A 110,383-nucleotide genomic window follows, 5' to 3' on the forward strand; every position below is an offset into this window, starting at 1 on the left:
ACACAACATCTCGACTTCGGATTACCTTCTTGTTGATCGGATCATAGAGTTTGTAACCAAACTTTTCATCTCCATAACCTTAAAAATGCACCGCTTAGCTTTGTCATCAAGCTTGGATCTCTCATCCTTCTGAATATGCACAAATGCCCCGCACCCAAATACCCTCAAGTATCCATAATCAACATCTCTGCGACCATACTCTCTCGGATAATCACTATTCGAGGCTTTGCTGGCGACAGTTGATCACATGCACGGGTTGACGCATTGCTTCTACCCAAGAGCTTCTAGGTAGCTTAGAGTGAGATAGCATGCATCTCATCCTCTCTACAATGGTACGGTTCATTCTCTCTTCGCTATTCCATTCTGTTTGCGTCTCGGGAACGGTGCGCTCATGACGAATCCCATGACTCGGCAATACTCTTCAAATGGCCCAATGTACTCACCCCCATTATCCGAAATAATACACTTCAACAACTTCCCAGCCTCTCTTTCCACCATGTGGAATTTCTCAAACACGCCAAGTACTTCATCCTTGGTCTTCAGGACTATAGGCCCATATCTTTCTTGACGATCATCAATGAATGTCAAAAGTAAGAAACTCCCCGGTAGGACTTCACTCTCATAGGACCACATAAGTCCGCGGTGCACTAGCTCAAGGGCGGTGTCCTTTCGTGGAGATCGAAATCTTTGGAAAGACACCACAGGTTGCTTTCCTACCAAACAGTGAGTACATGTATTTAAATGTGTACCTCTAATGTCGGCATGGCCTTTTGCTTAGCAAGAACTTCCATCCCTTTTATGCCCATGTGACCGCGGTCTCTTGTGCCAGTTCGGATGAAGCTTCTTCTTACCAAGATTCGCTTCTGCTTTACACAAACTAGCCTTTGTGTTTTGTAAAGAGAGCAAGTTTTCTTTCCTCCGCATTTACAATGGAACCTCTCGCTTTCGGTTCCATACCCGCTACCAAACGAAGTTTACAAAGCCATCGTCATCTAATTTCCCACCGAAATTAAATTAGGCTTAACCGTATGTCGGGGACATGTCTTACATCCTTGAAAGTGTCAAGGTGTAGCCGACATTGGTTTCTACATGAACATCTCCAATGCCTATAATCTTCGAGACTCCACTCGCTACCCATCCTCACTTCACCATATTCACCACGGTGTAGGTAGTGAAGAATCCCCGGCGGTGGACGTGATAGGATGCTCCCTATCTATCACCCACTCAGATCCCCGACATGGGGTACTAAGACAAAGACACACCACAATCGACACAATTCCCACTAGGTCATTGACTAGTCGCGGTAGTATCTCCGCCTCATGTTTCCGTTCCTCACGACCATGTCTTCATGTACACGCTTATTCTTCTCATCCCTCTTCGTTCTCGCACTCATATCTAAAGTGGCCTTTGGTGGCACAATAGTAACATTGCCTCTACGCCTTAGGAGTTCTAGCTTCACCCCTAGATTTACTTCATCATCACCTCTAGAACGAGATGGTTTTCTGCTTTGACCTCTCCCCGTTTCTCGTGAAAAGGATCTCTCGAGTGAAGAGCCGCTTCTTGCACTCCTTCTAGTCTCCTCATTCAACAAAGACGTGGTAGCCATCTCCATGGTAACAATTCCATCCTTGGCTCGCTCCATGTAGAAACCGCTAATGTCTCCCAACTTTCGAAGAGAGCCTAATAGAAACAAAGCCTCAACTTCGCCTCCCAAATTGATCTTCATCAAATGCATCCGATTGATGATATTCTCAGTACTTCATTAAGATGCTCGGACATTATCAGAACCTTCTTGGTACTTCGTGCGCAAACTTCTTAACGACTAGCACTTTGTTTCCACCCGACTTCCTCTCATACGTGTCTTCGAAGTTTCTTCCATAGACTCGAAGGCTGTAGTCTCTTAAGGCCACATGGTGAAAGACACCGCCGTCTATCCATTGTCGAATGTACCCATAGCTTTTTACGTCAAAAGCTTTTTCCATTCAAAATTTCATCGATTTTTCTACGGTTTTACTCCCTCATTCTCAATGGGAAGTGCCAAGTCCTTGCAAGATAGCAGCAAGTCTTCCATCTTGGCTTTCCAGGATGGTGTAGTTCTTCCTATTCGGACTCATCATAATGAAGTGTTCACGGAATGGTCCATCTCTACAAGTTATTTAACCTCAAATCTTCTCTCGGAATTTTAGTCAAACACCTTCTGACCAAGATTCGGATAACACCCTAGGCTATTCTAACCAAGGCTCTGATACCACTTGTTGGGGATTATATCAATACCAATCGATTCCCCCACTACACAGATAACTTGTATTTGAACACAATTCAACTCCGGACAAAATCTAAATATCAACTACAACCTATACTAACATGCCCAACTCGCTAAACAACTATTAACAACAGATAATAATGTAAAGCAGTAAAAGCAAACCACAACACAAAGATTTACCGTGGTTCGGCCAATGATGCCTACTTCCACAAGAGCCAGTTCTTAATAAAGTGGGAAGGAAGATTACAATCTCTCCTTTCAGTCTCTCACCTTACTAGATCACTCTTATCTCTTTACAGGGTTGTATCTCTGTAAAGGTTCTCTCTTTGTTTTAGTCTGGATTCCAATCCTTCTGACTTGTTAGGTTAGGTTTTCCAAAACCTTGATTTTTGGTTTTATCTCCAAAAACCAAATTTCGCGGGTACTGTAGCAAGGCCCACAAAAATTATGCCTGGCCGGCCACTCTGAGCTCTCGCTATCGCTACACGAAGACTCGAAGGGCCCACTTTGAGCTGGTCGCCTCTATGTTACTTGAACTCGAAGGCTGGCGCCGCTTCATCCGAGGCGCTCGACTTAATCGCGATGAATTCCGCTTGTTTCTCTCCAGCTCCAGTTTCTCTCCTCATGTGAGGGATAACTCCAACAGTTGCCGAGACAACCCATCTGATCTAAATTCCCCTTCTTTTGTTGTTATTGCCTCAAAAGCTACAACTTATCCAATCGTAATGTATTTTCACAAGGGCTGTGACAAACATTGGAGACGACGATTCCATCTATCAAGCAATTGTCCCTAGTGGAATAATAGCCTAAAACTCAACATTTAATTACCAGCAAAGGCCAAAAACAAAGTTTTGTAGTGAGTGTGGAGATTGATGACAACGACCAAAGCTCGAACTAGAGCTATCTCAAATGGATTGATCAACATAATCATGTTGTAACAAGTCCTGTAGTCACTATTACCGTCTAATGCCATAACTTCCTTTTACTACAAACATTGAAGTTATGTTATCATCGAGGCGGACTAAGCAATTACCATCACTTGGTGACGACCGACGAGGGCATTTCACAACTATTATAATTTGCAAGTCATTATAACAAAATAAGTGACGCAATTAAGCCCATTGTGAGTCCACACCTTTGCTTCAACTATATTACATTGCAAGTCAGCTAGAACCCGCTATACCTCATAAAGTAGTCCAGTCTATCATTGCCGGTTAATTCTAACGCGGTTAGACCCGTGAATCCATAAGTTCTAACCGAAGTTATAAGTGCCAAATCTGCAATAAAGAAAACAAAACCCATGCTTATTTTACGAAAGGAAAAAAATAAAGAAAACTACATACAATAAATGTGATAGGGCTTTGATATTTCTTAGCGAATATTTTTTATAGTAAGTATATAGGAGGAAAAGTTGGAGATTTTGTAAAACTCTAGATGTAATTGTTTTTTCATAATTAGCTATAGTGTTTAGAAAAGTTAGAGAGTATGTAAAACTCTAGATGGGATTGTTTATTTATTTATATCCTACTTTTTTATATTTAGTAATAGAGTTTAGAAAAAACTGCTTTTATATTTAGTAATAGAGTTTAAAAAAAACTGGAGTCTTTGTGAGGGTATAGTTATAATATATATCTAAGGATAAAAATAAATATTTGTTTCCTATTTTATCTCCTATTTTTTCTTAATTAGCCTTGACACATGGACAATCTAGAAACGCTTCCTCAATTGAAGAGGATAGAGCTATAATATATACTAGTTTTCGAACCCGTCCTACGAACGGGTGCCGTTATATTAAATTATTGTACTTAATTTTTAATGTGGGTGATTCTTTTTCTTCTCCACTTCGGTTATATAACTGTTATCCACATGTTCTATGTAGAGCTATTAGATATAAATATTATATTGGTTTTGTGGATGGTTTTTTGTCTTCTCCAATTCGGTTGTGTAACTGTTATCCATATGTTCTATGTAGAGTTATGAGATATGAATATTATATTGGCTTTCACTAAATTTTTTATATGATTCATATGAATATCATTAATCAGTATATCTCTCACGTTGAAGAAAGAGATGCCGAAATAACCTTAAGTTGAAATAGTCATCACACGTGTAATATTGCTTCAATCTAGTTATTAGAGAATGATAATGGGCTACACTATGAATAAATTATGATCGAAAGCATTTAGTAATGTTTTGTTGTCATGTTTAGCAAAAAGTGTTAATCTTTTCAAGTTTACATCCATTATCGGCTATATTTGGTGGGTTTATGTAAAGGAATTGGGAAATAAGTGATTGTGGACAAAGTAAAGGTGTAAATTGAAGGTGGTCGAAACCGTAGGATTTGATGAGAAAAGTTATCCTGGGTTGCATTATCCCACAACTCTTTTGTTGTACATAGAACTTGTTGTTGATTGGACATAATGTTATTTTTCAGTCTTTTAATGTAAATGGTGTAAATTCATAAAATTTTGTAATGGCAGAAAGTAAAAGCAGTGAACAGCAGCTGCACAGAAGAAATGTTATCAATGCATCTCTGTTGCTATTTCTGATTATGTATTAATCTTATGGGATAACGCGATGTAGAAGAGACAATAACTGATTTTCATATTTCACTTTTTCAAGTTAATTGAAGCTTTCATTTCCTCTTTCTATGCATGTTTCATTGTTCGTTTCTATGATAAAATAGAATATGAAGTAAGGAAACCAACATGAATATTTTGTGCCGTGGCACTTACCTTATCACCTTGCTGAAATTATTGGCCTCACTGTGTTGATGAACTTGGCTTGAGGTTTTATAAGGAATGGTGAATTTATAAGGAAGAGCGGGAATAATCTGATGTATTTTAGGCAATTGTTAGCTCCTTGTGTATTATAAACATAGTTATTGGTGGTTTGATATACTTTACGTCTATCTTTCTACTTGCTTACGTTTGCCTATGGAGCAAAGAAGTATGCATTACTCGGTGTCATTTGCCAACAGGGCATAATTTTGCACTTGGGAGCAGCATTACTATTTTCCTTTCTATATTGGTACTCGAGTACAATCTTGCAAGCATTGGGCCTAAGAGTAGATATAGTTGATCAAACCCAGATATTTGCACGCGGCATGCTCCTTCAATTCTATGCTTCTGCTCTGAATTTGGCAATGCAGAGGTTTCTTCAAGCACATTGTACACAAAACCTTGGCTAAAAAATAATTACATTTATTACTAAAGATATGATTCCATATATGTAAAAATGTTTGATAAGTCATCTCATCTCCAAGATTGAACATATAATTACATAGAGATAATCATAACTCTACCATTCTCTCTTTATAATTGCCTTTAGATAATCAATATCTTCTTTCAGACTCTGAATTTCTTCTTCCTGAATTTGTATGCACTGATTTCTAAGTGTGTCGTTCTTTTCTGCAATCTTAAGTTTGTTGCAATCTAAAAGCATAGTATTCTCTCATGCTAATATTTTTTCTTTTTCCAACTACTGCATTGTTTCTATATGGAATGTCAAGTCGGTATCCATCTTCAGCATGGGGGAACAAAAGTAGATAATGTATTGCCATGAAACTTGGAAGCAATTCGTTGATTCTCTTCAAGCCAAATCATTTCTTGTCCACAATAACATCTTTGACGTCGGCCACATGACATTCTTTAAATCTATCTCTTGCCATTCTATAAGTCTTGCTGAGTTCATTGGTAACATTCAACATATTAATCAATCCTTAAACAATGCTAGAATCTAAAGCATATTTTGGATTCCTCTTAACAATTTTCTTACTAAGAGAGTTCAACCTTGTGGGTGACTTCATTTTAGTATCATGTATGTACAACTAACCGCAAACCTTGAACGCGTATTCTTCAAATGGAAGCAATGTCCCAATTTTGTGGTAATTTTGCCCTTTTATTTTACAAACAAAGGGTGCCTTTCCATCATTAATCGAGCTCTCAACTTGTCCACCAAAGAGATGTGAACGCGAACATTGAGTTGTAAATGCCGATGTTTTCCATGTAATTTAACGATTTTGACCCTCCATTGCAATCCAAAAGATTCTTCAAAAAATCTGGAGTATCTTTTAGAAGAGGCAATTGAACCTTTCCATTCTGACAACATATGGAAAATTTAGGATTAATAGGTTTTTTGCTCCTATCATTCCTTTCTTCGCACTTAAAATAGCTCCACAATGAGAACATATGGATGTTGGACATCCAAAATCCAAAGGCTCAAAACAACTTCCTGCAAAACAAAAAGTTAATTAAAATTAAAGAATTTTATTATAATAAGAATATAAAGCATTGCTGTATGAAGATTACTTTTATGTGAGACATCTATTCCACGTGAAATGGAAACTTCGGTTTCATTGTCCACTTCAATGTCGGAATCGATCCACTCATTTGTGATAGGTAATCATCATCACTTTCATCGTGAATGCAATTATCGCTTTCCAATGATCTTCAAATTCAACATATCTTTTCGCTTAGTTCTATTTATTTTAGCTTCTTCTTCACTTGTTCCGGTATAAATACTGTTTAAAAAAAATAATAATATGTCATTTAATAAAGTATTTGATGGTATAAGAACAATAAATTGAATACATAAGAATAAAATATTTACCATTACGCTTCATTCTACTAAGACGCGATTAGATTTATAACTTCTCTTACGTGTTTTCCTCCTCTGCTTTATTTTTTTTTACCGGTAGACTTTGTAGTTGTTGTTCTTCTAACTGATACTTGCTGCTAACCTGAAATTTAAGAGTAATATTAGTGTGATGAACATATAAAGTACTTGTCATAATCATTGTAAGTTAAAGACATACTTTCTTGTGAAGGAACAATGTCACCAGAAGTTTCTTCCATATTATTAGGCTTGGTCTTCTTTGGAAAAATTTGAATCTCTACTTGAATTTCATCTGAATCTTTCTCTACATTAATGAGTGCTTTTCTTTTCAACTTAGCACGCATATTGCGAAACCAAGTAACTATGTTCTTTTCTTAAACATTACCGTGTTGATTTAGTTCAGATTTCAAATTGTTAATCATCTCCTTATTTGGACTTCCATTGAATTGATCAAATACTTGATGCAGTTTTTCAAGTTGGATTGTTATTGGTGTTCATCGCTTTCTGCTGTATAAATTCTCGTCAACCGAAATCATGTAGAACAGAATATCTGCTGAAGCCCGAAACAAAAGGAATCAGTTAACTCATAAGCAACCAAATGTGATGGGTGGACTGGTGCGTGATAGTGATAACCAAAGTTGACCAACGACTATTAGGACATCTAGCACAAGTTGCCGTCGAGCAATGGAATATGGTGTGTCCTCGCACTCATGCTTTGCTTTGAGTATACTAACAATAACTGATAAGTTAGCATATATGAGTGCTTAGTCAATGCACACAAAAGCATGTAATATAATATTGAGGAGCAAAGGAACATTATCCGAAGTAACCGGTTGTCGCCCAAATCCGCTGATGAGCTGCAACAAACTACCAGTGTGTGTGAACTGTGAATACAATAAAACTCTGGATAAACTGAACATGAATTCGATGTATTGGGGAAAATAATTCAAAAGTTTCTATTTTCATTTTCATTTTTTCTTTGTCGTATTAAATCTCCGAATGGAATATGGAGTTCGTCCTGTTGGTGAGAAGATAAATTTGTGGTATTAATTGTTCATCTCTACAGGCCTGACGGTAAGCCGTGTGTTGAGACTAAAGAATTTGATCTTGTCATCTTGACCGCAACATGCTAATTGCTGCTGTTGAAGAACGTTATAGAGATGCCGATATTTATCTAACCCATGCTCTTTTTACTATGCCTATTATCAGTGTAGTATGAGTTCCGTACACTATCTAAGACCCAAAAGAAAATAGTTTTTTTTATGTGAGATAAGGAAAAGAATTATTTTGTGGTGATGGTGCCAAGTCTCGCTTTTTTGGTACGGTACAAATGTTTGGGTTGGTTTAACCCCATCTTGAAATCAAGGTATCGTGTAATTGTTATTATTTAGCATTCATTGGTATCGTTAGAGAAATTTGTTCTTTCTCTCCCTTGGGTGAGGATGCATTAATTAAACTTGTATGAAATAAGAAAAGCTAGATACGAAAAGTGTCAAGTTTGAAACTTAGTATTCAGTGGTTAGCGTGACTCAACATGTACTTCGCAAGCTTGAGATATACCTCTCCAACCATGGGGCAAGAAACCGAGATTGCTTTTTAGATATGTCGTTATTTAGAAAAGAGGTTTCTCATGTTCATGCTTTAATTCTATAGTTTTAGTCAAGAATATTGATCCAGCTTTGAGTTCTTTTTATTTGTTTGTCTCTTGTGCATATTTGCCTCCATGGACATAACGTTCTCTTCTAGCTTTTAAGAAGTTAACGATGAAATTCTTTCACTTAGAACCATAGAGGATAATTTTTTGGTGGGACGCCATGGGGGTTTGGATCCCGATTTTCCAATAAGTGCTTGCTAGTTTGTTGTTGGGGTGATGGTGGTGTTCGTGAGTGGTGAAAGCTTTTGCGGAAGCAACAAATAATTCTTCTTATGTACCAAAAACTATGTACTAACAATAAAAATTCAAGACAAAGATTTTCCAAATAATTTTTCCTTCTTATTATTACCAGGGGAAAAAAATACTAACCTTCAGTGGAAGGAATTTGGAGTCCTTTCAAGGATGGTGTACCAGGGAAAAACCTTCACTCCAGGAAGAAAAAACGAACTTTCAGTGGCAGGTATTCGTAAACCTTTCAATGATGGTGTATGCTTCGTGAATATTGATGTGTTTTCTTATGATTTCTTTGGTTTTGTTTAATGCTTCCCTAATATTGATGTCTTTATATAGATTTTAATATGACAAATAGGTTGTGTAGCATAAGAATTCTGCCGTTGATCCATTAACTAATCCATATCTATTAACTAATCTATATCTAATAATTAATACATCCATACCAAAATGTCCAGCAGTCTAGTCATCTAATTACAAAGTAAATGTGCCAAAGGCCAAATTTTAAAAGGAAATCACTACACCATGAATGAGACTATTTTGAGAAAAGTAAAACACCACAGAGCATGGGACAAATACTGACCTGGGAAAATATTAGGACCCTCAAATCTCGTTCTTTCAGCTTTGGAAGTAGCTTATCCAAAAGAACCATTTTCCCTTTGGTGGAGGGAGGGAGGGGGGATAAATTGGAAGTAAGTTGATTGATCATTAAATCCCAATAAATCCAAAGAAATTACGGAAATAAGATATACCTACACCGGTAATAAGATGGTCTCCTCGTAGTATAAGGAGGGCAAGATAAGGAGGGCCAGCTCAAAGACCTTGGAATAGATATGGATGGTTACAACATTTACGGCTGCATAGCTATATTCAAGACGTTTACACTCTCCACCAAAGATAACAACCTCAAGATCCTTCCTGAACAAAGCTTCGGTAAAACCGCTTACGCAATTGGGACCTCCCTACCTTAAGTATTGTTTCCTTTTTAGGGGTAAACCTTTCTCAACATCAGACTTTAATCTTCGAGGAGGGATAAATTGGAAGTAAGTTGATTGATCATTAAATCCCAATAAATCAAGAAGCATTACAGAAATAAGATATACTTGCAATCGGGTAATAAGATGGTCTCCTCGTCAGATATAAGGAGGGCAAGATAAGGAGGGCCGGCTCGCCCTTGGAATAGATATGGATGGTTACAATATTTACGGCTGCATAGCTATATTCAAGACGCGTTTACGCTCTCCATCAGCATTAACAACCTCAAGATCCTTCTGCAACAAAACTCGGTAAAACTGCTTCTGCAATTGGGACATCCCTACCTTAAGTATTGTTTTCCTTTTTAGGGGGTAAACCTTTCTCAACATCAGACTTTAATCTTCGGAGGAGAAATGGACGAAGGACCTTCAAGAAGCACAGAAAGTTGTTGAGTCAACTAAAGTCAACAAAATGTTTATCGCTTGCAATGCAGGTAGAAGTTTTACCTTGTGAAGTTGTTGAACAACTTCTTGCTGGTCATTTTCGCCAGATATTTGGAACCATTCATCAAAAGTTTCCGCAGAACTAAAAATCTTCGGAAGTAAAAAAATTAAGCAGAGACCATAGCTCATGAAGATTATTCTGTCCAAAAAAATTAAGCAGAGTCAACATCAAAATAATACAGAACACTGGGACAAAATGAAAAAGTGGTTTTCTATTATCTATTGTGTATCAGGAAGAAGGTAACTGGAACCGATAGGAATATAGAGACACATGATGGTCGTCCTCTACATGATGGAAATACCCAATGGAACCACTTTTACGTGGAGTTTTATTTTTTACTTTCCAAATCGGTAAAGTGTGTAAGTATTAGATAGATTATGTGACCAGTTGCAGAATGAGGTATCCTACATACATCATCAATCTTAACTTCGGAAGTAAACATACATTATGTTCCTACCACAGAAACAGTGCTAGGGGAAGTTCTAGCTCAACATGACAATACTCGCAAAAAAATATCAATGAGTTTGTACTGAACTTCATCAATCGATTTCCAGCCCTTAAATTTCTGATAGATATATCTCACACATAATGAAGTAATATAGTAATGCAAGCATAGCCTTGTTATAGTTGATGCATACGACATAGAGCCCATTAGGTGCAACCATTAAAGGAAAAAGGATGCATAAATCCATAAATTCCGTCATAGAAAGAAGATTTGTTTGCATCTAGGTAACCCAAATGCTAACAAAAAAATCAATTACGGGTTTCGTTTGAATGGTTAGAAAAGGCACTCCAAGAACACTACATCACCCACGTAATATTTCACTTTAATCAGAGCGAGATCCAAATCAAGCTCTCTTTGATAAGATTTGACATCGTATGCAACATGGGAATCATCAAATTCTAGCCTGAGATCGCCTAGAGGCTAGTAGACCTTATAGAAAGAGAGAGTGATGAATCAACTGATAGTGAAATGAGAAAGAGGTTCATGCAGATGTATCCATTATTCGATGATATCTATATAATATACAACACGCCTATGTCTAGTACATAATTATAAGATCCATCCAATAGATTTAGATATATATAAAACCTTACACATTTGCATTTGCTTTATACCGTAATTCAATTGTTGTAAGAAAAATGAAGCATATGTTAGTTTTGTTAGGCCTAATGCATTTGACTTTGGTTCTTTATCCAAAAATATCAAAGATGTGTTAAAGGCTGAAGCTCTAAACACATAGAACTCGAGTAGCAAGCCCTGTGGACTCGTGTATCCCTTCGAAGGGAACTGTATACTGATATCCCAAAAGATGGTGATGAAATTTTGTACACTGGAATTTATTTTTTCAAACATCAATAAAACTGGTAGGGACTTGCCTCCCCTAATCCTAGATGGGAAAAGCTTATGAGGTCCATAGTTTCTATGGTTAGGTGTGGTCATAATAGGTATGCTCGCTCTTGGTGAATGCGTAAAAAATGTAAAGTTCAAAAAAGATGTGAACCATAAATGACACATATCTTGGTTAAGTCGAAATACATCATCGACTTTACGTGTTTCTATTTTCACATGATACATCAGTCTTCCTTTATGGTCGACAACTTCAAAAAATTTCATTGACAACCATGGTGCCGAATCTGTTGTAACAAAGTGATGCATTTAGTCGAAAGCATCAATCAATTGAATTAAGTGTCACTGCTAGCTAATAGCATAGGCGCTTATTGAAAAAAAAAACTTGGTATGAGTAGAATTATACCTGAAGAATATATGAGTAGAATGACCAAGACAATTTATCATATTCCTATTAGTCTCGACGGTGTTCAGTCCCCATCCAGAATCACCCTTGGGAAGTAGGAGTGGATACTGCATCAGGAGCAAATTGTAAAATTCCAATCTTGTGTCTGCACAATAATCTCTCTTTATCCCAAAAGTAGGAGTTTGTGTCTGCACAATAATCTCTCTTTATCCCATATATAATCATTGGATCTTCTCCAACCAAAATTGCTGCGACTTGAGTCAAATCAGATTCTCTTTAATTTTAATCAAAAGTCTGCAATTGTACAAATCTTCTTGCATTGATGGGAGAAGAAAGATTGGGTGGTAGAGAAGAGAGTGGGAGAGAGAGATCAGTTCGTATGAGAGTCGTGGGTTTTGTTGGGTTTCCATTTTGAGTTTGAGTGTATTAAGTTTGAAATTGGAAATTGCATACCCAATCAATCATCAAATTGTGGGAACTTCAATTCATTTTGGCAAGGTGCGGTTCATCCTTGCATGATAAATTTTAGGTTTATTTACTAACCTGCAGGGATGAAAGATTAAAAACATAAGTTATAGAAACACCGATTGTCAAAAAAATTAAAAAATACCTGTTTGGATGGAAAATCGATTCGCTACATCCTATGAGACCATGAGTGTGTGAAGTGTGATAACCCTCTGACCTCCTAAATCCAACCCACCCCCCCCCCCACCCCAAGCCCCTCCCATTTTCCTTATCCGGTATATATTTGACTTCCAACGTCTCTACAACAAAAGCGAACCTAGAATGAGTAACTCACCATCTATATATTTTCAATTCTTTTGTTTCTTTTTAAAAATATCTTCCTTTATTTTATTGTTTTGAGGGCCCTGAGAGCTCGAAACTCCATCAAGTCAATCATGTTGCTTTTCCAGGATAAACTCATGCAAATCAATGGAAGTTAAAGTTTTGGATCCATGTGAGGTGTGTAACTATATCTTGGGTTTTTCTAGTGTCGAGTTCTAACTTCTATTATTTCGGCCTCAAAACCTTTGTTGTATTTTAGTGCTATGTGTTTGTACTTCGTTCATGCAGCTCGAGTGTCAATCGAAACGTAAATGCGTTTCTTGAGTTCATAAAACTTTTCTAGAATTTCTTTTTGCTCATTGAAATGAAGGTTTATGCCTCGTACTCCTTTGAGGCTAACCTTCACTTCAAGGAAGCACTCAGTCTCAAGACTTGGAAGCTTTTACGAATATTTTCTAAAACAGCAAAAGTGGACTTCATGGGCAGTTGATGCAGATAAGGGTTGGGATGCAAAAAAAATTTAGGCATGCATAAAGAATTGACCACACTAATTCATGAAAATATATACCTGAAGTAATGAAAGATCAGCAACAATCAGTGATAATATTCCAGCTACAAAAGCATCTCCAAAGACCAAGAGTGTCTACAAAGATCCACCTTTAAACCTTTTACCCTCGCCGTTTGAAATCCCAGCACAAAGAAGAAACAGATTTATATTGTGAACCCGATGGAATTGTTTCCTCGTGGTACGAGAACATGACCTTCAATACTATAACACCATATATGGTTCAAAAGAATATTTCCATGTCTTTACTTTAGTGTAATATCTGCAACCATCCGGGCCCTCGCCATAAGAAGCAATTTTAGATCCGGATGGAATAGTTTACGGACAACCGTGCATCATCATACGGTCTTAGCCTTTTGTTAAAAAGGAAATCTCTTCTTTACTAATCAGGTTGAGAATCAAAACAATCGACAAGATTAATTGACAATTGTCCAAATCATCGCGGGTTCCGCTTCTAAATAGAGGGAATGACGATATTTACTGTGGTACACGGGCTTTCTCTTAAACGGATCGTCCGTTTACGGACATGTTATATAGTGTCTTGCGCAACTTATATAGTGTCATATGTAAGCTGCCGCCAAGAAGTTAATAAGCGTAAATTAAAAGTTGTTTAAGACACTATATAAACTGCCCCACCTAACATGTCCGTTTAAGAGAAAGCCTGCCGTAGTACATTCATAGGGTGTTTAGTTGAAATATGTGGATGACTACCTTAATTATGTCGCCAGTATCCCATATGCTCGATTCCTTCTCCGCACTTTCTCGCAGATGGCCATAATGGAAGCCTAAGATTGGGATGATAGGACAAAAGCACTCCAAAATCTTTTGCAGCTTTTGTTGCAGCGAATGTGGGTTTAACTTGCATGGTTCTCAGAATCAGACTTATAGAACCATAGTGGAATATTTTTGCCTGTCATCACAGAATTAGTTACCTTGTTACCGATGAAAAAGTTTAAGAGATATAAATCTAAAGAGTGGAAAGGTTTAATCTTGAATTCAAAAGACAGCTTAGATATTAGACACATTCTACCCATTATTACACTTCAAACAAAATATTTACATACCTTGGTGATGATGTCAAGGTCAAGTTCGATTCTTGAAGAAGCATATCAGCACTTGTGTTCGGAAAAACATGAATTCACGCTCCCGTCGTCCCTCAATGTGACAAAAGCTAAAGCAGTTCGGGCACCGGGATCAAAACCCAATCCTTTATTGTTCACATTATTCTCCTTTAGAATATCAGCAAGCATATATCCAAACTCATCGTCACCAACCTGTGTGCGGTTCACGAACAAAATGCAAACCACAATGAGCAAGGTTTTCGATTCTCGGTTTTCATTTTCAACTATCAACTCTTGGAAAAACATGAGATTCATCCCTAACTTTATTATTGAACGGCTTTCTCATAGTCTCCATTTCGAGATGGTGGATCGGCTAAATCGGGGCGTGATATGAAACTATAAGACTCAGGAATGTGATTAGAAATATATAACTGGTAGTCTCCATTTATAAGGGTTCGATTCGCTACATCTAGTTCAGAAACCTTCTTTCTTCGTGGAGAATGAATTTTTGTCTGGAATAAGGGTTTTTTTTATTAAAGAGTCCAAGGTTTTTAAGGTATTAAGAAACCTTCTTTCTTCTTTCTCGAGATGCACATTCCGAGTAGGGACTAATTTGCAATAAATTGAAATAGGTATGAGCATGGCGGAGAAACTTCAACACTTCTTTTGATGATAAATTCAAGGGAAGGGTTTTGGGAGAGGAAGAAAGACGGTGGGTTTTGGGAAGGAAGAGTTACGGTGGGTTTTCTCACAGCTCGTTTTTATTTTTTCTTGACAATTTTTTTACTCCTGATTTATCGTAATTAGTATGTACACTTGGATACTCTAGCTATGCTTCCTCAATTAAAGAGGGGAGAGCTATAATATATACTAGTTTTTGAACCCGTTCTACGAACGGGTGCCGTTATATGAAAATGTTTTTTTTCTTATGATTTGAAAAAAAACATATATTTTTATTTTCGCTTTAATGTATGAGTAAAAAAAAGATATTAATATTATATTTATCTATTAACTTTTACTTATGATAAATCAGAGATCATACTAAAAGCTATTTTATTTTCAATAACTTAGTGATAGCTTAAAAGACAAACTATATACTTTCGTAGTTGTATATCAGCTCAAACGCTTGTATATATATATGTGCTTTAATATTAAGTTGTTCTGAAAATTATTTGCAACTATGTAGAACTATGAGATATGATCGAATATTATATTGATCACTCATCCAAATTTCTTGCAACATAAAAAACTCACTCTCAATCAAATAAAAAATAAATAAATAAACCACATTTAATAATAAAACCCTTCTACTTCATTTTGTTGTTCTACAATAGAATTTTGATTGGAGTTTTGTGAGAATGCTCGATGAGGCGAAGATCAAATTCAAGTTACTTGAATAGCAAAACATTTCCAATCATACGAAAATAGATATGACACACAATATTTTAAATGCAAAACTATACTTGTCGAGGCATTCCCACTACATATCCAAACATTATACTTTAAGGTTATATCAAATGAATTTGCATACAGTTTTCGATTTCTTGTTAATTATTCTTTGATTGAGCTTAATTCAATGCATTTGCATACAATTTTCAATTTTCCATTAATTATTCTTTGAGGTTAATTCAATGCATTTGCATCCAATTTCCAGTTAATTATTCTTTGAGGTTAGTGCAACGCATTTTCATATAATTTTTCGATTTATTGTTAATTATTCTTTGAGATTAACTCAATGTATTTATATCCAATTTTCCGTTACTTATTCTTTGAGGTTAGTTCAACACATTTTCATCCAGTTTTATGATTTCTTGTTAATTATTCTTTGAGGTTAGTTAAATACAATTTCATCAAGTTTCCAATTTCCCATTAATTTTTCTTTGAGGTTAGTTCCATGCAGTTGCAACCAATTTTTTATTTATTGTTAATTATTTTTTAGATTAATTCCTTACATTTGCATCTAGTTTCCAATTTCCCGTTAATTCGATACATATGCATCCTATTTTTTATTTCATTTTAATTATTGTTTGAGCTTAATTCGATGTAGTTGCATCCAGCTTTTGATTCCTATTAATTATTCTATGAGGCCAGTTCAATGCATTTGTATCCCGTTTTCGATTTTTCGTTAGTTCGTTGTATTTGCGATTATGCATTTAGTTTCTGATTTCATTTTAGTTAATGATTCTTTGAGGTTAGCTCGATGTCGTTACATCCAATTTCTGATTTTTCGTTAATTATTATTTGAGGTTAGTTCGATATATTTGCATCCAGTTTTCGATTTTCCGTTAATAATTTGTTGAGGTTAGTTCGATGCATTTGCATCCAGTTTCCAATTTCCCATTAATTGTTCTTTGAGGTTAGTTCAATGCATTTTTATCCAGTTTCCGATTTTTTGTTAATTATTATTTGAGGTTAGTTCGATATATTGGCATCCAGTTTCTGATTTACCATTAATTATTCTCTGAGGCTAGTTCAATGTGTTTTCATCCATTTTTCTATTTCTCGTTAATTATTCTTTGAGGTTAGTTCCATGCATTTGCATCCAGTTTCTGATTTTTCGTTAATTATTCATTGTGTTTAGGTCAATGCATTTGCATTCATGTTCTAATTTCCTATTAATTATTCTTTAAGGTTAGCTCGTTACATTTGCATCAAGTTTCTCGATTTCTCTTTAATAATTCTTTGAGGTTAGTTCGATAAATTTGTTTCAGTATCCGATTTCCCGCAATTTTTCATTAGTTATTCTTTGAGGTTGGTTCAATGCAGTTGCATCTAGTTTTCAATTTTCTGTTAATTATTATTTGATATTAACTCAATGCATTTGCATCAAGTTTCCGTTTCCCTGTTAGTTATTAATTTGAGGGTAATTTAATGCATTTGCATCCGGTTTTTTATTTTCCGTTAATTATCCAAGGTGGTGTGTAATACCTACACACCAACTTCTATTAATCCTTATGTAGTATCTTTGCAAATATGACATTAAAAAAATTATACATGATTCACTTTATGGGATCGTCAAAGTTTATTTAGTTTCCGATTTCTCATTAATTATTCTTCGAAGTTTATTTTCAATGCATTTGCATCTAATTTCCGATTCCCCGTGAATTATTCTTTGAAGTTAGTTCAATATATTTGCATACAGTTGTTTGTTATGGTGAAATTTATTGGAATTGGTGAATTTATTAACGATATGATTGGATAAAATTCGAACTAAATTGAAGACTCATTTTGCTTGACCAAGTAAGTTAATTTAAAAATTGAGTTGGTTGGAAGCTTCTGTCGAATAAATAATGCATCTAACCTCTTTCAATAATATATTGTTTGCTTTGTGTTGCTCTGAATTAAAAAATGTTTTTGATTAGAAGTTAGTTTCTACGTATTAATGTTTTGGATTAAAAGTTGGTTTATGTCCTTTTGTCTACTACAATATTGTTTAGCCTATTTACTATGATATTGTTTAGCTTTTTTTTTTTTTTAATATAGATTACATTTTATTTTGTATATATTATTATATAGCCTATATATTGTCTGTTTAAAATTATTTGTTCATTCGTTGTACTATTGTCGTTGTATCTTCACTCTTTTACTGTGCAGTGATAAATTATGTGTTATAGAGATACACCATGGGGGATTAATACCCCATTACAAATCAATTGGTTAGTCAAATTATCTGTGCTTTTAATCTCTTGACTGCTGATTTTGGAAGCATTTCTCGATCATCTTTAGCAACAACTCTTGCAGCTCTGGCCACTGAATTAGTGATATGATTACTTAATACATACTATATATGGATATCCAATTGGAACCCCAAATGTGTGTGCATTTTTGCTTTGAAGACAAAGCCAATAATTTGACTAAATGTGTTGGTGAGTTTTCTAAGGGTGATTATGGGGTCTAGGATACAGGACAAAACTATTGCTTTTATAGGGGATTCTAGTACGTATGGTTATAGTTACTGGGGGTGAAGAGATCCCAGATGTTCACAATATTAAAAGCAATTATGGCATGGCCTCGTCAAAGCTCGTGGTGCTATTCGTCCTGATGGTTGGGCTTATCGGTTCCCGAGCAGCAAGACGGACATTCTTTATTACTGGTCAGTTTTTTCGTCGCTTACTGGTGGAAGTAAGTAATACTGCGGTTAGTGAGTTGAAAACATTTGTCTGATATATTTACAATCTAGTTGGTCTCCAAGGATAGTTGATACTGTCAAATACGATTCACACCAAAACAAAGTCAAATACATTTGACACCATGTTGATCGTTATATAATAAGGGAGAAAACAATGCTGAGGTGAAGACACCAGTAAAATTCAAAGTCTCTTCCGAGTTGTCGGGTTAAAAAGCGCTCAAATTGGTGACTTATTACCAAATACCAATTAAGCAGTGCGCAGAGTATGAGCAGTATTGAGATATTGGAAACGACCATATATCACATTTTGATTCGATAAAACCGAGTATGCCTCTCGATCTCGATCGTCCAACGACATTCTTATCTTGCTATCTACACACGTTTGATGTCTTGGCACTGATTACAGGGCATCATTGGAATAGTGGTAATTTGATGTCTTGGCACTGATTACAGGGCATCATTGGAATAGTGGTAGCTAGCAGGCAACCGCTGGGTGATGTATGTTGATGGTAGGCCTAACACTGATAAGAAAATGGTAGAAATGGTGCAAATTTTTTCAATAGGGATTGGAAATTTGGAACACTTAGGGACATGTGATGATAGCATTCCATTGGCTGGTGGAAGTGAGGTCCTGCAAGATGATTCTAATGACCCTATTACTGAGAACACCATATTACTGCGATCTTGGATATTATTGTTGTATCTCAGCTAAAAGACGAATGCCACTTATCAAAGTATACCATTAGACCCAAATAGGGTATGCAGGATTGCTTGCACCGGTGTCGCCTCGATTCCCGATACTTGGAACGAACTCCTAAGTGCACAACTGTAGGCTATCTAACACCCAGTCTTGCTAGTCCCTTATCAAACAAAAGCACTAAACAATTTAGTCACACCCAAGCAATTATTCAATACAGCTTCTAGTCCTTCCAGATTGACAGACAGGAGCCACACCGATATTCTATAATCTCACAGAGGGAAACTTTTTCTCGCAATTTCAACTCTAGAATTTAATAAGATGCATGGAAGATAAACTTGAAGGTAGGGAAGTCTCACGTCTTGGATTATGCGTTATTTGTTGCTGCCAATTGGTTGTTGCATTCCCCAATCGGTTGTTGCATATCATCTTTAGTGTTCGAGCGGATGTTCCCATTCCTCATTGTTGCCCATTGCCTATACCTACTTATATAACAAACGTAATGATAAGAAACGTATATGCTCTCAGGGATTCAAGGATAGTGTCTCCCATTATTGGTTAAACTAACAAATTAGCGAATGGAAGATTGTAGTTTGTAAATATAGAAGCCAATGATTAGGAAACCGTCTGTATATTCGGTGAAACTAACAAAAGTAGAATGAGGGAGTTAGCTTTAGGACTCTTATTCTACTTACGCCTTGTTTATTTCCTATTTTTCAGGATGTTTCCTACTTTATCTGCGATTTTATAGTTTTTTTTTTTAAAAGTAAAACAAAATTTTTTTTCACTCCTCTTTTTGCGTAATTAGCTATCACACGTGGACACTCTAGAAACGCTTCCTCAATTGAAGAGGGGAGAGCTATAATATATATAGAGAGACAAAGTTCGTTTTAGACCCGGCCATATGGCCGGAATCATTTCTAAAATTTACATCCCTTAAATTTTTGTGAGGAATTTAATGACTGATAATTATTAACATAAGTTTTGGGAGTTGATTTATCAATGTTTTTTATTGGAGTTGTATAAAATTTTCTTGTCAGATGTTGATTGACTTATTAAAGTTAGGGGTGCCAACGGGTCGATTTTGGGTCGGGTTTTAATGATTTCGGTTTGAGTTTTACTACTTGCGGTTCTATCGGTTTTGGTTCTCAACGGTTTTAGTATGAAAATTATAGAACCCAACCCAAAACCGGCCATCAAAACCCATGGTTTTTTTGATCGGTTTCGGTTCTAATTCAGGTCTTTATTATTTATTATGATTATTAAACAATTTCAATCATTTAAACACTAAAACTTGTTTTTATTTTTATTTTTATTTTTTTCTTTTCCTACATGATAATATTTTATGTATAATTAATGATGTATCAACAATCATATTTACATCAATCTATGAACATATATCAATCATTCACGTTAAAACATTTACCATTCATACATGATAATTTCAAACTTTGATATAAAAATTAAAATAATCAAATATCTAACCCCAAAAATTTGTTTTTTTTTTCGTGCATACACATATATTTGTTTCCTCTCGATCGTGTACACGTGCAATCACATATATTTGTTACCTTGATATATTTTACGTGCATATACATATATTTGTACACGCGTATTAACTTGCATTATATTTTAAATCGAATATACGAGTACATGCGTCTTACAATTACATCTCATCACTAATTTTTAACATAAACACTACATATTGGTTTATAATAAGTGCGTGTACCACAATATATCAAGCATGTGTATCCTATTTAAATATATATGTGCATAAGTTAATAAATATAAAATGCGGCTCTATCGGTTTCGGTTCTCAACGGTTTTAGTATGAGAATTATAGAACCCAACTCAAAACCATCAAAACCCACGGTTTTTTATCAGTTTCGATTCTAATTCGGTCTTTATTATTTATAATGATTATTAAACAATTTTAATTATTTAAACACTAAAACTTGTTTTTATTTTTATTTTATTTTTTTCTTTTCCTACATGATAATATTTTATGTATAATTAGTGATGTATCAACAATCATATTTACATCAATCTATGAATATATATCAATCATACACGTTAAAACATTTACCATTTATGCATGTGATAGTTTAAAGCTTTGATATAGAAATTAAAATAATCAAATATCTAACCCCAAAAATTTGATTTTTTTTTTTCGTGCATACACATATATTTGTTTTCTTGTATTAACTCGATCATGTACACGCGTGCAATCCCATATATTTGTTATCTTGATATATTTTACGTGTATACACATATATTTGTACACGCCAGATAACTTCGCATTATATTTTAAATCGAACATGTGAGTATATGCGTCTTACAGTTACATCTCATCACTAATTTTTAATATGAACACTACATATTGGTTTATAATAAGTGCGTGTACCACAATATGTCAAACATGTGTATCTTATTTAAATATATATGTGCATAAGTTAATAAATATAAAATGCGGTTCTATCGGTTTCGGTTCTCAACGGTTTTAGTATAAGAATTATAGAACCCAATCCAAAACCATCAAAACCCACGGTTTTTTTATCGGTTTCAGTTCTAATTCGGGTCTTTTTTATTTATTATAATTATTAAACAATTTCAATAATTTAAACACTAAAACTTTTTTTTTTTTTTTTTTTTTTTTCTTTTCCTACATGATAATATTTTATGTATAATTAGTGATGTATCAACAATCATATTTACATCAATCTATGAACATATATCAATCATACACGATAAAACATTTACCATTCATACATGTGATAATTTCAAACTTTGATATAGAAATTAAAATAATCAAATATCTAACCCCAAAAATTTGATTTTTTTTTTTACGTGCATACACATATATTTGTTTCCTTATATTAACTCGATCGTGTACACATGCAATCACATACATTTGTTATCTTGATATATTTTACGTGCATACACATATATTTGTACACATCTATTAACTCGCATTATATTTTAAATCGAACATGCGAGTACATGCGTCTTACAATTACATCTCATCACTAATTTTTAACATGAACACTACGTATTAGTTTATAATAAGTGTGTGTACCACAATATATCAAGTATGTGTATCCTATTTAAATATACACGTGCATAAGTTAATAAATATAAAATGTATTAGTTAGTTCAGAATATACACGTTGACATTATTATTAACATCTATAATACACTTGTTTAACGTATTGTTATAAAATATACATTTAACAACACATATTCACTATTATACTATATATATTTAATAAACTTTTACACGTAAAAAACATATTTTATATTATAATGTATTAGTTTGATTATCTTAAATATAATATAATACTAAATTTGATATATCGAAATCATACTAATCGGTTCTGGTTTCGGTTCGGGTACCCACCGGTTTTGTACTATTAAGTTCTTTATCGGTTCGGTTCTTAATGATCCGTTTTAAATGAGTCTAACTTTTTAAGACCCAGAACCTGAATATTCGGTTTCGGTTCCGGATAATCGGGTATCTATTGGCACCCCTAATTAAAGTTGTGGTTGTATTAGGAAGCTTTTTAAGATTAAGAGTTCATATTGTATTATGAAACTTCTTATGATTAATTAAGAGTGTCCACGTGGCATACCTCTTTCTCAAGAACGCACCACCTAAGAAAGAGATTGTCCACATAAGAAGTACTATGCTTTAATATAGAAAGAAGTGATATAAAGATATATGGAGAGCCGTCATTCCCTCCGCTTTTGAGGGAATGGGGAGCCATTGCACCCACCCTAAGACATGTCGAAGATGGTCAAGGCAAATGCCTTTCATTTTGACCATCCACACACCACCCCCTAATGAATCACCTAACAGGAAAACAAAGTCTCAACACTGAAGACTAAGAGCAGTTACTCACTTCTTCCTCAATGATTTTCAATGTTGAGACTTTATACAAATCCATAAATCGGCTATTTGTAATCGGGCGTAATCGGCTAACTGTAATTGGTCATAAACCTATACAAACCGTGGCCCTGTATTTCTAATTTCTAAAGACTGGTCAAATACCAGCTTATTTGTCATTGTTCTTAGCTGAAGTAAAGATTTATCTTACAATATTCTAAGAACAAGACTTCACTTGGCAAAACTAACACTAACACAATTAACTACAAGTGGAAAAGAAAAGCAGTGAGGTTTACAACTTGCAAGGTAAGGGATGAACACTTTCATTGCTCATCTCCCCTAAGACTCTAACGAAACTCCTGAAAGAGAAAATACAAGAAACAAGAAAATCAAATGGGTTCCAAAACAAAGGCTTAAAAAACCTTTTTTTTTTTTTTTGATTGGCAAGCCTATTTTAAATGAAATCAGTAACTCTCTGATGCTGGTGGGGTTCGAGCCACAAACCTTTGGTATCATCACCCAAAGGTTTTACCAACTTTGCTTGTTGGAACCTGCAGCCGCAAAACCTTTATTCCCACTCAACCTTTGGCCCATTTTCCAGGACATGGCAAAATTTTTCCCTACAGGTAAGTCCAGCCCCTTGACCTCCACCATCACGCTCTTCCTTTTATCACCTCCATCTTCTAACTTTTCCAAAAACACCTGCTCTGAAGCATTTAGTTCTATATTTGTCACGTCGGATAGTGGCGTTCCACCGACTTCAATGGCAAGGGCCTCTCCTATTCCATCTAATCCCAAGACAGTAACCCTATCAATAATCCAACCCTTCTCCGATGCAAACTTGCCCTCTTGAACTTCTGACCACACTTTCACTGTTTTCTGACTCACACTGGCATACAACTCTATGTACGTAGAGTACCCATTTCCAAGCTTCATCTCAGGAAGTTCGTCATCATCGAGAAAGAGCTTCCCTTTGGCCTCTCCCTCGTCCGCCCCTGCTGGAAAAGTAACCACAAGGCTGAAAGGCGTCATCCTTGCATCCTTGGAAGTCATTCCACCTTGTTGCATTGGCAGAATTGTGTTTTGATAGACATGCACGTTGATTACATGCAATGGTGCATCAAGTGTAAGGTAATGGCCTGCCTTAGAGACAACAGTTTGTGTCAGATCGAACAAGCTGTACCAAGTCCCTGGGGAAAGAGTGCTTTGACCTTTGAAGTTCCGCTTTTCAAAACAGGGGTTATCATGAGACTACTTCCCAGCAAGAATTGAGTGCTCAACCCATACGCCTCTGTTAAATTTGGAAATGAGAAGAAAATTGGCCTTGCAATTGGTGCACCGCTAATATGAGCCTCGTAGTTCAAGGTGTATAAATAAGGAAGAATCTTGTATCGCATACCCAATGCGTTTCTAGCTGACTCCGCTACAGAATTCCACTGATAGAGCTCTTGTCTAGGCGAAGCAAAATTTGCATGATCCCTTGAGAATGGGTAGAATGCACCAAGCTCAATCCAACGATTACATAGTTCTTCAGTTGGTTGGGGATAAAATCCACAGATGTCTGAACCAACCATTGGAACTCCAAATATACCGAAATTGAGAATGGTGGAAATCGAATAACGAAGATCTTCCCAAGTTCCCTTGTTATCACCAGTCCAATGTGCTGCATATTTCCCTGACCCAACAAAAGTTGAGCGAGTCAGTATGAATGGTCGCTTTCCATCAATCCCTAGAAGTGCCTTGTGAGTTGCGATTGTGTGGGAGAAACCATAGAGACTGTGCGCATCATATTCCAACACCCCATTGTAATGAACAGCACTGGTGGCTATAGTCTTGAAACCTATTGGTACTTGCGATCCTGAAGCATTTATCTTGTATGGAGGATCTTCCCATCTGGTTTCTGTTATGTTCTTACAATCCAAGCAGCATATCCAACCATATGATTTGGGATTAGGACATGGCCGGTTTTTTGGTATTTGGCATTTCCCAGAGCAGAAATTGGAAACTTCATTCATGTCGATCCAAAGGCCATCAATAGGAAAAAGCTGATGGAACCGACGGATTTCATCAACCCACCATGACACGGTTTTTGGGTTAAGAAAATCAGGGAAGTAGACAGGACCAGGCCAAACCTGACCTAGGAAGGGCTCACCGTCAAGCTTGATAAACACATCAGAAGCCATGCCACGTTTGTACACGCCATATGTAGAATTAACACCTATTCCAGGATCGGTAAGGACAATGTACTTCATCCCTCGTGAATGCACTTTATTGAGAAATGCCAACAGCTTTGGGCGAGGGAAGTTGACTGGACTAAGAGTAAAGTCCTTCTTTGCATCCATATGATCATCATCCGTCCAGATCACATCAAGGGGATCTGAGCCTTCCTATAGTTCTCAACAACATCTTCGACAACTGATAGGTTTTTATAACCCCATCTGCATTGGTGAAATCCTGCAACAACATTTAACATGATTAATAGGTCATCATCATTTAGTTATTTTTCAACCCTAAAACTTTTCGACTGCGATTTTATGTAAGAAACATATATCGGATAACAACTCAACTATCTACGGCCTATATTGAATTGAATGTTATCAAGTAAATGCTGAGGGAGAGAACATAAGCAACCTTCTCTATCTCCAGGAGAGAAAAATAAGAGAACATAAGTAAATTTTAAAGTAATCTACACGTGTATAGTACAAATCTTTGCTCCCTGGGCTAGAACTGAACTGACTGTTGCAGGAGATATTCTTTTAACTGCAACAAGATCTTCTTCACTTGGAAAGAAGAAGATATTATCACAACAAAGCGAAGACCTTCTCCAAATTCAGTCCAATTCTATCAATATTTTTACATGGAATCATATCATTCAAATTTAGTTTTTCTTTCAATGACCCATAGAGTGCACTTTCTCAAAGATAGTCACGTAATTCTTTGCTTTCCAAGTGATATGATTACATGCCACCATTCTAAGTACATACTACACACTGCATACTACATATTACATACTACTACACATACTCTGACAGGTAACATCTTTCAAATCAATGCCATCAATTAAGGACCACTTGTGAATCATGTGCGCATTTACTAGAAGATAAAAATAAGGAAAGTTTACCAAACTTTCTTTGCTCAGGTATCCAAAAGTACATAAAAATTGAAAGACCTCTTCACTACTGTAGGTGGATCAATAAATTTGAGGTGATCATCACATGCTGAAAAACTTGGCCAATCTTAAGAGTCTAAGGCAATGCAAATGAATGTAGACTTACTAAAATTAAGTAAATAAAAATCTCTATTACTTCAAACCAAAACTAAGAAACATGATCAAATAAGGAGAAAAAAATTGAGAGCAGAGACATACCCAGAGCCCAATACGGCATCGGAGCGGGTCGTCCAACAAGCTGAGTATACTGATCCACGACAGCCAAAGGAGTTGAACCAGCAAAAAAATAGAAATCCAATACACCCCCAATAATCTTATAAGTCAGTGAATTTCCTCTATAGACAACATCCATTCCATTACTATTAAGTAACAGAACTGCATGTGCAGAACCTTCTCCACCCACATTTCTAAGGTCCATGTAAACAGGATGTGAACCATATAAATCAGTGTTAATATTAATGGCAGAAACATCAGTTGTATACAAAGTATATGGATCATTTGGTTGTATCTTAATCCCACTAGGTTGTGAGTTTTCCCCAAGACCATAAAGTGAAGCATCTTTAGGCAATTTAGTGGATATTTCAAGATATTGATCTTTAAATACCAAACTACTAAATGGGTCTGATTCATCTGAGCTTGAATTGAAAAGTGTTTGCCCATTTGATTTTCTTTTCACTGCAAAGCTAAATGGATCTGAAATGTAACTAAAAATCAGTTCATCATTCCCTGAAATTTCTGATTCACCATAAACAACTGTTGTTGATTTCCCTATAGCTTTTTTCAATGCTGGGGGTTGTTCTCTCGGCAATAAGTTGTACGGTACTTCCCATCTTTGTTTCTCTGCATCAGTAATGTGGACCCTCAATCTATCTTCAGTTTCATGCCTACAGAAGAAAATCCCAAGTTTGGATAAATAAACATTGTAGTGACTACATTAAAATGCACAAAGAACTAAGAAAATGGGGCATTGACATACTTGACAAAGAGCTGCAAATGTGGGATATCAGGACCATAAGTGTTGGTTTTCTGCTTCACTTGCAAGAGGGCAATGAGACCACCATTGGGTGATTCTTCAATGGAAACCAACTTATAGCCTTGACCAATCTTAGTTGGAGAAGATGAAACTACATGAAGACATAGCACAAAAGCATACAAAAACAGTCCAAGTAGAGAACAGAGTGAAGGGAAGTGAGGAAAACAAGACAACATATTTGGGTGGAGAAAAATGGTTGGAGCTGAGGGAGTGTGGAAGTGTTAGCACTGTGGTGAAAATATAAAGAACTGAAATTTAACTGGTGATGCATGTAAAGGTGGAACAAATGAGACTATACATGTGAAGATGATGGTAAGTGTGGTGTCAGAGGGACCCATTGTGATAAAGATACTTTTGAAAGGACAGACAATCTTGAATGGTGGAGTACACACGGCAAATCTAGAAAGGATAAAAATTCTGATCCCGAACTCCCGAAGTCACGCATGTTTTTCTACTTGTTTTCCGCTAATTAAAGAAGCTCACCTCACCTTTGTTTATTATGCAACTTTGTAAACGACCAATGTTGTTACTTCAAACTGTTCAAAGGACCATTACTGTTTCAAATTCACATGATTCTGTTTCATATTCACATGAGTGCATGCAATCTTGTTTCGGTCCGGACGTGCATCAAATCACTGAGCCACGCCGTATAGTGTCCCAACTATTATCGCCCTCATCCGAGGTGTAAGAGGTGAGACCCCACTTTCGAAGTGTTACCTCTAATTTTCTTTAGAGCATTCTCAATGCAGATAAATACGGTAATACGGTGGGTTTGTGATTTTATTCACTTTTTTTTTGTTCAAAATTTTTGACCAATGCAAAAATGAATAAGGTGGTGACTATTTTTTCAAATCGAAATGAAAGTGAAACCTTTAATCGAGATAGTAGTTGAGTTGTGAACTTCGGACGGGATACTAGATTCGGTCTCGTGTGTTTTTATTTTTTTAAAAATGGGTTTTTTTTTTCGGACGAAACATTTCGTCTCGCGTGATTTTTAGATTTTTATTTTTATTTTTTTTTTAAATTTCAGATGGAATGTTTCAATCCGGAGCATTTTTTCAATTTTTACGTCCAAACAGAATGTAATATCCCGTCCAAAATTAATATTCATCTTTATATTTGACAGTCTCATTTTGTTTTTCACCAAAATGGTGGAAAAGAGGATAAATATTATCTATATAGAAGTGAATAATAGTCGACTTCTATTGGAAATGCTCTTATATTGCATCAGGCATTCAGGCCCATTTCGGATACTCGTATAGTCGTATTCCGTGGAAAATAGGCCAATTCAGAATTCTAATTTGACAGCTGTGAATACCAACTACTCAAAAAAATGTTGAATCCCAACAAAAGGATAATTCAATGACTTGATGATGCTCACAATTTTGCACTATAAAAAAAAAATGATAAGAGAATTCATGTTGGTACAAAAGTTTTCTTCGGGAGTAACTAGCCGAACTAGGAAGCAATTAATGCCGCCGCATCTGACGCACGGATAAGCTTGGAGCCTTGGACACTTGGTCCTGGAATTTTGACCGACACACCTCGTCCCGTTCAAGGGTTCAAGTAATGGGCCAACATCTTGGTACACTTTAAGTAGGCCCTATGCAAGAGCCTGGACCATTTTATGCTCTCTTTAAAGACTGGTCCAGTAATAGGTTTGAGCCCTCATTGATGTGTTGCCATGTTCATCCGGCCACAGCACTTGGACATGGGATCATCTTTGGTTTGTCAGATAAAATTTAGACACAAGTCACGTAACAACAAGATTATCTTCTGATTAGACCATAATCCCAGATTATCTGGCTCAAAACACTACAAGTTCCAAAAAATCTGCTCCTCCTCAAGGCATGTGCGAACTGCAAAGTTACATTTTCAATGGAGGCTGAATACTGTAATTGGCATAAATCTACTCTCAAAGGAAAATCAATGGTTTCAGACTTTCAGGCTTCCAGCCTTCCAGGTAGCTCAATTCGTGAGTACTAAAATCTTATGTTCTACGCTGCTTATATTAGTATTATAGTATAAAACATAATTCAAATGTCTGGTTTCTTAAGCAAACCTCTTGTTCAATAATCAACATGCCAAAATATTCGCGAATATCGAATATAAAAATCGCAATGCAAGAGTGAGGATCGGATATTGAGCTGATAAAGACGTGCTACTAAGTATCATTAAACAAATCTATGTTAACGAGGCTTGAATGGAGAATATAATGTTGTACGTTACTAATTAAGATCTTAACATACTACCAACTTACCACTATAAGCCATAGAGAGTATTTCAGATACGAAAATATAATTGATAAAAAGTTAAAAAAACGACGACCATATTTGGGCAAGCTCTTTAGCGAAAAAATATATATATTCAGGCAAGCTCCATTTCTGTATTTCATTTTTTTTTTTTTAGTTTCTTCTGAATTTATTTCTATAACACTTTTCCGTAATATAAACTCCAAAGACAAATTGCAACCCCCAAAATATTAGTGAAGATACCGAGCAAAAGCCAGGCCCAAGGTGATGCCAAAACAGTTATTGGTGACTACGACCTTGGGCCATAAAACCAGCACTAAAGTAAATTCGTTCTGTTTCATTCGGCAGCAGACCAACCAAAACGACAGCTCTCCTTTGTCATATTGACGCAGGCGCGCACAGATATGCTCATACAACGATGCATGGAGAAGGCCGGTAAAAGTGATTGGGATTCGCAGTTCATATTTGTAGACTTGCTGATGATATTTAATTTCATATCTGTATCAGTATCTCACTATCTCCATAACCGTATATGGACCATGATCTCATAATCCGTTGTGGATCCAAACTAATATATATTCAGCCCAAAACGTCGTAACCAGTTTTATTCGGTAAAAGTGCAAAGTTAGGTTTTTGGCTGATGTTGGGCCCTGTATGGTCTATCCTCAAATAACGAAATGTCAAATGTCTGTACGTTGACCGTTCACGGTTCACCTTTGCACCTACTTTGGTCTTTGGAAATGACCATTATTTATCGGGCTACCAGTTCGGCCCAATTCAACTCAATGTACAATTTAGCAGTCCGTTGACACTTGACCACCCAAGTACCCTACTGCATACTGTCCAGTAACATCAATGCAAAGTTACGACTCCTGTGATCCTTGTACGTTGTACTAATGCACTGTAGTCCAATTGAGATTTGTCTTCTTATTAGTTTGTGGATCAACTCTCTCAACTTAAGCCATGACGCTCTCATTGGGTCAATGTTGATGCATGTCAAAGTGTCAAACACATGTGGCGACTTGGTATGTGACTTTCAATTTGGGCTCTATTCAATTTGGGCTCTATTTGGGGCATACCGCCTAAGCGAGCAACCAACTTGAACCCTCTTTTTCCTGTTGATTTCGAGATGTTTAATCCATTAAGATTAACGAAAATTGTTGGCTGTGGGGAGGATATCTGTTAACCGCAAAACACAACTTACGAGGACGATATCGACATAGTTTAGTTGTAGCGATGGGAAGTTTGAGTGTGGGTCAGAAAAAACTTTAGGTTCACTACTCCAAACACATACCACGCAATAAATTGTTTGGGACTTTGGTTTTAAGTTGTTTGATCAGGTTACTGCTTCCTATTCCAGTATTCCACAATATATAGCCTGTAGACTGTAGTAGAAAGCCCAACAACGCGTGGCCCTTGGTCCAATTCGAGCCTAACTTATGAAGCCTTTCTGGACTTCACTAGAACTCATGAGTCATGACATTGACTCGTAATGATTGATTTGGAACCAATTTTTTGGCTCTATTTTACGGATTAGACTATTTTTTTTTTTTTTTTTTTTTAAGTGGAAATTTTATTGATAGTAATAAAGATTTTTACAAATAATTAGGACAAGCGTATAACAAGCTACACCGCAAGTCCTTTCTGAATAGTAAATCTTATTCTTCTAAAAACAAGCTCGTTAGAACCAGCTGTCATAACATTATTGTCTATAGCTTTTCTCAAGTCTCGGTAGCTCAACGATCATTGTTCCAAAAAACCGTCGAAAACTAAAGCGGAATGAAACAATCTTTGATTAGCCGCGCGAAGCTTCCTCATGCTTCTCCATCTTTCCCAGCCGTTGCTCTCTTTAACTTAAGCTGCGTCCCACCTCAAAGACTCCATTCCCAAGCCCTACCAACGGAGGCTCCGCTACATCAATACATGCATGTATCCCTCGGACCAATCAGTATATCAATACATCCGCAAAGCCCAAGTGTAGATCTTTCTTCATTCGGATCGATGATAAAATTCACGGAGCCTCCTTCACTTGTACCCCACCTTCAAAATGCATCTCATAAAATATCTCTGACATGATCATGTCGGTATTTGAAACCTGAAAAATGTCTACAATATGCTGCATGGTCCCCGAAAGCATCTAGTCTACTCTTTTTGCAAATAGGGCATAGACCACCATCAGAGTACAAAGGAATCATGAGACGATACCGGAGAATAGAACGATACTCTACCGACGACATACGCTGTCCAAGTCCCTCCATCGGAATAGCAAGTAGAAAATCATTTGCGTGTTCTGACTGCAAACATCCAATGACTGTTTTCTGACGAGCAGATAACACAAACTCCCTCTCAAGACTAGCAACAATCTTACTATAGAACGATTCCGCCAAAACTTTTTTTGGTTTTGAGGGGACGGTAGCATTCCCAGCCATAGAACTGAGGTCAAAATCGGGTAGACAAAAACTAAATGCACTGCTAGCAACATCAAGAATCTCATCCAAAGGCACTGGTTTACAACTCCTAAGAATGTGGTTCTGAAGCTCAGAAGTCTGACAATGGGAGGCTACAAAAGCAAAAGTAGAGACATCAGTGGCACCATAAATATCTAACCCACAAAGACGTAATGGGAGTGTCGATAAACACCACTGCAAATCACCGAAGTTAGGACCATCAGAAACCACAATACCCTGGAGAACACTGCGGAGATGCCGATCAAAAGTCTTAGTTGCCTCTCTAAAAATGGATGGTGGACAAGTACGAATCGTAAATACCAACTTAGAGAGCCCAACACAAGCATGTAAGAGAGCTAACTCACATTGTGGATCGTCTAATATAGCTAAACGGTCCATCAAAGTCGCGAACCTTTTCAACACGCTTTGCGAGCAAGGCCCATGACAAAAGATGGATCAGTGCTGACCGCACCTCCAAGCAACCTGACTCCCTGCTGAGGACAGGATAAATCTGAAGGAAAGAGACCAAGAGTAGAGCGACGTAGATCCAATGATGGCCAAAATATCTCGGTTTATCCACATTAAGAACCGGCCGTAAGAAGGTCCTTCTTCTTGAATCATACCCAAAGTCGCCGCCACCGCTTAGATATCTCCAATCGATCGAGTCCCATCACCTAGATACCAAACATGTAGCAACAACTGACAACTAGACTGGATCCGCAGAATCAGGAGATGCAACACTAGCGCAAATAGAAGGGGACCCAAAGGGTCGCCTTGCTGGACCCCAGTTACATCAATATATATATAATTTTTTTTTTTTTTTTTTTTTTTTTAAATTTTGTAATCAACTACTATTTATTTATTAACAATAACATGTTCTCTACATGCACCCATAGCATCAGATAACACAAAAGAAGATACAAAAGGCTAGACACAATTGTGCTGAAAGATTTTAATTTCAAGGTTCATGTTGGAATGAAAGTTGCATTTGTTGGTGCAAGTGGATATGAAAAATCTATAACCATTTTATTGGTGCAAAGGTTTTATGAGTTAGATGATGGAATAGTGGGGATCTATGGGTTTGACAAAAAATAAGATTTATGGGTTTGACATAAAAACATTGCCCAATTGAAATAGTTAAGAGGGAAAATAGTTAGTAGTATGGCTTCCCTTTCTCTTGTTCCATTGAAATAAAGAACAAAACTAGGAGAGCAGAAAATAATGAAAAAAAAAAACAGAGCAAGAGTGGATGAAAGAAACAACGAGCCTGTTATATGAAGAACTAAAGATGGTCTGCATTGTCGGAAAAACATCTCCACAAAAAATCAGCTTCTAATTTATTGTTTTTTATGGTGTAGTTTTTTGGAGTTCGTTTAAATGGAATTCATATAACGGGCAAGAATAAACAAATAACTAAAAAGATGAGAAATTGAGTAGTTTCAATAGTTTGTTTGTTTTTTTGCTAAAACTGACGTGATTCCTTTTGGCTTAGCTTGTAAGACTTGTGGGTCCAGTTTTTAGTTATATTTGGTGAGATAATTTTTAATTACTATATGAGAGACGTGAGATTCCTTTTTCGGTTTGAGTATGCTAAAGTCTGCAATTTAGCAGTCTGCATAAGAGCAAAACCCTTATATGGGATATGAGAAGGGATCCATATACAACACTTTTTATACAACAGTTTATACAATGGTCTATATCTCATTCTACAAATTTATTTAAGACTCAATTTTTTGTAGATCTCACATTCTCACCATAAAAAACATCCCTACGAAAAATGGGCTCGTTTGAAAATTTCTATATATGCTAAAAGAGAATTGTAAAATTTCAAATCCTGACTGTTAAAAAAAATCACATTTTCAAATCTACTTTTGAAAGAGATAGAGATTTCAAAATGAACTAAAATTTTGTAGATATGATATATATAGTGACAAAAATCATACTCACAAACAAAAGTATTAGCTCTTAGATCAACTTAGAAAAGAGTGTTATATAAAGTGTTGTATATTGATTTCTCCATATATATATATATATATATATATATATATATATATATATATATATATATATATATATATATATATATATATATATATATATATATATATATATATATATAGGAATCATAATTGAGTTGCACACTTACACTCTCTACAAAATAGCTAGATGTGTGCGAGTTGGGTTTGGGTCTAAACCGATAATCAAATCAAACTGGGGCCTATCGGTTTTATATTTTTTTGGAATCGAACCGAACTAATTTCCAACCAAACTAATATCTGAACCGAACCGATTGGGTTCTGAGTTTAACCAATGTTAACCGATCCGAACCGACCCGGTTTACATATTTTTTAAATTAAATCAATTAAATATATATATTCTAATATATATTATATATAACGGATTGTTTTGGGTCTGGTTTGGGACTACACTGATGACCGAACCGACTCTATCGGTATCGGTTTTCAAATATACTTAACCGAACTGACTCATAAGCATAACCGACCTGAAATCGACCGGTTCAATTCAGTTTGGTCAGTTTCATTGGTTCAGCCGGTTTTATGCACACCTACAAATAGCACAACAATGGGGGGGGGGCGTTCCAAAATGAAACAAAGCTATTTTTCTTTGAGAGAGAAACACTTTGGGGGGCATTCAAGGCAAATGAACTTTCCAGATGTTTTAGACTTCATTACTTTATACCGAAATATGTCAAGAAATATAGTGCGAAATATGGTTTGATAAAATAGTTTTTAAGAAAAATCACAACCAAACATGTTTATTCAAAAATTGTTTTTAGAATAAATATTTTTTCATAAAAATGTTTTTTAAGAAAAAATAATTTTTGGAAAAAATGAAAATCAAACCCCCACTAAGTTTAATATTTCCTAATCAAACTTTAAAAACATGTCATAAGTCTTACCAAAATAAAAACTGAAAAAATTGAGTTTTTTAGTATTATTTTGATTTATTTTATATTTTTTTGAGTCAAAATCTACGTCAAGACCATATTGATCGCGTCCTGACTGCATCTTGACCTGTGTCCAGTTTAGTTGACCGCGTCGAACGCACATTCGTGTTCGTGTCCACGTTCGATGCGTGTCCAACGTGGACAGAGCCATTTTAGTAGATGCGTTAGTGCTTTAGAGCACATGGTGAACACTAACATATATCACGCTATTTCACAAGTAACCATATTCACATAATTTCGTTGATAACATCGGTTATTAGACTTGGCCACTTAGGATTAGATGAACTTGGAATTGACATTGGGCTTAGATTACCGTATTTCCGCGTGAGATACATTGGCTTACTCCCAATATAAATTTTGCCTATACAACTTAAAATGTTTTCGTTATTCAAGATGCATGTAGGGGATCAAACTTGCTCGTCCCGTTGTACAAATAGCTTGAGCTGGTTTGAATTCAAACTCGAGCTTATACTCGAAAAAAGAGTGTATATAAAACATTAAAATAGATATAAATTATAAAATGGGTATAAATTATATATATTATATATTGGGTACAGACTTATAAAACGAGTAGCTCACGAACTATTCAAACTCAAGCTAGACTCTAACTACAACGAGTAGCTCACGATTGAGCTTGAATTCGCGTTACTTGCTGTCTAGAATGAACTTTAAATTAAGTTCAAACTTGACTTATATTTTTATGCCGATAAGTTTGAGTCGAGTCGAATCGAGCCGAGCTCGAGTTACTCGTAAACCGCTCGGCTCGATGACCAGCCCTACCTTTTTCTACCTTAGAATGAATCAAAATGACCAGAAAATCCACGTTTTCTGTCAAAGGACTAACTAATCAGTGTATTGCAGATTTGCACAAACATAATAATACGTTTGTGTACACCAAAGTCAACACATAACACATGCATAACTTAATTTGAGTGCCAATTTTGTATGCATGAGACACTAGCAGATCGTGGAGTGGCCTAACTTGTCTGTCATTTCTTCATAAACTTCTAAAATTTGTTTGTAATTTTGTGGTGAAGTTTGAAAAACCATTCTGTATTTCAAAAACATGTGGACTATTTCAGTTTGCATTTTCTGGAGGGCGGGAGTTCCCCTATCATTAGCCATTAGGCTGCCTCCATACATCTCTTTCACTTTCCGCCTCTTTTTAGATTCCTCTTCAACAGCTAAATCACGTACATGTTCACATCTATCTAATAAAACACAATGGTGTGGGGCCCGCAGGGCCTCCATCTAATGGTTGTAATTATGTTTTCTAAGTTGTGGCGTAAGACTTTCAAATTCATCTGGTAGTGTCTTTGCGTTTCAAAGCTAATAGCGGTTCTATGATATCTCTTAACTCAATTTAGGGTAAAAAAAGAAATAATCATTTCCTTCCAATATCCGCCTAAACCGCCATCACTCCCACCCATTTTCTCATCTTGTCGAGAACCCGGTATCGCCTCGGTTTGAGAACTTCGCGTGACCGAACAGTATCCACTCACCGCATGCTTTTCTTTCCACAACAACCACAACCCCTGGTGAGTAACGAAGACCTTACTTGCAGATGTTTAGATCTGAGATCTGGAGCATTTAGATAAAGGTCTGAGATCTGTGATCTTTAGCACTACTTTGCTTCAAAAGAAATGCTAAAACATCTTCCCATTTTCGCCATGTACCCCTTTTTCCACACTATTTTTCAATTCAAGACGATTTTTTTCCCACTTCTATATCAAGCTGTTTGGACGTGGTTATCAGTGATTTGTTGAGGTTTGTACGATATTTAATCTGTTTTTTTTCAAAGCTTTTTTTCCCACTTCCATATCAAAATTTGTTTGGAAACACATGTGATGATTGATCTAGAAATGTTATGAAATTAAATAAACCCACATGTACATCAGTGGAAGACCAATTATCTTTTGGATTAGTAGTTTTCAATCAAGACTTAAAAACTGCAAAAAATGTGTGTATGTTCACGTCAACACTGGTTTATTTGTTCATGAAAAATATGAAGAGGAGATGCTGAAATCTAAGTCTTACGTTAGATTATAATATGAAGGTTTGTGTATGTTCACGTCAACACATAATTTTCAGATGCACGACTTGGGGCGGCATATGGAGCTGTAAGTGAAGGACGTCGTGCTGCTGGTAGGCTTGGTAGCTCAATGTCAAAGATTGGGGTTGCATCTTTTGTTGCAAAAGACTAGAAATAGACAACCAAACTGAAAATGCAACTCGCCAACCCCCCCACTACCAACCCAATAATCAGGTACTTCCATTTTGCATCGAATTGGTTTTTGTCGGCTGTATTATCTCTGACCTTATATACATGATGCTTGTGATCTTGCTTTGGTTAGTTTTGTTTAGTTGTTGTTTTGAGAAATGATGCAAGTACTTGGAAACCCTCTTAGTTCCAGTTGTTGTGAAGGAAAGATGAACTCCTGCTGTGGTTCTTTACTCAGTGAGCTTTAGGTAATCTTGTGACTTAATCTACTGTTTACTTCATTATGCATGTTTTGTTTTTCCTGGTTATATTGTTTGGGTGATGATTCTTATTTCATTGCAGCTGAATTCTTGCGTTAAACATAGTTAGAGAAAACAAAACCATGAAGTCTTGTGTTGTTATTTTAGTGTTTTGTTTTCCTTCAATTTTTGGGTTTATATGTTTTTGTGGGAAAGAAGAAGAAATTAGGACCAGTGAAGTGTATATTTATTGTCCTCAAACCACTTGGGTTTGGAAAGTTTCATTTTTGGTCTCATAAATGATAAAGCAAGCTGGGTTTAAGGTTTGGATGTTGTGACTAAATTGGAGGTCTATTAAATTGTGGTTCTGAATATGTTTATAGATTGTTACTGCAGCAAGCGTGGGATGAAATGGGGGAGAGTGAAGCAGAGAAGGACCGGATGTTGATGGAGAAAGGAGTGTTGAGAAGTGTATCGGAGGAAGGTTGACGAGGCAACCAAAGCAAAGGCACGCCTCCATCAATACGTTGCTTCAACAGAAGCTGAGCTTGCAACACTTAGGGCTTCTCTTGGGGAGCTTGGTCTTCATTCCCCGGTACACCATAATATATCTAGGAAGCAGTTAATGATTTTTAGCTTGTTTGTCCATCAATGCTCTTTAAGAGATAATAAATGTTCCAAATTTGAATCTAAGTTTAAACTGGGACTAATATTTAAGGTCTTGAATTATTATAGAGTAAAGACTATATCTGTGGAGAACTACTCTTCACTCTCTACCCCTAGGTGTTTGTAATCAGGCTCTATTGCTATCATTGTCAGTAGTGAGGTATATAGATAAGTACTGTTTTAATTAAAGATGAGGCTTAGTTTGCTTTAAATGTATAAACCAATTCTCTTATAAACTTACAAAAAGTAAAGAAGTGACAGCCATTGCCCATCAGATCCAGGGGGACCAACCTTTTGGCCACTCCGAGATGGAAATTCTCATTATTATGATCCCCTAAAAAACAAAAAAAACAAGTGGACTATTTGCGTATACACTGTTTGTTTTCCACGATAATCAATTGACTTGTCAAGTTATGTAGAGGAGCAAAGCTGTTTGATGTGTTGCTAAAGGAACTGAAAGACCTAAGACACACTAGAGAACATTTGCATTAGTGTGCTGGTTTCCATGCTTATGTTGTTTCCTACTCTTTGGTTTTCTTAGCTACAAGATGGTAATCCTATAAGAATAGTCATGGGTTTGCTATTGGAAAAGTGTCCTTTGATTTTTATGATGATGGTAGTTTGGATCCTTGCAGTTCCTTTTGTTTTACTTGAGTTTCGTGTTACAAATGATACCAAAAGAACGCAAATGGCAAATTTGAAACTCAGTTTCCACAGGTTATAGCAATATCCATAACATCATTCCATCATTTTTCGTGTGAGTAATGTACCCAAGTAAAACCATGCGCTTGATAAAAAAACGGTGACAAGAAATTGGTTTTGTTACCAATTTGAGCCTCTGATTTTCAATTTCATATCTTGAAAAGCACATTCTTATATATTTCTATTATTTTTACATGATATCTACTTTGAGTTCTTTCCCTTTTGTCGCTTCACTCTTTCATGCATGAGCTTCATCATCCTTTTTACTTCACAATAACATAAAATTCTTTTTGAATGGGCCCAAACTCATATGATATGATAATATCGGTGATTAGCCTTTTTCTCGACCATTTGCCTTGACTTTTGTAGATTCAAGCGGAGAAAAGACCAACACTGAAAGAGCAAATTGTCATCCATCAAACCACCGGTAGACAATCTATCTAAGAAACAAGGAGGAATCGTATGAGACAATTTGCGGATGTAAGAACACAAATTGAGAATATTAGAGGAGAGATTTCGGGATACAATAATGAATGAAGTAGCAAGAATGAAAGGAGGAGAATGATTTATCATTAAGAAAGCTTAATGAGTATCGGACACATCTTCATTCAACTACTTAAGGAAAAGGTATGTGTGTATGATGATCTTTACCGCTTTTTTTTTATTCCTTCCTTGCATTCTTCCCTGTTCCCATTGTAATTTTTCCTCCTTACTTGCGGTCGATCGCCTTAATAAAGTTACGAATATGTGAATGAAGTGCATTTGTTTATGTGGGGTGCTTGGACTTGATTTTGGGAAGACCGAGTGAAGTGCATCCAAGTTTGCAAAAGCGGCTCGAAGCGATCCGCTAATATCGATAACAACACATTGGAATGTCTAGCTCAAGCAATCCAAAAGTTGAAAATGGAAAGGAGATCACGCATTCAAAAGGTATGGTATATTTTTTTGCCTTTCGAATAATTTTTTAATCCCTTAAGTTGGATCTTCCCTAGCTTGCTCATCTCTTTTATTTGCCAACTTATTCATGCTTTCTATTTATTGGGAACAGGTTCAAGATCACGGATTTAAGTAGAAATCTCATGCACATATTGCAACTAAATTGTTATTCAACCATATTTGCTCGAGAAATGTGTTCAAGTTGACTGCCTCACTTGAAAATGTGAACTGTGAAATCCGAATTGAATATATAGTTTTCATGATGCAATTTGACAGTGTTGTAATTATTTGACTTTGTTGAATTGTTAGTTATTTTGTTGCTTCAATTCGTAGGCAAATCAGATTGTGCCTATAGTAGAACCTATATGAGCACACTTTTCAGTTGTGCTATCTTCTTTTTTCTTTTGTGTTATTTCTCAGTTAATCAAAATTATATCGTTAATCAAATGCTAGGTAAGTGGGTAGATTCTTATAAAACTTTATTTGGATATTGTTTAAATTTTAAAAATGCTATAATTTTGTCCATGTCTGGAGGAGATGACATATGTAATTAGCTAGAAGATAAGATCATTGAATTTGTGGCTCTAGGTATATGTATCTCACTAGGGTAGGGTAGCTCGAGGTGAACTAAGCTTTTGCCTCTGGAGGAGTTTAGTATGTACTAATCTCTGGTTTTTAAGATAGTGCCAAAGGTGTGCTGAGGTTATCAGTGCCGTACGGCACGGGCAAACCCTAGTGATATATATAATACCCGACTACCCGTGTTGTTTTTGTACTTATGAATATACTTTCAATATTCTCGTATCTTGAATTGCTAATAAGATTTGATAACGAAGAAAGTGAATTTTTTTGGGGAGTTTGTTTTGGTGCAATCCAGCTACCCTGAAGATATCCTCATAGGGATGAGGGTCCGCAGACCGTTTGATGTGTGATCCAATGGTTTGAAAATCAAGAACAAAAATTATGAGAGAGAAAATGAGACGGTGTTGTATTTCTAGACCGTTGGATCATACATTCAACGGTCGCGGACTTCATCCTTACGAGGACGTTCTCGGAGTAGACAACCTCGTTTGTTTTTATTTCTTTTTTTTGTTTGTAGAAATATAAGTAAGTTTTTTGTTATTTATTTGTTACTATATTAGATTTTAACTATTTTCTGGAGGCATGGGGAATATAAAGTTCCCCTATCATATTCAACGCCAAGACTAAAGATTTTTTGCTCTCGTTAGGTTGTCAGCCCGTTATATAAACTCCACTTATACGAACTCTAAAGAAACTCCACCATAAAAAATAATGAATTAGAAGCTGATTTTTTATGGAAGTATTCTCCCTATAATATAGAGCATCCTTAGAAAAAATCAGCATATTTGAATATGTTTAGACGTATCGAATTTTGTTTACAATGTTATAAAATTATTCAAAGGTTTAAATTTTTCAAATTTCAAAACAATTTTTGACAAGGTTGGACATTTTCATTTGGACTGATTTTTTGTACAAAGATTCTCTATTATGAGAAGACTATTCTCACCAAAAATCAACCCTCAATTCATCTTATAAATTCACTTTTTGTGGTGGAGTTCATATAATGGGCTCGATTAGATTGTCCCCATCTCCGTCACATTACGCCACTTTTTAGATTATTTTTCAACCGATCAATCTATGTCCTTGCAACATGTTTATAGGTGCCGACTAGCAAAGTCGGTAAAATCTTTGGGTAATGATACCAGAAGTCTGGGGCTCGATCCCACTAGCATCAAAAAGTTATTAGCTTGCCAATAAACAAAAACATGTACATGTTCACGTGATCATATCATATCCGTTGCTTTTGAACTTATGAATATACTTCCAATTTATTTCGTTCCACTTTTTTATTTTCACAGCAGTAATAGAAATAGTAAATACATGAAAACAACAAAAGTATCTACTACACTTGTCCATATTGGAACTTTTCTCTTTTTCTTTTATTTATTTATTTATTTATTTTGGGGTGATCTAGCATCATTTCTCTTTATCCTACTTACTTGTATTTATCACATAATGAAAATCCAATGTGTATGTTTGAACCGCTAGCTAGAAGGTCAGAACTACCAACTTGTATATATACAGACAACCCAAAAATGAGGGGTAGCTATCTACAGTTTTCAGAAAGAGAAGATTGTTAACGTCCTGCCCACTTAATAAAGGGGTAGGACCATCCTAGCCCAAATACAAACAAAAGTTATTAACCAGGTAATCTTATTTGCTTTAAAAATAATCTTATTTGTCAGGTCCCATCATTTGTCAGTGCTGTAATGATCCCTATAATAACTATCTATTGAATAAATGAAATGCGATCAGATCTTATCGAAAAACATAAAAAAATACCTTGCTTTAAAAATTTCTAAAAGAGTCAAATGTGTTTCTTCTCCAGTTCGTTTTCTCTTCTTCTCTTTCCTCTTATTTGATTCCTCACATCTTACTAGCAAATCAACATGACTTAAACCCAAAACCAAGATTGAACCAAACACCCAAACTAGCACTCAAAAATAAAACACAAACTTAATTCACTCAAATTTTCACCCAAATTAAATTAAATCAAGTGTTGTGGTAGTATTCTCAATGAAAATAGTTGAGTTACCATTTGGTAATGGCCGGATTACTAAATAAAGTTTCAAGTGCAGCAAAGTTTCTTTTTACGTAACACCAAAGCATCATCCACCAAGCTCTACCCAAAGTCCAATTTACTAATTTGAATTAAATTGAACTAATTTGAGTTAAAATTGCTAACTAAATGTGAACAAGGATAATGAATAAAAATACAATTGAGATTCCGACGATATTCCAGTGGCCGGTTTCAAAGTTGATGCCCTAAGTGTTGGCCCGGAATAAAATATATTTGATGGATGGTAATTATTTTTTTGAACTGTGGAAGACGAAGGTTGAGTTAACTCAGTGGCATTTTCTTCTTTTTAATAGTCTGATTTGCAACTTATCTAAGAGGTCAACAAGTCATTTCGTTTGTTTCTTTTTGGGTTAGGATGGTCCGACCCCCTTGAAGGGGCAGGACGCTAGCAATCCTTTTTCAAACAAGCTATAAATTATGGGTTCGAGGGTGCAAATTAAAACATCACAAGGCAGCTCAGCTCATAGAGAGTGAACAGTGATGAAAAAAATGGAGGAAAAACAAAGTCAAGTTGAAAGAAGAAAGGGAGGGATGCGAACGATGCCCTTCATCTTTGGTATTGAATCTCTATCGATATATGCCAATCATTTTCTTAAGTTTTTCTTATTTGAATTGAGCTGAAGGTGATTATTTTTTGTTCTTCCTGTGTATAGCAAATGAAGTCACTGAGAAGTTGGCAGTGGTTGGGTTTGGTGCTAACATGATTAGTTACCTGACACTACAGCTGCACTTGCCCTTAACGAAAGCAGCGAATACTCTCACCAACTTTGGTGGTACTGCAAGCTTGACACCGTTGCTAGGAGCCTTTATTGCAGATTCATTCGCCGGAAGATTTTGGACCATTACTGTCGCATCCATCATTTACCAAATAGTTAAGAGAATACCATCACATGTCTCCATCTTTTAATCACACTTTTCTCTACTGTTTTGAAGTACTCTTCTATACTTTGGTTATACTCTCATGGTTTTGGTTACAAAACTTATTTCCTGTTTCCATGCTTTTTGAGGTATTGGACAAACGATTAGATAGAATCACAGAAGAAACAAATGAGTCAGGCCTAAAATTGCGCGCCGCGAAGATAGAGATGAATTAGTTTCAGATTATCCGCCCGGTACATCCAATGAGGAGTAGGAGGTGTACATTAAGTAACTGACACGAAGTTTTTTGTCATGTAGAGTAAATATCCAATGCCAGGGCGTACTACCTCCGACTTGCTCTCCCCCTCTTCTATTACTTTCCTTTCGGAGCTAGCTTACTTTCCAGACTTTCCTGCTTATCCCGCCCCTGCTTCGTGCCCCTACTGGTTACGGGTTCGTGCTGCTGCCTGCCACCCTCAAGAGAGTTAAAAGAAAGGCGCTACTAGCCCTTCTCTTTTGAAGCGATATGAGACTGAAAGTTGAAGTGCCTCGTACTAATAGTCAGCAGAAGAAGAATCAGCCTCGACTGTCAAAGGTTTTGAAGCTTTCTTTGAGTCTCGCTTCTCGTACTGCTTTCAAGCCTCTGTGCTCTCGCTACGAAATGAGACTTAGTCAGCGGAAAGCCCTAGCTCACTCAAGCTTCAAAGCGCCCTTACTGATTAGCCTAAGCCTTTCCTGCTTAGCCCACCTTTCACTACTGCCTCCCCATTAGCCATCGGCTTTGCTTCAACCAGTGTACTGGTTCATTCAATGAATGTGATCCAACATCAAAACCATATTCCTCCCCCACAAGGGTTCCCCCTTTATTTTCGAAACCTCTCTTGACATGTTTTCTGCCCTACCGATTCTTTCTCCCCACACCAAGATTGACAGGTGCTGCTTAGCCACCGGGACCGACCGCTCTTCAAGTAGTGAACTTTCTCTGTGTGCTATCAGTAGGTCTTACTTTTAGCTTGTTTGGCTCCGTGTCTACTACTTTCACTAGTTCGAAACGTAACTACGCAAGAGAGGAAAAGGCATCTACTGGCCCAACGGCATCGCTATAACCCCGCACGCCGCACCTACCTCTCTTTGAATCCCATTTCCATTCTTGTTGGCGGAGGGATTAGCTTCTGATCCGATGGTTCGTGCTGCTTGTTTACTAAGTAAGAAAAAGTGTCCCTTAATTAGTAGCGAAATAAACATCTCCCCACCTGTGTAGAGTGGTGATTTCACCCGAAAGGCCGAAACCCCTGCCCTTAAAAAATGGCCCAAGCCTGATAAAGCTCCGCCCGATATGAATACTTAGGCTGGCCCGGCCCAACCCTAATTTGCATACTTAGGGTTTGGACTTGAATACCAAACCCTAAACCCGACACATAACCCGGTTTGATAATAAGCCCTAATTTTTTTGATTTCAAATGTGTTTTATGATTATATTCAACTCATTGCTTTGGTAACGTGTAACTTCACTCACACCTTGTTTGTAGTAGGTAAATATAATTTGTTTTTTATTTTTACTATATTTTATTTTATAACATGAACAAGACAGAAAACTAATAATTATTGGTGAAATAGCATGAATTAGAAACACACGTCTATTGGGGTTAAATATTTATAGAAATGTGCTAAAAAAATAATAAATTTCAGTGTAAAAAGATAAATAAAAAACAAATGTTTTTTCCATCACCCAATTCTTTTAATACTAGTATGCCAAAAGTTGATGACATGAACCCATATACTTGATGAGGTTTATCGGGCTTAGCATTCCAAATATAAGCTTAGTCCCGACTCAGCCCGATATTAAATTAGGGCTGGGCCAGACCGGCTCAAATATATACTTGGCTCAAAAGGATTAGGGTCGGCCTCGACTGGGCTGTCCAGCCCAATTGCCACCTCAACCCAACCACTGCCCGAGACCCCAATCCACCACCACCATTATTATCATCATCCTCTCTCAGTCTCTCCACCATTGAAATATGTCGATAATGTAAAGCATAGCCTCGGTAAAGTCTCTATCAGACTATCAGTATATACTTACCGATATCTAGCTAAATAGCTAAATGCAATTGTTTTTCTTGCATTTGGTAGAATGGATCTAGATTGCATTTAGCTTCTTTGTGATAGTCGTCAAGTAATCAAGTTACTTATCGGCCTATGGGGAGGCCTACCCTATGTATTAACAGCAATGCTTACTTTCTAGATCTCTTTTAGAGGAACAGAATATTAATTTTTCTCAGACTTGTAATAAAGTCCTTGCGATTATATTGTATACAATATACTTATATTGATTTTTCTTAAACCTATCTTGACGACATCCAAAAATGTAAAACAAAAATTGTTTGTTCTTCATTCTGTCGAAATAGTTGTTTATTGATTGACTTTGTTCGTGCTGTAATTAGGGAATGATAAGCCTGACTACGTCAGCAGTTCTTCCTAGTTTGAGACCACCACCATGCAAAGATAATCAAGTGTGCATAGTGGCTAGTTCAGGCCAACTAGCCATACTCTATGTATCTCTAGCACTGACAGCAATTGGTTCAGGAGGAATTCGTCCGTGTGTAGTATCATTTGGTGCTGATCAATTTGATCAATCTGATCCAACACAAAAGACTAGAACATGGAACTTCTTCAACTGGTATTATTTCGGCATGGGATTTTCCATCCTTATAGCTGTCACAGTTATTGTTTATATTCAAGACCACATTGGATGGGGATGGGGACTCGGGATCCCCTCTATGGCTATGGGCATCTCTATAATCGCTTTCTTAATAGGGTACCCACTTTATCGACATATTGATCCTTCAGGAAGCCCATTTACCCGTTTGATACAAGTGATTGTTGCTGCTATTAAGAAAAGAAAGGTCCCCATGGTTTCTGATCCCAATTTGCTGTATGAAAATGAAGAACTTGATGCTGCCATATCTACTGACGGAAAGCTTCTTCATACTAATCAGCTTAGGTAACTTTCTTTACTTATGTCAATTTGTATTTAATGTGATTTCCTCCTTGGGATTTTTGCTTGAATGATTTTAGTGTGTGAGAACTTTACACTTTGTGGGCTGTCTCCCCCCGGACGACAATGCTAGGAGCAACTCTGTTAGGTCGGACGTCATCCAAGTTTTTTTTTTCGTTTATGATTTTGTGATTAATTAATTTGGATGCCCTTAGTAATGAGTTATATAATTTGCATTAGTTTAGGGTTAGCACATTATTATCATCTAACTTACTCTTATGTTCAAAATAAATAATAAGAATATAGAAAATGAATAAGAAAACGATTTAAAAAATAAACAATGAATCAGCCGTCAATTATTCATGGGATTATTCATACAACCAGATTTTGAAATAAAAAAATGCAATCAAAATAATAAAGTAACTTCAATCGAACATTATCAGGTCTTGGCGCCTCGCTCATTAATGGCTAGTTGGAAACATACAAATTTGATGCAGTAGCGTAGTACAATAATTGATCCAAGCCGATATGAAAACACATATGCCAGTACTCATTATAAGACAAAAGTTTACGGTGTGCCCTTAAACTTACAAGTAGAAGTGTAGAACACACATTGTCACATTCACACACACGCACAAACATCGGCTGCTCACTTGTTCTCATCAAGGTTTTATCGACAGAGGTCGGATCTTCTCCACCCGGGTGGAAAACTTAATGTTTTACACCTTACAAAATTATTTTGACACGTGCCCACTTGGTTAACACCCAAAATAAATGAGTTAGATAAAACCAATAAAAGAAAATATAAACAAATCACTACAAAAAAAAAAAAAAAAAAAAATATATATATATATATTATTTTATTTATTTATTTATTTTTTTCATGTGTGGGTGCTTCTCTCCTCAATCTCGCCCTCTCTCTTCTTCTACTCTATTGTCTTACCCACATCCTTTTTAGTCTTTCCATCCCTTTTTCTTGTTGTAACTTGTGACAGTAGAAGTGGCAAGTTTGTTCAAGATATCGGCACAACAATTGTTCCTTTTACTCTACACAAATCCAAAGTCTACGGGTATGATGTTACACAAGAAGATTGTTTCGCACATTTAGAGCTCAACTTCAAGTTTCACTTGCTAAGCTCAAAGGTAAACGGGGTGATAGGACTGACTTATAGATTTATTTATCGCAGTCAAGTTTGCTGGATGACTGCTCCAATGTCATGCCATGATCTGATGCCTTACGACCATAACCATGCGACTGTGACCTTTCTGGAACTAGTTCAATAAAGGAGGATGTCAATACATAGATTAGATTGGTGCTTCTTCCAAACAACTTTGAGTGTCATCGCTACTTATACCAATTGTCATCTTATCCACCTCCTCTTGTGTAAAAATATGGATCTTTGACATAACTTTGCAGAACTCCCTACGAAATGACCAAATAATAGAAGACAACACGCAATTAATCATAGGAACGATAGTGTTAAATAATTCAATGATTTCAATGTCAGATAGACACTTACTTCCAGGGATCATCCCCCAACAACTATTATATCATCTTTGTTGTCTGTGTAAACTACCTGTCATCCTTTATCTGGTATGCGCAACAGCGGAAGAGACCTTCCATGTTAAATAGTTGCTCAATTAAATTCATTCAGCAAGTCGTAGTCATTCAGTTTCGAGAGGTCAATAGCTCTGCCAACCAAGTTTCCTTTGCTTGTGAATCTTCATTTGGTTTACAAGGAACGAATCTTAAAGAGAGATAAATAACAATTCGTGTATGAACTTTTTTTTTTTTAGCTACTGTTTCACCCTCGAGATAATCACACACCCAATTGAGAGTGTAATCAGATAGGATAGGGCACTTTATCAAGCAGATACTCCTGCCATTTTTAGCTTAAATTCACTCCTCTAACCAAAGTGGAACTTAAGGCTAATTCGGAGTTCACATGTATAGCATTGAAAACAATATATCTTCTTAATAATTCAAGAACATAATAATAGAGTAGTGAAAACACTATGTTTACAAGTTCATTGAATTTTAGACAAACACAATGTAAGTATGTAGGTTTTCCATTTTCACGTCACGAAATCTTTTTTTTTTTTTTGTGATTTGTTTAGATTTTCTTTTATTGGTTTTATCTAACTCCATTAGTTACTTTCATTTTGAGTGTTAAACAAGTGGATACGTGACAAAATAATCTTGTAAGGTGTAAAACGTTAAGTTTTCCACCGGGGTGGAGAAGATCCGGCCTATTATCGACAATAGGACAACTATAAGGATTCGCTCTATGCTAGAAGTCTTGAACTGAAATCGTAACTTCATAACACGACATAAAATTATGGGATCATGTGAGTGTTGTTAGTGAGAAAGCAGCTGTCATCTAGTCAACTCATGCGTTACGTTACGAAAGAAAATGTATTCAACTGAAGCGAGAGATTTTGTGGGTGTCTTTTTCGTTCACTCCAGCAAAATCATGTCGCTTGGTAATCTTGTTTTTTTGCTTATTTGATGAGTTCCATATGGCTGTCAATTACCCAGCCCATCGGCTGAGATGGACTTATAGTCAGACCCTCCCCAGTTAGCAACATAATTATGTTATTAACAGTTGTTAATTTGACGATTTTTTTTTCTAGGATTAACAGTGAATTATTCATCTTTTGTTTAAGTCTCTTGGTTGCTTGGCTCTGCCCATACCTTGACGTTTTACCTTCTTTTTTTTTCTTTTTTCTTTTTTTGATAAAAAAATATTTTTTCTTACATTTTTTTTTTGAAAAAAAAATCATTAAATTTTTATTAGTCAATTAATCCACTGGAGTTAATCAGTTGTGTACTTGTGTCAAATGCAAAGTGGGTTGGGCAGGCCTCTTGGATTGTGGTAGTTTCTCTCCACATGGACAAAAAATGGGCTTTATTATCAACACATTTTTTTTTTTTTTGTAACTAACACATTTGAAGCGTGTCCTAGTCTCCTAGATCAAATATTTACTACTTTCAAAAATCCCAGCCTATCTATAATACTACAATAGTATTTTATTAATCTTTTTATGGAGGATCTCTAAGGTTTTTGGTCTATTTTTTCTGACACCCGAACTGTTTTAAATTACTGTTTTACCCCCTGATCTTCTATCATATGGACGATTTAGCCACTTATTTTTTAGGACTGTTTTACTCCTGTTCTTTTTCATATATGGACGATTTTTCTCCTAATTTTTTTGTTTTGATTGTTTTGCCATGTTCTTTTACTATATTGACACTTTTACCCTTCTTTACGCTTGCTCGCATCCATCAAGTTTTATGAAAGAACTTCAACACACCTCAAGTATAGATTGCTCAGATATACTCGGAATAGGGCCATAATTTGGACATGATCTAGACTTCCTCATTACAAATTTGATTACTTATGGAGGCCGATTCATTTTTGCCAATGCAGGTTTCTAGATAGGGCAGCAATTGTGACTGAAGAAGACAATCTCAAATCATCACCATCGCCTAATCTTTGGAGGCTATGTACAGTGCACAGAGTAGAAGAGTTGAAATCCATAATAAGAATGGGCCCAATTTGGGCTTCTGGAATTCTCCTCATCACAGCCTATGCACAGCAAGGCACATTCTCCTTACAACAAGCTCGAACAATGAATCGTCACCTCAAGGGTTCCTTCCAAATTCCTCCTGGTTCTATGTCTGTGTTCACCATAGTCCCCATGCTCACTACTATAACCCTTTATGATCGTGTTCTTATCCGCATTGCTCGTCGCTTCACCGGTCTTGATCGAGGTACAGTATCCTTATGTTCTGTCCTAAATGAAGTACATATTTTTTGACACATAAAAGTACCGGAACTTAATTCGCTGCTATACTTGACTTCCAACAGGTATTACATTTCTACAACGTATGGGTATTGGTTTGGCAATTTCCATCTTAGCCACATTAGTTGCTGGCTTTATTGAAATCAAACGTAAAAATGTTGCCATAGCTCATGGCCTCATAGACCACCCCCACGCTACCATACCTATATCAGTATTTTGGCTTGTTCCTCAATATGGCCTTCATGGTATTGCTGAAGCCTTCATGTCAATTGGACACTTGGAATTTTTATATGATCAAGCACCTGAGAGCATGAGAAGCACAGCTGCTGCTCTATTTTGGACAGCAATATCAATTGGGAATTATGTTAGTACGTTTTTGGTAACACTTGTACACAAGTATAGTGCTAAGCCTGACGGATCAAATTGGCTTCCAGACACTAACCTTAATAAGGGGAAACTTGAGAACCTCTACTGGTTAATTACGGTGTTGCAGATTCTAAATTTTGTATACTATCTGATATGCGCTATGTTCTATACATTCAAGCCTATACAATTTCGTCAAAAAGAGGATGACAAGGAAGGAGTGGAACTTGCCGAGAGGGTTTAGTTGTTGGAAATTTCCAAAATATGATAATTAACTTTGGTTTTATGATGTAAGGGTCGTGTTATTGAGTTTGTGATTAAATGTGAGAATGGACCTTATGGCACAGGTCATTTAGATGAGTTTGATCGAATGGGCTGGCTTTTGGCGCCACATAAATAGTGTAAGACACAAAACTGGTTTAATACTTTTGGTTTTTGGCTGTTGATCCACTTCTTGTTACAAACTAAAATTTTCTATTCAAAGTTAATATAAACGAAACTGATAAAAAGTTAAATTTTGTAACAAGCTAGAAAGAGAGAGAGGGGATTGATAACCTTGTTAACAATTCTCCGAATAATACACGAATCGAATTTTTGAAGGCCTAGACATTTAATACTTCCGCACTTTTTCAATAATTCCGAATTATTCACCTTTTTTTTTACTATAAACGTATAAAACACGAATTCCTGAATTATTCAAAAATTAATTTAAAAAATACTTAATATAATAAAAAAAAATGGAAAACCAAATTCTTGTAAGAATGAGTAGCATGAAGATACATAAATAAGAAAAAACCAAATTCTTGCTACTCATTCTTCAAGAATTTGGTTTGGGTGATCTTGGACATACCCAACAAAACACTCCCGTACTCCAATTTTAAAATAAATAAATAAAATAATTTTAGACACATTTAACTTCCTAAACTACTCTTCTTTTTTATTAGGCATACCCAAAATATTTATTGACTACAATAAGTCATTTACTCTACGTGATTCAGTTGTAGAAAAAAAAGACTGGTTTTTTTTTTCTTCTTCTTCTCCAATAACCTCCTATTCTTTTATCTTATCAATAAACATGCAAACACTCACTTTTGATTTGAATCTATCATACCAAAGTAATGAGGATGAATACCAACTGAATGAGGATAAAATAAAAAAATTCAAAATTAAATTTTGACGAATGGGAGAACGCAGAAAACTATTATACTTTAGATTACTACAATGAACAGATACAACACCAAACAAAAATGTGAAGGTCTATTCTAATTTAATCAACTGAATTCTGTCAAGTTGTTAATGTTCAAACTAACTTTCGATCTATTCCTATCTAAACGAAAAACAGTTGGTTACCAAAAACAAACAAATAAAAAAACAGCTGACAAAGACTAATTAGTTAGAATTTTAAGATTGGTATTCGACTTCTAACAGATGTATCATAGACTGAAAACCAATAAGAATGACAAAACATCTACATTTTACATTATTAAGTTGAATATACAATAGTCATCTGCTTCTTAGCCGCTTGCTTGGTTACCTACAAGGTTACGAATACACGTTCATTCCTTGCTGTTTTCTTGGATGGAGCTGTGAATTGATACCCAAGAGTCATTTAGGATAGGATATGTGGATAGTGATATGAGTTTTGTTACAAACTTACAATCTAACTTATTGCTATTGTGAATATGGCCACACTCTTTTACAAGCCGTGATCAAATGTTTACTGTCAAGGTCTTCGATACCATGTCAGTTATCACAGGATCATTTTGGCTTAAATGCGCCTTTGTACAGCAGGACTGCAGGAGTGACTCTACCAACGATATTCTAGTCTAGCAAATTGAGCCATGTTTAAGAGTAATATATAGAAGACAATACTGAACTAGTAATTATCCAAAAAAAGAAAAAGAAAAACGAAGCCAACACTCGAAATCACAAAAATGAACATTAGGTAACACAAAATTTACAAAAGGATTGTCCTCTACTCCACTCCAAGGACCATATATACTTTAAGAAACTATTTCTTGTTGTAGCTATTTCACTTCTAATTCTCTCAAAAAGCCTAAAAACTATAATTATTGAACAATCATCTAATCTTATTGTGCCACTCTTATCTCACACCCTTCCTGGTCCATCAGATCTCATCCTGAGATCATCAGATCTAACACTCCAAATTTCAAACAACAAACTGGGGGTAAAAACGTTATTTTCTATATCAAATTAGAAATTCGGATCTCTCCCCCCCATCTTGACAGCAAGAGAAACTATGATTTCTCTGTGTTTTATGTATTGGTAGGCAAGATGATCCATATCCTTATAGAACCCAGAAAGACTAAGAGAAGCAGGAGCTTTATTATTGCAAGAAAATTCTTCTTCGTCAGATTTTTTTTATTGGATAAACTCTTCATCAGAATTGGTTCCACGACTTTCTCGTCTCTTTACGGTATTTTTTTGCTAAGTTCTCCTCACTTTAGTCGGCCCTTTGTTCAATCTCAATTCACATGTACACTATATATGTAACGAAATTACTGAAACTTGATTGAATATTCACTTGAAGTCTTTGAGTGTCATGCACGAGGAAATATTCTTCTTGTACTACCTTTTTCTTGCTCGCATTACTACTTGGACTTTCTCGTGAGTGAATCTATTCCGAAACTGCAAGAAATTTTTTCAAGCATAGGATTGCAAACTGACCTGCGATGGAGGATGGTGAACAAAATAGTAAGTGTAAAGAAAGTAAAACATGTCGCACTTCCATCTGTTTACACAAGTTTGCCTCTTGATAATTCCATAACAAAGTCGGTATTGTGGAGAATCCAATAACATTCTCATTATAGTATTTAGAAGATCACAATTGTTTATTCATTCAACAACCATTACAATCAGCTCCACAAATTACAAGCTTTATTAAAACCTTCAACCACTATGCACTATTTTTACACGTCCAATGGAAATGGAATGAAAATTAATTTGCCTCGTGTCTGTCTCTCCACGGAAATCGTGAAAACAATAACTATCCATCTTACCGATATTATTCCCCCACAAACCCCAAAATAGATAACTAGCAAGCATATACTTCTCTGCATCTTCGACCATCTGTTGCACCTCAACATTGCTAGGCTCATTGCCTATATTATATGCACTATCAAGAGTTGTAAATTGTAGATCTGGTTAAGGAAAAGATTTATATTTGTAGATTTTATTATATATATATTTTTTTAGAAGATGAGACGTAAAAGACTTTTTTACCCCCATTTTTGGTTTTTGAAATTTCAAAATTTAACAATTTTTAAATAAATTAGATCTGATGATCTCAGGATGAGATCTGATGGACTAGGAGGGGTGTGAGATAAGAGTGGCACAATAAGAATGGCACTCTAGCCTAACCGATCATCTAAAGAGCATTTTTAGCTCTTCAATCCTAACTGATCGAACTTCTCTGTCAGTTAGAGCTCATGCTATCATTCTCTCTTTCCTTGTCTGAACTTCTTGCATGCGCTCTTCCACCGTGTCCTGCATCCCATGAGTATGCATGACATCTATTAGATTTTGCCTCAAAAAATAAAACATAACTTTTGGGAGGTAGGGAACATGACTAGTATTCCGTGTGTAATTGGTGATAGTTTACTTGCATTTTTTTTTTCGATCAGGTTTAGTTGCATGACTAACACAAAGGCGTAAAAATGTAAGATATTGAGAACCAGAAATGTTACCTTGACAATGAATCTTCTGACACGAACAACTCGCTTCTGTCCAATACGATGGATTCGCATAATGGTTTGTTCCTCTACAATAGGATTCCACCATGGATCCTATTTCAGGAAAAGGATATAGAAACCCAGATAAACATGGGAAATTAAATTAAAATTGAAAAAAAAAAAAAAAGGCAAAAATTCTAATGACGATTATAGAAGCAAAATAAAATGGGAAGACTAAATGCATATTTTATACCATTAGAAAGACATTAGAGGCTGCAGTCAAATTCAAGCCGACACCACCCGCCTTCAATGACATCAATAAGACCTGAAACAAGAAATTTTAAATAAAATATTGAATATCTATAAAAAAAAATCTTTATGAGAAAAATAAATGCTAAAATAGAGATAGGAACATTACCATATTCTCTTTGCTACCACTGAACTCCTTCAAAACATACTCCCTATTCTTCTGATCAAATTGAACCTGTTTCGTGTCAAATGGTTAGTAAGCTTAAGTTCAACAAGCCGAACACATCTGACTGGCTGCAAACAGCAAATAAATCTAAAACTATAATTAAACAATGTAAATTGGGCACTCACCTTGGATCTCTTGAAGAGGGCCTCATAGAAGTCCCGCTCAGCTTCAGATTGCTTACATTCAATGACTTGAACGTCGATTGGAGGCAGAACAAGTATGGACATGTGGTTCATCATACAAATTGAAACATAAAAGGCTGAAATCGTGAGAATCTGATAAATTATTGTAAACGAAGACAATTAAAGGAAAAAAATAACATAAGCCTACCTTCAAACAACCATTCACCATTCACCAAAATGACTACCCCTAATTCATACAACATACCCAATTCCTTTTTTGCAAGGCTTGAAAGGGTTTTTTTTTTTTTTCATTTTTGTTTTTCATTGGGTAGAAGATACAGCGATGAAGAAAAATGGCGAAAAGAAACTTTCACTGAAAAAAAAAAGTACAAAATATACGCGTTGTTATTTTGTTTATATTTGTTTAAATTCTTTTGCTCTTATGAGATTTACCCCAAAAATATATGGGAGATATTATTGGATTTAGACAATTATTGGGGTATGACAAAAAATTATGTTAGTTATGGAGTATGGGAGTATTTTGATGGGTGTGTCCAAGATCACCCTTTGGTTTTCCATTTTTTTTTTATTATATTAAGTATTTTTTAAATTAATTTTTGAATAATTCAGGAATTCGTGTTTTATACGTTTATAGTAAAAAAAAAAGGTGAATAATTCGGAATTATTAGTTATTTTTAAAACCAAATTCTTGGGATAAATTATTAGTTATTTTTTTGTTTCTATTTCTATTTTTTGGTTTTTGGGAAGAGAAATATAACTAGATGCCACTTAAGATACACCGATGTGGTTTTTAGACCCCGACCCAAACTAACATAACACATACTACATCATCAATCTGGTTGTACTTTTAGTGGATTGAGATTTGTATTGCAATGGTTTTGGAAAGTTAACATTGATAGAATTGTTTGGAATCTGTATTTCAAAACACGTGTACGTTTTCCTTTTCAATTGCGTTTAATGCTTATGTGCTGCCCCCAAATCCTCACAAACGCTATCTCAACCTAACACGTGGGTATAGCGGGCACTTAAACTTTACACACGTGAGAGAATAAAGGGAAGATATAAGTCATTAACTTAGAAGAGTACTAGGACTAGCTAGAGAAAAAGACCTATCTTTGAAGAATGTTAGGCATTTTATCCTTGATGAATGTCACAAAATGCTTCTTCATTTTACAAATACAGTTTTCCATTTGGTTTATCTTTTAACATGTTTTCTTCTTATTTTCTCATTTGATTGTGTACATTATTATGTAGACATGCGGAAAGATGTACAAGATATTTTCGGGATGACTCCTCATGATAAGCAAGTTATGATGTTTTCAGCAACACTGAATAAGGGGATCCGCCTTGAGTGCAAAAAATTTATGCAAGATGTAATTTCCTGTAGGCTGTAGCTAGTGTACTTCGATTTTTAACGTTGTCATACACCGTCAGTTTTATCTAGGAGATATCTCAACCCTAAAGATCTTGAGGTGCACTACTACAGAATGACACTTATACCACTGTTTTTAAGTGTGGTATAAATATATTTACCACCATTATATACAACCGACACAATAGGTGGTGTGGTATATAATAATAGCAAAACTGTGGTATATATGTTTAATGGATACCACGGTTTTTCAAAGAATCGTGGTTTGTATGCCCATTATATACCACGGTTGTCAATGAAACAAGTGGCATATAAGCTATTGAAACCGTGGTTTATATTAGTGTATGTGTTATAATACCGTGGTATATAGTTATACTAAACACTACGGTTTATGCCAAACTGTGGTATATATTTTAATAATAATGCTAGTAAATGTGATCCACTTAAAACCGAACCTACATAACAAAATTTACACACGCACTTTACATACAACATTTTCATCTTCCCAACAAATTCCAAAATGTACAATAAACTATCAAACATTGCAAAAAAAGATAATAATAATAAAAAAAAACTTCCATTAATTTTTTGAGTGCACTAAGAAAACAAACTTCAAATTCCTTTTCATAAATTAAAAGGTAAGACTCATAAATTAAATTGGAGGGGTCCGAACATAGCTAAAACTCATCCTCATTCGCTTCCGACTAAAACACCCCATTTTCCTGGATGAACTGAATAATATCGAGTCGAACACCGTCAAATTCATCTTGCGTGTATGTCTCCTTCAGTTCTAAATTTGTTATCTGGATGAGTCAAAGCACAACATGTGGAGTTACTATATAAGAATAAAAGGCTTAAGTCGTTGAGCCAAATAAAGTGTTTGTCGAAACTTTCGAATACCTTATTTTCAAATGATCCAGTTGAACAAGCTTCTACTATTTCCCTCATAAACTTCATTGTATAATACCCACACTCTGTGCCACCTGGTTGATATGGGCCTTAACATATAGACTCACAACATATGTAAACATATACTTTTCAAAGAAAAAAAGACAATAATGTGTAGGATTTGTTTACCTTGATCTTGTCCCACTTCAAATGGAACTCATTTCCCATCAACCCTTTGCAATGTGAGGACCGCACTTCACAATAAGATAAATGCAAAACATTTAATTCACATATATGGTATCAATGTTGGCATGAGGATAAACTCCAAACCTACATGAAACAGTCACATGCTCCAAGGATGGTGCTTAGATGACATACAAAGAACCAGAACTTAGGTACATGCATAAACAAGCTAGGCCAACCCATCCACAAAAAATGCCATGTATGTTATAAAAAGTGCATTAAAGAGCCTCTCTACTGCCTCAAACAAATCTTTTGATGGATTGGAGCTATTTACATCACCTTGGGCAAGACGATGCCAAAATGCAAATTTCAAGAAATTAATCCTTTTTCCGAATCCTAGAGCGCACAATTCAAGTGTATATGAACATTTTCTTTTCGCACCATCTACACGACAATATAGTCTTGAAAATACAATTTCCTCATAGCATAAATCAAATGGCCAATATTATCGGACACACCCATTTTCAAATATGTATGCTCAAGAGCCTACTAAAAATCACTACAATAGATGCAAATAAATAAAACCACGTAACATAATTTCACTCTGAATCATTAGTGGAAGCTGAAACATATAAATCGTTGAGACTTTACCTAAAATGGAAAAAGGATTAAAAAAAATCACCCGTAATTGTCCCATCAACATCGAAACAACTATCACGAGTGTCCCATTTCCATAAATAAATTCTAGCATCCACCAAAAAGAAATAAATAAATAAACATAAACATATATTGTATTTTGAGTAATCATTAATAAGTCAAGTCTACAAAAGAACTGAAAAGTCCAAGCTAAGATGCAAGTAGAGACCATGATGATAATAAAAACAAGTAACTACAAACCTGTCACGCTTGCCCAACATAGCGATTGAAAATGTGAAGGTTATAACATTCCGACCTTCCTTCAGATTCAAGGTTGCCGGTTGCTCGGATGTTGGAACAAGTGATTTCACCTTCTTTTTAGCAACTTTCACTATCGCACACTTTTATTGCCTCAGTAGCATCACTAGTTCTAACCGGAAGCATTCATACAATCGAGAGTTAGTGGTGCCGCCCGGAGGTGGTAGAATAGGACTCACGATCTTGATCTTCTGAAGTTGAAAGGCCGAGACTCCGGCTTCCACCGGATGGGACATTGGTTCTTGTTAGTTGCCCTTCAACAGTCTTCTCAATTTGGTCCACATCTATCATTCCTTCCGGCACAATGCTTTGGTCATGGCCTAGTGAGAGCATCTTTGATATAATAGATGCAAAGAAGATCCCATGGGAAATAGCGCCCCCAATTCTAACAATAATATCATTATTCTTCATGAGTTGGGGATCCGGAGAAGTAAAATTTTCCAAATCTACTTTCCCAAAGATCAAATACTTGAGAAGTCAGATCACTCCCATACCTTCATAAAGCAAGCGTTTGCATAGAGATATCTCCTCGAACAAAACGGACAAAATAAATAAGATTCCCATTCTTATCTTTTTCAGTTCTTTTAGTGATTAAAGGAGTATAAAGAAGTCGCGTAACCAAAGCCCTCTTACCAACTAAACTGGCTGTTTGACATGTTTTTATTTCCTCCCAAATCCGGTGTCCTCGGCTCTACGATGTTTGCCTCGCAAGCTTACACTCGGTGTCTAAATTAGATAATGAAGAGCACGAAACATCTTTCCTCGAAACTCCCCACCTCAAACTTTCGAATGTAAATCTAGAGATCGCTCGGCGGATGAATTACATCATACATCTCCAAATTGTCTATGTGAGACCGAAAATTGGGTAAAGATTCTATCATCCACTCAACCTCTTCTTACGCACATTTTCGATTTCTAGGGATTTTCATCGGGCTGGATTTCTTCATTAAGTCTTCAAGTAGAGGTTCAATATCATCCGGGAACACTCCTCGATGAGCTTAATTGAAGACAATTGTGACCCGATGTTCCCTATTTGTTTTATCATTCCAGTCTTCAACGTCATTCCTCATCAAGGGATTTTCATCTATTTCCTTGGAATCGGAAAAACTGAATCCTTGCATTGAATCCCACTGGTTTTAAGTGATTATCGATGTCACTTTGAAAATAAATTGAGCTTCCCCTAATTCTCTAACAGTAGATTGCTTCGAGTCGTTGCCCTTATATATATTCAAGTTTTGGTCCCCGAGGGTCACCAACAAAGTCTAATGTGTCATATAAGCTACTCACCTCATCTTCTTCCCCCAAATGTACCTCTTCTTTGACTAGACTAACTGAGTTGCTACCACAAGAAGAAACGCACACCCCTTGTGACTCTGCTTCTACATCAAAATGAGCTACATTATTAGCACCCAATATTAGATCAGAGGATCCAGATAACGTAGAAGGCTCTCCAAGGCTGTATGTGGCTCACAATTAACACTCTTTACTAATTATCTTCAACACAATTAACACTCTTCACCAATTACCTTCAGCATCTGTCATAGGTGTTTTAGATTTGAGTGCTACTGAAAATTTATGTTCTCAGATAGAAATTAACTAAGTATACAAAAGATTGTAGAAATATAAAATGAAACAAACCTGATTGAGGATCCCTTGATTGGCCTTTTAACCTGAAACAAAAGAATATAACGAGAAACAACAAATAATAGATTCAATTTTAGCACTTTTTAATAAGCAACCGAAACTCTTGTTCCATCTCTCTATCACTTACAATCTCTATTGAACAATGCAATGCAATCAGATGAAGACATCTATACAACAACAATTCTCAGCAACAACACATTAATTCAGTTAAGCAAATTAGGAGTCGGGGAACAAGACACGCTACCTATAGAGAGTGCAATCCAAGTTTGAGACTAGAACAACTAGAAAATATTTTCCCAAACCAACAAGGAAGAAAAGAATGAGGGTCATTCAAAGTGTCCCGACCCTCTCAAATTTAACACAAATAGTTTACAAGCATCAAACCCTTAGTATTTCAATACTCTTCCTTATGTGCCCTATAAAGGTTATAATGCCAACAAAGAGGAAACACAAAGAAAATGAAAATATATTGCATAATCAATGTGACATCTACGTGTACAACATAATTCACCATCAATTGAAGTAAAAAGATATTGAGTACAAAATTCAGTTTGAATAGCCCACTTTCTGTAGAGCATAACTCGTGACTCTGATATCCAAACGCAACAAAACAAGATTCATTAGAAAATAGACGTAGGGCACTGACTATTTTGTAAAGGTCATTGAAGCTAAATGTGACTCTAACCTTGTCAAAACACAGCTAGAAAGCAGTCCAGTGCTGCTTCCCTAGGCAGGCACTGCAGCCCAATGTTCTCAAATTCTCACTAATAGAATTTATGAGGCTCTCTCCATGTGTTTAGCCTACTCAAGAATTGTGCTTGCATTGCTCACTCCCTTTTGCCTGGGTTCTATTACCCTAAAACAGAAAAAGTGCTAATTTCAATGCTTACAAAGGCAAACCATAAACTAAAGGAAAACTAAAAGAAAGCGAAAAAAGAAAAGAAAAGAAAGACAACTTAAAATGCTACATCAAAGAGGGGACATAACAAAAATGGATAAGAAAACCATTAGTTTGTTCCACATTAGTGTGAGTTGTTGTAAAACACTCTATCGATGTAAGCATTTTATAAATAAGTACTGAAACGAGTTGGCCTATTCTTTCCTCTTTGTTGAAAAACCCTTTATTATTATATTAAAGGGCTCATGATCACCGGTGGTTTTCAAAGAGCACCCGATTAAAATGGGGTAAAAAATGAACAAAATCCAAGATTTGATCGATGTCGGTTGAAGAATCTGTTGATCTACCCAAGCATCGAAGGAAGGAGGAGGCGAAGTCGAGGAACAGGGAGGTTTTTTCACTTTTGGATGGACAGGGAAAGACGGGAGCAAGAAATGCTATAACCAAGTCAGACCTTTAACATAAATTGACCCTTTCTAAGAAGAAACCAAAACATTAGAAGAGCCGGTCATTCTAGCAAAGTGGCAAGAGATCAATAAAAACCACTGACAGGAATGACCCAGAGAAACAAGATTAGCTTCAGCCTGACTATTCAAGATTCAATTTACTTAGTGAGACAATTGAGGAGCTCAATGATATCTATTATCGACCGACTTTAGTTTCTTTCTTTTGGAGAGCTAATGCTTGAAAGGAGAGTTCATTCTATCACTCAAAAGTGAAAGACTGCTTTGAAATCACGCTAGTGGAATTTGAGAAAGGAAGGAAACTCGTACTTGTGGGGAGAAGGTCCTGCCGCCGGTGTCCCTCGTTTCATTTCATTTGAGGCACGTCTCCGGTTCGGCTTGACGGTTATCCTCCCAGGTCCCTATTTGTTCAGGGCGGGCAGCGTGAACTCCTCTCAGAAAGGGAGGGACAGAGGGACACCATGCAAGAGAGACAGAGGGCCTGGATCCATTCCAGCATAAGTGAAACCAATTCACACTGTCTCACTGCCACCATTCTATTCCAAATACAGGAGCTTGAAGCCCGACAGAATTCCAGTAAGAGGCATTTGTGTTGTACTTATAGTTAAACCAAGCCACGTCCGGTGGTAAATGGTTAATGAGAGAGACTAGAAAGCTTCCTGAAGCTTCCGGGAAGAAGAATGGTTCTCTTCCAGTGACCAGAGATTAGATCCAGTATCACCGACCACTTCTTCAGGGCGTAGTTCTTCTTGATACTTCCAAGAACGGCGTAGAGATGTCTCAGATCCAAGAACCTCCAAGTCCCGAACCTAGAGGGTGCTACTTGGTCATTGTTTCCTACTTCAAGACCACACCAGCCAACCCATACATTCATTCCATCGAAAGCATTAAGAGCAAGACAAGCGGCTATTTAGAGAATAACCAACCAACTACAGTGAATCATCACAAAGAAACAACACAGAGAGAACCTAAATTGCCAAATATCCAACCCTCTAAAAACCCCTCTTGAATTTAATTCGTAAAAGTTTTTTAATGCCAAGTAAGACTACTAATTGTTAGTATTGTGCTCCAGCTACATGAAATTTACCACAAAAACTTAAAAAGAAAAGTTTGGCTTACCTCTTCCTTGAAAATGGTTAGTGGGTAATTAGGCGACATGGATATCTAGTCGGTCGAATTACTTGGGTTGTGACAAACGCACCATTGATATCCACCGACCTCTGTTAAGTGAATCCCCACAAACATCGGACTCTTGCCTCTCAATTTCTCCTAACATCTCAGTTGCATTCCACCTAAATGACACAAAAATACTGAACTTCAATCTCATTTTATAGCACCTATTAGGTATCCGGGTAGGCAATATTACATGCGTCCAAAGAACACAAGCTAAAAAGCGAAAAGCAATTTTCTGGTATTTAGCATAAGACCGCTAAACAAATGTAACTAATACCTCTTGAGATTGTAGTCATGAGGTTCCCATCTCCATTCCAAGACTCTAAATTTGTCCTCCCATGCTTCCAAAGATGCTAACTGAACAAAAATATCACGGGCAATCCGATTCATTGTAGAGTGGATATGAAGCATTGTCAAATATCCATTTCACACTTCTCGAAATAAGAAAACCAAACTTCCCAAAATCAAATAAAACACCATTGTCAAATATCCATTCTTTGGAAAAGTTTGAAGAAACCGATTAAATTGACGACAAACGAGCTTAAATCTTGGAAATTTTAAAGTGGAAATTATAAATTCTAACTAATAGATTTTACATAATGTAATTAAAGGAAACACACTTTCAATTTGAAGTCTAATCGAGAAATTCTTACCAAATGAGAATGAAGAAAGAAAAAAAAAAAAAAAAAAAAAAAAATCTTGTGAAGTTCGGGTTTGAGAATTATGCCCTAGAGTTAACGAAAGCTCTGAGTAAATCGCAGGAAGAGAATTGCAGCTTGAGCACCGGCGGTTTAGAGCAAGTGGAACTTTTTTTTTTTTTTTTTTGATATAACTTCTATCCCCAATAATTATAATTTGCGAAATATAAACCATCGTTAGCGAAAAACGATTGGGATACTCCTTAACGATTAGTGGAAAATGAATGTGCCGTGGTATAAACCATGGCCCAAAATATCGCCGAGATATCCGATATCTCACCGATATATCTCGGTAAATTGGTACACCGATATCGATATTTTCGATATATATCCACCGAATATTGAACCCCTTTTTTCTGAGATATATCGGAATTTCCGATATAAAAGTTTATATCGCCGATATAATCGATATTTCCGAGATAATTGATATATATCAGTTGACTTTTTGACCAATTGTTAATAATTTAATATTGAAATTTCCGAAATATCCGATATATCCGAGATATCCGAGATATATCGGTGAGATATCCAATATTTTAGAAACTTTGGATTTGGTCACCAAAAACGAGATATCCGATATATCCGATATATCTCGGTTTTAGGTACACCGATATATTAACCGATATCGAAATTTTGGGCCTTGGTATAAACTATCAATATGCCACGATTTTTGTAAATTAGTGGTATAAACTAAGATCTCAAAAATCGGATCAATTTCTACCGTGGTATACAAATATTAACCACCGCTATTATTAAAAAACGATTGGTATATAAATTCATACGTCGCAGTGGTATATATGTGTCTTATCCCACGGTTTTCATGTAACTGTGGCATATACTAGTAAACCAATGACCAAAGAAATTTCCGCCGTGGTATATAAGTATTTCCCACGGTTTTTGGAAGAACCGTGGTATAAACGTTCTTATTGACCGTGGTATATGTGTCATTCTGTAGTAGTGGTGCTCTCAGTAACACCATCCTTGTCCTTGCAATGTGTCTCAGGGCTCTCAAGTAATTATTCTAGGGAATTAATTTCAAATTTTATTTCACTAGGATGGGGAGAATTGTCAGTCTTAACCCTTTCATATTAGAATAGGATATCTTTCTTAGGATCAATGGCTTTGGAGTTACTGTCTTCAAGCATTTCGTGATGCTATTTCCCTTGTTTGGCTCAATTATTCTTAGTTGAGTTAGCTCAGTACGGAATGAGATAGCAGTTGACTGTTCTATTTGTGATGATGCAAGATCACTCACTGGTTGGAAATAGAGAAGCATTGCGAGGGAAAGTATGGCATTAGCACTCCAAAGAAGTTGAACTGGATACTAGGTTTCTTGGAGTTCTTCATATGCATCATTTGGTTCTGGATTCGGTTACCTTGAAGGACAGGTCCTAATCTACTTTAGTCTAACATTTTTTCGTTACAGCCAGTGGAAATATATGTGTACGATGAGGCCAAGTTGACACTACATGGTCTCGTGCAGGTATCACTGGACATTTGATAGTTGTTGATCTATTTCTTCTTCTAAGTTGTAGCTTCCACTTCCTTACCCGCTTACGTTTAATTCTGTTAGCACTACATTAAACTCTCTGAAAATGAAAAGAATTGCAAGCTGAATGATCTCCTTGATGGGTTAGACTTCAATCAAGTGGTCATCTTCGTCAAGAGTGTGAGCAGAGAAGCAGAACTGAACAAATTACTTACTGAGTGCAACTTCCCCTCAACTCGCATTCATTCTGGAATGACACAGGAAGAAAGGTTAGAAGAAAGTGTCAGATTTTTCTCTCAACATACCTTCAATCTATCGTTTATTTAAGGGTTAGTTAGTGTTACCCTCCCACTAGATGAACCAATTAGGATCCCCTAGATGGGCAATTAGGGTTTCCCCCTAAATACATACACAAGTAACACGGTCAACCCAAGTTGACTTTTTTTGTGTCGTGTCTTGGGGGGTAATACTAGTTAACCCTTTATTTAATTATTTGGAGTTTTCATTGTTATTTTAGTTTCTTTCATTTACTTTTGTTTGGGAAAGTGAAATTTTCATTAAATATAATCCCAAGTCACATTGACACGGATATGCGGTGTTCAACACAGGACCTATATGAAGTAGGATACAGGGACAACTAACGAAAAATGAAAATTGTTGTCAATCTTTAGTTGCACAACTAATTCTTGGGCTCAAGAACTTATGAAGCGGCTTCTTACAATTAAATGAATATGAAAGTGGCATATCATGGAGTTGTAACTGCGTTACTAGATTATTTTCTTAGTCTTTTAAGGTATAAGGTATAGAAGAAACCCTAGTTTGAAATAGCAATGTATCGGGGTGTCTATTTGTACGACACGGTTTTTTTTCAAGAATACGAAGTGTCCATGTTACTTAATTATAATTAGTGTAGGTCAAGAAAACCTACTACTAGTACAAGAAAAAACAATAAAAAGAAAAAAAAAAAAATACATGAAAATCCAAGGAAAGCAAATTACCCTAATCAAATCTCCGAATATAATATATCTTCCCATCTTGCCAGGAAATGCTTAAGAGGTATGCTCTCCAAGTCAACATAAACTTTAAACCAATAGCATAAGAGACCTTTAATAACTAAAGTGACTCCTTAAAAATCTGTGTTTTTGCTCGCATAATGCCTTTCATTTGGCCTTAACAGAATGTGTGCCCTCCACATTTGTTGGCTTTGTGAATTTTGTGCCTTGTACAATTTTGTTAGTGTTTTTAGACAATAAATATGTATATTAGTTGGAAAAATGGAGAAAGTGGATGCAAATACCAGTGGTACATTCTACATGTCCAAGATTCACTCTTTGGCTTATTTTAAGTAGATTATGATGTGTCTTACCTGAGCAAATACTTTGATTCTGCTCTTAAGTTTGCCGAGATAAGATACTTTTTTGTTTTGTAGAAAATCTGGTTTGCGTTTTGCATAGTTTATGTCGTATGGAAAGGTGTAACAACAATCATCTACCTACTCGAAAATGATGACATAATGTGAACAATCCGTTTATTCTTAAGTTGTATGTTAAAATATCCTAGAAAACGAAATTCATTCATTTATTTTCTTAGAGTAGTTGTACTTCCTCTCTTGTAGAACTTAATTAAGCATCTATTTTCAAATTAAGATAACTTATGATTGGCCGGTAGTGTCTTGATTGTTATAGAGATAAGTGCATCATTTCAAAATGGGGTTTGACATTAAGTGTATACTAAGCACTCATATGTACTACACACTTTGTTTAACTTACATTGTGGGCGTCACCCGTTCTTGTCCATTTTATAATTAATATCTATATAACCTTTTGCATCCTCTTGTTGAATCAAACAAATACGTGTTTAAACCATGCACAAAACTGCCCATTGAGTGTTGCAGATTAGAGGGATTGACTTTTATTATTCTCTCTACATATTTTTTTTTTGTCCCCGTTTAACATATATTGGTTCTACAGGGTGTGTAGCCTCAAGCATAGCAGGCGGAGGGTGGTTAGAATGCAACAACAGCTTTTTGTTACTGTCAAGTCAGAGTATTGTCTGTTCTATATTTTTTCTCTCCATGCACTCTTAGTATTTATGTATATTGTCTTGGCTATACTGGTCTTTACGTTTTTATCTTGCACTCAGTTATTGATGTTGTTTGTTATGTTGGATTCAGTCCTGAAATAATCACTAAATTAAGTTTACATACTGAAATTATTAATAATTCTAATTGTTTGCCAATCGAAAGTTGCTTTATTGGCTTCAAAATATTGTAAAAAGGGGGGGTTCAACACCTTGAAGCTTAAGGTGGGCAAGAATTTGAATGAAGACATAGCTGTTTGGTTTGTATTTGTATAGCAGGTTCGAAAATTCTATCTCTGGTGTTTACTTTGTTTCATTTTGTGAGTATATTGGAGGATGTTATTGGATATGGGACAAGCGAAGAGCATTTTGATGTCCTTGTAAGTTTTTCCTGTCATGAATTTTGGTAATTTGAGTTCAACTCATTATTGTGTAGGTGTACGTGTTGTTTATGTTGGTTAACGAGTTGATTAGCAATTATGAGAAGTGCCAAAAACATTTTAATTACTCTTTGGCCACTGGTATGTAACCCTCGCACTATTCTTCTACTACTTGTGTGGCCAACTATTTGTGCGAGCTATGTAAGTTCATTTTAAGGTGCTATATATTTAATCACAATTTACACTCCTCGTTTTTGCCCCTTATTCATTTAAGGATTCATTAGTTGAAGCTATGTTGTGTAGGTGTTAATGTGTTATTTGCACGTTATGTACGAGGTATGATTATTTTAGACTAATGTTTTATTCTCCTTAGTTATTATATACCAAATTCCTCATGCAAGAGTCAACATTGGTTTCATTTTAATGGAAGAGAGGTCAGTACCTATTTAAGCATTGGATAAATCTCTACTACTATTAATTTCAATCGCATTTAGTTCCTCAAGGACTCAGGTAGTTGGTACCTTTTTCATATATCCTGTTGACCTCAACTTGTTAGTATATATTTGAACATGATTGTTTTTAGTAGTTAAATATTGTTATTAATATTTATGGTTCATTAGTCATGTAGAGATACCATTGAACCAGTGTGCTTGGTTATAACTTTTCTTTGCTTTAAATAATTTATTAGGCTAACTCTTACCTTCTAGTAGTTAGTCAATTTAAGTTAGGCGATATAATGGATCCATAAACTCAAAACGGCAAGTGCACTCAAATAATGGAGAGGTTGATGGTTCGAATCCATTTGGATCCAATTACATTTTTGTTTTTTAATTTGATAATAAAATGTGCATAGATCTCTAAAACGTCATAAAACAGGTATAACATTAAAAAAAAAATGTTATTGAAACAGGATTAGTGCTAGAGAAAAATGCTATTGAAATGCATAGCACTTTCATAATAAACGCTATCAATATTTTAATAGTGCTAAAAATAAAACGCAATCATATTAATAGCATTTTTGTACAAAACGCTATAGATATATATATTAATAGAGCTAACAAAAAATGCAATTAAATTAATAACATTTACTGGAAAACGCTATCAAATCAATTGCGTTTTTTTTATCAATTGTGTTTTTTTGGACAACGCTTTCAATAAAAGCATAGCATCGTGTTTGATAACGTTTTGTAGATACTATTAAATAAAATTTATAGATGCTATCTATGTACTTTTTTGTAGTAGTGTGGGGAAAAATAAAGGAGTTCTCTTCATATTCAATGCCAAAACTGAAGATTTTTTGCTCTCATTAGGCTGTCTCCATCCTTGTCACATTACGCCAATTCTTAGATTCTTCTTCAACAGATCAATCTACGTCCTTACAACATGTACATGTTCACACTATCACATGATCATATCATATCCTTTGCTTTTGAACTTGTGAATATACTTCCAATTTATTTCATTCCACTTTTTTATTTTCACAATAGTAGTAGAAATAGTGAATACATGAAAACAACAAAAGTACGTACACTAGTCCATATTCGAACTTTTTTTTGGGTGATCTAGCCAAGGCCCAAAATATCTCTGATATATCTCTGATATATATTATTTTTTTGGTACACCGACATTGATATATCTTATATATATCCATCGAATATTGAATTATTTTTTCCCGATATATATTAGAATTTCCGATATAACCGATATATGTGATATTTACGATATATATCGTTTGACTTTTTGACTATTTTTAAATATAAATATCCAATATTTCTAATATTTTACGATATTTTTTTACCGATATTTCTGATATTTTGAACTGGTCACAAAAAATATATATATATCTGATATTTTCGATATATATCAGTTTTGTGATACACCGAAATATTCACCGAATTCGATATTTTGGGCCTTGGATCTAGCAATCATGTAGAGAAAAATAACACAATTACACACAATGACAATATGATTTACTTGGTTCGGGTTTGTATAGCCTACATCCACAGAGGAGGAGAGAGATATTTATTCATGGTCGCCATCTCTAGAGCTCCTCAATAAATAGGAATACAATTCTTGCTTATTAAGAAACTACTAAAAATACAATCCCATAATATAGAAAGAATCTTCTACATAAATCCTCCTCCTCACAATAGCTGTCATTACTCCCCCTCAAGTTGGGGAGAAGATATTGATCGAACCCAACTTGGACATAATCTCGTAGAACTTCTCTAAAGGCAATCTTTTGGTAAATATATCAGCCAATTGATCACTGCTCCGACCCAATACGGTGTACAAATAATCTTGGCTTGAACTTTCTCCCTAATAAAATGGCAGTCAACTTCTCTATGCTTGGTTCGCTCATGGAATACAGGATTGGAAGCAATATGGATTGCAGACTGATTGTCGTAGTACATGTCCATTGGAAGTTGTGGTCTTGAACCAAGATCACACAGTAAAGCTTTGAGCCAAATCAATTCACTTGTGGTAGACGCCATTGCATGATATTCTGCTTCGGCACTAGATCGAGTTACAACAACTTGCTTCTTGCTCTTCCAGGTGACTAGATTGCCTCCCACAAATGTGCAATATCCAGTGGTGGAATGCCTATCAACTGGGCATCAAGCCCACCAAGATCGATGTACGCTTTGTACCTTAGTATGTCCATTGTTCTGCATCCATATACCACGACCAGGTGAACTTTTCAAGTACTGAAGAATTCGATGAACAACATTCATGTGAGAATCTTTAGGGTCATGCATAAATTGACTAACCAAGCTGACTGCATAAATAATATCTGGCCGAGTTATAGTCAAGTAGATCAGTTTGCCAATAAGTCGTTGAAACTGTCCCACATTCTCAAGAGGTGCTCCCTTTGAAGTGAGTTTAATAGAGTTGTCTACTGGTGTGCTAGAAGGTTTTAAGCTTATCCGTTTCCTTCAGTAGATCAAGGACATATTTTCTTTGATTAATAAACAAACCCTTTTTTGAATGTGCAATTTCCATGCCCAGAAAATATTTCAGGATGCCAAGATCTTTGATAGCAAACTTCTTATGAAAAAAAGATTTTAACTCTGTGATTTCTAACATATCATCCCCTGCAATGACAATGTCGTCCACGTATACAAGCACAACAGTGGTACCCGTTAAATTTTTCTTGATAAAAAGAGAAGAATCAGCATAACTTCTTCTAAAATTATTTCCCATGAGAGTTGAGCTCAGTTTTTCATACCAAACTCAAGGGGATTGTTTAAGACCATATATGGCTTTCCGAAGTTTGCATACCAAATTTTTCTGAAATTCTTGAGGATGTCCACGTGGAAGACTCATATATACTTCTTCATTTAAATCACCATGCAGAAAGGTGTTCTTCACATCCATCCGAAACAATTTCCAACCACAATTAACCGCAATAGATAATAGAACTCTAACCGTGTTCATTTTTGCCACGGGTGCAAAGGTTTCTTTGTAGTCAACTCCATAAGTCCAGTAAATAAATCCTCTGAAACTAGGTGAGCCTTGTGCCTTTCAACTTATCTGTCACTATTGTACTTAATTTTGTACACCCATCGACACCCTACAACTTTCTTACCTTTAGGTAGTCTCACAATCTCCCATGTATGATTCCTATCGAGGGCCTGAAGTTCTTCTTTCATAGCCTTACGCCAAACAGATTGGCTACAGGCTTCTTGAAAATTATTAGGCTCAGTGGAAAGGGAGCTCAAAAAAGCCAAGTGTGATGGGGATATACTAGCATAAGACAAATGTTCCTGAATGGGAAATGCGGAAGCATGGTAACAGAAATCTTTCAATATAACTGGGGGCTGACGTTCCCTGGTGGATGTTCTTATGAGTTGAGGTTGAACAGGAACATTATTAGCTGGAACCTCGGTAGGATTTTCGGTGTGAAACTTCAGTACGATTTTCAGGTGTAGTATTTTCAGGCAGAGTCACGGTAGAGATTCTTGGTGAGGCATCTTCTGGAGAAGGTTGTGAATGAGCTAACATTTCTGAATCCATGCTGGTTGTAGGAAGCGGCACCATATCATCAAAGCACTCCCCCTGGGGTCGATTACCCTCATGAAAGAAAGGGGTATCTTCTACAAAATGGACGTCACGTGAGACAAAATATCTATGGTTTTTTGGATCAAAGCATTTGTATCCCTTTGAGTTGAAGAGTAGCCAAGAAGACACATTTCACGGCATGTGCATGCATCTAATTTGTCTCTATGGACGAAATGGATATATGAGCATAACATAGACAACCTAAAACTTCGAAGATGCGATAAACTAACATCCTTATTTTTTAAAAATTTCAAGAGGAGACTTATATCTTGAAGAACACGACTTGGAAGTCGGTTGATTAAATATGTAGCAAGAAGAACACCATGAGACCAATACTTTTTCGGTACATGCATTTGGATCATGAGAGACCTTGTGGTTTCTCGGAGGTGTCGATTTTTCCTCCTAAGAACACCATTTTGTTGTGGAGTATCGACACAACTAGTTTGGTGTATGATACCATGGTCGCTCAAAAATTCAAAGAAGAATATTTCTTGTGTACTATGTTCCATAGTACAAAATATCACAATATATCACGATATATATCGAGATTTCAGCAAAGGACAAGTAAATATCGCGATATGCTTAGAGATATTTACAACTACAAATATCAGTGATATTTTTGACAATATTATCGATATTATCGATATTTTAGGATAAATTATGATATTTATAGATATTTGGTGATATTTTGTGTATGTAACAATTTTAGTTAATATTTACTATTATATTTTAAATAAATATAAATTATGTATCATGATATTTCAAAAAATATCCACAATATCTATGATATTTGTCGATATTTTAAATATATCTACGATATTTTTGTATATGAAACAATATCAAATATCTCCAAAGAAGAGGATATATCCACTCTGTTCCATTGTCGGAAGAATTTTTAGGTGTGCAAAAATTGAGCGACAATCATGGAATGAAATATTTGAAAACATATGCGAGTTCACTTTTACGTTTTTAGCAAATAGATCCAATGTAACAAAGTAACCATATCATCATAAGATTCAATTGGAGCTGACCCCAAACATCAGAATGGATTAATTCAAAAAGTGTACGTGAGACAGATAAAAAAGTACCAAATGGTAAACGATCTTGTTTGCTAAATTGACACGCCTCACAGGTACTAGAATGAGAAGAAACACTGGGGAAAATAAAAGACAACTCGATCAGATGGATGTCCCATACGCTTGTGCTAGATATTTGGCCCTTGAGCAGTCGTTGCTTGAGATTTCTGCTCCAACATGCACAACTCATGTGAATAAATCCTCCTCCTCACAATAGCTGTTCGCATCGACGTCCTTTCCCTTGAGTACGGATAAAACTTTGCTCCTTCATCCCTTGCTTATTGTCCTCTCTCCTTTTATCTACAATTAGAGCACTAGCTTCTACAATTAGAGCACTAGCTTCTACAAGCTCAATAACAGCTTCTACAAACTAGGAAGAAAGTCCCATAACTTTCTTCCTAGTTTCCTCTGTGAACAGTAGCACAAACATTTGCTAGGGAAGGAACATCTGACCCCAATATTCAGAACACCTTATCTTGTTCAACTCTCTTTTGCAGCGTCTTTAGATCAGTCGTAGGTGGACAGTATATATTCAGTTCATCCCACATAATCTTCAGCTTACTTAAGTGTTCAGTAAATGTTTCATTTCCTTGTTTGCAATCAATAATTTCTTGCTGTAACTCAAAAATCCTTGCAGCATTGTTTTGATGACCATACAACTCTTGCACAGAGTCCCAAAGGTCCTTAGCAGTTTCGGAGAAAGTGAATATCGGAGCAATATTTGGCTCCAGAGAGTTAAGAAGCCAAGACATGACCAGTTGGTCCTGAGATTGCCATTCTTCAAACTTGGAATCAGTAGTGAAGGAGCACTTTTACTTCCATTTATGTGCCCCAACTTGGATTTTCCGCCGAGCGATAACGAGACGCTCGGGACCAAGAGAGATAATTAAATCCATTTAACAGGATTGATGTGAGCTTCATGCTCGAATTGTTTTCATTCAAAAAAATGGATTGGAACTTCATGCTCGTATTGGTATTAGATTCGCCGGTGCAGCCATGATAAAAAGGGAAAGATTGAAAAAAAAAAAAAAAGGAAAAAAAACAATATATATTAGGAAAGTGTGATATACCTTGTTTGACTGCTCCTGCCCAAAAAGATGTAGCAGAAGTGTTGAAGAGAAACTTCTGCAATAATATAGCAGACAACAAAACTAATTGAAGAGAACCTTTTGTAATACTAGCTGCTACTATGAGATCACAATGGTCGACAATTTGGATCGAAAATTCATCTGCTCCGATACCATGTAGAGAAAACAACACAAGCACACACAATGACAATATGATTTACTTGGTTGGGCTTTATAGCCTACATCCACAGGAGAAGGGGAGATATATCTTATTCATGATCGCTCATCTCTAGAGCTCCTCAATAAATAGGAATACAATTCTTGCTTATCAAGAAACTACTAAAAATACAATCCCATAATCCTCCTCCTCATAATAGCTGTCATTAAATCACTTTTCTTTATCCTACTTAAATTACATTTATCACAAAATGAAAATCCAATAATTATAAGTGTGAACCTAACTAGTGAAGGTTAGAATGACCAACTTGTATATTTATAATACAGAAAAACCAAATGAAGGTTAGTTATATATTCATTATACATTACTTAATTACTATCTACGTACAGTCTTCAAACAAGCTATAAATTATGGGTTCAAGGGTGCAAATTAAAACATCACAAGGTAGCATAGAGAGTGAAGAGTGATGAAACAAAGTCATGTTAAAAGAAGAAAGGGAGGGATGCGAACGATGCCCTTCATCTTTGGTATTAAATCTATATCATATCGATATGCAGATCATTTTCTTAAGTTTTTCTTATTTGAATTAATATTGATCGAACTAATGGTGTTCATTATTTTGTGTTCTTCTTGTATACGTATAGCTAATGAAATCACTGAGAAGTTGGCTATCGTTGGGTTTGGTGCTAACATGATTAGTTACTTAACACTACAGCTGCACTTGCCCATAACGAAAGCAGCCAACACTCTCACCAACTTCAATGGTACTACGCAAGCTTAACTCCTTTGCTAGGAGCTTTTATCGCAGATTCATTCGCAGGAAGATTTTGGACCATTACCGTCGCATCGATCATTTACCAAATAGTTAAGAGAATACCATCACATATCTCCATCTTTTAATCACATTTTCTTCCTGTTTTGAAGTACGTACTCTTCTTTGCTTTTGTTATACTCTCATGGTATTTCCTGTTTACCAAATAGCCTCATGCCCTTATATATAGGTCAAGTGTCCATTAGTATATATTTACCGAAATCTAGCTAAATGCAATTGTTTTCTCGTGCATTTGGTAGAATGAAATCGATGGATCTAGATTGTTCGGGCAAGAAAGAAAATACAAACTTTTAGCTTCTGTGTTATAGTCGTCAAGTCATTTACTCGGCAGGCATACCCTATGTATTAAAAAAAAGTAATGCTTACTTTCTAGATCTCTTAGATGAACAGAATATAAATTCTTCTCAGGCTTGTAATAAAGTCTATAAGAATATACGATTATATTATATACAATATAATGATAACGATTTTTCTTAAACCAGTCTTTACAATATCCAAAACTTTAAAACAAAAAATTGTATGCTCTTCTTTCTGTCAAAATAGTTGTTTATTAATTTGACGTACTTTGTTCATGTTGTAATTAGGGGAATGGTGAGCTTGACTACGTCAGCAGTTCTTCCAAGTCTGAGACCACCACCATGTAAAGATAATCAAGTGTGCGTAGTGGCTAGTTCAGGCCAATTAGCCATACTCTATGTATCTCTAGCACTGACAGCAATTGGTTCGGGAGGAATTCGTCCATGTGTAGTATCATTTGGTGCTGATCAATTTGATCCAACACAAAAGACTAGAACATGGAACTTCTTCAACTGGTATTATTTCTGCATGGGATTTGCTAACCTTATTGCGGTCACAGTTATTGTGTATATTCAAGAGCACATTGGATGGGGATGGGGCCTCGGGATCCCCTCGCTGGCTATGGGAATCTCTATAATCGCTTTCATAATTGGGTACCCGCTTTATCGAAATATTGATCCTTCAGGAAGCCCATTTACCCGTTTGGCACAAGTGATTGCTGCTGCTATTAAGAAAAGAAAGGTGCCCATGGTTTCTGATCCCAAACTGTTGTATGAAAACGAAGAACTTGATGCCCCCATATCTACTGATGGGAAGCTTCTTCATTCTAATCAGCTTAGGTAACTTTCTTTACTTATATCAATTTATATTTAATGTGATTTGCTCCTTGGGATTTTTGCTCAAATGATTTTAGTGTGTGAGAAGTAGAACTTATACTTTGTGGGCTGACACCCACTAGACGACTATGCAAGGAGCAAATAATTTTTTTTTTTTTTTTTTTTTTGAGCAAATCTGTTAGGTCTGACGTGATCCAAGTTATTTTTTTATCGTTTCTGATTTTGTGAGTAATTAATTTGGATTCCCTTATTAATGAGTAATATAACTTGATTTAGCACGTTATTATTTGCATTAGGTTAGAGTTAGCAATTTTTTTTTTTCCGTTAAACAAACAGAGTTAGCCGTCTTAGAGTATCTTTAGGTGAGACACTATCCTAGCATCAAACACCAAATTTTCAATAATTTGGTGTTTTTTCATCTTCAGGAGAGACACATATTGATAAAAACACCAAATCGCCCAAAATTTGGTGTTTGCTTTAGTACTGTATCAAATCTCTCTCGCAGTTTTTTGAACACCGCATGGGCTTGGGCTAGAGTATAGGCTTCAATCACGTGGTTTTGCGAAAACCGTACGAGGTATTTGAAAAGAGAAAAAAAAATAAAGTTTATGTGCGACACATTGTGCGGTTTCTAGAAAACCGCGTGGACTTGGACTTTTAAGGTGGGCTTCTATGGCGCGATTTTGCAAAAACTGTATGGGCTATACAACGCGGTTTATCCAAAACCGCGTCATTTGATGTCAACTATTTGATATCGTTCTTGAAGTTAGTTGGTTTTTTTTTGTTTGGTTCAAATATTTGGTGTTTTCTTGGTTTCTCTTCTAAAGATGCTCTTAGCACGTTATTATGTATCAACTTACTACTATAAAGAGAAATTTTCCGTGAACAGTAGACTTTCCCATTTATACTCCTATCCGGTTTCGATTATTACTGATCTGGTTAGAAATGATTTTTGTAATAACTTATGTGAGTGAAGGGTAATATTGGCATTTGACCAGTCAATTTCTCCTTCATTTTAGCACATTGCCATCAATTTTGCGAAATATTGCGATATTGTCGACTGTACTTTACGATAATCACGGGTGGCTCTCTCCTGATTTAGCGCTTTACCCTCAATGTTACAGACAACTACGATATTGCCACTAACCGCACACGTGGTGTAGACACGTGCCAGTGTACTAGTCTAAATTATGCACATGTTCAAAATAAATAATAATAAAATTAAAATTAAATATTGATTAATAAATTGATTCAAAACGAATCAATGAATCCGCAACATTATCAAAAAAAAAAAGAATAAGTGACATCATCATTTATTCTGCATACAACCAGATTTTGAAAAAAAATATGCAATTAAAGTAATAAAGTAACTTCAATCAAATCGAAAAGTGGGTAGTAAAAAAATTGGACCATTTAGAAACAGGATCGAGTGGTAATTTTAAATAAAAGAATCAGAACTGAATGTTATCGTACTCTTAGCATAAAAAATTCGAAGTAAAGTATATAAAAACTTAAGACGTTCATTTATATTTTATACAATTTTATAATATTATTGTAATATACAATTTTCTTAGTATTTAACGTTTTAAATAATTTAAAAGTATAGCTACAACCTTAAAAACATGGTTTTACTTCACAAATTATGGAATTTATATGATTACTTATGCCAATCTTTAAAAATTTACTCGTTCGTGCATTTTTTTTTTTTTTTTCATACTAAAACACCAAAAAAAGTAAGTGTGAGTTTCTTAAGAACCGAAATGAAGAACCATAACTGGTGGGTACCCACTAGAAAACTGTGGCTATGGATATGATTCTACAATTTTAAGAAATGCCAAGAACCGTAACCAAAACTGGAATTGCAACGTTAAATGGTTCTTCATTCTTACAATATAGGTTCGCAGACCAAAACCGGACCATTGACACCCCTAGTCTTGACACCTCGCTCATTAATGGCTAGGAGGAAACATACAAAATTACACATTAGTCACTGTAGTACAATAATTGATCCAAGTTGATATGAAAAAATAGATGCTGGTTCGTGATTTTGAACGGGATATCAGAATTCCATCGAATATTTTAGTTTTTGAAAAATTTAGAATTATAAGTTAAAAGATAAAAATTGTAAATTTTGAAATATACTTGAAATATATTGCAATACTGGTTGGAATTCCAAAATTCTGAACTATGATTGTAAGACAAAATTTCACTCAGTGCCCTTAAACTTAAAGGTTGAAAACAGAGTGAAATATGTTGAAATATCACTTTAAATATTCCTAATATATTTCTAATTTGAGATACACAATATAGAAATCTTTTTGATATATCGGATGGATATATTGACATAATTTTGAATCGATATATATTGACATAATTTTGAATCGATATATATCGAATTTTCTGACATATCAATACATATCAACCGACACATTCGATATATATCATTGACTTTGACCGATTTTTTACCTATTTATTATTAATATTTCCGATATATATCGATATATATGTGATATATACGATATTTTTTGATATATACAATATTTCACAAAATAATTTTGACCAGTCAACAAAAATATATATATTTCTAATATTTTCAATATTTTTAAAATATATTGGTTTTTAGGTACACAAAATATTGTCCAACTTTGAAATTTTAGGCCTCCGAACACACAGTCCACACGAGGATACCCCACAGTCCCACACACAAACCTTTGATCCTGTATTATTCTCACAAGTTTTCATCGAAAACCATTCTGACAATATGACCATAAGAATTCGATGTTTGCTAGAAGTCTAGAACTGAAATCATAAGCTCATAACACGACATAAAATTATGGGATCATGTGGTTAGCAGCTGTCATGTAGTCAACTCATACGTTACAAAGAAAATGCAGCCAACTGAATCCATTAGATTGCTCTGTGACGGAGATTTTGTGGGTGTCTTTTTCGATAGTATTTTACTATTTTCACTCTAACATCGCCTTGGTATTGGTAGCTTTTTTGTTTTGTTTTGCTGGATGTCAATTGCCCGGCCCATCTGCAGAGATAGACTTATAGTCACGTCCTCCCCTAGTTATCGACAGAATTTTGTTGGATAACAGTTGCTAACTCGATGATTAACAGTAAATTATTCGGCTTTTGTTTTTTGTCTCTTGGTTTTAAGTTCCCTTTAAAGTTCTAACTCAAATGAAAATTACTAAACCATACCTTGGCGTTTTACCTGTTTTTTTCTTGTATTTTTTTGTTTTTTTTCTTATTCGGTAAATTTTGACTCGTCGTCTTTGGAGTTATGGAGTTATGGAGTCAAGCAATTGTGTCAAATCCAAAGTGGGTTGGGCGGGCCTTTATTGGATTGTTGTAGTTTCTTTCCATAGGGACAAGAAATGGGCTTTTTCCTCAACACAATTGAAGCCTGTCCTAGATAAAATATTAGGAAAGAAATTAATGCAAACTCAGCCCTGTTGGCTTGCAAACACCTCAAATCTGGATTGCCGTATACCCAGATTAGGGCCTTAATATGGTCATGATCCAAACTTCCTCACAATTTTCATTACTTATGGAGTTATGGAGGTTCATGTTTGCGAATGCAGATTGTTAGATAAGGCAGCAATTGTGACTGACGAAGACAATCTCAAATCATCACCAATGCCCAATCTATGGAGGCTAGGTACAGTCCACAGAGTAGAAGAGTTGAAATCTATAATAAGAATGGGCCCAATTTGGGCTTCTGGAATTCTCCTTAGCACGGCCAACGTGCAGCAAGGCACATTCTCCTTACAACAAGCTCGAACAATGGATCGTCACCTCAAGGGTTCCTTCCAAATTCCTCCTGGTTCCATGTCTGTGTTCACCACAATCTCCATGCTCACTACAATAACCCTTTATGATCGTGTTCTTATTCGCATTGCACGTCACTACACCGGTCTTGATCGAGGTACGGTATCCTTATGTTCTGTCCCTAATGAAGTACAAATTTTTTGACACATAAAAGTACCGGAACTTAATTCACTGCTATATTTGACTTCCAACAGGTATTACATTTCTACAACGTATGGGTATTGGTTTGGCAATTTCCATCTTAGCGACATTAGTTGCTGGCTTTGTTGAAATCAAACGTAAAAATGTTGCCATAGCTCATGGCCTCATAGACCAACCCCACGCTACCATACCCATATCAGTATTTTGGCTTGTTCCTCAATACGGCCTTCATGGTATTGCTGAAGCCTTCATGTCAATTGGACACATGGAATTTTTATATGATCAAGCACCTGAGAGCATGAGAAGCACAGCTGCTGCACTATTTTGGACATCAATATCAATTGGGAATTATGTTAGTACGTTTTTGGTAACACTTGTACACAAGTATAGTGCTAAGCATGACGGATCAAATTGGCTTCCAGACACTAACCTTAATAAGGGGAAACTTGAGAACCTCTACTGGTTAATCACGGCGTTGCAGTTTTTAAATTTTATCTACTATCTTATATGCGCTATGTTCTATACATTCAAGCCTATACAATTTCGTCAAAAAGAGGATGACAAAGAAGGAGTGGAACTTGCCGAGCGAATTTAGTTGTTGGAAATTTCCAAAATATGATAATTAACTTTGGTTTTCTGATGAAAAGTCGTGTTATTAATTGAGTTTGTGATTAAATGTGAGAATAGACCTTATGGTACATGTCATTTAGATGAGTTTGATCGAATGGGTTAGCTTTTGGCGCCACATAAATAGCGTAAGAGACAAAACTGGTTTACCAGTCTATGTCTTTGATTTGGTTCGGTGGTGGCTATTAACAGCTACCCATTTCTTCAAATAAAATGAAACGGTGCATGTGTTTTAATCATCAGTGCTAGTGCTGTGATTTTGTTGAAACTTTGCTTATTGTTTCAACTTTCAAGAATTTCAAAATAAGTTGAAAATAAATCATCATTTTTTCCCTATCTGTATAAAATGGGCTAAGTAAAAAACAAGTTTTTAGGGGCACATATACTTTGGGCTAAGAAATGAAAAAAATTATTTACCATAACTCAAAAATAAAATGGTTTATTACAAAAATGCCGAAAAAAATCATCATATTCAAACGCATATGTTTATTTTTTAATTTTCAAAAAAAAACAAAAAATTTTTCGACATTTAATCATTAAAAAAAAAAATGTGTCGGTCCGTCTAGTTGTCATTGGTCCACCGATTTTTTAAGGCTAAAAACAAATTTTTTTAGTCCTCAATTATACTTGGGGGCCCAAAATTTAACCAACAAGTGGTTTGGTGCGGTTTGGTGTGCCTTGACACTAAACCACAAGAGCATAGTGTATACAGGTAACGAGATAGTGTTTATGGACCTAATGGTTTTTGGCGTCATTTGAAACAGTAACCCATCCTAGTTGTCATTGGTAATGGCTGGTGTGAAAAACAAATTTTGTTTTGTTGGCCGCCACTTACAAAAACATGGAGAGTTTTAGGCTTTTAGCATTAAATCTTCTACCACTTTTGCCCTTTCTCCCAACTCTCTCTATATAAAAGATTTTGGATAAAAAGGTAATTGCACAAATTTAATTCTTTGAAATCAAATTTGGTCAACATATTTTCTAGCCACTTTTGATAGTGGAGTGTGTGAAATGTTTTCTTTTCTACTGCCACTCATACTAGCATGCAGACCATACGATATCTCGCTAAAATTGGCGGTATAGATAAGTAAAATAATAGCAATAGCATTGGCGGGATAATGTTTTTACGTACCATTGGATCTCAATTTTTCTCGTATTTGGTGGGATGGCGCACCATTAGACTTAGCCTAAGTCTCCAAGAGACTAGACACCTCTCCGAACTGTCCAAGCACGCACCCTGTGAGTTTTTTTTTTGCTTAAGATAATTGTATTGCACCATTCTGATTTTAAGATTTTTTACAAAGATTTTTTAAGGCTTTTGCATTCAGCTTTACAAGATTTTTTATCTTTTGTCAGATCTTGATGCTCAATCCGGCCTCGTTATAAACGGTGCTTTATTTCCATTCCACCATTCTGATTCTCCCCTAAGATATGAAGCACATATATCAACACCCTAAATATGTTGTATAAAGAGATATGTCAGTAGAGTATGACATTGTTTGTGACATATGTAAAAATGATATTATTCGGTACTACATAGCCGAACAGAGAACAAAATCATTATGGCTTGCTGAAGTATGTTATACGAATTAAAAGTGACATAACATTTAAGTATGATATTTATAATGTCATATCAACCGACTTTTGTATTGACTCTTGTTCTACACTACATAAAGGGCTTAGGGTTTAGAAAATGTGTGTGAGACAAATTGGTTGTTAGGGTTTGGGATTTGGTGTCTCTTTTGAAAGAGTTTTAGAAGAAGAAAGACTTGAGTTTTCACTTAATTTGTTCATGCCCAAACTCTTTAATAGTTGTCTACACCATTGGATATTTGTAGATAGAGAACTTTGGAAATTCTTTGGAATCAAGATAAGTGTTTTATTGTACTATTGTGATTATTCTCTCTAATGGAAACTTCTCGGTTTGGTTGTGGATGTAGGCAAAACCCGCCGAACCAACTAAATCTTTGTATCTCTTCTCTTGTGGTTTGCCATTGGTACGACATTGTTTTACTACTTGTATTACGAATTATTTGGTTGTTTTTCATACACCGTTGTCGTGGTTTGTTGCTTCTACCACATTTGATATTGGTTGACACTTCTGTTGCATTAATTTTGTGTGCTCCATAATTTTTGGGGAACAATAATATATAATTAGATACACTTGATTGGCAAAATATAGATTTAACTAGAAAATATTCTCTCATTAATTCACCGAAATCCAATTTCGTAGTAAGTCATTGACATAGTTAGTTTATTTTTCCCCCAAAAGAGTGTTTCTCGACTCATTTGGATTGAGTTATTGAGTTGGTGATTAAACGAGAGAGTGAACCTTATGGTACAGCCGTACAATTCATTTGGATGAGTTTGAATGGGTTGGCTTTTGGCGCCACATAAATAGTTAAGAGACAAATTTGGTTTACTAGCTTGTCTTTGGTTTGGCTATAATATAACCGAGGTTGTCTACCCCGAGAATGTCTTCATAAGGATGAGGTCCGTGACGGTCTGGAAATACAACATTCTCTTATTTTTTTTGCTTTTGATTTTCAGACCATTGGATCACACATCCAACGTTCCATGGACCTTCATCCCTATGAGAATATCTTCGGAGTAGCTGAAGCCTAACATAACCAAGGCCCCTCCTCTTTTATAGATTTTATTAAGAGGTGGAACAGTCAATTTTGGTTGAAAATTCATACTATAGAACTCGATCAATAAACAAATATCTTATTTTCTCTTATCAAAATTAATCCACTTCTAGGTAATCCAAGAAGATTCAAAACAAAATGTCTAAAGATAATATGTAGCATGACAATTTAATAACTTAGAGCAAATGATCATAGTCAGCCACAGTACCAACCACCGATCAATAGGGCCGTGGCCAGGACAAATCTTAGTTATCGACTTATCGTGGTGTCCAAATTCCAAAAGGCTCATTAATGATCGTGTCTCCATTCACGACTTAGACCACACTGGTGTAGAACCGTCAACCGTCCATCTGCCATTGTGGACCAAAAACTTTACGAGAGTGCAGAACGCGGTTGGAATAGAAACATGACACTGTTTATGTATATGTTTATGTATAGAAAAAGTGACCTCAAATCAACCAAAAACTTTGATACGTACACAAACGTGTTTAATTTCTCTATTTTGACTTTTATACGACATTTTATATAAAGTTCCATCTTTAGCAAAATTTGTATGAACCGATCCTTCTCCAAGAAACCAGCAAAAAAAGCCATGACTCATTATCCATCTCTCTCTTTTCTGAAAAAGCCAAAACAAGACACCACCACCGTCATAAACATTGAAATGAATGAGGAGGATTATGGTGGGGAAGTGGGTGTTTTAACAAAACCACTTCCTTTTATAGCACATGCTTTTGAAGAGCTTTCTAAGATATTAGCCAAAAACAATGAACAAGATCTTCATTTGATACCTTTTACAGATGCTTGTCGTCTTGTATCTGTGTTGTTTAATTGTCTTGGCATTGCTTTTAAATTTGCTGAGATGGAGTATGTTGCCAAGGTATGTTAAGCTTTGAAATATTATTTATTTTTGTTTATGGTATTGTTGAAACTTTGGGAATCTTTTAAAGACATCTTATTTAGTTAGTTAATATTGGAATTTAGGTATAGGTGTGTAATAAAACTAGATTGTGAGGTGAATTAGTTGAAATTGATCAAAGGGGATGGAAGTGAATACACCTAGATTCTGACATTAATCCTACATTACTTGACAGTTGACACCAAACTGCACTAACACAATCCTATCGATGGGATCTGAGATGATTTTCGACAAAGACATGGAGCCTATTGTTGATCAAATGATCGCTTGAAACACTCCTAATAATTCCATGGTCTCTTCCAATGAGACCCTTAGTTGGAAGAGCTTAGTATATTACATTAGGGAGCTGACGATATGCCGGATTATTCCACCCGCCCTTGCCTATGTAACAATTTCTCTTTTCTGTTATTCTCCCTTGGTTTTGTTCTTTTTCTAGGCTTATTAAAATTCATGGCGACTATTTTGCGTAGTCTTCTACTTACTGGTTTCAATATTGAGGAACAAGTTGAAGTAGTTTTTCATTATGAGGTATAGAAAACTTTGGTTATTGTAAAGAAACGGTAGGACAAATTTTGAACAACATATGCTGCTCTTGATTAATTATTAATAACCTGGTTGTTAACACTTGATAGTCATTAGTCAAATATTCAGCACCTAACCGAGTATCCAAGTGATTGGAGTGCATTTTCCCCAATCATTCCTCAGCTGGAGAATACAATTTTTTGATTGAGAAGCATACCTCTTTTCAAGTGACATCCACGTGTCACGTTAGATTGTATGGCGAGCCACTGATAATAACACTGATGGAATTAGAGAATTGTTGATCCAACTCAAGATCATTTGATCCTGTTGATTCCAAGTAGCAAAATCAGGACAGACTTCAGTAGTCACTACGCCTGCAGCATCCCGTTTGAATTCAGATGGAGATGGCTTTGTACCATCTACAAAACCCATTAAATTCTTGCTCTTCAAAATAGGAACAATCTGAACAATCCTGTCCAATTTGATTGACATGGACGCAGAGAGGCTGGGTACAACGACACTGGTTGAAGAGCTGCTTCCATCCATTGCGATCGATACGAAAGATAGGGAAAAACATGGATTAAAGAGACAAAAATGAAACTGGAGTTATTGTCGCTGGACTAAGGCTCTAATACCATGAAATAACACAAGTAAGAAAGAGTGTGATTGACTGAAAACTACACAGAACGAGGTGGTCGTATCTTATATATATAGTGCGAGTGACAACAGTTCCCTTAACAAAAGGGATATGATATACATCTTATCATAAACTTGAATTTTGAAATATTTTTGCACTTGATAACTACTGAATATTAAGGAGGGAGACTCTCAGCAACCAACGTGCCATCTTTTGAGAAATTGATTTAGAAGATTTGATCTTACTATCTGGTGTGAAAGAGGTGACTGTCAGTTCTAACTCAGCCAGCTCTTTTGGCCCATTGAACCTCCATGAAAAATTAAAAGATATTTTTATGTATTCTGAAGAATATATCACTGTAATATCTCTGGGTAAGAGATGATTAGAATTCTTTGCTCCGGTATTCTAATTGAATTCCAGTGCGTTCAGATGTAGAATATATATCAATTTAAATGATAGAAGGACCATATATTGCATATACATTATTTTGTTTTCCTCTACTTTACTTCGTTTATGTTATATGTGTACAGTACTTAGAAACTGCGACCTATATTGACTTTATAAGTTGCATATAAATTTTTCTACCGTTATTTCTTCCAAAACGGACAGTAGCTAATACTTGCTTTGAAATATTCAGGTACGTGGACTAGTGGAAGCATCCAAAACATATGAAACTTTAAATAACATACTTGATCATGATGTTGAGCACGACACAGTGAGAAAGCCAGGAAGCCTTTCACGTAATTTACGCAGAGTTAGACAAGGCCTTGATCTCATCAGAGCATTATTTGAACAATTCTTGTCAGCAGAGTATGTTCCAAACCTGTATCCCCGTGTATAAAACTTTATCATTTAGGATTTGCCACATTTTGGATAAACTGCTGCATTCTTTTGTACTCTCATATTTTCCTTTTGCTGTTTTGGAAGAATTTTAGCTTCTTTTACTGGATTTTCTTTTGTTGGTAATGATATATCCAGATCCTAAGCTTAATACTGGAATGAGAGAGAAGAGTGAATTCTTTGGGTCCTCTACTTGCTTTTTTATTCATAGCACAATTTTCATTAGCACCCTTATCCAAATCTTTGGGGTCATGTATCTTTAGTCATCCAAGTTTAGGTTACAGTGCTATGCCCCCACTATGTTTCACTCCTTTTTCCAAGCTCAAACAAATTGTCTGATTTCATAAATTTGGAAGACAACATTCGAAACAGAAACAAATATCTACTTGTATACTTTCGCTTGTTTACCTTAATCCTACATAGTTCTGTTTATCATTTTGAAAGATATTAGTATATAGCCCATACCAAACACATACTACATAGATGAGTTTTAGCATTCTTCATAATTTCAGTTATCCTTTTAAAAGATGCTAGCATTTGGCAATACAGAACTTTAATGTGTTCTTGCATGTGCTATCACTTTGTCACTTGTTACATTTTGCTGATGGCTCAGTGTGTGCTATGTGCCTTTTACAGTGAGTGCTCTCTAAGAGAAGCAGCTTCATCAGCTTATGCACAAGTTTGTGCACCATATCACACATGGGCAGTTAGAACTGCAGTTTTCGCAGGGATGTATGCACTTCCGTCAAGGGAGCAACTCTTACTGAAGCTTAATGAAACTGGTTAGTTTTTCATATCTTTTTCCGGATCTCAAGTAATACACTATATTGATGCAAGGGTGAATGAATGCTAATCAGGTTGTGTGATTTAGAGACACCTCAGGATTGAGGATACTGGAACTCCCAACACATCTTGAATGATACTAGTAGAGAAACATCATAAGCAAGATAAAACATATCAACATAAAATGCACAGATCCAATACATTAGAAGTTCAAAATGTATACAAATACTTGTTTTCTCTATCTACAGAAGACCTTAAAATTTTCTATTGTTGCAGACCAATCCGTGGAGAAGGAAATGAGGAGGTACATGGCTGCTTCACTTCCAGTTATAGACTACATTGATAAGCTCTATATCTCTAGGAATATCACTTTGGACTGGTGATTGATCTGCTATCGGAACTGACATAGGAGTATATGCAATACTGGAGCCAGTACAGATTCTTTGCAGTTTTGATTGTGCATGACGTGAGACAGTCTGCAGCTCCCATGAGAGGGACTATTGAAGATCCAGAGAGTAGCTCATTCTGTTTCACTCTATTGTATTCATTCTTTTTGTACAAATTAAATCCCATTGTCTTTCTTGGTTTATTGATCTGAAGCATCCCCGAGATTGAGGGGGATTAGTCATAGTAAAACTAGTTAGTCGTCACAGATGTACAAGCCACATGAATATTATCGTCGGAATTGGATCAAGGATATTAATTATTTTTCATATACAGCTAATGAGTTACAGCTGCAGGGCTCAACCACAATATCTTTCCATTTATCGGTACTAATCCTACAGCATGGTACTTTCAGAAATGTACTAGGATGCTGAATTGAGTTAATGCTGAAACTGCAAGAATGGTTGAAAGCCATGGCCATCGTTGATACCGGCTCTAAATCCGCTAATACACTAAGCTGATCATTAGCAATCAAGCGGGTCCTGGTTTGCCCTCATAGATCTATCAAGGAGATCAAAGAGTTGACTTCCAGGATTGTGCTACAAGTTTATGGGCCACGGTATTGGCACTCTCATAAATGGGACTAGCACTCATTTTACCAATTCAACGGCATTAGCACCCTTCCATTAAATACACAAAAAATACTAACGGCAAGCACCTGCTATGGGATTGCACAATCTACGACATCGGGTTGCCGCAAGATCCCATATCCCACGGAAGGTGGCTGCCGTGGGTCTTTTTTCTTAATTTTTTTTTTTTAATAGCCACCATAAAAAAAAGTTAGTTGCTGCGAGATGATTTTGTTTACTAAAATGGAGTCTTTGTTTGTGTTAATTATCAAAACTCTTCTTCATTAATTTGATCACAAAATTTTCTTATAGCATATGAAAATATTTACCGCGAGATAGTAAAATTATGGCTCGATTGTATATTCTTTTTGTCATGGTTTTGGTGTTGTTCTTGGAGTGTATAAAGAAACTTTAAAGAAGAAAATGAAGTATCAATATGTCGTGTGTGTTCAATACGCAAAATTTGAAGTGAAAAAAAACAAAAAACACAAAAAAAATATGTCGCGGCAAGTGCCTGCCGTGGGATATGCGATCTGCTCGTGGCAACCCGATGTCGTAGATTGTGCGATCTCACGGCAGTTGCCTACTGTGGGATATAAAATCTCGCGGCAACTACCTGCCATAGAATTATGGGCATGTGGGGTGTAAAAGGACATATAAAGAATAACCATTATTGTTTTACTTTTTGTCAAAGAGGTGCTAGTCCCATTTATCGAGGTGCCAATACCGCGCCCCCAAATTTGTATGGTAAATTGGTAATAATCAGCTAATTACAACACGAGCAAAATGTATTAGAGGTTGTAAGGCTAGTAAGCTACTCTTATGTTATTTTCTTTTCTTTTCTCAGACGTCCAGAGATAAGCTATAGTTTAAACCAATGACCAAAATATCGCCGATATATATCGATATTTTGGTACACCAATATTGATATTTCCGATATATATCCACCGAATATAGAACCCTTTTTTCCCGATATATATCAGAATTTCTGATATAAAACTTTATATTGCCGATATAATCGATATATCCGGTATTTACGATATATATCAGTTGACTTTTTGACAAATTTTTAATATAAATCCGATATTTCCAATATATTTTCGATATTTCCGATATTTCAGATATTTTAAATAGTTTAGACTGGTCACCAAAAAAATAGATATATCCGATATATATCGGTTTTTGGGTACACCGATATATTAATCGATATCGATATTTTGGGCCTTGGTTTAAACTCAGTGGTATGAATTTTTGGGACTTTGGATGTTTGTACTTGTGCCACGTCCCACTTTATGTAGCAACGTAGTTACAAGCAACATTGGATTAAGGCTGTCCTTGTTCGCATGCAAAGATGCACTTGTAAATTTTGGATTTCGATCCTAAAGTTCGGGATTGGTTACAAGGGATTGGATTAAAGATATCCTCCTTGGGGAATTGTAAATTTTGGTGAAGATCCTAAAGTCGATGATGGAAATATCCTCACCGAAATATCGTGGAACGGCCATGATGGAAATACTACGACTGTGGAACGCTAAAGGAATCTACAAGCTCGGCTTCGAAGACGGTTACATCGGCCGACGAATCGCTATAATGTGACTCAGCTTACCTTTTAGAAGCAATCATGAACAGAGATGCACATGCACAAATCATTGCCACCAGCTACTGACCACTGCCGCAAGCTACTTGCTCAGACTGCTAATCCCCATCATCATAGTAGACCTATAAAAACAGTTCTCGCACGCCTCCCTAATCTATACCCTACGTTTGTGATGCACTTTACACGTGATGGGTGAGGATTCACTCTCAACATCTATAAATACCCCTCATATGAACTACGCCATACCTGATTTTCTCTCCCCCCAGAATCTAGAGAAAATACGTAGGCAGTTAGTTTCTCGACGAACTCGGTCTCAACTTTAATCTAAACCGTTCTCCCTCCCTGTGTATGTAAAGGAAACACCAAAACACTCTTTTACATTGGCGCCGTCTGTGGTCTCGATTTCTTGAGAAACCACCTAACAAATCCAAACTCCAAAAACCAAAAGTCTCAAGCCCACGAAGCATGGGAAGCCTCGAAACTCAAATCCAAAGTTTAGTTGGTCAGCTAGGAACGATGAACGAACAAATCACCCTGCTCAGGCAGGAGAACGTTCAACTTCGCACGCAAGTCGACACTCAAACTCCACCTCATCTCCTAGCAGAGGACGACATCAACGAAGTTAATCAACAGATTAATGAGTTGTCACAACGGATCGACCAAAATGCTGTCAAGAAAGACGCTACCCAAATCGTCCAAAAAATGCTCAAAACATACCGCACGTCTCCATTTACTGCCGAAGTACTAAGCAAAGCTTCTCCTCCAAATGTACGATGGCGGCATGTCCTCCTAGACCGTGGCCGCTACATTCAAAGTCCGGCACTCTACGATACACGAAAGTATGACCACCTTCATCGTAGCCCGCTTCGCCCGGTCTCCAAAGATGGCGCGACTCGATTGGTTCTTTTCACTTGAGTCCGACTCAATAAAGACTTCCGAAAGCAACTCACCGACTTGTTAAGCTAGTCAATCGTCCACAACCGACGTAAAAAAGCTGATCTCGATTCGTTGTTCCAGCTCTCACTGGGCGAAGACGAAACCATTCGGGAGTTTCTGGGCCAATTCAAAGCAGAACTACTATGCATGGAAGCCGGCCTGAAAGAATCATTTTCCACCTTGGCATTCTCCAACGCCTATCGCGTGCACAACACGACACTTGCCAGATCGTTGATGAAAGAACGCCCCAAAACGTTGTCCGAGCTATACACTCATGTGGACAAGTACATTAAGCTACAAGAGGGGCTAAGGCGCCAAGGCCTACCAGAAGAAGAAGAGGTCGCAGCAATCTCCGATGACCGCCCGACTTCAAAAAGCAACCTCGGCAATGACCCACAACAACCGCGACGGAAGCCGAGAAACCGGATGAACAATGATCATGAGTTCGCTGTCCTCACACGATCTCCCAGTTACATACTGGAAAAGATCAAGCGAGCTGCATATATACTACCGACCTGATGTGCGGCAACCAACAAATCGACATGACAAGCCATACTGTGCCTTTCACCGAGCAAAATGTCATGAGACCGATGCATGCTGGGGGCTAAAACATTACCTTCAAGATCTCATCGAAGCTGGACACATCAAGCAGTACACCAACATACCTGATGGCGATCTGCGCCATAAACTGATAGCTCGTAGGCTACGCAACCGAACTCCACCCCGCCTTGATCGCCACAACGATCAAACTCGATCTCGCAGCAGAGGACGTCCCAGAGACCATTCTCGTCACGAGCGCCGCCTGCACTCATCAGATCGTGACAATGAAAGAACTATTCATATGATCATTTTCCCTAAATACTCAGTTAGTTCGTCCAAAGAAAAAAGAAGGTGTGGGTGCCCTTCAAGAAGTTTACCATTTCTCCTCACCCAGCACGCTGAAGTCAGGCATCGGCCTCGCCCTTAAGCTACGAGCCGCCCTCCCCCCGGTTTGTCCTTCCCCACCAGTTCTAGAACCGCCCCCAAACACGGCCTCCACCACCCGTGAGATCTTAGCAGGTCGGGTCTCAGCATCGTTACCCTTCCTCTTGGGCAAGCGAGTTGGCTCAGAAATCTCAAAGAGGCTGTCATCCAGGTCGTAAAGAGCATCCTCCTTACCCCTCCCCGACCCAGCCCCAGACGAACCAGCACCCCCTCGGTTCTTATCTTCCCTCGTCACCAGGTTACTCTTGCGCTTCTCCATCACAGGCTTCCTTGATGCTCCCCTTGTCACCTTACCTCGCGCCTTCGTCTTCTGCGCTACCCTTTTCTCCCTAATTGCGGGTCCTCCCCGTTCCTTAAAGAAATGCGCGACCTCTGGCAATTTCGCCCGCTTCTCAGCTCGAGTCAACCGCACGAACCTCTCAATCTCCTGCCGATCAGTTTCCTTCTCTAGAGCAAGATCTGCAAAGATAACAAGATAAAGACGTTAATGCAAAGGTCATTCAATGCAAGATCGAATACTTTCGGATCTGATCGCTACCCACCAATAAAAGTCGCGATACCCTATTCTCCACACCGAACCCCCAGCACGAAGTTCCCGACAAACAACAACGGTCTTTTATCCCAAGACTCGCTGCTCACACCATCTATAACACTCGACAACGTAGCTCGCGTTTGCAAACTGAAGTTCCACGACCGAGATCGCTTTACCAAGTAGTGCTCAATAACATCGGCGACCTCTATATCAAGATTACTTTCGGACTTTCGCGTTCAACGGATCGAACACCTTAAACAAACGCCGGTGTTACCCGCAAAGACCCCGGGCGGTAAATCTTGCCATAATCGGTTCAAAAGCTGGCGGACCGGTTTAAAAGCGGGATCGTCGATTAAGCCTTAGTCCCCTCACAGTTATAACCCCGGTTCGGAAGGGTATCTGGATCGCTAAAGACCCATGCGTATTGGCGGGCTCATGAATTTCCGGACCGCTACGGCTATCCCATATTTTTCTCTTAAATAGCGGGGGAAAAAAAACAATATTGTTCAAAAATCGAAAACCCATAAACGGTTTAAATATCGCGGATAATTAAAACTAATAAAAATATAATTTTTAACGGTTCTCTTCATTACAAAACTTCACAAATATGTTTTCTCCTAACCGATAACTATTTAATTAAAATTACAAATGAAAATCCATTGTCTAGGCGAAAATCTATATCACCTCGAGGAAAACAAAACATATCACGAAATGCAACGCTTAACGCAAACCACAAGCAGCAACCAACCTTCTTCAACACTAAACTTGTCAAGACTTATCAACTATGTTCATTTAATAAACACACCCGATAAGCAAACATGCAAATCGGGTAAGCATTATAAAAATGCTGGTGTGAGTAGCTCTAGAATACAAATTATACTTATACAAATATATACACAATCCATAAGGCAGTTAGTTCCTCCACCGAGACGCCTTAACTTCCAACGACTAATACAACATCCTTAAGTACAATAATTTAGGCAGGTAGTTCATCCACTGAGGCGCCTTAACTTCCCACTAACCACACGACAAAATATACGCATAATAAATAAGGCATGTAGTTCCTCCATTGAAGGCGCTTAAGCTTCCCAAACCATAATGCGAGGCATTTAGTTCCTCCACCGAAACGCAGGTTCTAACTAAACTAAAACCGGTGAACATATTCTATACTTACCGCATTTCATGCTCCGATTCTGAGTGGGTTAGATCTCGCACAAGTAATTAGTTTGATCCACCCTTCTACAAAACTATATACAATCATATATTTAAAGATATATCATTAACCAACATATTACCATAATTATATTAATTAAGGCTTTTTTGCGTGTCCCTAAAATCATGTTGTATCTATGTCTTACCTAGTTTCCCTGGCTACCACAATCGCTTCCCAACGCTGAACATGTACATCCACATGCCTCCCCACATAATGAACCACTCCGGTGCGTAACTACCACGAAATGGGATGTCATACACCGTAACCCTCACACGAAAGTCATTATGTAAAATCACGCCACTATTCGGCATAAAATATCGCTGGCGTCTCGTTCTAATTTTGCGAGCGGAATAATCAAGCCACCATTCGCTTGCGCCCGAAGGGCCATTCAACTTCAAATGCGGAAGGACCAATCACATTACTTACGCCCGGAAGGGCCATTCAGATTCGCCCGGAAGGGCCATTCGCCCGAAATGCCCGGAAGGCCATATCACATCGCCATCATCAAAGGCAAAATCACATGAGTTGTGGTAGCTAGGTTCTAGGATTTTCGTTACGTAATTTATTCAAGTGTCATACATTAGTATCTCATAACCATTTCACTCTATCACGTGCCAAATAAATTATTGCACTAAACCACCATATTTGGAAAATCTCAATATATCTCATAACCATTTTCATTCTGTCACGTGGCAATATATTATTGCACTACCCCACAATTCCGTGGAAAATATATACAAATACTCTACTAGCATCTCACAGATAAAATAATGGAGCATTTATACATTTATTTATCCAAAACTATTGCATTTAATATATATATCCCAACATATTATATAATGTCACAATTGCTTCAAACGCATCACATAACATTTTTATAGCATTTTAGGAATATTATATCTCCTAAAGTTTTTATCTCGTCACGTGTCAAAATATACACAATATCAACGTCAAATCTTTCTTAGATAATGACAACCAAATTATATATACAAGCTTCCACAACATTTTAGCATTTGATTTGTCCATGCTATTTACAACATAAAACGTAGCACAATTAAACAATCCATAGTCCACAATCAAATCCCAAAAAATCTGAAGTCCATGAATCTAAGTCCGTATGTAGTTTAATTATCATAAAACGTATATTTCTAAGTCTTATAAAAATTCCTCTCTTGTTACGTGCCAATATTTATATGTTTTACACACTATTCATGTCAAATCTTAATTAGATAATGACAAACAAAGTTATATAATTTTCGACAATATTTTATTACTATATTTGTCCATATTCTTAAATATGTGAAAATCTGGAAAAAGTCAACATTCCACAGTCAACGGTCAAAGTCAAACTGTCATTTCCATGTTCAACATGTTCAGGGTCATAGCCATAGTTCATGGCTAAGGGCAAAGGTGCATGGCTCATGGGCTCATGACTAAGGAAATGGTTCGGACCCAACTAGCCAAGCCCAAACCCAAACCTTAGGACCCGGCCCCAAAAGTCTAAACTTGCCTAGTGAATCAACCTGACCCACTTTAAAACATATGGACCAAGCCCAAAACAAAAATAGAAAAACCGGTCCAAAGAAAGCTAATGTGAGCCGGCCCAACAACAAAAAATTAGATCTGGCCCCAACAAGAAATAGAACCGGCCCAACATAAAAATAGAGTTTTGGCCCAACCAAACAACCTAAAACCGGGCCCAAAGAAACAAAATAAAACTGGCCCAACCAACACAAATAGAATCGGGCCCAAACAAAACCGACCCACTTGGTCCCGACCCAAGCCCAAGTCCAACCAAGTCGTCTTCTCCATCACTCACCTAGGGGTGATAAAGGGCGGGCACCGTCGATTCCGATCTCCACCCTCCAAACATACCTCAAAATGATTGAGGAAAAACCCAATCACTTTTAACAAAAGCGAAATCCCCAACTCATTAAATCAATACCCTTCATCCAAAAGCATGAAAACTCGAGCCATAAAGCTTAACCCGCCCTCGACCCCATTTTTTAGGACCCCAATGAGGGGGGCGGGTCACTAATTACCGATAATTCATAATAATCCATTCAAATAGTTTAATTTTTTTTTTTTATTTTTATCATAATTTGATTATGAATATCAATTTTAACTAAGTTTATAAAACTAATTCTTATGTCTTTAGAAAAAAATAAAAAAAATTCATCAATCAAACCCTGATACAAAATAACCTTTCAACATCTACATTTTTCATACCACCAATTATATTGTTAGGTTGGATTTGCCTTTATGTATGACTTATATACATTCAATCAAACCCAACTACCCAGCGCCACCGGTTATTTATGTTATAATTTATCCCCGGTTCAAAACTAATTTAATGATTTTTTTTACCTTTAAATAAACCTCAGCCTATAAACACAACTATATGCCAATTCAATCCATAATGGAGTATGGGCCCGCCCTCATTTGGCCCTTCCAACAAGGTTTGGCCTTCAAACCTCCATTTTTTTCAATATTTTAACAACCTATTTATGTATTATATATAATTATTTAAATTGTATAAAAAAATCATTAAATTAGTTTTCAATAGGGGATAAATTATAACATAATATAACATATGCTTTTTGTAATTGATTTAATGATAGGTATATAAGTCATACATAAAGGCAAATCCAACCTAACAATATAATTAAGTATGAAAAATGTAGATGTTTTAAGAATATCATCTCTTCCACCATCTCTATCTATTTTTTTTTATTTTTATTTTCTAAATTCTCCGACATGATATATTTTGGTTTTAACCTAAGCTTAGTTAAAATTGATATTCACCCAAATCAAATTATGATAAAAATAAAAAATTTAATTAAAATAAACTAGATAAATAGTATTTTTAATTATACGTTACAATTACCCCGGGGCGACCCTAGAAGACATTTGGCCCTCAAAAATGAGGGCTCGAAGTGCTAGCTTAAAGAACCAGTTTTCATGCTTGAGCCTCATCTTCCCCACGTCCGGCCCTCCTCAATACAAAATTCATCACCACCCCCCCCTCACCTCACAATCATGAGGGGCATTTTTCTGGTTTCATCATCCCAACCAAGAGAAACTTCCCTAACCTCATGAGATCCCCATCCGAGTCGACATCTCTCATGTAGCTCTAACAGTTCTAGCCGCTAGTAACTAACCGAACGTCCTAACAACTCTAGAACAAAGACTAAGCACGAAGCAAGAAGCAGGAGTTCAACAATGGCAGAAAACTAACCTGAAATTTGTTGTTGTAGTGAAGTATTTTCTACAAGGCGAAGCAGCAAAATGACGGTTCAAAGAGCCAGCGTAATCTTTGAACAACCAGCCCTCCAGTTTCGAAGGCATCATGATTACACCCTAACCCTAGCCACACACGATTTTCAACAAACTGTCCTGTCTTTTTAAATCCTGAAAAAATAAGGCGGCACGTTTTCTCTGCAACTGCTTAGATCCTCTCACGTGCCGAACACGTGTCAAACATCTATACCCACGACTCACCACAGATAACCGCGGTCGTTCTCCCCAACTCGTTGGATATTTCCACATCTAACATGCTCCACACGCTACTACTATTTTCTCTCGACAAATTCGAAACTATGACCGCACGCCCTACCTCGAGAGGTGTAAGGAAGTGATATATTCCTTCAGGAATATCAGGCGCGTACTCAGCATGATGGAAATACCACACCGACCTATGGAACCAGATCGCATCTACAAGCTAAGAGAACGCTCCAGCACAGTTCGCGCCAGCACGCGAATCAGGCCATAACGTGACTCAGCTTATCTTCTAGAAGCAATCATGAACAGAGATGCATATGCACAAATCACTGCCACTAGCTACTGACCATTGCCGCAAGCTACTTGCTCAGACTACTAATCCCCATCATCACAGCAGACTTATAAAAACAGTTCTCGCACGCCTCCCTAATCTACATCCCACGTTTGTGATGCACTTTACACGTGGTGGGTGAGAATTCACTCTTAACATCTATAAATACCCCTCCTATGAACTACGCCAAACCTGATTCTTCTCTTCCCCCAAAATTTAGAGAAGATACGTAAGCAGTTTGCTCTTCGACGAACTCGGTCTCAACTTTAATCTAAACCGTTCTCCCTCCCTGTGTATGTAAATGAAGCATCAAAACACTCATTTACAGGGATGGTTTTGAGGTAGAATAAGGATGCGGTAATGCAACTTTGCCAGGGACCAGGGTACAAACTTCAAAATCAATGCATCAGGATTCCAAATAATCATCTTCATAACGCTCCTGAGTTTTAAGCATGGTCTGAGATTTGTCCTAAATATCGTTGCATTGCCTGTATATTCGGTTTCTGAACCGCCCCACACACGCGATGGCATCACCAATATATATCTTAACAATTTTACCACATCGTTCATACTGTTAGAATTATGGGTGCTAAAATCTCCGAGATATTCAGGATATACTGCCAAGTTTATATCGAGTTCTCAAGATTAATATTTCGTAAATTGATAATAAATCATAATTCGCAAGGGACTTTTCTTGGAACGATACAAGACTCAAGGGTAAGGGTTATTTAGTCCATTCACTCCATTGTCTAAGACATTAGATATGGGTGTGGATAAGATCGTAAGATCAGCAAGCAAAGTTTGAAAATTTAATTTTTTTGGCGCAGAAGTTGTAGGTGAGAATTTGAAGAATGATAGGTAGTAAATTTACTCACGTTGCTATTAGAATCTCTGACTCGACCATAACTGAGGCTTAAGAGTGAAGACTTAATTGTTGGGCCGATGAAAGGGACTCTAGGAGACTTCCATGTGGATGTGGACTTTGTTGCCTCAAGTCCTCAACCGAGTCATGCCCACTGGAACTACATTGAATTGCCGACTTCGAGGAAGAGCTTAAAAGTCCAAGCTAGAAGTTCAGCACGGAGTTTCCTTCTCTTTTCAAAATCTTGGTTTCGCGGTAGATTTTCAAATGAATCCAGCTTCCTCGCAATTCTTGCATGCAAACTGTGGATACGGTAAAATATCTGAAAAAAATATATATACTTGCTAGGGCACTTTCCATTTTGTGTTAGGGCGGACCCAAAAAAAAAAACAAAAAAATTACAAATTTACTATTGACCCAAAAATCATATTTTGTATTGAGCACCTTCCAAACTACATCAAGTAACTTGTTGCCTTTCTCTTCAACCAGACACAAAAGCTTCAAAATAAGGATTATCTACTCTAACTCAGCCTCACACAAGAGACCCAAGTGACTACTAGCTCTGGGACAAGGTCCATCTTCTCAAAGAATAAGAGAAACAATGTCAGTGACTACTGATCCAATCTAAAATTCCAATATTTTTGAAGAATCAATTCCCAGAGTTGGAAATATGAGAACTTGCGATTCCTACACCTTCCAATAGACTAAAAAAAGAAAGGGATCAGAACCGGCATTAGCCTCCTCATCAAAGCAGAAGACTCCAAACTCCTCATATGGGGAGGGGCCCTCTGTGTATAATTCCTAGTGGGTAAATAGTCAATCCATCTTGCCGGACTCTTATTGAGAAGCTTGCTACTAACTAAAGGCGTGACGCTCATGCTTCTTTTGAGGAAACCTTACGCTATGTAAATAGTCCAAGACGTGAGTAAATACTTTATCTTTCGACAACATTGGGTCCGAAAGTTCGATATCGATAGCAATTCTATCAAATCGAGATAAAGGGCCCTTGCGAATAAGGGGACCGAACGCTAAAGAGAGAATGCAAATAAAGGGAAAAGGAGCCATCTGTATTTAGGTTGGTTTGAAAGTAGGCTTTCAAGAACATCAAAATACCAACCTAGAAACATACTCAAATACCGGTTTATGAACAAGGACAAAATTAAGATCGATTTCTGGCTCATATCAAAGAGAAGTATTGGCTTAGTGAGAACCAACAAATCATAATGAGATGAATCAGAACAAGGCTTATAACCAACAAATCAATGCTCAAAAGAACGAGTTGATCAACAAGGCTCGGAAGAAACAATAGTCCCTACCTCAAAACATCTTGTTGACTCCGACCCAAAGGCAGATTTTGATACTAGTCGTCGTGTCAGACCTTATAACCACATTTTATCATAATTAGAAGTGAGTCCAGCTGGTACTAAATCAATCTTTAATTTTGCGGAAATCGAATCAATTTTTGGTTTTTGGTGAATTAATTTCATAGAAACAAAGGGTTTTTTTTTTTTGGGGGTGTAACTGGTTGGAACCGGTTATTTCCGGTTTATTTTTGTTCGGGCTTTGGTGTTGGGTCTGCCCAACACTCCAAATTGCACCCAAGTACCCAACACAATTACATACCCCAAATTAGGGCGGGGTATCCGCAACGCAAAATGGAGTCAATCTATAATAGGACTAAAAAAAAATCGTTCCCCACAAACGGAAAATATATACTTTAGTTTGAAAAGTTGTTCCCACATTTCCACATGCTGGAAGACCTGGAGTTTGGAACTTAAGTGAAAAACTAACTAAATGACAATAAATAAAGGCATATTTTAGGTCTAGATCCTTCTTTCTAAATCAGTTAATCTACCAAAAATATAGTTTGACGCATGGACTGTTGGAGTGTGACTTTATAGACTGATAGAAACATGGATAATGAGATTTGGTGAAAATACACTAGGTCACTAAATTGAATAGATGACTCATTTGTATTTGGTTGACCTTGGAGCATTGTCACCAAATACGGGTTTAAAACGCGTTTAAAACCCGAGATTATTCACCGTCTGCGTTCGGTTCCAGTTTAAAACCGGGGTTTTTCAACAAAATCGCGTTTTAAACGTTTTAAACCCGTTTTAAACGTTTTAAACCCGTTTAAACTTAAAAGCTTAAAAGCGTTTAAAACCGAGATTTTGAAAGTCTCCCCGTTTAAAACTTTTTTTTTTTTTTTTTTTTTTCTAAAACGCTCACTTATGGAGTTTACCTTTTTGAAGAGTGGACTGCTAGATTGACATTCTTTGGACTATTAATAATTAATTGAAAATTTTAAAGTTATTAACTTATTTGTAGTAGTTTAATTACACTAATCTAAAATTTCTAGTATTTGGATGAGTAATGATAATTTGATACTTTCATGTATTTGAATTTTCATTTGTATTATTATTATTTTTTATTTTATGTGTACATTAGATAGAAAATCAAACTCGCTATTATTTATCATTTTTACCGTTTTTACCTTTATACGTTTTAAACCCGTTTTACCGTTTTAAACCCGTTTTTAACATCACTTTTTCAAAGCAAACGTTCATTCTCGTGCCTTGGGACGTTCACCGGGGTACATCACTGCACGTTCATTCTCGTGGGATGGGCCAGGCTAGTAGATGCGGGTGCAGACCGCTGCACGTTTATTAGTACAACGCACGTGCAAGTGAAGACCATCTATGGAACACGGAAGTAAGGAACAGATCGACTATGATATCGTTATTCGAATTCATCTCTTTTTTTTTTTGGCTAAAGATATCTATCTGTATTTATTCGAATTCATCTCCTTGCATCTATCGTGCAATAGTTTAGGTTTTTACCTTACTTTTCATTAGATCAAACACTAATATGATTAGTGATTCAGGAATAGATTTTTCTTATTTCCCTAATGGCATCTCCTATGGAAAGTATAAACTGTATAGAATATAATTTTTACACCCTAAATGTCAAAATATTCTTTTTAATGGGGTATTATATATCCTAGATAATAGAGTATTAGTTGATAGAGAGGGTGAAAAATTTTCTCTCGCTATCAGCTAATAAAAAGCCCGGGTGACACTCAAACAGATGTTGGAGTAAAAACAAATTCGGACGTCACTTGAAATGTCGTTCCTTTCTATTTCTAAAGTCACAATTTAAATTTTTTAAACTCGACGTCTTTGACGTCGAGTTTAAAATTAAACTTTTTTACACTTTTCCATTATGAACAATAAAGAGTGGATATTTATGAATTCTATAATAATTTACAATTAGAATAATAAAATTCTAATGATGCTTATGTGGAGGTGTAATTTTACACCCCATTGAAGATGCTCTAAGAAATCAACCAGGACTTAAAGTGAAATAATTATTTTGTTCATTGAAAGAATTCTCGTTAGACTCCAATTGGTCTTGCAAAATCTAACATTCATTTTTGTAATCAGTTTATATATAAAAAAAAAACATCTTTTTTAGTGCAGGAATATGTATAAAACTTTTAATGCAGGATACTTAAACATACATTTACAATATAACACATCTCTCGTGTATCCTAGAGACCTAGACGATCAACTTTGAAATGATGTGATACTGAGGAAATGGAAATTTGGATATATCTTAGCTAGATCTGGATCCAAAAATTTGAAAGGCAGATTTCATCCATTGTACTAACGAAAAATGCTAATGGAACGTATATTTCATGTTTGATGACACACAGTGTTAAAAACTTGGAGCATCTTTAGTAGAGCAACCAAAAAAACACCAAACCAAAAAAACACCAAGCAACTTTAGGAGCAACATCAAAAACACTAAAGCAACTACGCGGTTTTGTCAAAACCGCGCCATATATCCCACACGGTTTTACCAAAACCGCGCGGTTTTCTAGAAACCGCATGCTATAACCATTTAACTCTCGGTTTTGTGATGTTTTCTTCATTTTTCATGTTCCCTCTCATCTAAACTCATCTCCTTAAGCAAAAAACAAAAAAAAAAAAAAAAAAAAAAAACACTACCAAAACTCTTGAAGATTTTTTCAATGGATCATTCATCTTCTTCTGATTATTCATTGAGCTCGAGTTCGAGTTCGAGCTCTTCAAATGATAACACTGCAGTTAAAACTCGCAAATTAGTGGCTATTGCTCTACCTTTGGTTCGACATCGTCTGAGTTTATTGCGTCAGCAAGAAACGGAGTCTTCTTATAGACCACATGGTGGTTCGAAGAAAATAAGAAAATATAAGCCTCGTCAGTACGAGGAACACTGGCTCGTGTAAATGCTAACTACTTCGGCGCAAATCCTATATTTAGTGACCACGACTTTCGGCCCGATTTAGAGTATGGGTCGGGTCATTCTTTACTTTCGTATTTTCAATCATCTTAATCATAATGTACCATATTTTCAACAAAAAGTTAATTGTCGGGTAAGTTTTGGATTAACCCAAAAATAAAAGTAATTCTTTGCTATATGAATGCTTGCTTATGGAATTGCCCGATCTAGTAGATGATATGTTACATGTTCTTTGAGCCAACTGTTCATGAATGCATCGCTATTTTTGTGATGGAATTATTAGAATTTTTGGAGGTGAATACTTGCGCAAAACCAAATCTTTGGATATTCAACATTTGCTTAAAGAGTCCGGAGGAACGGATAGCACGGAATGTTAGGAAGCATTGATTGCATGCACCGACAATGGAAGAACTGCCCATCCGCGTGGCAAGGTCTCTCAATCGCCATAAGCATAAACCAACAAAGATGATTTTGGAGCCGGTTCCCGTCGTGGTGTAGCATGGATTTGGCATGCTTTTTTTGGAATGACGAGTTCTCACAATGATCTTAATGTACTTGACCGCTCACCCATATTTGATGATATAGTCAATGATGAAGCTATTCTTTGTAACTACACCGTGAATGACCATCATTATGATATGGGCTATTACTTGGCTGACGGTATTTATCCTAATTATGCCACCTTGATTCAAACGATTGCTAAACCAACTATTGCACAAGACAAATGTTTCAACCAAATATGATCAAAACACTGAGTGTTGATGAAAAGACGAAGAACGTAGAAAAGTAATTAGAAAAATGATGGTGATCGGGAGAATGATGAGGCGTACACCTTGCGGTTGCCCTCGTTACCCAAATTATCAATGGGATCAAGTCTCAAGAACGTAGTTCTGAATGAAAAATAGTTTGGTATTTATATAGGTAGAGTAGAGAATTCTTGTAGCTCAAGTATTCTTGTAGCTTGAGTCATTGTGATAGAATATAACTCTCGGTAATAATTATCTCTTTGATAAGAAATGAATCGACATAAATCAATGTACATTAGTGGCAAACCATGTGGCTAAGGTTGACCTTAGACACATGAGTTAATGGGCCCGCATACATTGATCCATGGTATCTACAAATTGGGCTTTAGCCCCGGCGTCGGTCAAATAAAGTGGAGATTCCTACCAATGGGCGTTAAGCCCGCGTAGGTGGGGGTCGAAACACGCCCTCTTTGGCATGCGAACAAAGTTCATATGGCAAAGAAGAAAAAAAATGAGCGGAATGTAGAACAAAGTGTCGATGCGAAAAGAAATAATTGGAAAATTGATTTGTCGAAAAAAAATCATGAATTATCGGGGAGCGAAATAATGTCAAACTAACATATACGGGGGGCGAAATGTAGTTAAATAAAATATGGCGAAAATGCACGAAAAAAAAATATGCGAAATAAAATTGCAAAAAAAATTCGATTGGCGAAAAACGTACGAGCAGCGTCCACGTAATAATCTGAAATTTGAATTCGAAGATGCGTGCCAACGGAATAGCGATACTTGGATTATACCGTTGAAAATTAAACGTAGAGACAGTTTAGTAATAATAGTAATAAAAGGAAGTTAAATACGAATTGGATTCGAAGGTGAAGATTTTAGCGACTAAAACGGTATACCAACTTCGGATTAGATAAGAGTTATAAGAGTTAGAGTTCGGATTAGATAAGAGTTCAACCAGCAATGGAAAACTAGATCGAATAAATATTATATAAACAGTGGCTAAGCTCTATAAACTGCGAAGACGTTTATGCATAGACAACGAAATGGTTAGTACAAGTGGTGAAGCCGATGCATGTAGGGTAATCTCTTTTCTCTTGTTCGTATTTGCCTCTTCTCAAAACGATAGGCGTTATTTACAGTAGCTTGGCAAGATACAAATGAACCAAGAATTAATGGCTGCCATCTATTCAGAATATCACAAGATCACTATTTTAGGCGTTAAAAATACTCAAAGGTTTAACATAATTCATACGGTCATACCATATTTGTTTTCAGCTAAAGAACTCATACTATACTAAATATATACAACCAATCTGAATAAGCATGGTGCACATGACTATGACTTCATTGGTCGGCATGAACATGGGGGTTACTTGGGTTTCATACCTTATCGATTAATTATCACATCAGAGATAGAGAGAAAACAGGGCTAATTTTGGCTATCTTTTTTCTCGCTGCACCTGTTCTCTTCAATAACTTCCAATATTCAAGCTTTATCTTTCAAGAACGAATCTAAAGCAAGAAAGAGATGAGATCTTTAGAAGATGAATTGTATCCATCTAGTGGAGTTGTTTTATCTGTTTTATATGTATTTTTCCTTATATGGTGCATATATTGTTTACTTTTAGCTAATGTTTATGTGTTGCGTGACTTTCTAATTCTTTCTATTAGAGATTGACACTTAATACGATGTAAAGTTCATCTAGCTCTTTAGGACATTTAGATTAGCACTCTTAGCTAATGTCACTTGTTCAAATTTGGTTTTTCAGTTTGTTACTTCGCATGATCATCGCTTTCAAATAACTATAGTCATGTTCAAGGCAACACTAGAATAACAATCCACTCACTTGCTCTGTCTTTTTGCCTTTGAGCAGGGGAATATGGTGGGCACTAGATAAGTGACGAAAAATGTTTTTGTTTTTCCGTAGGTAGAAACGACTGTATTATGCGAGCAAAAGATAATCAAGAATAGTAAGAATCGATGACGATTGTAGACTTGGCGAGATGGAAAAAAAAGTGACAGATATAGCGAATACACGAGGCCGCGGTGATGGTCACTTAAAGAACTACGGAAAATACTAGTACTCGAGAGATTTGAGATGGACGAAGTGTATGCATTTGAAATGAAAGTCGAAAAAGATGAAGTAGTAACGGCTTACTCACAATTAAGTTGCGGGAGTGCAATTCCGTTAAACAAAGAAATTGCGCAATTATTGAGTTATTTTGGGCTGCCGAAGAAGACGGAGAAAAGTTCGGAGAATATGACAAAGCGGTGGCAAAAAAATTTGACAACATGAAACAGGTATGTCAGTATTTTTTTCCATTTAGCATCAAATTTTGGTTAAGTCTGAAAGACTAACAAAAAGATTTGTATTTTCTTCCCGGTTGAAACGGCGAAATTACGAGCAAAAAGATATTGACGAAAAATTTGAACGGAATGATCACAATGCCGTAGAAAATAAATAAATAAAATTTGAATAAAATTTTAAACACAAAGTTAACGTAAAAGCGAATTTTGCCGCCTGAGAAACAACGGTTTATGCGAAGTCTCGGAAAGTTTAAACTCAAAAAGTTCGGTTTAATACCTTAGAAAAAATAATGAAGCTGTAAAAAATTTCACTTGGTAAATTTCTCGTAGAAAGATTGGCGAGAATGCCTTAGAAAAATAATAATGGACGGCGAAAATTTTTAACCGAAAAATTTTTTTAGAAAAGATCGGCATAATTCCTTAGAAAAAGAATGATGCGGAAAAATAGTTAACCGAAAGCTTAAGCGAAGCGAATGCATATTTCGAAGAAGAAAATGAAGATTTAATCGAACAACCGTAAGACAATTGACAGAGACAATTGATTAGGTAATTGTGTGAATGTAATACCATAGAGCTAAAACTTATTTTGATGAAAAATAAAAATAAAGTATGTTTTGGCAATTGAATATAGTTGTGATGTCTGATAACATACCTGTGTAAAACTGACAATGTTGTTGATTTATATAGATGACACGAAATAGAATGAAATGCCCCCAATACTAACTTTAAGCTTGCAAAATTAAATTGAGCGAAAAAATGCTCCGACGTAGAACTGACGAAACGAAACGGGGTAATCTTCATCAGATGTTGACATAGCGCGAGTAACCGATTAAGCGAGTGTAACAGCATTCAACTTAGACTGCCGAAATTAAATGTGGTAATTTTGTCAGATTTTGTCGGAGCGATAGTAAACGACTAAAGCGGCGTCAAACTTTCAAACTTAATGGAAGGTAAAACTCGGTAACCGTCGATTTTGTCGTAGATAGTAATGCGACTAAAAAGCGGCGTAAAAGCGTTCAAACTTAGGCGAAATTAAACGCGTGGTAATTTAAAATCGGATTTTGTCAAATTTGCGATAATAATAAACTAAAGCGGCGTAACATCGTTCAAACTTTAAGTTAAACCGGTAACCGTCCGGATTTATTTAATCGTAGCGATAATAACGAACTAAGCGGCGTAAAAGCTCAAACTTAGATTGACGAAATTAAACGTGGTAATAAACCGATTTTTTTAATGTCGATAGTTTTTATTGGCGCAAAAAGCGTTCAACTTAGACTAGAAATTAAACGCGGTAATTTCGGCCGGTTTTGTAGTAGCGATAATAAACAATTTCTAAAATTTCAAAAATGCGACTAAAGCGGCGTAAAAGCGTTCAAACTTAGACTAATAAATTAAAGTGGTAATTTCTCGGATTATGTAGTAGATTTTGTTGATAATAACGAACTAAAGCGTCGCGTAAAAAGTTCAACTTAGGACCGTGAAATTAAACGTGGTAATTTCGTTAGATTTTGTCAAATAGCGATAGTAATGAACTAATCGAGGTAACAGCGTTCAACGGCCACTAAGTAAAAAAGTTCAACTTAGGCGTTCAACAAAATTAAACGCGTGGTAATTTCGTCCGATTTTGTTGTTGCGATAGTAACGATAATAAATAAAAGCGTTCAACTTAAACTTAGAATCGACGCAACGTGGTAATTTCGCCGTTTTTTTTGTCGTGATAAATAAACGACTAAAAGCGTAATAAAGCGTTCAACTTTCCGAAAATTAAACGTGGTAATTTAAAAGATTTTGTTGATGCGATAGTAAGTAACGAACTAATCGAAAAAAAGTAAAGCGTTCAACTTAGGCCCGACGAAATTAAAATTTAAGCTAGATTTTATTAATGGTAATTTAATTGCCGATTTTGTTCAACAGTCGACAAATTAAACGCGAATTTCGTCGCGTTTTTATCGTAATAATAGACTAACGAGCATAAAAGCGTTCAACGTAAAAGCGTTCAACTTAGATTTTGTTGAAATTAAACGGTGGTAATTTTTTTCAACTTAGCCGTGGTAATTTTGTAGTTGTAGTGAAGCGTTCAACTAACGTAATTTAAGCCAAATTTTGTTGTAGTGATAAACGCTAAGCGGCAAACTTAGACAAATGAAAATTAAACGTGGTAATTTTGCTAGATTTTGTTGTAGTGATAGTAACGACTAAGCGAGCGTAAAAGCGTTCAACTTAGACTGACGAATTAAACGTGGTAATTTCGTCAGATTTTGTCGGAGCGGTTATAAGGTTCGCTAAAACCAAAATCATACCATTGGAACTGAAGTGAAAGAACTGCTTTTTATTGATTACCGAGTCTTGAAAAATGCAAATATAATAACGGAAAAGAAACTATTAAACTAGAAACAGACTAACAAATTTTTGTCCGGTTTTTCGTTCAACTTGTCTATTTTGTCCGCTCACTTAGTAAAATAATCTGTTGCGACGAGCAAGAAACAAACATTGTCAGGGGCTGGCGAAAATAAACCAACAATGTCAAGGCCCCACTTCGCAAATGACCAAGGTTTATGGATTGGATGACGCTTTATCGCGAAAAGTTTGACCCATATCATATATCATGTTTTTGACAAGGCACACACTTCTCGGACAAACACGTACATCCTTTGGTATGTATGGCCACCAATACCATTGAGTCATTGCTATGTGAGCGAGACTTCGCCCCCGAGAATTCCTGAGCATCGTCAGCTGCATGATCGTCATCGGTAGATACCGAGACATTATCAGTGTCATGCTCGTTGGAATCATCTGACAGCATAAGTGGTTAATCCAGTGTTGTCATTACAGTGACGACTTGATTTTTCACGGATAAGTATGCGATAGAATCAGGATGTCTTACATCATAACGCGGATACTGTACAATACTGATAGATGTAAAATTTCATGCAATTCGTTGAACGAAGTCCAAATAAACGCTCATTCTATCATTGTTAGCCGCATATTATCATTCAAAGTGGCTAGCGACTAATTTAGAATAATTAATCGTAACTTAGTCGCCTCCAGTTGAAGAGTTGTGCGTATACCGCAAATGATAGTTTCATACTCGACCATATAATGTGAAGCGTTAAAAACTCAAACGTAGAGACCTCACAATTATGACTTCATTCAGCTTCAAAATGACAAAAATAAGACCGGAGGAAGACTTATTATGCGAACTATCGGTGTAAATCTAGCAAGTAGCTGATATATCCGATAAATATGTCAAGTCATCGCCCCCGGGAGGTAATGACAATTAGATATCGATGTTTTCCTCATCGAGTAATGCTTTCGACATAGGAATATCATAAATAAGAAAATCAGTCGTTAGCGAAACCAAAGTTTGTCTCTGTTTAATTGTATGAGTGTCAGAGACAATGTTGTAAACGTTAATGTAACTTTTCCATTCTGTGACTCGATCTGTAGACGTTGCGAAAAAACTTGCGCGCGGATATTCGACAAGTATAAACTTCGACTATTCCTTATTTAAAATAAGCTTAAGACGTCTGACAGCATGAAACAAGGCCGATTAATAATATTTTCAATACAAGAATGCCTCGAGACATATGATGGACATTATCCATAACGGATGACGAAAAAATCGTCGAGGCAATAACTTCCGTCTTGAATAATTTGGCGATCGGTGGAACGGTAGCGGGTCGTTATCTGTCGGATGTTGAAAAGGAATAGGAGGAATAGTTCGATACCGCCAGGTTGACTGAAGTCCGAACCGCACATTCGCGATGATCGTCGGTAAAGTGCATCGAGAACTTAGGCTCGTCGAGTATTCGTCATAACTTTTTGTAGAACGTGATCGTCGGTTTTGCATAAGAACCGCAGACGCAGCCAATTATCTTTCGACAAATCGATCAAAACACCAATGTTGATGAAAGAGGCGAAGAACGTTAGAAAAGTAATTAGAAAAATGATGGTGAATTAATGAAAAATGTATGGGTTGCCCTCGCATCCAAATTATCAATGGGATCAAGTAGACCGGGAGAATGATGAGACTGTACCTTGCGGTTGCCTACGTACCCAAATTATCAATGGGATCAAGTCTCAAGAACGTAGTTCTGAATGAAAAATAGTTTGGTATTTATATAGGTAGAGTAGAGAATTCTTGTAGCTCAAGTATTCTTGTAGCTTGAGTTATTGTGATAGAATATAACTCTCAACTGATAATTATCTCTTTGATAAGAAATGAATTTGGACATAAATCAATGTACATTAGTGGCAAGCCATGTGGCTAAGGTTCAGCCTTAGACACATGAGTTAATGGGCCTGTACATTGATCCATGGTACTGCAAATTGGGCTTTAGCCCTATCGATTAAACGAATAAAGTGGATATTCCTACCAATGGACGTTCGCCACGTAAGTGGGGGTCAAAACAACAAACATTTTGCAAATAAGCAAGAAGCTGCTAGAAAAGACATAGAGCGGGCGTTTGGTATATTACAGTCGCGTTGGGCTATTTTAGCGAATCCATGCAGGTTATAGTATTTGGAGAACATTGCTACTGTTATGAGGGCTTGCATTATTTTACACAATATGATTGTGGAAGATGAACGTGAAACGGATATCCCGCAGTATATTCCTGATTTGGAAATACTAAGTAGATAAGGTGCTCCTGAAGATGAACGCCACTTTGTTCTATCTCGTTGGGCATCTGGCGTCGAGAGGGTTCGTTCAAAAGTTGTTCATGATAGATTGAAGAATGACTTGGTCGAGCATTTGTGGAGTAGGCGTGGGCGGACTTGATTTCTATTTTTATTTGCACTTCATTTAGACTTTGTGTTTATTTATCGTTTCAATTTCTATGTATTTGTGTTCCAAGTTTATTTCTATGTATTTGTGGTTTTATGAAAGGATTTATGTATATGAGAATTTTGAAAATACAAATTTTTTTTATAATGATAAAAAGTATCAACTTTAAATTAAAATAAAATATTCAATTAAAGTACATTCTAATTAAAATTAAAATACAAACTTAAATTAAAGTACATCATTAATTAAAAGACATAAATTAAAAGACAAATTAAAATACTCAAATTAAAAAACATACAAACTCAAATTAAAAGACATATAAACTCAAATTTAGCATATGCACTACTTTGACTACTACCAGTGATATTGCCAAGTCGATTATTCAATTTTTGTAAAATTTATGCCCTTTTGAGTTGCCAAATTTCGCGCTCGTCTTCGGGTAATTCTTTTAATCTCATTCCTAATATTTTCGCATCATTCCAATCCATCGAACTTTTCTTCAATTGAAGTTTTTCGAATTCCATCTCATCTTTCTTCAACTGTCTTTGAGCTTCTAATTCATAGCCTTCTTTGGTGGTTTTAGAAAGTTCTATCAGAAAAGCATCAAGTTTCTCAGCGGATTCCTCCACTTTAAAATCACCTTCTTCTTTCTCTTTTTGTCTTATTTATTTCCAAGAGGTCTATCCTCAAGCCCATGAACTTGGTGTGGATCATAATCCATTGATTGAGTTGTCGCAGTTGATATTGGAATTGATGAACCTCCTTCCCCACTGTTTGACTTCAACTTTTTGGTGGGATGCAAATCATTTATCAACTGTAGCCTCTTCCATTTTGGTGAGTCTTTCACCATATTATAGCATTGCATCCACTTCCAAACCCCATTATGCATCGCATATGCACTTATTGCTTCCTTAACCTACCAATTAAGTAAAAACTAAATTAGAATTGAAAAATGTATTTGTTAATCAAAATAACAAATAAAAAGTAAATACTTACCATCATAT

At 36.2% G+C, this 110,383-nt stretch overlaps 5 protein-coding genes and 4 long non-coding RNA genes across 11 annotated transcripts; 6 read left to right on the forward strand and 3 right to left on the reverse strand.

The window, feature by feature from the left end:
- Positions 1-23,421: 23,421 nt before the first annotated feature.
- On the reverse strand, positions 23,422-27,610 carry XYL1 (alpha-xylosidase 1). Its single transcript, XM_086567785.1, is given in 5 exon segments — positions 23,422-24,318; positions 24,321-25,499; positions 25,502-25,576; positions 26,490-27,175; positions 27,268-27,610. Coding segments are annotated over 5 exon segments (2,841 nt in total). The 5' UTR covers positions 27,501-27,610; the 3' UTR covers positions 23,422-23,650.
- Positions 27,611-36,503: 8,893 nt separating this feature from the next.
- LOC147521454 (uncharacterized) lies at positions 36,504-38,436 on the forward strand. Its single transcript, XR_015199511.1, has 3 exons — positions 36,504-36,758; positions 37,083-37,460; positions 37,835-38,436. It is a non-coding gene; the product is annotated as an uncharacterized LOC147521454 (long non-coding RNA).
- Positions 38,437-39,657: 1,221 nt separating this feature from the next.
- On the forward strand, positions 39,658-40,155 carry LOC147521455 (uncharacterized). The gene is made up of 2 exons (XR_015199512.1): positions 39,658-39,749; positions 39,868-40,155. It is a non-coding gene; the product is annotated as an uncharacterized LOC147521455 (long non-coding RNA).
- A 1,934-nt stretch (positions 40,156-42,089) lies between these two features.
- Positions 42,090-50,886, forward strand: LOC147521456 (protein NRT1/ PTR FAMILY 3.1-like). The gene is made up of 5 exons (XM_086567840.1): positions 42,090-42,973; positions 43,071-43,288; positions 45,717-46,276; positions 49,702-50,045; positions 50,143-50,886. The coding sequence occupies exons 1-5, from the start codon at positions 42,898-42,900 to the stop codon at positions 50,682-50,684; spliced, it is 1,740 nt and encodes a 579-aa protein (XP_086423966.1). The 5' UTR covers positions 42,090-42,897; the 3' UTR covers positions 50,685-50,886.
- Positions 50,887-53,239: 2,353 nt separating this feature from the next.
- Positions 53,240-55,132, reverse strand: LOC147521457 (DNA repair protein RAD5B-like). 2 transcript variants are annotated; one of them, XM_086558914.1, is made up of 6 exons: positions 54,938-55,132; positions 54,733-54,797; positions 54,551-54,616; positions 54,386-54,457; positions 54,148-54,246; positions 53,240-53,947 (listed from the first exon to the last, which is right to left on the reverse strand). In XM_086558914.1, exons 1-6 carry the CDS (start codon positions 54,990-54,992, stop codon positions 53,888-53,890), a joined length of 417 nt encoding a protein of 138 aa, XP_086415040.1. In that variant the 5' UTR covers positions 54,993-55,132; the 3' UTR covers positions 53,240-53,887. The 2 variants fall into 2 exon arrangements, with proteins under 2 accessions (XP_086415040.1, XP_086415030.1); XM_086558904.1 differs by having other exon boundaries at positions 54,733-54,866; positions 54,938-55,087.
- A 414-nt stretch (positions 55,133-55,546) lies between these two features.
- LOC147521458 (uncharacterized) lies at positions 55,547-68,250 on the forward strand. The gene is made up of 5 exons (XR_015199513.1): positions 55,547-56,222; positions 63,983-64,507; positions 64,598-64,782; positions 66,484-66,871; positions 67,029-68,250. It is a non-coding gene; the product is annotated as an uncharacterized LOC147521458 (long non-coding RNA).
- Positions 56,665-57,121, reverse strand: LOC147521459 (uncharacterized). Its single transcript, XR_015194007.1, has 2 exons — positions 57,023-57,121; positions 56,665-56,925 (listed from the first exon to the last, which is right to left on the reverse strand). It is a non-coding gene; the product is annotated as an uncharacterized LOC147521459 (long non-coding RNA).
- A 5,507-nt stretch (positions 68,251-73,757) lies between the features above and the next one.
- On the forward strand, positions 73,758-79,957 carry LOC147521460 (protein NRT1/ PTR FAMILY 3.1-like). 2 transcript variants are annotated; one of them, XM_086568021.1, is made up of 5 exons: positions 73,758-73,882; positions 74,000-74,219; positions 74,772-75,323; positions 78,911-79,254; positions 79,352-79,957. In XM_086568021.1, exons 3-5 carry the CDS (start codon positions 74,776-74,778, stop codon positions 79,891-79,893), a joined length of 1,434 nt encoding a protein of 477 aa, XP_086424147.1. In that variant the 5' UTR covers positions 73,758-73,882; positions 74,000-74,219; positions 74,772-74,775; the 3' UTR covers positions 79,894-79,957. The 2 variants fall into 2 exon arrangements, with proteins under 2 accessions (XP_086424147.1, XP_086424117.1); XM_086567991.1 differs by having other exon boundaries at positions 73,789-73,882; positions 74,071-74,219; positions 74,773-75,323.
- A 2,766-nt stretch (positions 79,958-82,723) lies between these two features.
- On the forward strand, positions 82,724-86,991 carry LOC147521461 (Glycolipid transfer protein (GLTP) family protein). The gene is made up of 4 exons (XM_086568086.1): positions 82,724-83,453; positions 85,289-85,461; positions 86,128-86,273; positions 86,551-86,991. Exons 1-4 carry the CDS (start codon positions 83,127-83,129, stop codon positions 86,655-86,657), a joined length of 753 nt encoding a protein of 250 aa, XP_086424212.1. The 5' UTR covers positions 82,724-83,126; the 3' UTR covers positions 86,658-86,991.
- Positions 86,992-110,383: the final 23,392 nt, after the last annotated feature.

Source organism: Coptis chinensis, chromosome 1 (genome assembly GCF_015680905.1).
Source record: "Coptis chinensis isolate HL-2020 chromosome 1, ASM1568090v1, whole genome shotgun sequence".
NCBI classification, from domain to species: domain Eukaryota; kingdom Viridiplantae; phylum Streptophyta; class Magnoliopsida; order Ranunculales; family Ranunculaceae; genus Coptis; species Coptis chinensis.

Coding starts and splice junctions, on each gene's coding strand:
- LOC147521456 (XM_086567840.1), top strand. CDS start 42,898: ATGAAAAAAATGGAGGAAAAACAAAGTCAAGTTGAAAGAAGAAAGGGA. Junction 43,289..45,716: donor CATCCATCATTTACCAAATA/GTTAAGAGAATA, acceptor TGCTGTAATTAG/GGAATGATAAGCCTGACTAC. Junction 50,046..50,142: donor CTTCACCGGTCTTGATCGAG/GTACAGTATCCT, acceptor GACTTCCAACAG/GTATTACATTTCTACAACGT.
- LOC147521457 (XM_086558904.1), bottom strand. CDS start 54,992: ATGTTGTATGAATTAGGGGTAGTCATTTTGGTGAATGGTGAATGGTTG. Junction 54,867..54,937: donor TGGTGAATGGTTGTTTGAAG/GTAGGCTTATGT, acceptor TCACGATTTCAG/CCTTTTATGTTTCAATTTGT. Junction 54,617..54,732: donor CCCTCTTCAAGAGATCCAAG/GTGAGTGCCCAA, acceptor GACACGAAACAG/GTTCAATTTGATCAGAAGAA.
- LOC147521460 (XM_086567991.1), top strand. CDS start 73,822: ATGAAACAAAGTCATGTTAAAAGAAGAAAGGGAGGGATGCGAACGATG. Junction 73,883..74,070: donor AACGATGCCCTTCATCTTTG/GTATTAAATCTA, acceptor TTAACACTACAG/CTGCACTTGCCCATAACGAA. Junction 74,220..74,772: donor CATCGATCATTTACCAAATA/GTTAAGAGAATA, acceptor GTTGTAATTAGG/GGAATGGTGAGCTTGACTAC.
- LOC147521461 (XM_086568086.1), top strand. CDS start 83,127: ATGAACCGATCCTTCTCCAAGAAACCAGCAAAAAAAGCCATGACTCAT. Junction 85,462..86,127: donor GAACAATTCTTGTCAGCAGA/GTATGTTCCAAA, acceptor TGCCTTTTACAG/TGAGTGCTCTCTAAGAGAAG. Junction 86,274..86,550: donor ACTGAAGCTTAATGAAACTG/GTTAGTTTTTCA, acceptor CTATTGTTGCAG/ACCAATCCGTGGAGAAGGAA.